We start from the raw sequence: 110,215 nt of genomic DNA, 5'->3' as shown, positions 1-110,215 counted from the left end.
GAACAATGTAAGAAAAGAAAATAAAGTAACAACCGCATCAGCCTCCCGTGAAACTGATCTCCCGGTCCAGGCTGCGTTTTCTACGGCACGCTGCAGAGAAAATTAATTCTAAGTACTGCAAATTTTATTTAATTTCCTCTGATTGTACAGTATGCTTTTTCAGTATATTGAAGTCTTACGTAGAGTACATTCCTCTTTTCAGCCTCTCGTTGTTGCAGCTAGGTTAAGTAAAGCCAACCGGGTGTGATTTTGAATGGTTTCTCTCGACTAGAGAGCGGGTTCTTTTATAGAAGCCACCGATTCCAAATCTCCCTGTCAGGGCGCGCATTTATGGATGACAGGCAAGTGTGCTAAATAACTAAATGTGTTTCATAATTCGATTTTGTCAATTTCGTAGTTATCCACTTTCCCTTCTCCTTTATTCTTATTTGGCTATCTATGCTCTCGTCCTCTGTCTCGTCTGACCTTCCAGCCCCAACCCCCCCCCCACACACAATTTTCTCCATGGTTGTAACAACCGCAACAGCCTCCCGTGAAACCGATGCCCTTTGTGCTTGTGGCTGTACTAATAATTTTCATACTCTCTGCCCCGCGTCTGAAATAAGCTGGGGGCCAACAAACTATGTCTGTGCTGGTGGAGGGGCTCTGTAGCGCGCGCACTGGATGTTTTTGGTCTTTAGAGGGGTCGAAGCACCATCTCACATAGCGAGCTCTCCCCTTTATCCTGGGCCCCAGCCCCCTCACCCGAGACACTTTAAACTTGCAGATCCGATTTACAATTTATGTTTTTGACACTGGAGGGTCAACAACATTTCAATTAGCTTGCCATCTCGGCATCACCTCGTGGAAAGTGTACAGTGTGACAGGGGTGCCTGTACTGTTGGCACATGTGCACACTTAAAAGTGCCGGGCTGCGGTGGTCTGCCAGTTCAGATGCACAACAAAGTGATAATCAGCGGCCATATTCGGAGGCTGCCCATCGTCTGACACACTGGCCGGCCCTCTTATAACCAAACAGTTCTAGTTCAGCGCCAGAAATCAGCTTCAGTGACTGTGCAGCACCTGCCTGTACAATACGAATGTTTCTTTGTAAATTGTAACAGGTGCAGAGTACTCAACGAGTGTAAGGTCTGTCTGACATGTCGGTTAGGGCCCTTCCATTTCTGGTGCTTAGCAGCAGTTTTAGAAGCTCCCCAGTTTCTCATTACTTGAACGGGTGTAATTTCTAATATTGATATGTTTTCCTCGTCTTCATTGCTTGATTTTTGCTGATAACAAAGTGTCACTCATACTCGTTGAAAGTCACTCATAATTATACTGAATTATGAAAATGTCACACATAAGCGATCTGAAACCTTGGCAGCTATGTTTGTATGGAGTATTAGCTGCCAATAGGGTGTCTGTTAACTCCTTAGGCCTGTTTACTCCTTCTTTTCAGCTGTCCCAGGCATGAGGAAGTCAACAAACAAGTGTGGTCATGCCCCTTATGAGCGTCACCCCTCAAATCTGAAGTTTGCCTTTTCAGTAATATTTTTTGTATGGTGCAATCACATATGTTTACATACTGCCACTGTCTTCCTGCTTTGTCTGCCGTGTCCTTACCCTTGAGACAGCTTTGTATATAATAGTGCACGGAGTCAATCCTGGCTGAAGACTGGATGGCTTCTCTGCTGCCTTGCTCTTATATGAAGCTTTCCCTCCATTTCTGTGGTTGGCCTGCCTACAGGAGCTTTCAGGTTTCGCCGTCTGTGGAGATCTTCATTTCTTCCTGCTACAAACAGGACCATTGCATCCAGAGCCACTGTTATCACCCGTTTGCTGAAGTTAAGTGCCATCTAGTGGTCACTAAACAAACTGCAGCAAAACGAAAGCTGATAAATGAATGTTTTTTGTTAGTGGACCGTGTAATCACGGAGATAAAAATATGAATAAATAATACAGTTTCTATAAAATGGAGTTATCAAGGCTGGTATCGGTTAATTAATACAAACGAAAACGATTAGCACTGCCAGTACTAGTTTTCCAAACCCTCTAAATGCACAACCTCCTCTTTAGAGTGAAAACTGACCTGCTGATACAAGGTTCCAGTCATAACCATGTGTTGCTAGTGTTTTTGCAATTCCTTCATATGTACTCAACCCGTGGCACAGCACAACTTTGTTGCAATAACACAGGAAGAAATGTTCCCAGTAAAATAGTCTTTCACAGTACGGGTGTTCGGTCTCTCTATATATTTTTTTTACTGCTGAACAAAATGTCTAGATAACAATGAAAATGTGACAGATTCTCATTTAAAACATTAAAACGATATATCATTATTATCTATTTACTCACGAAAAAATATGCCATTGAAATAAAGTATTTGGCCGTGAACGGGTGGGTTTCACTTTTGTAAAAAAAGATTGACACTATAACGCCTGACCTTGTAAAAATCACATGCCGGTGACAAAAGACCAAAACATGGCACCTTCCAGAGAAAAGATTGAACAGTAATGAGTTTAACGGGCTAAGTTGCCCTGGTACAAGTACCTAGAAATAGCTTGAGTTCTTGGCAAACACTGTTCTCTGAAGAGCAAAAAAGCAAGTTTTACAACAGAGACTAAAGAAAAGCTACACGAGAATGGAAAAAAATAGTATGACCACTTACAAACGCAATGACGACAAAGTCAAATCAGCTTGTAAAAAAATAAGAACTTATTTCACACATTTTATTGTGTATTCCTTGACTGAATAATACATTACAAAAAGTGCTGGTTTTACACACGACAATGGGTGGGGACCTACCACCCTCTAACACATAGACCTCAAGACTAATAAAAGGAACGAAAAGGAGATTGATTGATATCCACACGAGCCAATTTGTGAATTGAATGATCTTGTCAATTAGGAACTGCAATTTCAAATATTGATGTTGTGAAACATTTGAGAAGGGGAGAAGGAGAACCATCAGCCTTCCTCCTCAAAATATCCAGGTAACTGTACACAGCACCAATATACTAAATTGACAATAACGCTGTCTTACCAAACGTCTTGGAAGAATCAGTAATCCAAAAGAGATAGTCGGGTTTAGACAAAAAAAAAATCACATCTAGTCCAGAAAAGTCATGAACCATCGTAGCTTGAGAACGTCCGCTGTACATAATAAATTGTCCTTTTCTTTTAAAGTAAGCAAAAAGCAAATGTTATAGAGTACAAAAAGAAATGGCATCCTCAATAGAATATGTTTTAACAGTACACACATGTGCTGGACTCCTCCAAAGCAAGCTGGTGAAAATGGGATTCTGTTCACCAAGTCTTGTGCACAGGATTTTAAACCACATATGAACTGCAAGACCAGCTCTTCCACCATAGCTGTGTCAAAAGTTTGAAGCAAAGTGTTGGTAGGCTTTTTTAGGGATGTATCCTTTGACTCTCATTGAAATAAATACCAGTCTGTTGATTATGAAATCCGCAATGAGCGACTCTGCACTATCAATAAACAACCAGTTACACAATCCAGCATGATACTGCCTCGTTCTCAGTGTTTTTGAGTGCACAATGGTGCTAGACAGCTGTGGAATATTTGGGGAGTAAAAAAAATGTGGTGGTCACTCCCACGCTTGTGTTGGCTGTAACTACCCTCTCCTCTGGCCTGCTAAGGCTAGCGTGGATACAACAGTGCTGTGGGTCCAGGTAATTACACATACACAGGGTTCTATCTTCAAAAGGATTTCCATGTAAATTGTCAATGGAATTTACAAGTTAATCCCAGGAGTGTTTACTTTGGTCATTTGGGTAGGGCCCTTTCAAGGCAGCTATGAATAGTAACATGATAAAAAAAAGTATGTGGTGAAGCAGATACTGAATTTTAAATCAGACAAGAGTCCATGATTTATCTATTGTCTCATAGTAAAGCTCCATTGGAATGGGTATAGCTCATTTTTAAAATGGAAGGTAACTGAAGTCTTTCGATCTACAGGACATTCCAGTTCTAATGGCTGCTGCACGAGACTCAACTAAAATGAAGAGAAGTGTTGATTCAGAGTGACAGTTGCCCTTCTTCTCTCTGTGGTGCTTGCACGCACGCACGCAAGCGCTCGCATGTGGGAACCTCATTCTAGAAATTAAACTACTTGAATCTACTTTGTCTTCTGTCATCACTACATACTGTTTCCCATCCCATTGCGCCAGCCAGGGTACAACAACGCCAACTTCACTCCATCTGGAGGCTGGTCTGATTCGAAAGAGCTACCCCAAGTAGCATTCCAACCACCATGCTTACGCACTGGTTTCTAGCTCTGTTTCAAAATAATTACTGTCCTTTCTAATGGGACATGTTAAGAAAATGCACATCCCTGGATGGACATTTCAGGACAATTTTTTCTGTGCCTGCTTGGATGAGACACTCACTGTTTTTCCTATGCTATTTAAACGAGAAGTACAGGTCCATTAGAGGCACTCTGGTGTGCCTCAGCACACAGTATAAATTAGGAAATCTTTATTGAAGGACTGGCCCACTAACCATGACCTGCTTAGAGGGTGTCTGAATAGTAGAAATGCTGGTGATGCGAACAAGCTGCGCACCAATAATGAAAACCTTATTAGCCATCATCCCACCTTCCCTTACAAAACTGGCACTCAGAAGTCCGTCAATAACTTACTCAAAATTAACTTGGGCATCCCTCCTTCACAGCCGGGTGGCTAACCAAGAAAACCTGGTGTACAATTAGGGCCCATTTTTGATCATGTTATTCAGTGGACTGCGAAGAACAGCTCGACTGACTCACTAGCCTTAAGTATCAAAGTTGTGGAGAAAAAAAAATCTTACATTTTACACCTTTGAGGTAAATTATCACAAAAAATAAATCTCGGCTAACCTTTTAGTGTGTGAATGGGTCAGGCTTTTAAATGGTTCTAAATAGCATCTCAAACTAGATGCACATGAATTTGGAAGCTGGCTTCGTAATGCCTGCTCAATGGGCATGGAGTGTCCTACACTAGAGAGAGGAAAAGGTAATACCTCAGTAAAGAACCTTTCAAAAATCCCATGACAGCCAGGTGAGTAATGCCCAAGGAATTAAGAGTTCCTCATTCAGAAATCCTCTGATCTTCGAAACGACAATTTTTCCCCACCCTTACTCCATCACGAGACTCATGGCCAGAGCATATCTTTTCCACATGTGAATCAAATTTAAAAGCAAAATAGCACATTGTGCCAATCAGGAGAAAAATATTACCTGAAAGACCGGGGTGCAGAGATTCCAACTGATAAAGTCTGTAGATCACAGAGGTACACAACATCCTTTATGCATCACTATCTTTTGTCCCTGAACTCACAATAGCAGAACAGCTCAAAAGCCAGGACAGACCCGCAGCAGTGCTCTGCCACACCCTGAGAAGGAGTGTTAAGTATCTGTGGTCTTTCGTCGCTCCTTCTGAGAGACACAGGCTCGCTTCAAGGGCGGTGCCCCTAGGGAGTCTTCATCCGCAGAGTCCGAAACAACCGGTACTGGCTCAAAAACATGATTGGGCTCCTGCGGGGAAAAGAAAACAGAACATGGATTCCAATCGGTTTTGCATTGCCCACCATTTACCACTTCCCTGTTTTTCCTGCCAAGGAGCACCAACCAACACTCAATCCCACAAAGGCGTGTGGTAAGTGTAATCGGTTTGAAGCCACCCACCATTTGTCTCCATGGCACAATACCCTCCCACTCCAATCACGGCATGCACTGATTCCAGTCGAGCCACAGCAGACACTGCATCAAAACGAAGCATGCCCCCAACTCTTCGGTTGCAAACACTGCACAAAAACTCTTCCGAGCCAATTACAGCTGCATCCCCTCCAACTCAGACACAGCATGTAACCATTTCAACACAATCTAGGCTGCGATTCCAAATTATACCTGTACAAGAGCCAGACTTGTTTGAACACACAAGCATCCAGCCACTTCCCCATCAGCCCCACGACCTGTGCTTAGGTGCTCAGTCCCTCTCGAAAAAAAGACACTTTTTGGGGCTTTGCTAATCGTTGCCTTGTATCATGCCCCTACCCCCACGAGTCCCTGTCTTTCAGGCAACGTCTACCTGTCAGGTGCCTCAGTAAGTTTAGACAATGTAGCATCAAGATGCTAGACAGGCCCTACCCATGAAAGGGCATATTACTCTGTGTGTTCCCTGCCTTGTCCTGTAGAGGCACAGCCACCTATGCTCTATCCAAAGCCACCTCTGACTAGCTTTTGCCAGGCGGCCATTCTCCAGTAGTCAATCATACCACAACCGTAAGAGAACATACTATACACCCAGCCTCAACAATTCCATCCTATCCCACAACCATCAAGTTCTAGCTTAATGGGATACTAAATTATTCTGTGGTGAGTGGTAGTCTTAGTTAAGTTTTGTCTTTTCAGATACTTCTCACGACTAGGACCTACCATGGTGGTGTTGGGGCTGGAATCTGTCAGTCCAGTAAGCCCGTATGTGACTAGTATGAAAGAAATTACATGTGTTCCTAAAAACACGGGCCAAGATGTCATTTCCTCTGCCCATACCCAGTGAAAAATGATATCAATTTCTGTTTGTACTTCAACTTACTCTTCTGCAGTTAAAAACATTGCTTCTCCTGAGAGGTATGTTATTTCCTCTCTTGTGTCCCTTGTCTCCAGAGTACCAACATCCACAATATATCGTAAAATAACTTCTAATTGACAAACATTATACTCTGGCTTTCACAATGGGCCAAAAGTGTTCAGATTCTCCAGTCTTTGATCATTGAACACATGGTGAGGAGTCCTGAGACTATTTGAAAGACTGGAAGGCCCACCTGGTTATGCAGTTAACCATGCAGTTCATTCTGGTTTGGTATGCACCCTGAATTTCGAAGTTAGAATATCGAGGTGGGCAAATATTGAGGTCCAAATATTGAACGGTAAGTATAGGTTTTCTAGACTTAGCTCCACATTTATGTACCTTGACTATGTGTGTATATATTTTACCATTTGTGTCCACAGGCAAGTACGCACTCCGACAACAGCAGATTCCACTAAATCTTTATTTTGGGAAAACCAGAATATCACCCTCCTGATCTTTTCTTAATGCCTATCGCGTTTCGGAGTCATCTTGCTCCTTAATCATAGGCTTTGACTGAAGTGGGCAGAGCTTCCCAAACAGTTCTTTAAATTGCCCAGTGACATAATTTCCCTCTCTCAGGTGAGTATATTTCTTGAGGCATGCTGGCCTTTGTAGTGTTTGGGAACATTCTTTCCCTTCAATAGGTTCCGCTGCCAAATCTGTATATTTGAATCCAAAATTGTGAAAACCCTCCAGTGGGCCTCAGAAAGGAGAAGCGCACGGTTTAATTCCATCACTGTAGTGCCACCAAGAAGTTTGCATAATTCAAACCACTGCGGGACCCAATTCATTTCCAGGGTGGTGCTGTCCTTCAAGGCTGGACGGCCGTGTAATATACTACCATTTGTGTCCACAAGTAAGGGCGCACTCCTACAACAGCTGATTTCACCAAATCTTTATTTTCGGAAAACCGGAATTTCGCAAGCCTCAAGAAATTTTCTCACCCGAGAGAGGAAAATTATGTCACTGGGCAATATAAAGAAAAGTTTGGGAAGCTCGGCACACTGCTCGGCACTGTTCAGTTAAAGCTTATGATTAAGGAACAAACTTGCTCCGAAACGCGTCGGGCATTAGGAAAAGATCGGAAGGGTGAAATGCCAGTTTTCTGAAATCCAGAAGCTGCGGCTGTTAGCAAAACACTAAGAGTTGCCTGCAGTGCTTAATTGAAGCCAGTGGTTTCTGGTGCACAGCACCACCGGCACTTAATTGTCAACACTGGCGCTTGTGACAGTCTGCCACAAGGTGGCACTGTCTGGCTAATTATTTAGAGGACCACAACAGTTAATTATTAATTCAATATACACGGAAAATAACACTTCCAGTTTTCTGTTTTACAGATAACTAAAGGCAGAAATAATATTTTCCCTGTGTGTAATTATTTTTAAAAGTGTAAAAATACTGAATATTGTGCTTGTGATTGGCTCCCCATGCTGTCTTTTGTGAATCCAGGACAGCAGATAAGCTGATAGACAGCATGGGGAGTTCAAAAACAGGCTGAGATTTCCCTAAATACAGGCATATGTTAACATATATTTATTGTATAATGCTGAGATTTACCTGTGGGTGTAGTATATTCTATATTTGGCTGTTTAATTTGCTAAAACGGGACAGGCATTTAAGTATGAGAGCATGTTTAGCATTTAAATAAATGTGGAAATATACCATTTTATCACTACATTTATTCTCAAAACACAAAATAAATATCGATCAATTCCAATATGTATCAATACCAATATGGTATTTATTACCATATACCAATAAGATGGTCACAAAATGAATATGGGTAAATACAGACAGAAAGGTTAACAACATAAATATCATAAAACAGGGAGCCCTAATTATCAATTACTATTACCTGCCGCCCAAGCCATTTCTATAGCTTTGGGGGCCTGGAATAGTTCGAATTGTCACACTAGTGGGTGTGTGATGGTTAGAAGTTGTGTTGTTTTCTATCATTGGCAGCATAGCAGGGGCAATGTGAGGTGCAAGCTGCATTGGCCTCCTGACGAGAGCTCTGGCATTTTTTTTTTTTTACAAATTAAGCACTTGCTAACCTAACAGTCTTAGCACCAATCACCACCTCCTTGCACACAATTCATACTTCCATAAATGCTGCACTTGCAGAAGGTTTACATGAAAAGTTGTGCAACAGAATTTAAGCCTTTCCCTAAGCCAGCAAGCATTAAAAGAAATATATATTATATACGCACACATACACATACACACGCGCACGCAAAGCTTTCTGCTTGTTTATACAATTAACGCAGTAATTAGATGTTCCAGGGCCTAATTTCTACAACCAAATTCCCACCTCTCGAGGCCATGTAAAAACTGCCAGCACTCCATTCTTAGGTGGCAGGTTATTGGCAAGAAACAGAGTGGTAGAGGCGTGGGCAGCCCATCTTATAGGCTCTAGCACAGGAAGGTATCTGGGTCACCGCTCACCAGTTGCTGCTGTCTTGCTGGACCTCCTAAAACCAAGAGCATTCCGATCCCTAAAAGCAGCTAAACACATTCAGCCCAAACACTCCTCTTTTTAACAAAAATGCAGTCAGTGGAAGTAAAGTTCAACATGGGTGAGAGTTATAGTTTCAAAAGCACGCAACACAAACAGGTAACGCATGTGCGGCATTCGTGCACTCCCCTCAAACATGCAGAACAGGTTCAGCTTTGGCAGCAGCAGTGAAAGCTACCCTCGGGTACACAACAGGAAACTTTCGGATAACAGCTGTGCAAGCTTGCTTCGTGCACAGACCAAAGGCACCTAGGTAACAGTAGCATAAGGTTTAATCACAGAAAAACCGGCCCAGCAAAGGCAACAGCACAGGGAACTTTACTTGCACATAAAGAACAGGTACATAACCGGCAGCAGCAATGCAAGCTTCACTCGCACTGCACTGGCAGTGGGCTCCAGCACAGAGGCCAGGCATAGTATGGGCAGTAACAAAATAAGCTTTCTTGAACAAAAAAAACAAGTGCAGATAGCACAACTTCAATCCAGGTCTGCTTATCACTCGTGACTGCAAAGACATGAATTTGGTAAAATAAAAGGACGATTTTGCTAAGTGCTTTATTCCCAGGAAAACACACTTCGTGAATGCATATATCTGACCTGGCCGCGCCTCTCCCCTGTACTTTAACAGCATGCATAATCATTACTGTCTGTCGCTTTATCAGTCACCAGGAGCTGGTCACAATAGGTGAGAGTTGCTAGGGACCCCTTAACTGCTGGAAGCTTCCAATGTAAATTACTATGTCTTGCGAGTGACTGTCTCCTCGGCAACATTTTAACACAAATTAATTTAAATACAGGTTCCACCCTGAAAAATAAATGGGCCTCGGACAACTCGGAGTTTCGCCAATAGGTGGCGCAGAGAGCTGAGACATAATTATTCTATTATCTCATGAATGGCACACTTCAATATGCTAGGAGGAGCATCCACGATTCGAGGTTACCTCCTAAAAGTGAGCAGAGACTGGCAAAGCAGGGAAACCCGCTGGGCCAGAGTCTCGCCTCTTCGAGCTGCTCAGCTTCTGCATGTGTTTGCAGCCTCTCTGCAGGATAGGAATAAGGATCCGATGCGCTCTGCACTGGTAGTAATTTACCACCAGTGTGGTCAGTATGCCATCCAATCTATGCACTAATAGGTTGGGTCACAAAATATCGAATCGTAAACGGTCACAATTTTCAGAAAGGTTGCAAATGCAACTCCCTACGATTTGCAGCCAGCAGAGGGATAGCAGCCTGCTGGGGTCTGCTGCTCACTGGTCTGTGAATCCTTTTTTTTTAAAAGTGTAACAATTTTTTTAAAGAATAGTCATTGGTCTATACTCTCAAAAATGTTTGTGTCAACTTTCACAAAGGAGAAGAGTAGGCAAATCCGCTACTATTTGGAACAACTCATTGAGGCCAGGCTCTCGTTTTCCCTACTGACCAGGGTGGCTGGAATACACTGAAGGTGCCAGGGAGCCTCATGCTGGTTTCTAATGAGCTGCGTTATGGGATGACTGGGGCTTCAGTCATCCCTTTACAAATCCGTTTTCTCACGAGCAACAAGGAATATGCTACTTACCAGTATGCATCTGTTCTTGGCATGAAGGGCTGCTGACATTCATATCTGTGCATAGATCGCCGCCTAGTGTTGGGTCCGGATGATTGCACATTGTTGTCCTGGAAGAGTCTTCGAAGTATCATGAGATAAGTGGCTCCTCCCGTGGACTACAGTGCGCATGGGCATCGACTCCATCCTCAGATTGTTTTTAGCCATTGTGGCAGAGATGGAGTGTAATACTGAAAGTGATGACCATGTGTGAAAATGATTTTGAGAGCTACAGCTGCGACAGGCACCGGGGAGGAGGGCGGGCGATATGAATGTCAGCAGCCCTTCATGCCAAGAACAGATGCATACTGGTAAGTAGCATATTCCGTTCGAGGCATGAGGGCTGCTGAATTCATATCTGTGCATAGAATAAATAGCAGTTTCCTCCTTACCGGCGGGTGCCCGTGCCAGCAGCAGCAGTCTGAAAGAGAGTTCTGAGAACAGCCTGTCCTACAGCAGCTTGCTGTTTGGAGTGTACATCTAAGCAGTAGTGCTTGGTAAATGTATGTATGGTGGTCCATGTGGCTGCTCTACATATATCCTCTAGAGGAATGTTACCCAGGAAAGCCATGGAAGCCCCTAACTTGCGTGTGGAATGCGCTCTAGGGGGAACTGTTAATGTGCGCTTAGCCTTTTGATAACAGATCTGGATACATTTAACAATCCACCTGGCTATACCTGACTTGGAGATGGGGTTGTCTTTATGTTGTGGAGAGAAGGCAACAAACAGCTGTTTAGTCTTTTGAAAGTCTTTTGTCCTGTCGATGTAATACAGGAGAGCCCTTTTGACATCCAAGATGTGCAGTGCTCTGTCTGCCACTGAGTCAGGGTTAGGAAAGAAAACTGGCAGTTCTATATTTTGGTTAAGGTGGATCTGCGAAACCACCTTTGGCATGAATTTAGGGTTGGTCCGAAGCACCACCCTATTTGCATGAATTTGCAGGTAGGGTTCCTGAATCGTGAGGGCTTGCAGCTCACTGACCCTCCGCAGCGATGTAATAGCTATTAGGAAGGCCACCTTCCAGGTAAGGAACTGTATGTCACAGGAATGGAGTGGCTCAAAGGGTGGCCCCATGAGTCTGGTGAGAACGATATTTAAGTTCCAGACTGGTGAAGGGGGGTGTCTGGGAGGGATTACTCTCTTAAGTCCTTCTAAAAAGGCTTTAACGGCAGGCACCCTGAAAACGGAAAGGTGCTGCCTGTTTTGAAGGTAAGCGGCTATGGCCGCCAAATGGATCCTGATGGAACTGTATGCCAGGTTGCATTGGTACAGATGCAACAAGTAACATATGATGTTTTGCGTAGATGCGTCCAACGGATTAATGTTATTGTTGGAGCAGTAAATAACAAACCGCTTCCATTTGGCTGCATAGCAGGCCCTGGTAGTAGGTCGTCTTGCCTCCTTGATGATGTTCATGCACTCAAGAGGCATTCCCACCTACTCTCACTTCCGCAAAGCCCTTAAAACCTTCCTCTTTCTTCAGGCATTCCCCTCTTAAACTCCCCTGGGTCCCCTCTGCTGAGTTCTTGATCAGGTCCCTAGCGCCAGGAAGCCGCTTGGCCATCGTGCGCTCTATTAAATATTTTATTCATTCATTCAAGTTCAGGTATCCAAACTCTATGACCTCAGGAGCCAAATCGCAAGGTTCATCTGTTGGGGATCTGGGTGCTGAATGTCGCCATGGCTCTGAGTGAGGAGGCTGGGAGTGAGGCGCAGCCGCTGGTGAGGCACTACTGAAAGTTCCAGGAACGTTGGGTACCAAGCTTGCCGTGCCCACGTTGGAGCAACCAGGATGAGTGTCATGGAGTGCTGTCGCAGTTTGTGCGCCACCAGAGGTATGAGGGGGGCTGGCGGAAAAGCGCACGCAAATCTGCCTGACCAGTTCATCCATATCGCATTGCCCTGAGACTGCGGGTGTGGGAACCTGGCGGCGAAGTTTGGGCATTTTGCGTTCTAGCTTGTGGCGAAGAGGTCGATGTCTGGATGACCCCACCGTTGGAAGTATGGATGGAGCACTGACGGTTGGATCTCCCACTCGTGCATCTGATGACTGTGCCTGCTGAGCAGGTCCGCCATTTGGTTGTCGACACCCGGAAGATGCTCCGCCATGAGGAAGATGTTCCTCTGAATGGCCCACTTCCACATGCTCTGCGCTAGGTGAGACAGCTGTGGGGAGTGCGTGCCTCCCTGTTTCTGGATGTAATACATGGCGGTCATGTTGTCCGTCCGGACTAACACGACCTTGTTGCACAAGTGCAACTTGAATGCCTTCAGTGCCATGAAGATCGCCATCAGTTCCAACACATTGATATGCATCCTCTGCTGTTGTGTTGTCCATAGTCCCTGCACTGTGTAGTGGAGGACATGCGCTCCCCAACCCTGGAGGGATGCGTCCGTCGTTAGCACTATTTGTGGGACAGGCTCTTGGAACGGTCGTCCCCTGCAAAGGTTTTGTGGATTCCACCAATGCAGAGAGTTGTAAGCACGACCGGTCACCAACACTAGGTCTTTTAGATGGCCATGAGCCTGGTTCCACTGTCGGGCTAAGCATTCTTGAAGGGGACGCATGTCCAGCCTCGCGTGCGGGACTATGAATATGCAGGATGCCATCATGCCGATCAGTTGCAAGTACACCTGCGCTGGGAGGGATCGCTGAGGTTGGAACCTCCGGATGAGCATTTGCATGCTGTTGACCCTGGCCGGGTTCGGCTGCGCTGTGGCCGACTGGGTGTTTAGTGTCACCCCTAGGTACTGTTGCACATGGGTGGGCTGCAGGTGAGACTGCGTAGTTGAGTGAGAACCCCAGACTGTGAAGGAGGTGAATGGTCCGCGACATGTCGCGGCCGCCCTGCTTGGCAGATTTGGCCTGAACGAGCCAGTCGTCCAGGTAGGGATACACGTGAACACCTTGCCTGCGAGGGTGCGCTGCCACAGTCGCTAAGCACTTGGTGAAGACCCTGGGAGCAGTAGTGACCCCGAACTGCAGAACTTTGGATTGGTAATGCTGATTGTTGATCGTGAACCTGAGATATTTTTTGTGACTTGGGTGAATGGGAATGTGGAAATATGCATCCTTGAGGTCCAGGGTGGCTAGGAAGTCGCCCTGACGGAGCAGCGGCAGGACCTGTTGTAAGGTTAGCATGTGAAAGTGCTCCGAAAGGATGTATTGGTTGAGGGGTCTGAGGTCTAGAATGGGCCGCAGGGACCCGTCCTTCTTTGGAATCAAGAAGTACAGAGAGTACACCCCTGTACCCCTTTCTTCTACAGGCACGAGTTCTATGGCTCCTTTTTGCAGCATGGAGAGTAATTCTTGCAGCAATAAGTGCGTGTGCTCTGCGGACATAGGACGGTTTCTTGGGGGTATGTTGGGGGGGGGGGGTGGAGGTCAGTTCTAGACAATAGCCGTACCGGATAAGTTGTCTCACCCACCTGTCTGTTGTGATGTTTTCCCAGAGTGGCAGGAACTGCTGGAGTCTCCCCCCGACAGGTGTTAGGTGGTCAGGGGGCAGTGACAAGAAGTCACTGTTTGTTGGGAGTGGAGGACCTGGCGTTGTTATTGCCGCGGCCTCTCCCTTTGGCGCTGTTCCCACGGTATCCACCCCTGGTGTTTTTAGTGTAGGTAGATTGCGTGTTGCCCTTGGCGTACTGGGAATGCTGTAGAGCCTGTCCTCTTGTTGCTCCCCTGTTACCGGAGCGACGAAAGGAACTGCCCCGAAACTGCTGGGACTGGAGAGCCCCCATGGATTTCGCTGTCTCAGTGTCCTTTTTAATTTTCTCAAGTGTTATGTCAACTTCCAGTCCAAACAGGAAGTCCGGATTAACCGGCTGATTGAGAAGAGTACTTTGGATTTCGGATTTAAACCCTGAGATGCGCAGCCATGCATGGCGTCGCAGCATTACGCTAGTATTTACTGCCCTTGCTGCTGTGTCCGCTGTGTCCAGTGCGCATTTGATTGACGCATTGGAGATCAGTTTCCCCTCTTGTATAACCATTTCTGCAGCTTCTCTGTACATATCAGGCATGTGCTGCAGTAACTGTTCTAGGGTGTCGTAGTGCGCCCTGTCGTATCTAGCCAACAGGGCCTGTGTATTGGCTATTCTCCAAATGTTAGCGGCTTGCGCTGCCACACGCTTCCCAGACGCTTCAAAGATCTTTGACTCTTTGTCCGGAGGGGGAGCGTCACCAGTGGATTGAGAGCTAGCCCTTTTGCGCGCATTAGCCACCACGAGGGAGTCCAAGGGGAGCTGGCCTTTGATATAGGTGGGGTCCACTGGGGCAGGCCTGTATTTCTTGTCGATCCGGGGGTTGATAACCCTGGCTTGGGTTGGCTCCTTGAAAATGTCTGTGGCATGCTTGAGGACCCCTTTAAGCATGGGTAGAGACTTAGTGGAGCGTTCAGATGTGGAGAAGGTGTCAAATAAGAAATCTTCATCCACTGGCTTGGCATGCATTTAGACGTCATGGTTAAGGGCTGCCCGCTCTATCAATGCATTAAATACCGCGGTGTCCTCAGTTGGAGATGGTTTAACATTGTAGGACTGAGAGTCCGGAGTGGTATGGGGGTCATCAGGGTCATCGCCTTGATCTCCTGCCCCTGCCCATTGATGCGAGACATCCTGATCAGTGTCAGTGTTGTAAGAGTAGGCCATTTGGCCATAGTCCACATTCAAGTCCTCCTCACTCTGTGCTGGAGAATGAACTATTTGTTGCGAATAGTCCTGAAGTGGTTCAACAAGAACCGGAGAGGTAGAAGAGACCATCTTCTTTTTGAGGGGAATCCTGTAACCTTCCAAAGGATGTTCAGGCGCGATCTTCCGCTTGTGGACGGTAAGCCTGCCCCACCCAGAGTCAATAAACAGTTTTGCCTGGTTGTCGTAAGAGGGTTCGTGATAGACGACCTGTTCATGGGAGGACACCTTCGCCATCTTGGAAGCCTCGGCGGTGTCACGGCGTTCGAGATGCTTTGGGCGGGCCGTGGGCGGAAGCCCAAACCTTATTGGCGCCGAGCCCGCAGGGTTTCGAACCTGAAGCGGCTGTTTCGGGTTTCTTTGACGCCTGTGTAGGCCGCTCGCTTGACCGCGTCGAATCGAGCTCCCGGCGCGGTGCGCCTCCATCCTTGGACGTCGACGACACTTTCGGGGCGTCTTTGGTCGTGGGTTCAACCCGTTTTCCAAGCCCAGCCTTGAGTCCTGAGAGGTGTGGCTCGAGACTTTTACTACACTGAAGGCTTTTGCCCTTCTCGCCATGTTTGGTCATCGACGTCGGCGCCGACGCCGAGCCCTTCGAGGCGACGTGCTTGCTGGTCGAGGCCTGCTTCGATGTCCCAGTCTTGGAGCCGACGGGCATCTTCGGCGCCGAAGGATCGTCGACAGCCTTAGAGGAAGCGTGCGTCGACGTCGAACCGACCACCATCTTGAGTAGTTTCGGTTTCGATTTCGGATCCGTCTGTTTCGGTTTTGCAGAATCGACCGATGGCTCCTTTGAAAGGGTCTTAGCCTGGCTTTGGCGCGGGGCTGTAGACCGTGAGGAAGGATCTTGGCTAAGGCCTTTCGGCGATGCCTCAACCCGAGCCGGAGGGGGCGGAATGTTAATGATAGGCCCCGTAACTGCGGGCGGACTCGGTTCTCCACGGGAGTCGTCATCAACGGTCCCAAGGACCTCATCGTCGTCCCCTACCCCGACGACGTCTTGGTCGTGGACGTATTCCTCGGCTTGCTCGTCCACCTCGAAATTGGAGTCCTGCTCCGACGCCGGTTCCGACATTTCTTCGGGAGCGTCCTCTTCTTCCTCATCTTGGAAGAGTTCCTCGTCCCCGGCATCGAAGATGTTCGCAGGTGCTGGTGCCGACTGTTGGGCCGACTGCCTCGCCGCGCGTCGAAGTTTAATAGATTTCTTTGAGCGGAACCTCGAGCAGGCGAAACATTTTGACTCGTCGTGGTCGGGGGACAAACATGTATTGCACACTGGGTGCACATCCAAGTTCGAATATTTGGAATTACAAACGGGGCACCGCTTAAACGGGGTCCGTCCCATTGTCGATGTAGTCTGGGCCTGTGTTGTCGACAGAAATTACTTCTTTCTACGTCGATTGAAGAACCGAAAGGGACAGGCACCGAACGATACAATACCGACGCTGTGAAGGCCTTTTGGCCTTAGGAATAGAAAGAGTACAAGTTTTTGAACTGGAGTCGAGATTAGACATCCGAACCCAATGGCGGAAAAAAACAATCTGGGGATGGAGAGGATGCCCATGCGCACTGTAGTCCAGGGGAGGAGCCACCTATCTCGTGATACTTCGAAGACTCTTCCAGCACAACAATGTGCAATCATCCGGACCCAACACTAGGCGGCGATCTATGCACAGATATGAATTCAGCAGCCCTCATGCCTCGAACAGCATACACCCTTGACCTATGAAAGTCTGAGCATGCTTACACCAAGATCACACAGTGAGTGGGAATTGATCCTTCCTTACTTAGATGTTAACTCAGGACCCCTCATACACCATCTCGACCCCTGAAGGGTGGACAGAGCCAAACACTAGGCAAGAGGTGAATCACCAGACTTTTTCATCAACTGCAGGCTGGGCACCCATACCGCTGCACCAGCTGAACCATTGATTGCCATGCTACTGTGCAGCAGACAATCAGTTATGGCTGTCTGAGTGCAATGGTTTGTATTCGGTTTAGGCTGTCCGGAAATCGGTTTAAACCGATTGCGCCCGACAGTACCCTACTGCCTAAAAATCAGCTGACCCGGTTTAAAGAGAGTGTCACTGATTTTTCACATTCTTATACTGCTTTGCCACTTGAGGGAGCCAAAGCAGTACAAAGCTGAACTGTACTGAAAAGGTTGCTCTGGGAACTTTAGAACAACGGAAACTTCCCAGCTGCCTGCACTGGCTCTTCTTCAGGGATTTCCACTTTTTGTTTCACTCTGTTGCTCGATAAATAGTGCGGATTGGGCTAGAGTGCACAGGTGGTCTGTTTGTGTGCAGGAGCATAGGGTGGTGCTTCAAGGGCTGTTAGCATGCGGACTTCTGGAGGGCCCCTTTTATCTGGGGAGAAGAGCTACTTAGTCTTCGCCTGGAGGGGTCTTCATCTCCTTTTGGAGAATTCTCAGGTGCGCAATGCCCATAGGGCTCAAAGGACTTCAGCGCACTCACCCCCCGCTGTTGTGTGTGTCAATCCGGGCTGAGTCAGCTTGACAGTCAAACACACAGGCACACCAGAGTACTTCACAGCTCTTTAAACGACCATTTACGTGTGAACGTAACAAGGCTTTGTTGCTTTTTCACCCCTTCATCTCCAGAGTGGAGATGGAGGGGGGGAAAAGCAACAAAGCCTTGTTCACATGTAAATGGTCTGTGAAGCCCGTGTGTGTGACCAGGAAGCTGTCTCAGGCAGAGTGCCTATTGCTGGAAGAATTACACCCCCCCAACCCCCCAAATTTGGCTCTAGTTACACCTCTGAGAATTCCTCTACAATTGTTATCCCTGCAGCTGCTTAGGTGTGCATTTTCCATTAATATTCTTAATGCCAATATAATCAGGTAAACGTTTTTTTTGATAACGAACATGTTGACTGACTACTATTGCCTACGTGGAGTAGGATTGACTACTATTGCCTACGTGGAGTAGGATTCTGTCAGTATTATTGAACACGAATAGGACAGGAAACATTATTGGATTTAAATTTTGACATTATTGGTTGCTTTTAATACTCCAAGATGGCGTCCATTGAGCGGTAGGAACAGCGTGGTATTATCTTTGTTGTGACTTGGAATGTAGGAATACGTAGTCACAACTCTAATTGGATAAGATTACTGATGTCGGATTTAATATATTCAGGATACTGAAGACGACTGATATAAACGTTTTAGATATGGAATATGACTATTAATAATAAGTTCTTACGTGGATTAGGACCTTTTCATTAATATTTTGGAGTATCAATAGTATAGGAAACTTTTATTAGATTTGAATTTTAAACCCAATTGGTTCCTTTTTTACTCTAAAATGGCGCCTATTGTGATTTAGGAACATCGCGGTATTCATATTACCGACGCAGTAACTCGGAATGTAGGAATACGCAGACGTAACTCGTAATCGATAGGATTTTCTTTGATGTCTAATTAAATAGATCATAGACATTGAATATGACGGATCAAAATATATCGTTGATTATGAGCGATCTATAAACAATATGTAGCACAGGAACTTTGCACATTACAAGATGGCGCTTGTGTAAAGATAGTATATAAGTGGTATTTCAAGAAGGCGATGGTGTAGAACGCCGATTACCATGAGGAACTGTTGATGTACACGACCCTTAATACTTATGGTGAGTAATTTTGCCTGAGGGGACCTGTGATTTAATGAATTGTAGTATTAAGTTGGTAGATGGATACTAGAGTTTTACTTATAAAACTTGTTACAGCTCTGTATACTGGAGTGACTGTTGTGACTGAATTAGAAGGAGCGGAGCTTGAGTAGTGTTCCTTCCTCTTGAAACTATGGGGCGAGTAGATGGAGTATTTGTACTTTGAGAGTATTGGAATACGTAGGAAGTAATTTTATAGTTATATACAATATGATAATTTTATTTTAGGAGAACAATAAAGTAATACTGGAAGATTGAATATTGATTTGGAGGATAGGATTCTTAGCGCCGCTTGGACATTCTAAAACGGTAAAGTTTGATGAGATCGGACAGTTGGTATTTTGACACATGTAAGAGTAGTATGGATGTATCTTCGAAATATAACTTGGATATGTTATGAAACTGTATATAAAGATGAGTGTTTGAGTTTTGTGCTATTAGAATACCTAGAAGTTCTTTTTAGGGTATGCAATATGATTAACTCATTTTGGGGCATTTTAAGAGGTCTTTGACTGTGTGGTATATATATATTTTTTAGGATATGATATTGGAAATATCCGACGATTAAAATTGGAATGACATATGAAATTCTTAGAAGGAAATTAAAGGTGATTTTTGTTAGGTCTTCTGTTGTACCTTATTGTAAGGTGGTGGATTTTTACTTTATTTATCACATATTCGGGTGATGCTTTCACTTGGGATATGGTTTACTTTTATCTTCAACATGGGATTCCTTTTACGTATTCTTATTATTTCAATACACTAAGGAAAGGTTCTGATTGTTTGTTTATTTTGGATTACAGCCCTGAGGAAGTCATTGTGCTTTATCCAGCACGACGAAACATGTGTTGGTTGCTGTAAATGATTGCTGTATAGATGAGGAATTGGATATTGATTTGGAAATCGAAGACTTTAATAAACCTACCTGAATATACAAGGATCTGGATTAATGGACTAGTATTTGGATCTATGATTCCCGAGACTGTGTTACTCGGACTTTGCTATGGGATCTTCCTCTAATATATAGATTGTTATTATATTACAATAGTGTGCTCGGGGAGAACTTTGTACAATCCTTGCTGCACTATTCAGGACCACCTGCAATGTATTTATAGTGGCCAATGGGGCTCCTAGGTACAGCACGTTTCCATAGTCCAGTCGAGATAATATCAAGGCCTGGACCATTATTCTGCGTGCTTCAAACGAAAGTAGAGGGAGGATTTTACGTAGCATCCTTAAACAGCCCATAGCAGGTCGATGATAGGACCGTGGCTTGGTGTCCGAAATTAAGGGCGTCGTCCAGCCACACGCCTAGGCTCCTTATGTGCGGCTTTGGTGACGGAGCGGGGCCTAAGCATGAGGGCCACATAGGGACGGAGATTGAGGGGGAGGAATTACCCAATAGCATAATCTCCGTCTTATCTCCGTTAAGACGGAGGTAGGAGCCCTCCATCCAACTGGCTACTGCTTCCAAGCAGGGAGCCAGCATGCAAGACGATCCCTTGTCGTCCGCATAGCTGACGATCTTGATGCCAAATGGGTGGATGACTCCTGCCAGTGGCCTCATGTACACATTGAAGAGCGTCGGACTTAAGGCCGAGCCTTGCGGTACCCCACACTCCAGGGACAGACTGGATGAGACCACATCTCCCTCAAAGACTTGGAAGCAGCGGTTGCTGAGGAAGGAAGTGAACCAAGCCCATGCAGCGCCTGACACCCCGACACTCAAGTCGGTTGATCAAGATGGTATGATTGACCGTGTCGAACGCTGCACTAAGGTCCAGGAGAATAATGGCGGGCCTTCCCCCTTCATCCACCAGCCTCCTTGCCCTCGGTTACGAACAACAGCGCGGTCTCCGTCCCATGGTTTGGACGGAAACCAGTCTGTGTATCATCCAACAGTCTGTTGGATTCTAAATGGTCGACCAGGATGTTATTTATATACTTCTCCAGTAGCTTACTAAGCCTTGGTAGAAGCAAGATAGAGCGGTAATTCGCAAGTATGGATGGGTCCAGGCTGGGTTTTTAAAGTAGTGCTTTGACCATCGCGCACTTCCACATAAGGGGAACCGCGCATGTTGAGATGGAAGAGTTTAGGACCTCTATGATGACGAACTGAACAGATTCCATAACCGCCCTGAAATGTTGGGGCGGAGCAGAGTCCAGCTAGGAGCCTGAGGACACTCTGCTGATGACCCAGCCAAGCATTTCTGTGTCCAGAGGACGAAATTGGTCAAGCACCGGAACGTGAGCTAGATTTATGGCATCACAGTCCCCCTGTTCGGACTGATTGGAAGAAAAGGTAGTATAGATGGCCTGTATTTTTTCCTGAAAGAACACCGCCAATAGATTACAGCGTTCAAGAACCCCTTCCTTTGAAGGAGGTGTTTGCGAAGGGGTGATAAGGGACTTCACTATTCGGAAGATCTCCTTGGGAGAATTGGCTGCAGAGCTAATTTTGGTCTTATAGAAATGTGCCCGAGCCGTTTTGATCTCTGCTTGATAACTCCTAATAGCCTTCCTATAGGTGTCCTTTGTATCTTGCGAAGAGTCCTGTCTCCACAACCTTTCCAACTTGCGGCAGGATTGTTTTAAGGCTCTCAGTTGGGGACCGAACCAAGGGGCCGCGTTTTTCCTATTTTGTTTTTGGACAATAACTTTGGGGAGGGTCCTATCAAGTGTTTCCTGGATCCACCTGGTAAAATTATAATTTGCCTCCTCAATATCAGTTCCCTTCGATGGCTTTGCGGCCTCAAGGGATGATTTCCATGCCTCCAGAGGCAGCTTGCACCTCATCCCATAGCTCATTCAACAAATCTGTACAAGCTCTAGATCCCTTCCGTAAGGGTAAATGTTCTCTGGACTTTGATAGGTGCTGCTTCATTTTTGACTGCTTCTATCAACCGGAGGGCATATACACCCAGTTCAATGCATTTGTTGCAGCACCTGTCCCAGGGAATTACAATCTTGAGGTGCACCAGTTTTGGCATGGAAAGCTATGTCAGTGGTCACAGTTAGCAAATTGTGTACTGGCTGTTTTGACATTGCCCGTCTCGATTGGCAATATGGCGAGTGCTTTTACACAGATGACAGTTATACTTAGGAAGGAAAGAGAGAGTGTGCATGATCAAAGACTCAATGAAGAAGTATTGTAGCACAAGTTACTTACCTTCGGTAACGATATATCTGTAATAAACAGTAGTTAGTATTAGATTCCTTACCTTAGAATATCCCCAGGCATCAGACTAGATCCGTAAAATTTTGCGTAGCAGTACCCTTGCGCTTCGGTAGGTGTAGTCTGCGGCTCCGCGTCCGTCGTCGTTGGCGCCGGGAAGACGTCGCCGGAGTACTTAGACGCCGCCCTCGCGCGCTGACGTCAGTTCTTATACACAGCTTTTCTGTGCCAGAAACGCAGAGCCATGATAAAAACCAACACTGGTGCCATGAAACTAGGGCCCTGAAAGGGGATGACCTTAACCCTAGATATCGGTTTGCAGAACGCGGAGGATGGGTGGGACGGTAAGGAATCTAATACTAACTACTGTTTCTTACAGATATATCGTTACCGAAGGTAAGTAACTTGTGCATCTGAAAGAAACGAATATGCTACTTCCCAGTATGCATCTGTTCTTGGCAGATGCATACTGGAAGAACCTCTGCAATCCTATGGACAAGAACCTCAGTCTTTTTCACCCACATACTCAGAAGTGGATGCAGGGGATAACGATAATGAGGATGACACTTATCATGTGGACAATGATCCCGACAATCAGAACCAACCATGGGCTGACCTAGCTGACCCAGGGGATCCTCAGAATGCCCCTGACACACATACATACAATGTAAAAACATCTTCTACTGAGGACACTACTGCCTTTAACGCCCTTATTGAAAGAGCGGCGGGTAACCATGATGTGCAACTACATGCTGACCCTGTTGAGGAAGATTTTCTGGTCGACACCTTTTCCACTTCGGAAAGAACCATCAAGACTCTGCCTATGCTAAGAGGGGTCCTTAAGCATGCTGATGACATTTTTAAGGAGACCACCAGAGCAAGGGTATTAAACCCTAGAATTGAAAAGAAATATAGACCGGCACCTGTGGACTCTATTTATGTAAGAGGACAGTTGCCATTGGACTCACTAGTTGTTTCTAATGCACGTAAGAGAGCAAACTCCCAGACTACAGGTGATGCTCCTCCTCCTGACAAGGAGTCGAAAGTACTGGAAACTTCGGGAAAAAGGGTGGCAGCGCAGGCAGCTAACATCTGGCGCATTGCCAACACTCAGGCACTCTTAGCCAGATATGACAGGGCCCATTATGATACCCTTGAGACACTGTTGCAACACCTACCAGATCAGTACAAGGAGGGAGCGGAGCTGCTAATCCAAGAAGGAAAGCTTATAACCAATACTTCCATCAAGTGCGCGCTGGACGCAGCTGACACTGCAGCCAGAGCCATTAACACTAGCGTCATGTTAAGAAGACATGCCTGGTTAAGAATCTCGGGATTCAAAACAGAAATACAAACTACTATCCTCAATCAGCCAGTTAACCCGGACTACTTGTTTGGACCTGAGGTTGACACCACCCTTGAAAAGATTAAAAAAGACACCGAGACTGCAAAGTCTATAGGGGCTCTGCAGTCACAGCAGTTTCGGGGTGGCTATTTTTGTCGCTCCAATAATAGAGGACCTTCAAGAGGCCAAAACATACAGCAGACACAGTATAATAAAGAAGGTACACAAACCACCTACAATAAACACAACAGGGGTGGATATCGTGGAATCAACATCAAGGGCAGAGGAAGAGGAAACAACAATTCCAGATCCTCTGCCAATAACAAACAATGACGCCCTGTCACTGCCCCCGACCATATAACACCTGTCGGGGGGAGACTGCAACAGTTCCTGCTGGTCTGGAAATCCATCACAACAGACCGGTGGGTGAGAGACATTGTCCAGTACGGGTACTGTCTAGAGCTGACATCCACTCCACCCAACATGCCACCAAGACACCGTCCTATGTCCGCAGAGCACTTACACTTATTGCAGCAGGAGGTCGTCGACATGCTGCAAAAAGGAGCCATAGAGCTCGTGCCTGTAGAAGACCAAACCTCAGGGGTGTACTCTCTGTATTTCTTAATACCCAAAAAGAACGGGTCTCTCAGACCCATACTGGACCTAAGGCCTCTAAACCGATACATTCTGTCAGAGCATTTTCATATGCTCACCTTACAGCAGGTTCTACCGTTACTCAGTCAGGGAGACTTCCTCGCAACACTAGATTTGAAAGATGCGTATTTCCATATACCCATACACCCATCACACAGAAAGTATCTCAGGTTCACTATTCAAGATCAACATTATCAGTTCAAAGTCCCTTTCGGAGTAACGACGGCACCCAGGGTGTTCACAAAGTGCCTGGCGACAGTAGCAGCACACCTAAGGAGACAGCACATACATGTCTACCCTTATCTGGACGACTGGCTTATTCAAGCAAAAACGGCCCAGCATTGTGCCAGCCACATGTCCCACACCATTCATCTTCTTCACAGTCTGGGATTCTCGCTGAATTATCCAAAGTCACATCTTCAGCCTGCCCACGTGTGACAGTACCTGGGCGCGACAATAGACACTCTGGCAGCCAAAGCTCAGCCAAATTCAGTGAGGATAAACAGCATGCAATTGCTGATACAAAAATTCAGACCCCAACACTCGCTTCCAGCAAGAGTGTTCATGCAGTTGATAGGCATGATGGCCTCCTGCATCTTCATAGTCCCGCACACGAGACTACATATGCGCCCGCTTCAGGAGTGCTTGGCACGTCAGTGGAATCAGGCTCAAGGACAATGGAAAGACCTACTGTTGGTGAGCGGTCGGGCAAACAACTCTCTGCATTGGTGGAACCCACAAAACCTTTGCAAGGGCCGACCGTTCCAAAAGCCTGTACCACAGATAATACTGACGTCGGACGCATCTCTCCAAGGATGGGGAGCTCATGTACTCCATTACACAGTGGAGGGACTATGGACAACACAGCAGAAGAAGATGCACATCAACCTTCTGGAATTGATGGCAATTTTCATGGCAATGAAAGCTTTCAAAGTACACCTGTGCAACAAGGTAGTGTTGATCCGGACGGACAACATGACTGCCATGTACTACATACAGAAGCAGAGAGGAACACACTCTCCACAGTTGTCTCATCTGGCTCATCTGGCTCAGAGCATGTGGAAGTGGGCCATTCAGAGGAACATCTTCCTCATGGCGGACCACCTCCCGGGCAAGGACAACCAGATGGCGGATCTGCTCAGCAGACACAGCCACCAGATGCACGAGTGGGAGATACATCCATCAGTACTCCAACCGTACTTCCAGCAGTGGGGTCATCCAGAGATAGACCTATTCGCCACAAGGGAAAACGCAAAATGCCAAAGCTTCGCCGCCAGGTTCCCACATCCGCAGTCACAGGGCAATGCGATATGGATGAACTGGTCAGGCAGATTTGCGTACGCTTTTCCCCCAGCACCTCTAATACCGCTGGTGGCATGCAAGCTGAAGCAACACTCTATGACACTCATCCTGGTTGCTCCAACATGGGCACGCCAGCCATGGTACACCACGCTAGTAGAACTTTCCGTGGTACCGCATCAAAGACTGCGGCTAACACCCAGACTTTTAACGCAGAGCCATGGCGAAATTCAGCACCCAGATCCGCAACAGCTCAACCTGGCGATCTGGCTCCTGAAATCTTAGAATTTGGCTACCTCAACTTGCCGCCAGAATGTATGAATATCATCAAGGAGGCAAGAAGACCCACAACCAGAGCATGTTATGCGGCTAAATGGAAAAGGTTTGTCATATATTGTAACAATAATGACGTTAACCCACTGGATGCATCAATTCAAAACATTATCTGTTATTTGTTGCACTTACACAGATGTAATCTAGCATACAGTTCCATTCGTATACATTTATCCGCAATAGCAGCTTATCTTCAGAACAGGCAGTACCTCTCACTATTCAGAGTGCCTGCCATTAAAGCTTTTCTGGAGGGACTCAAAAGAGTGATTCCCCCCATACACCCACCTTCACCAGTCTGGAACCTGAATGTGGTCCTCACCAGACTGATGGGACCACCTTTTGAACCTCTACACTCTTGTGAGATTCAATTCAAGAAGAGTTAGTGAACTCCAGGCACTACCATTCAAGAGCCATTCATACAGGTCCACGCAAATAGAGTTGTACTACGCACCAACCCTACATGCATGCCTAAGGTGATTTCGCAGTTCCACATGAACCAAACCATAGAACAGCCAGTTTTCTATCCTAATACGGAAAATGTCGCAGAGAGATCTCTACACACATTAGATGTCAAGAGGGCTCTTATGTACTATATAGACAGAACAAAGGATTTCAGGAAGACAAAATAACTGTTTGTTGCCTTTTCTCCACAGCACAAAGGCAACCCCATTTCCAAAGCAGGAATAGCCAGATGGATCGTTAAGTGTATACAAATTTGCTATGCAAAGGCTAAACGCACACTAACCATTTCTACAAGAGCACACTCAACACGTAAGTTAGGAGCATCCATGGCTTTCCTGGGGAATATTGCTTTAGAAGAGATATGTAAAGCAGCCACATGGTCCACTATACATACATTTATGAAACACTACTGCGTAGATGTACATTCAAGACAGCAGGCAGCTGTAGGACAGACTGTTCTCAAAACTCTTTTTCAGACTGCTGCAGCTGGCACGGGCAGCCGCCGCTAACAAGAGGGACTGCTATGTAATCTATGCACAGATATGAATTCAGCAGCCCACATGCCTCGAAACGAATATGCTACTTACCAGTATGCATCTGTTCTTGGCATGTAGGGCTGCTGACATTCATATCGCCCACCCTCCTCCACGGCGCCTGTAGCAGCTGTAGCATTCAGAATTACTATGTAGCATGGACATCACTCACTGTATTACACTCCATCTCTGCCACAATGGCGAAAAACAATCTGAGGATGGAGGGGATGCCCATGCGCACTGTAGTCCAGGGGAGGAGTCACCTATCTTGTGATACTTCGAAGACTCTTACAGGACAACAATGTGCAATCATCCGGACCCAACACTAGGCGGCGATCTATGCACAGATATGAATTCAGCAGCCCCCATGCCTCGAACCAGGTTAGTATTAGATTCCTTACCTTAGAATAGATACCCCAGCAATACCAACCCCGGTGGTGGGTCTGCAAACCAATAATCACACCAGAAAGTCCTGGAGGACGGAATGGCCAAAGAAGCCATCCCTCCGGACTTGGCTGTCCAGGCAGTAGTGTCTTGCGAATGTGTGCGGCGAGGCCCACGTAGCTGCCTGACCGATGTCCTGCAAGGGGACTCCCCGGCCCAGGGCAGTAGTAGCCGCCGTGGCCCGAGGGGAATGGGCCCTCAGCCCAACAGGAGGCTCCTTCTTAGCCAAAGAGTAGCATGCCTTGATGAACAACACGACCCACGAGAGATGGTCAGTTTGTGCACTGCCCGTCCCTTCTTAGCGCCCACGTAACCAACAAAGAGTTGGTCATCCACCTGGAACTGGCGTGTGTGATCCAGATAGTATGAGAGCGCACGTTTTGGGTCCAGACGGTGGAGCCGCTCTTCCTCTTTAGAGGGATGCGGAGGCGGAAAGAAGGTGGGCAAGGTGATGGACTGCCCGATGTGGAAGGCTGTGACTACCTTGGGCAGGAAAGAGGGTCTTGTCCGCAACACAACCTTGTCCAGGATGGACATAAAGAAAAGGAGTCTTGGAGGAAAGAGCCTGGAGCTCACTCACTCTCCTGGCAGAGGTGATGGCAACCAAGAAAGCAGTCTTAAGCGTAAGAAGACTGAGAGGACAGTTATGAAGCGGTTCAAAAGGAGAGCACCTCAGGAAGGTCAGAACCAGGTTCAAGGCCCACTGGGGCATCACCAAAGGAACAGGGGGGGAACATATGAGTGATGCCCTTCAAGAACCTATTTACAATCGGGGACTTGAACAAAGAAGGCTGATCAGGTAGCCTTAAGAAGGCGGAAAGGGCAGAAAGGAAGCCCTTGATAGTGTGCAGAGCCCTGCTGGGCAAGAGAAAGAAGGAAGAGGAGAACCTCAGAAAGGTGGGCAGAGAGTGGATCCACAGCCTTTGCTGTGCACCATGCCACAAATCTGTTCCACCTGCAGGCGTATACCGACTTTGTGGAGGGACGCCTGGCTGCCAGAATCACATTACAAACTTCAGGAGGCAAGTCAAATGGCCTCAACTGTCGCCGCTCAATCTCCAAACATGGAGGTGGACCCTGGACAGGTTCGGGTGGAGGACGGTCCCCTGCTGCTGCGACAGAAGGTCCTCCTGAAGAGACAGACGAATCGGGGGGATCGACAGACATGCTGAGTAGCTCGGGATACCAGTATCTTCGTGCCCAGTCCGGAGCCACAAGAATAACTTGGGTCCGGTCGCGTCTGATCTTCTTCAGCACTCTGGGCAGAAGTGGTATAGGCGGAAAGGCATACAACAGACAGCAGCTCCACTCGCGACGAAAAGCGTCTCCGAGGGAGTGCCGCCTTGGAAATTCCAAGGCGCAGAACTGATTACATTGCGCGTTCTCTTCTGTGGCGAATAGATCTAACCAAAGCTCTCCTCACTGCTGAAAGAGGCCTTGCGCCACGTCCGAGTTCAGACGCCATTCGTGATCCATTATGCACCGACAGCTGAGTTTGTCCGCCTTGGCGTTCAGGAAACCTGCCAGTTGTTGAACCACCAGGGTCACGCCCTGATGTTCCAGCCACTGCCAGAGGCGCAGAGCCTCCTGGCATAGGGTCCACGATCCCACCCCGCCCTGTTTGTTGCAGTACCACATGGCAGTGGTGCTGACCGTGAACACCTGCACTACACTCCACCGGACAGAGGGGAGGAATGCCTTTAGTGCAAGCCGGATCGCCCGCAGCTCCAGAAGGTTAATGTGGAGCCGGGACTCCGCCGGAGACCAGAGGCCCCTGATCTCCGCCTCCCCCATGTGGCTCCCCCGGCCCTGGAGGGATGCGTCCGTCACAACTACGTGCTCCGGTTGGGGTAGGGAGAGGGATCTGCCGCTGACCCAATCACGGTCCGTGAGCCACCACTGCAACTGACTTGCAGTGCCCTCCGAGATCAAGACATGGTCGGACAAGTTGCCCTGATGCTGGGCCCACTGAAACTTCAGGTCCCACTGCAGAGCCCGCATCCGCCACCTGGCGTGATGCACCAGAAGGATGCAGGAGGCCATCAGCCCCAGAAGCCGCAGCGTCAACTTGACCGAGACTCGGCATAATGGCTGAAAGATTGGAATCAGAGCCTGAATATCCCGAACCCGCTGTTCGGGAGGATAAACCCGAAACTGCCCGAGTCTAGAACCGTTCCGATGAAGAGGAGCGTCTGAAAAGGACATAGGTGTGACTTCGGCACATTGATGGAAAACCCCAGCAGGTGCAGGAGGTCGGCCGTAGTCTGGAGGTGGCTGACGACTGTCTGCGGCGAGCCCGCCTTCAACAACCAGTCGTCGAGGTAGGGGGAAGACTGAAACCCCTAACCTGCGCAGATAAGCTGCGACCACCGCCATCACTTTCGTGAACACTTGTGGGGTGCTGGTTAAGCCGAAGGGGAGCACGGTAAACTGAAAGTGCTCGTGGCCTACCGTGAACCGCAGGTAACGCCGGTGGGCCGGCAGGACGGGGATATAATAAGCGTCCTGCAAGTCCAACGCTAGCATCCAGTCTCCCGGGTCCAGGGCAGCTGAGACCTGAGCCAGTGTCAGCATCTTGAACTTCTCCTTCCGGAGGAAGCTGTTGACGTTCCGCAGGTCCAAGATAGGGCGTAGGCCCCCTTTGCCCTTCTTGGGTAACAGAAAGTAGTGGGAGTAACAACCACACCCTACTTCTGGCCCAGGAACGCACTCGATGGCCCCCTTGGCCAAGAGGGCCGTAACTTCCTCTTGTAGAAGTTTCAAGTGATCCCCTGACACGCGGTGGTACTGCAGTGGCATGGCTGGAGGGCACGCCTCGTAGGGGAGGGAGTAGCCCCTTCGGACGATTTGCAGCACCAACCTGTCCGATGTGACAGTGCGCCAGTGGAGATGGCGATGGCAAACCCTGCCCCCACTGGCGTCACATGGGCCTGAAAGCTCGGACTAGGAGAGTTTTGAGGCAGGTGCTGCAGGGGCAGGTGTGGACTGGCCTCGCCGTTGACCCCAACCGCCGCCACAGCGGTTTCCAACTCCGCCACCGCGTTGGATGGTAGTCTGCGCCCCGTGGCTGGCAGGACGTGTGGGGGTGCCCCTTCCTTGGCCACGAAAGGCAGCCGTTTGCTGGCGCAGGGCCGAGAGGCCCAAGGACTTAGGCCGTAGCACTGGAGTCCTTAAAGTGCTCAAGCGTATGGTCTGCCTTGTCGCCAAAGAGGCGACGGCCATCAAACGGCATGTCCATAAGGGTGTTCTGGACATCAGCTAAAAAGTTGGCGGACCTCAACCAGGCGTGGCGACGAATCACCACCGTCGTTGCCATCACTCCGCCCAGTGAGTCCGTGGTATCCAGCCCACACCGGATGGAATACCGTGCCGCATCTTGACCCTCCGCAAGGGCTTGGGTGAGTTTAGTCCGGCCTCCTCCAGACATTGTGGCAGCACGTTCGCGACCGTGTCCCACAGAGTGGGTGTAACGGCCCAAGGGGCACGCGGTGTTGACTGACGGCAACCCCAAACTCAGGGAGGAGAATACCTTTTTCCCGTATTGCTCTTACCTCTTGGATTCCCGATCGGGGAGAGCCGTCGGGAATGCGGTCTAGGAGTTCGAGGCCTGGATGACCAGGCTCTCTGGGGTGGGGTGGGTGGACAGGAAACAAGGGTCGCCCGGAGCCGGGCCGTGGCGCCTGGCCACGTTCCTATCTACAGGCGGACCTGTAGCGGGCTTGGACCAAGTGCCCAGAAGAACATCTGACAAGGCCTCATTAAAAGGCAGAAGAGGCTCGGCCGAGCTTGCCTGCGGTTTAAGGACCTCAGTGAGGAGGTTAGTCCACACGGCCGCGACGGGGAGCTCAAGGCCCAAGGCCTTGGCAGCCCGCGTCAGCACCACACTATAGGCAGCCCCCTCCTCCGTAGCCATGGTAGGAGGGGAGACAAAACCAGTGTCGGGCAAAGTGTCCAGACCACTGGCCTCCCCAAGCTCACCTGTCCAGTCCTGAGGAGACTGGCACTCACGTGCCAGAGGGTCCACGGACCCCTCCCAATCCCCCTCACCACCCATCTCCTGATACTCTGGGTCAAAGGATGGAGCCGGGTCATAGAAATAGAAATCTCCCATTGGCGTCGAAAGCGGCGCCGCTCCGACGCCGGACCCGAATTGAGGGTATTACTAGGGACGACGTCGTCCTGGGACGGCGCCGGAGGCGACACCCTGGGGGCCGGCGCTGGTGAAGTCGTAAGGTCGACCGGATCCAGCGATGCCCTGCGGCGTCGGGACCGAAGTCGGCACCGGGGCCGAAGCACCCGACGACGCCGGGGCCGAAGTACCCGGCCCGCTTGGGGACCCAGTCAGGGACGCTTGGCCCGAAGGCGCTGCGGAACCAGACGGAGGAGCGAGCGACCTCATGGCCATAAGGAAGGCCTCGATCCCCTCCGGCGTCGCGTTCTGCCCAGGGACCGATGGGTATGGAGCAGACCGCGATGCCTGCTACTCCAGCGGAGCCGCGGGGGTGGTGTCGTCGCGCGGGAGTTAGAAGAGCGATGACGCCTCTTCGACTTCTTGCGCCTCTTACCTGAGGACTTCGAGCCGGACGACTGGTGACGACTCCCGGAGCTATGATGACTCCGACCCCGCAACCGGTCACTCGACCTCCTCGCGGACCGGGACCTCGAGCGGCGCGGGCCGACTGCCGGAGCTCGAGTCGCTTGCGGGACCGCTCCCGTCTAGCTTTGGACGTCAGGGCCCGGCAGTCGGAGCAGGACTTGTCGTCGTGGTCGGGGCCCAGACAGTGAAGGCACCGGCGATGGGGGTCAGTAACCGACATCAGTCGGTTGCAGTCGACGCAGGGTTTGAACCCTGGGCATCCCTACCTCTACCATCGGAGTCGAGCGACTGCGAAAGATGATCAAAAAGGATCGAAAAAGTTAGTCAAAAATTGACTAAGGGTACAACTTTTTCCAGATCTGCGCTTGCTGGCGCGGAAAAAAGAAGAACTGACGTCAGCGCGCGAGGGCGGTGTCCAAGTACTCCGGTGACTTCATCCCGGCGCCAACGACGAATGCAGAGACGCAGACGACGCCTACCGACGCGCAAGGGTACTGCTACGCAAAAGTTTCCGGATCCAGTCTGATGCCTGGGGATATTCTAAGGTAAGGAATCTAATACTAACCTGTTTCTTTCAGATTGTTGTATTACAATAAGATTGATAAAATGTGTTTGGACCCCGTAAACACTGTAGTACACTGCCTATGTACCATTCACTATCATTGCAGAAAGCAAGCAATAATAAAAGTAAAAAGTTCCATAAACACCGGAAAAACAGTTTGTTTTTAACGGTACAAAAATGTGTAACCACTGACAACCACTGTTTTTTTAAGGTATTGAAATCACTGGAATTCACTGAAAAAACCCCACCTGATTTACTAAAAATAGAAACTGAAAACAGGAAAGCCTAATTATGTTTTAGAATGTTTCGTCTGGAACGTTCTCTTGTGCATGAAGTGCCTGGTGGTGCGGTGTTCGATGTACAATGACAGTTGCAGATCGAACTCCAGACCAGCGACGCGCTTCATGCTGTGGGTGAAGAGACTGAAGAATAAAGATCTACTTATAAAGAAACTACGGATTCGGAAGTGTTTGTTCAACTTACCACACTGTGTTAATGCTAATGTCACTTTAGTTTTCTGGGGCAACATTACTCATCCTGTACTGACCCATTGTCCCACCCTCAGCGCCAAAGCCTTCTTAGCTGTATCAAAGAGCACTAATGCACTTTATGCGACTACTCCAATTGAGAAATCCGACTGCCCATGTTGAGGAATCTTGCCAGGAGGTTGATTTTCCTCACTTGCCAACTTGATCTTGACGAGAGCGGAAAAAAACTAGATCCGCTGAACAGAGTTTTTGACAGCTCCGCCTGCCCATCGGAGTGCGGAAACTCTGCGAACAGAGCAGAGTTCCCCACCCAGGATTAATCAAGATACCACAATGTAATCAATTTCTAAACCAGACTATCACCACGGTTTAACCTGTCACTTCTGCTACCCAAACTAATGCTCTAAAGCAGCTGTCAGGCACCTTGAGAACAGCTTCCATCTGCCACACCCAAACAGCATTGCCCTGCCCTGCCACATTGCCTGTTCCTCCCCCAACAAAGATATTTGCTCTCATTCTTTACCCCGCCAGCTCACTGCCTATGTAACAGAGGCGCATACACCATACTGTCCCAATGCTCTTCCTGTCATGACATATTTTAGACACCAGCCAAACCTGGACAATTGCTTCATATTCACTTTTTTTTTTTTTTTTTAAACCTTTATTATCAAATGCACAGTACACAGCGTCTGCCTACAACCCAATCGGGCCGGCCGCTATGACAATCGACAGAGTAATCAACCACATTACGTTGCCGACAAAGCCATAAATCGCTTCATTACGGTGTAGTGGCATCAAACATCATAAGAAGGATCACGTAGGTTTCATTTTATAATTTTGACGAAGTTCAAACAAACAACACAAACACTCACATGGTGAAAACAATGTCTAGGGCATGGGAGGGGGGAAAAGGGGAAAACAATCTCTAAGAATAAAGACAGCTCTCCAAGGGGCGGGGAGATGGCGAAAAGGAGAATTAGAAAGGAATGGTAGCCAGTCTAAGGGAACGTCAATTACGGGGACGAGGGAATGTTAGCAGTGTAATCAAGTGGTGGGGTACAGATGTCTCCACGGTATTCGTTCCATTGTGACCAGATCCTACCCCATTTCTTGGGACGGCCCGAGCCTCATATACTGTCTTTTCCCGAAACATGCACCAATCCATGTTATCTTTCCAAGCACTTATTCCAGGTGGTCTGTGGGAGCCCCAGAGTTGCGCTATATCCCTCTTGGCAACCATGTTGCCCAGAGTGATCCAAAAGGTCTGAGCGGCCGTACAATCCGTAGGCTCCCACACATTAAGCAGGCAGCGCCTCGCCTCAGGAAGGAGGGAGACTCCGGTGACTCGTCCCATTACATCATGCACTCTAGACCAGAAAGCGGAGATAACCGGACATTCCCATAGAATGTGAAAAAAGGTGCCATCCATACCACAGCCACGCTTACACAACCCATCAGTTGAGAACCAGACGCATACCAGTCATGTAGACTCGGTGGAGGATCTTCAATTGCACAAAACGAAGTCGAGCCAGAATAGCCACCTCCCTGGGGGAGGAAATCGCCATTTGCCAGTCCTCGTCATCCAATTCGAGGCCATCTGCTATCCAAGAGGCCCTGAGTTTCACCAGAAGATCAGCCCTGGTGTTAATGAGCTTTTTATAAATTAAAGAAATCGTACTGTCCGGCACATGGCCGTCCAGAATCCGATCCTCCAACGGGGACGACTGGGGGACTTCCGTCCCAGGGGGAAAGGCAGAGAGCAGGGCGTGACGCATCAGAAGATAACAAAAATACTCCTTATCGTCCAGTTGATACTCTACCTTCAGGGCCTCAAAGGACTTTACTGTGCCTCTGGCCCAAAGATCCTCCACCTTGCTAATACCGATCATGTCCCATCTGTCAAAACCTTTCGCCCGCCACAGGCTACCCAGCCGCTCAGAGTCATATAACGGGGTCATGCGCGTCAATCTATCACTCCAACCTGTGGCCACAGTCGCATCCTTCCATGCACGCACAGCGCATTTCGTAGGTCCAGTCAGAAGTCGGAGTGGTGCCTTCGAATATAAGGCCCTATTAAAGTTGCCGCCCGGCAACAGGAGTTTATCCATAGCGAAAGCGGGAGTGGGCCCCGGGGAATACGTCACGTGGTTAATCACACTCAATTGTGAGGCCCAGTAATAACGCCTGATGTCCGGCAGGGCAATGCCACCATCGTACCATGGGAGCGTGAGTTTAGATAAGGAGATACGAGCTCGTCCGTCCCAAATTAACTGCCTCTGAAGGCCTTCAACCTCACGGAAGTAACGGGAGGGAACAGGGTCAAAAAAATTCTGTAAGGCATACAAAAACCTAGGGAGGGACATCATTTTAAAAAGTGCCGCCCGTCCCAGTGGGGACAGAGGCAAGCAACGCCACCTCCGTACATCCTGTTTAAGGCGACGAAGAGGAGCATAGAGATTACGGTCATAGCGCACTGAGGAGTCCATAGAAATGAAAATTCCCAAATATTTGAATCCAATATCTGCCACTTGGATCGGGAATCTACGAGGTAGCGGACGCAGCACCCCCGCTATAACATACACACATGATTTGGTCCAATTAATAACGAGCCCTGAGTTCTTCCCAAAAGAGGTGAGAACATCGAAGAGCACGTTGAGGGACTTCTGAGGTGAGGTAAAATAAAGAAGAATATCGTCAGCGTATAGTGAGACGCGATCCTCCAGGTCCGGTGTCCACTGGATCCCCTTAATCGAGGGCTCCCATCGAAGCCACGCCGCGAGTGGTTCCAGTGCCAAAGCGAAGAGAAGTGGAGAGAGCGGGCACCCCTGACGGGTGCCACGTCCCAATGTGAACGATTCAGAAACTCTGCCGTTAATACAACTTGGGCCAACGGTTGTTCATATAGGAGCCGCACCCACGCAATAAAGCTAGGGCCAAAACCAAACTTGGAAAGGGCCGCCCACAAATATGGCCACTCAATGGTGTCAAAGGCCATCGTGGCATCCAGGGAGGCCACGACAGCAGGTTCAGTAAGGGTCTCAGCTCTCGCGAGAACGCTGTGGAGTCTACGGAGATTGAGAACTGTATTCCGATGAGAAATAAAACCGGATTGATCCGGATGGATCAAGTCGCAGATCACGGTCAGTAAGCGATTAGCAAGGACCTTAGCCAGAATCTTAGGCTCGGCGTTGAGCAACGAGATGGGGCGATAAGAGGTGCATCGATCACGAGGCTTGCCATCCTTGTAGATGACTACTATGGTAGCCAGACGCTGGTCGGAAAGGAGGAGGCCCGCCTCGAATGCATCAACAAACATAGTGCGCAGATGGGCCGCCATTTTGTCCGGTCGCAGCTTGTATAGCTTGATAGGTAAACCGTTGGGCCCCATTGCTTTGCCCGATCGCAAGGACCGAATGGCAATAGCGATCTCATCCACCGTGATAGGCGCGTCTAGAGCTGATCTATCCTCCTCCGACACGCAGGGCAGCGCGATATCGCGCAAAAGCAAGCGGGAGTCAGCCTCATCTCGGTCACTCACAGATCGGTATACTGTTTGAAAATGGTCCACAAAACATTCGACAATCTCCCCCGGATCAGTCACACACACTCCAGTCTCACGGGTTATTACGGGCACCACACGATTCAGTCTCTCAGATTTATCCAACCACGCCAAGAGCTTACTAGCCTTATCACCCACATCATAAAGCCGGCCCAGCTGATTCATACGCATCACTTTAGCAGCGTCAGTTACCAAGGCTCTATAGTCTGCCTGTTTCAGCGCTAAGGAGTGCAAAATTGCAGGTGTATCATCACCACCCAACTCACTTTCAAGCGTAGTAATTTCCGCCTCAAGAGCTGACACAGTTTCTCTCCTGGCCTTCTTATCAGCTGCAATAAGGACAACGCGGAACCCCGTATAACGGTTTTGAAAGCCTCCCACAAAGTCGTAGGGGAAGCGACTGACCCTCATTCTCATCAAAATAACAGTCGATTGCCTTAATCAGGTCCGAGCGAAGCTGAGGATTCCTAAAGTGCCAGGGATGAAGAGGAGGGACCCTACCTCCAGAAGAGCCTCCCACCGAAACTTCAAGTAGCAGGGGGGAATGGTCAGAGATACCCCTAGGGAGATGTCGGACCCCACACACCAAGGAGGTGTTGGCAGTTAACATCAGAAAGTAGTCAATCCTCGAGAGGCTGCCGTGGGCACCAGAGTGAAAAGTGTACTGGGTTTGTGTAGGGTGCAACATCCGCCAGACATCCACTAACCCAAAAGTCTCAATCAGCTCAGTCAGCCACATCTGGGACAACGGCAAAACCCTAGGGGGTAGTCGGTCACACTCGCCCGAAACCACCGAATTGAAGTCCCCACCCATTATAAGGACACCATCCGGAAGCCCTAGAAGAGTCTTGCCAAGGTCAGCATAAGTGGTAGCCTGGAGTCCCGGAGGAACATAAACAGCAACAATTACAATCAGCCTCCCCTCCCATCTCCCCGAAACAGCAGCATATCGACCCCGATCGTCGAGAGCGACTTCATCTATCTCAAGGGGCAAGGAGGATTTCACCATTATACCAACCCCCCGGGAACCGGATGTAAAACCAGCGTGCGCCACCAGTCGGTATCCTCGGCGATCTAGGGCTTTACAAGCATTCCCTATCAAGTGGGTCTCTTGAAGTAAAACTACATCAGGGGAATGGCGTCTAATAAATTGAAGCACAATACCACGCTTAATCCTGTCTCCCAGACCATTAACGTTCCAAGACAGCACTTTCATGTCACCCCCCCCATCCCTGTAGGACCCCCAAACCATCCCCTCCCAGAACCCCAGAGCAAGGATACAAGCAGATGAAAAAGTACCATGTGAGAAACAAAACATAGAACACAAAAAACGACCAAAACCCCTCCCCCCACCCCCAACCAAGAACCCGTTACAACACCCCCACCCTGCACCCCTGCTGACTCAAAAGCCACCCTGTTGGAATTAAGGTAGCCTGGCCTAGGGTAAGACTAACATTTAGAGGCACAGTGTAAAGGTTGCAGACCACCCAAAAGTAACTTCACGCAATAGCACTCAAAAAGAAAAACACTACACCAAAAATGTGGAAAAATAAGTACTGCTTTATAAAAATAATATACTTCTCTCTTCAGTTTCAATATGTACAGTTTAGGCACTTCAGTTTGTCATGGAAACATTAACTCCACTTTTAAGTTCTCAATCACTTGAACAACCAGCACTTGCAGTACATCACATATATAGTTAAATCTCTTTAACCAAAACTGGCAGGTAATTCTTATACCTCAATAGCTCAGTGGTGCATTTACTGTACTTTGCTTCCTCTAATGCATCTCTCATTACAGCATTACTTTAACCATTGGCAAGATCAGCCCTTATTTTAGCTCAGGTAAACAGTGTCATTCACATGAATAACTTTACAGTTCTCCTCCTTATCTTATCAAAGATGAAATTGGTAAATACCACTTAATTCAGCTTCCCATACAACCTTGTCAGGGATTCCTCCTGGACGCTGTACTCAAGAGGCCAGAATCTCAATTTATAGCACCAGTTAATTGTGTGGAAGTCACTCCCCCACGTGTCTACCTCCTTACTTGATACTCGAAGCTGGGTTCGTCCTACTTCAGGCTCACAAGGGGAACAGCAAACGAAGGGGGTCGGGGAATTGCAGCTGGAGAAGCCCTCAGAGCTCAGAAGGCTCCACAATGCTCACTTCCCCGCTCGGGCCGACTCCTCAGTGGGGCTCTCGAGCGGAGAACAACCGGGGCAAATTACACGAGGCTCCACCAGCCCCTCTCGGGCCTCTAACCACTCCCTCCCTGCTCGGGCCAGCTCCTCAGTGTGGCGCTCGAGCAGGAGGGAAAGAGCAGATCACTCGGCGCTCCCTGGAGACCGGTGGCGCCTCTCCTCAGCGCCGGTCTTCAAGAACACTTCTTCCGCGGGCATGCGCTGTAGCGCTCGGCTGGCGCCGCCTCTCTCTCTGCGCTCGCTCGTAGAGCAGACACTTCACTCCTGGGCCTGCCTACTCCTCTGCCCCTCCTTCCGGGGAATACAATCCACTTCCAGGCATGCGCGAAGGCGCCGACCAGAAGCGTCTCACCGGGCTTTCCCCTGACAACCGGTTGTCACTCGGCCATACAACAGGAGCGCGGAAGGCGCCCCCGGGGTCCCGCTCACGAGAGGAAGCCTCGCAAGGTTCCTCAGCCTCAGTGGATCCCGGGGGGGGGCTAGTCTAATGCGCGAACGGTGCCCCAGGGGTCCCGGACCCGGCCGAGGCGGTGCTGTCCCAGTCACAATCCGGCGCCGATCTCTCCTGGCCACAGCTCCACAGCAGGTGAGAAGTAACTCTCGATGGGGGTAATTGAGTGAAGGGACAGTCACTAAAACCAGGGCAGGATGATTTTAAGGGCTGAATAAAAGGGTGGGGGCCACCAGAATTAACCCTCCACAGTTCTAGGGAATCACAGCAGAATTCCTTCCACTGGGCAGAGGACTGTGCTCCGCAGCACCACAGTCTCCTTCTCCTGTTCACACCCCACTATGTTGAAGCTAGGGGTCAGTCAGGCGCCCAGGGTCTCCAGGAACTTCCCACAGCGGGGCCAAGACAAGTAACCAACAGGGGATTAGTGGGTTGGACTTATAAGGTAGCTTCCCAGTCCAGGAGGTCAATCCTAAATCCAACCTCTTCCCACCCTCAGCTACAGCCTGTCCTCCAGCTGACTCTCACAGGTAGACAAAATGGCTGCCCCGCATTCCGCCTTATATAGGCTGCCCTTCAGTGGTCCAGAATGGACCAGAAGGTTCTGGAATGCCCTATGCTGGTCTATGGCCAGGTTCTGTTGGTGACAGTTGGGGCAGTTGGTGGCCACCATCTTAGGTGGCGCCAACTTTCCTGTCAGAACAGGCCTCTGGGCCTGTGGTAAAAAACTATGAGGGGGAGAGGGAACACCTATCCCCCTGGCCAACACCTATAAAAAGCCAGTAGACACAAAAATTAATAAGGGTATGAGGGGCAAAAAGGGGACAAAATAAATAAAAATTAGGAGGGACTTCGCCAAAAAGCCAGACAGGTCTAACACACCCCAAACTGCAGTGTGCCTGTCGCCCCTTCATAAAATCTACACAAAGAACCCCTGAGGAGGAAGGGAGAGACAACCCCACCACGCCCCACCCATGGGCCTAACAGTGAAAACATATAGAAAATACTCTGCAAATAGTTACGACCCAGAATCGGACCTCAGGACCCAAATGTCATTCCTGTGCCGATGCACCTCCGTCCGCGCCTCCGGGGCCCCTGCTCTCGGTGTCCTCCTTAGGCAATGAATCCAGCCAGTCGCTAACACTGTCCGGTTGATCAAAAAAGAAAGTACGTTCTCTATACTCGATGCGAAGGCGAGCTGGGAACAGCATCGCGTATTTAAGTCCCAAGTCCCTCAGTCGACGTTTCACTCCCAGGAATCCCGATTGTTGCCGCTGCACTTGAGGAGTGAAGTCAGGGTAAATAGAAATGGAGCTGTTCTCAAATTTCAGCGGGCCATGCCTGCGAGAGACCTGAAGGATGGCGTCCCTGTCCCGAAAGTGGAATAGCCTAGCAATAATAGGCCTCGGGGGAGCCCCCGGCTTGGTCTGTCCACCCGGGAAGCGGTACGCACACTCAACCGCAAAGAACTTGCTCAGGCCTGCGGGAGCAAGTTTGGTCACAATTAATTCTTCGACCAATAGATCGATAGAAGCAGCGCCACTGTCCTCCGGTACCCCGACAAGGCGGATGTTGTTCCGTCGGGCCCTGTTATCATACTCCTCCATACGTCTTGCCAGCAGATCATGCGATGAGCGCAGATTTCCGATCTTCGATTGTGCGTCCGCGATGTCGTTAACCAGACTGGTGGCTTTAAGGTCCAAGGCTTTGACCCTCTCATTGGTCTTAGCCAAGTCAGCTCTAATAAGGGTAACATCAACCGCCACCGTGTCTATCTTGGATACGATGGCCTCATACTGTTGACCCATATCTGTCTTGATTCCAGCAATGGCGGCCATGAGGTCTTGAAGGGACACCTCCGATGTAGCCACCAGGTCCGTCCTCGGGTCCTCAAGACTGCGGCTATCAGCGCTGGGGGAGCCTCTTGGTTGAGTGTAACGATCTATTACGTTGGACTGGACTGATCCCCCACGATTAGTGACTTTTGTCCTGCGCTTCTCCATCTCGGGTTTTGTCGCCATATTGGAATCAGTGCCCCGATGGGTCTTCCCGGTCCTGGTGAAATGGCAGCGATCCGCTGGTCTCCAAAGCAGCACTTACACAAAAAATCGCAGACTGCCGGCCCAGGGCTATGGTCAGAACGCACAACTGGTTAGACTACCTGAGCCAGGAATACAGATTGCACCCTAGGTAGTCAGCCCGGAGGTGGAATGGAAACCGAAAGTGAAAGTGACAACACCACCGGTTGAGCAGATGCCAGGCGACCGTTGTTGTTGAATTACTGCTCGGCAATCCAGAGCAGCAGAGACCCCGGTCTCGTCCGGGGCTAGGCCAGAAAACTGAGGACGACGTAGAGATGGTTCCCGAAGTCCGATCTCAGCCCTGAAAAGTGCGGCAGCATCACCACGAGTAGTACTTCAAAAGCCCATCAAAGTAACCAGGATATCGGAAGGATAGATCGATGAGGGCGGCGCGGGTCTCGGGAGCTCTCTGCTTACGCGACCATCTTGGATGCCCGCGTAGCTCCTCCCTTCATATTCACTTTAAAGGCGTATTCTCTATCTAATCAAACCACTATTCCCTTATTGTTGGACAGGCCTCGTTGCAGGACCGATCCCCCCCCGCATCGCGGGGCCCGGACCCCTGCTCCTCCTGTGTCCTAGACGAGAACTATCCCGGCAACCCACCGGGGCAACCCACGGCCCGTCACCAACGGAACCCCAGCTCCTGAACACCCCGGGGCCCCCTTTCAGTACCACTGCCCCCGGCCCAGCCGCCATTTTGGACACTACACGACAAGGCCGCGTGGCCTCGGATCGACCCCAACCCCGGGCCTGGCCAGGCCCCGACATCGAGGCACCACCATCCACCCAGGGGGTGAAGAGACCACTTGGCAGGTCAATGGGAGATGAAGTGTCGATGGCTCTCCTCCGACAGGTGTCGATCGCCCCCAGCCTCCCCGGGCGCTGGCTCCACCCCCCTGCTGGGTGTCTGGACTCCCTCATCCCGGACCTCCCGACCCCCAAGTGCGAGGGTCCGGACATCAAAGGGCGCCAGACCTATAACTGGGGCAGCTCCAGAGCAGGAAGGCAGTTGTATCCTGGAGTCGAGAGACACCGAGACAAACTCATCCTTGGAGGCCTGCTGGCGCTGCCGCGGCTCCTTCTTGCGAACCATATTCGAAGCCTGCTGGCGCTGCCGCGGCCCTCTTCATCGTGAAACCTTCTTCGAAGCCTGCTGGCACTGCCGCGGCCCTCTTCATCGTGAAACCATCTTCGTAGCCTGCTGGCGCTGCCGCGGCCCTCTTCATCGTGAACCATCTTCGAAGCCTGCTGGCGCTGCCGCGGCTCCTCATCGTGAACCATCTTCGAAGCCTGCTGGCGCTGCCGCGGCTCCTCATTGTGAACCATCGTCGAAGCCTGCTGGCGCTGCCACGGCTCCTCCTTGTGAACCCTCCAGCTCGAGGATTGTGAGCTCCATCTCCTACTGCTCCCGTACCGGACCGGTACTAAGACTGTCCCGCTACCCCTTTTTCCCAAAGAGACTAGAATTGGCAGGATCCTCGCATCCTGGTCCCGCTGTATCGTTTATCACCTGCCTCAAGATTTCTATATAAAGTGTGCAGAACTCATCTTTGTGTGGTGTCCATCTGTGGGGGGGGAGTTACTTGTCTGTACGATCACCGGAGAAGGCCCTCACCGGAGGCCTCTCCCCCTGTACTCGGCCGACCCTTCGGGTCCCTATCTAACATTGGTGGCCAGCGGCGCGATCCGGACCGACGCATAATCGTACAGAGAGTAACTCACCCCACAACACACAGCCACCATGACGACAAAGGAGAGTGGAACAACGGAAAAATTCCTGATGGAGAAACTAGAAGAATACAGCCACAAGGAACTGAAACAATTCTGTATAGAACTGGGCATTGCTACCACAGGACTGAGCACAAAAGATGACCTCAAACACGCCTTGGAGTCTTGGGCGGAGACGGAAACGCCCGTACCCCAAAACCAAAGCCTCGAGACCACCGAAACAAACACCGCTCCTACAGAGGAAAGAAGACCGGGCCTCTCGTCCGAGGAGGCCCGAGAACGAGAGAAGAGCCGGCTCCACGAATTGGAACTGGCTCGACTTCGCTTAGATGGAGAACTCAAATTGGCGGAACAAAAAATAACACTAGAACACTTACGGCTCCGAGAGGAGCGAGAAGAGAAAAAGAGTCAGAGGGAGCTGGAAGAGAAAAGACTAGCCTACGAGCATGAGCGCAACTTGAAGGAACTAGAAATTCGGAGACAGAACAAAGACCTCGGAGTCTCCGGGCACCAGAGCCCCCCTGTCCCTACGGACCCCAAGGTCCACATCCCCAAGGATGTCGTCAGAGAATATTACCGGAACGATGATATCCAGCAATGGTTCAAAGCCTACGAAGTAGCAATGACCTCCCACCGGATCCCACGGAGCGACTGGGGAGCCGGGTTATGGGGGAGGTTTGTCAACGGAGGGCGAGACGCCCTGCTGCAACTCCCTGACCATCAGATGACGTCCTACGACCACATGAAGGCCGCCCTCCTCACTCGATACGGGCTCACGCCCGAGATGTACCGCCAGAGGTTCAGCGACTGCAAACGGATCCCGGGTACGACTTGGGTGGAGTACGTGAACTTCTTTAGCAGAGCCTTCGAGTGGTGGATCAAGGGCAGCCAGGTGACCACGTACGAGCAGCTATTCGACCTTATTGTATGGGAGCACCTCTCCAATAACTGCTTCGTCGAGCTCAGGCAGCACCTCCTTGACAGTAAACTGACTGAACCCCGAAAACTCGCCATCGAAGCAGACCGATGGGAGAGCACACGAGTTCCTCGAAGCTGGCCCAGCGAACAGAACAGGGCTTCCCAAGGGCCCCATCGCCCCCGGGGGGGAGGAGGAGGCCAGGGTCGGGGCCGAGACACCGTCCCGGTGGCCGCCACCAGCAACACCCCGCCCCCGGCCGGAAGAGGAAGCCCTCCGACGCGACCAGGGTTCCGCGCCAACGTTACCTGCCACCGATGCCAACGACCCGGCCACTATGCCAATGATCCCAACTGCCCGAAAAACCAGAGTCCCATGCCCCGCCAGGTCGCTGCCGCCGCCCTGGGAGAAGAACAGGCCCAAGAAGACACCGAAGAGTACGAGCCAGACCAGCCCGAGTGGGAACCCGCCGCCATGTCCCTGGTCTGTCTAGGGGAAAGAGACCTGGTTCCGCGGGCGCCCCTTCCCGCCAACACGCAGAAGTACAGCCAGTGGGTCACCATTAATGGACGCCGGGCTGAAGCCCTCCGCGACACCGGGGCCAGTGTGACCGCAGTCCGCTGCCATCTGGTGACCCCGGACCAGATATTACCAAATGTACTTTGCCCAGTACGGTCAGCCGACAACTCCGAAAGCCTGTGTCGGATGGCCTGCGTCCCCTTCGAGTGGGGAGGGGTATCCGGCATGTTAAAAGTGACTGTCCGCGACGATGCCCCAGTAGACTGCCTCCTGGGGAATGACCTCGAAAGTTCCCCCTGGTCAGCCGTTGAGCGAAGAGAGCACCTGGGGATGCTGGGCCTCCCTGAATGGGTCTGCGTAACGACCCGGTCCATGGCCGCCCGCGCCATCTCCAGCCCCGAAGAACCAGAATGGCCAGAACCCCCTCCGCCGATCGTCACCGAAGGAGCAGCCCCAGAGCCCGGTTCCCCGGAGTCCAGCGAAGAAGGACTTGATCGGCTCCGGGACCTTCCAGAACTGGCCCAGTGGCATCAAGAGGGTGGCCCTACTCAGGAACAATTCCGACAGGAGCAGAGAACGTGTCCCTCCCTCGAGGGACTCCGACAGCAAGCCCTCACCCAGAGCGCAGGAGACACCTCGGGGGCCCACTGGATTTATTGGGACAATGACCTGCTCTACAGTGAGCAAAAGATTGCAGAGTTGGGGGCCAGCCGGGTGCTGGTGGTCCCCCTCCGCTTCAGAGACTTCCTCTTGAACCTAGCACACGATGTGCCTCTTGCCGGACACCTGGGGCAGGACAAAACATACAGCCGCCTGGTGACCCCCTTCTACTGGCCGAAGATGCGAAATGATGTAGCAAACCACTGCCGGGCCTGCCCAACCTGCCAGGCCAGCGGGAAGAGCGGCCGAAAACTCAAAGCACCCCTGCAGCCTTTTCCCATCGTCACCACCCCGTTTGAACGGGTGGGAATAGACATTGTGGGGCCCCTGGAGCCCCGAACAGCACAAGGACACCGGTTCATCCTGGTCCTGGTGGACCACGCCACCCGCTATCCCGAGGCCATTCCTCTTCGGACCGTGACGGCGTCCGTGGTGGGCCGAGCCCTGATGGGGATCTTCTCACGGGTGGGCTTCCCCCGGGAAGTCGTCAGTGACAGGGGCACGAACTTTATCTCCAAGTACATGAAGTCCCTATGGCAACAGTGCGGGGTCACCTACAAATTCACGACCCCCTATCACCCGCAAGGAAATGGGCTGGTAGAGCGGTTTAACCGCACCCTCAAGGGGATGATCATGGGCCTGGAGGAACCCCTATGTCGCCAATGGGACTTGCTGCTCCCATGCCTCCTGTTCGCTTACAAGGAAGTCCCCCAGAAATCCCTGGGCTTCAGTCCGTTCGAACTACTGTATGGACACCCTGTCCGGGGCCCCCTCAGCCTGGTCAAAGAAGGGTGGGAGGTGGCCCCTCAGAAGATTCCTCCGGATGTATACAAGTACCTCCTGACCCTCCGTAACCAGACCAGGCGATTTAGGGAACTTGCCAAGGCCAACCTTGAAGCCAGTCAAGAAGACATGAAGCGATGGTATGATCAGCATGCCTCCTCCATCGAGTTCGAGCCGGGACAACAGGTCTGGGTGATGTCCCCGGTTGAACCTTGCTCCCTACAGGACAAATGGATGGGGCCCTTCAAAGTAGTAGAGCGCAAGGGTCCAGTCACCTACCTGATCGACATGGAGTCACCCCGGAACCCCCTACGGGTCCTCCACGCCAATAGACTCAAACCCCACTTTGTGCGCTCGGAACTTAGCCTCCTGATGGCTACCGACAGTGGGGCTGAAGAAGACTCCGAGCCCCTCCCTGACCTGCTGAAAACGCTCGAAAAGGACGGCTCCGTGGAGGGGGTCAGACTCTCCGATGCCTTGTCCCCAGAGCAACGCCAAGACTGTCGAGACCTTCTGCTCCAATTTGCCGACCTGTTTTCCCTCATCCCCGGGGTCACCCCATGGTGCCTTCACGACGTAGATACCGGGGATAGCCCCCCTATCCGACACAGGGCGTACCGAGTACCGGATCGAGTACGCGCCTGCATCCAGACAGAAGTCTCCAAAATGCTGGCTCTGGGAGTGATCGAGCCATCTGACAGCCCCTGGGCCAGCCCAGTCGTGCTGGTCCCCAAGGCTGCCGCCCCGGGCGTCGCCCCGAGCTCAGGTTCTGCGTGGACTATTGGGGCCTGAAAGCCGTTACCAGGACCGACGCTCATCCCATCCCCCGGGCAGATGAGCTGATTGACCGCATGGGGGCCGCCCGCTACCTGAGCATCTTCGACTTAACAGCGGGCTACTGGCAGATCGGCCTCACCCCAGGGGCCCAAGAGCGATCCGCCTTCTCTACCCCGGATGGCCACTACCACTTCAAGGTGATGCCATTCGGCATGAAAAACGCCCCCGCCACCTTCCAGAGACTCGTGAACCAGGTACTGGCGGGCCTCGAGGAATTCAGCGCCGCCCATCTGGACGATATTGCTGTGTACAGTCTCCACTGGGCAGAACACCTCCACCAGCTCCAAGAGGTCCTGAACGCCCTCCGGCAGGCCGGGCTTACCATCAAAGCCAGCAAGTGCCAGATTGGCCAAGGGTCCGTAACCTACCTGGGACACCAAGTGGGAAGCGGCCTGGTGGCCCCCCTCCAGCTCAAGATCGCTGCCATCCAGGCCCTGGAACCTCCGGTCACCCAAACAGAGGTCCGAGCCTTCTTGGGACTCACCGGGTACTACCGGCGTTTTGTAAAAGACTATGGCAGCATTGTGGGGCCTCTCACGGAACTCACATCCAAGAAGAACCCCAAAACCGTCAACTGGACTCCTGAATGCCAGGCGGCCTTTGAGAAATTGAAGGCCGCCATGTGCACCGCCCCCGTGCTCCAGACTACAGCCGTGAGTTCATAGTACAGACAGACGCCTCAGATCATGGCGTGGGGGCCGTCCTCTCCCAACTCAACCCTGAGGGAGTTGACCAACCAGTGACCTTCATCAGCCGACGCCTGCTGGCCCGAGAGCAGCGCTGGAGCACCATCGAACGGGAGGCCTTCGCCGTGGTGTGGGCCCTCAAGAAGCTCCGGCCCTATCTCTTCGGTACCCACTTCCGGGTGCAAACAGATCACCGACCCCTGCAATGGCTGATGCAGATGCGGGGAGAGAACCCAAAACTGTTGCGCTGGTCCATCTCCCTGCAGGGGATGGACTTCACTGTGGAGCATCGTCCAGGCCAAGACCACGACAACGCAGACGGCCTGTCACGCTTCTTCCGCCTCGGCGAGGAGAGTACCCAAGAGGATGGGTGACTCTCCCTGCCTTCAGCTGGGGGGGGACGCATGTTGGACAGGCCTCGTGGCAGGACCGATCCCCCCCCCGCATGGCGGGGCCCGGACCCCTGCTCCTCCTGTGTCCTAGACGAGAACTATCCCGGCAACCCACCGGGGCAACCCACGGCCCGCCACCAACGGAACCCCAGCTCCTGAACACCCCGGTATCGGCTGGCCCGGGGCCCCCTTTCAGTACCACTGCCCCCGGCCCAGCCGCCATTTTGGACACTACACGACAAGGCCTCGGATCGACCCCAACCCCGGGCCTGGCCAGGCCCCGACATCGAGGCACCACCATCCACCCAGGGGGTGAAGAGACCACTTGGCAGGTCAATGGGAGAAGAAGTGTCGATGGCTCTCCTCCGCCAGGTGTCGATCGCCCCCAGCCTCCCCGGGCTCTGGCTCCACCCCCCTGCTGGGTGTCTGGACTCCCTCATCCCGGACCTCCCGACCCCCAAGTGCGAGGGTCCGGACATCAAAGGGCGCCAGACCTATAACTGGGGCAGCTCCAGAGCAGGAAGGCAGTTGTATCCTGGAGTCGAGAGACACCGAGACGAACTCATCCTTGGAGGCCTGCTGGCGCTGCCGCGGCTCCTTCTTGCGAACCATCTTCGAAGCCTGCTGGCGCTGCCGCGGCCCTCTTCATCGTGAAACCTTCTTCGAAGCCTGCTGGCGCTGCCACGGCCCTCTTCATCGTGAAACCATCTTCGTAGCCTGCTGGCGCTGCCGCGGCCCTCTTCATCGTGAAACCATCTTCGAAGCCTGCTGGCGCTGCCGCGGCCCTCTTCATCGTGAACCATCTTCGAAGCCTGCTGGCGCTGCCGCGGCTCCTCATCGTGAACCATCTTCGAAGCCTGCTGGTGCTGTCGCGGCTCCTCATTGTGAACCATCGTCGAAGCCTGCTGGTGCTGTCGCGGCTCCTCATTGTGAACCATCGTCGAAGCCTGCTGGCGCTGCCGCGGCCCTCTTCATCGTGAAACCTTCTTCGAAGCCTGCTGGCGCTGCCACGGCCCTCTTCATCGTGAAACCATCTTCGTAGCCTGCTGGCGCTGCTGCGGCCCTCTTCATCGTGAAACCATCTTCAAAGCCTGCTGGCGCTGCCGCGGCCCTCTTCATCGTGAACCATCTTCGAAGCCTGCTGGCGCTGCCGCGGCTCATCATCGTGAACCATCTTCGAAGCCTGCTGGTGCTGTCGCGGCTCCTCATTGTGAACCATCGTCGAAGCCTGCTGGCGCTGCCGCGGCTCCTCCTTGCGAACCCTCCAGCTCAAGGATTGTGAGCTCCATCTCCTACTGCTCCCGTACCGGACCGGTACTAAGACTGTCCCGCTACCCCTTTTTCCCAAAGAGACTAGAATTGGCAGGATCCTCGCATCCTGGTCCCGCTGTATCGTTTATCACCTTGCCTCAAGATTTCTATATAAAGTGTGCAGAACTCATCTTTGTGTGGTGTCCATCTGTGGGGGGGAAGTTACTTGTCTGTACGATCACCGGAGAAGGCCCTCACCGGAGGCCTCTCCCCCTGTACTCGGCCGACCCTTCGGGTCCCCGTCTAACACTTATGAAGTCAATACTCAAGAAAAACAATTATGAAACTACTCAAAGATAATTGCTCACAACCCAGCCAAGAGGTCATCCACCAACGAACGGAGAAAGTAATCGCCAAGATAGTTACGCCCCTCAGAAGCAAAACAACTATTCCGCATCCAGCCGAGTCAGCCAATCTCACAGTACACAGACCCTTATTTTCGACTCAGCCGTAAAGCCAATTCCCCATATAGCCGAGAAGTCCCTATGTCACATTACCTTTTTCACCACCAAACAAAGAGGTACACTTTCCAGTTACCCAAGACAACATGAGTTCAACATTTTTTACTCAGTCAAGAAACTATTCAATATCCAATACCCAATTCATTACCAAATAAACATTCAAATTAAGACTCTCCTCCACCCACACCCTATTCTCCTTTTTGTTCAAGACCCACTCTGCTTCCCGTGCTGATTAACAACACAATTAAGACACCACATGTATTCATTGCCTGCCTAGCTAAGATACCAGCTACCCATACAACCAAGATTATAATTACAGACTAAATCAAAATATTAATTCTTAACTCAGGCGAGACATGTCTATCAAAAACCCACCCTTTCCACACCCAAAGAGGAACCCGATGCTCAACCAGAAAACAGGCCCATCCCACATGCAACTTAAGACATTCATTTAAAATATAGCCAAATTAGATTATAGAGAGGGTCGCTGTAATTAAACATCAGGGGAAGACTACGTTTTGCATCAGGGTAAACTGAATTATGTGGCAAGTAAAGGTAACTTAAGCAGCTTCTAGCAACACATTTTGCGATAGTGCCATGTACATATCTTTTCTTTTTTACACAGGTTAACACTATCCGAGGCAAGGGTTAATCTCATTAGAACCAGTTCAGCACACAAAATGCAGCAATAAGCAAGAGAAAGGACGTTCAACCATTGCAAAGAAGATTGTAGTGCACAGAAACATGTCTCACGTCATATGTAGCTATTTTGTATCACTGAGCTACAAATTATTTTTTGTTAAATTCTGCAGATTGTGGAGCAGATGATAGATTTTGTGGGAAATGTAGCATATCAATAATTATGCTAAAACAGATGCAAAATAGCATATTTCAAGTGGCCCTGATTATACCTTTGCTTGCAAATACATTTCGTGATGACACATCCAGGACATGGCACTGATTTGTCCCAAGGTCCCATTGGCTGCATGAAAATCTAATTCGCTCATAGTTAATCCCACCTCTGCCCCATAGCTCTATGTGATCTCTACCAGTCAGTCAATTAATCCACTCTCTACCACAATTAATCCACTCTCTACCACCCACCTCAGCTTGCAGTAACTCAGGAACAGGCTCCTCTTTGGTCAGCATTGGAGGATCATCAGTCGTCTCCAAGGTTAGACTCCCGCCATCTGACGGAGAGAAAGCAAATGTCTTGTTAGGAATGGATGTGGCAGCGATCAAGGTTCTTTTCTTGTATCACAACTTTCCCTCATAAGCAGTTCGAAACTTCAGCACAGGAAAAGATTTGCAGCAGAATGTCTCTTTGTTTGACACCTACAAAGAATTGACAGCAGTGTCTCGGTCAATGACCTCCTTTTATTCAACTTCACCACTCGTCATAGAACATCCAAACTCTAAGCTTTTGGTTTGTTAAACATTATTTCTAACTAGCGCTAGAGCCAACTAACATAAGACTGTGACAAAGAAATAATCAAAACTAAGAACCAGGCTCCAAACAAAGAAGGTTATTATTTAACTTGCTAACCAGCTTCCTTACCAACCCTGTCAAACCAGTCAATTACTGTACCAAGGAAACAAAGAGGCCCCCTCCTCTCACTAACCCAAGGCACCTTCATTCAGAGTGCCTTACATTTAAATATTATTAGAGATATGAAGAAGCAGCCCCTCTTGCTGTTGTAGAAGATGTTTCCCTCACTTTTACTCTGCTTCAAAGTATTTTCCGTGTTGAGTACCTGCTCACTAAGACAGATTTGCAGTCATAAAACAGCCTTCCATGTTCTCCCTTTTCCTCACGGCCTCCTACACTTACCCATCTCCTGTCCCAGCATGGGCGGTTGGGAGTCTTCTGTCTTTAGCTCTGCCACCGAGGTGGGAGAAACTGTCTGGCTGCAGTCAGGGGTCGGCGAGGGACTGGGACTTGTGTCTCCCTTTTGCAGTGAGGCCTCAGACATTGAACTCTGGTTGCTGTTATCATCTGAAACACAAAAGCAAACGAATAGCAGTATGGCCCAAAACTGAGGAAAAGTAAAAAACATTTCCCAAAAATATTCAGAAAGAGTAAGAGAAATGAAAATTAAGTGGAAAACAAATCAGAATAGAAAAAGTATAAGACAGCATTAATAAGAATAAGACCAAAAAAGAAATCCAAATATCCATAGTAGAATTTAATAAAAGAAAACTCAACCCAGTATATAAAAACGGACACACAAGAAAATCAAACAAATAAATATAAACAAATCTTCAAACAAAGAGAAAGGGGATAACAGACAAGAAAATAAATGACAATTGACCAAGAAATCAGAAAATAATGGCAAAAATAAACAGAAGAAAATAGTTTGAAAGAATAGATAGAAAGTCTGTCAAATTCTTCCAAATGCAGCACAGATTATCAAGACTAGGGAAAGGAACACATAAAAAACAAAACACAGAAACAAATACAAAGGGTAAATAAAGAAAATATCTGGAAAAATCCAAAATAAACAAGAAATGGGAAACAACAAGACATCCAAGAAAGGGAAACAGATTAAACTGAAATCAAACCAACACAAAATTATATAAAAAAGAAAATATATGAACGTCAATATATTATACACACTCAAACTATCTTCTGCACAAAAAAAGCATTGTAAAAATCATGGTCTAAAATCCAATTCTTAGAAATAGTTAAAAAAACAAGCTTAGCATTGGCAGGTGGAATATAAGAGCTTTGGCTGCGATGGTCTGCATATGAACTCCCTTCCCTCCGATGTGAGAGTCTGTAGCTCACTTTCAATCTTCCATAAGAGGCTTAAAACCTGGTTGTTTTAATTGTTGACTTCAGAAGCAGCCTACATGTCGTCTTTGGGTACCTATTTTGTGACATAGTTCTAGGAAACCCCTGGTTGGGTCGCTATGCGCTCTACAAATCTGATTACTACTACTAATAGTAATACTAAACCACCCATCAGCCTAACACAGAGCCGAGTAATGTTTGCGGCATACAAACCATCCATGTGCATTGCACTTTGAATGACCTTCGTTCCGATGCCATTAGTGGGACAAACTGATTAAGATTCGGGATCGTGTTTGCTTGCTGTTACTAAGGTTGTTTGGTTTGAGTTTCAGCCCTGACTGGTACGACTACACTTGGGATTCGGTTTCCTCTGAGTATGTAAACATTTACGTTCAACATGGAGCAAAAGCGTTTCTCATGTTTTGATTGTTCCAAAGGTTGTTCGTTCTAAACCAATCAACAGACGAACACATCTAGACACGCCCATGTCGCGCAATACGGCACTCTCTTAGGTTTCCTTTCTGGTCCGTATCCCGCCGGCCAGGCTGAGTCACTTCCTACACTTGATAGAGAGCCAACCAGCTATCGAACCTATATTAGACAAATGCACGAAGGGCACGCCTACGCTGACGCCGTATCATACGGCCTCTTTGTTGCCCGTGCTACTTCGGGCAGGTTTAGTCACATCCGGGTTTCCGGACAGCCAATCAACAGGCGGTCGCTGTGAAACACTTGAGCCGGCTCGTAATATGCCTTCCGGTTTCCGGCTTTTACACAATAACCAATCAGCGAACGTAGGTGAAGTCTCCTCTCCGGACCGCATACATCAAATAAAGCTTTCGGGGTCACCTTGTCAATCACCTTCCCCTCGGCTCAGTTTGTAGCCTGAGGCAAGGACGGACAGGCTGGTGGCCCGACGATGGAATGATGCTACTCTTGCTAAGACTCTTTCTTCAAACAGCTGTGGTTTTTCTGGGTCGTGAGAGCTGTACTCTCAGATTTTACCATCCACAGTCTGGATATAATGTCAAGTACAGGGGCCCCTTGTTGCCCCAGGTCTCTCGTTTTTATAATCGTTTAAAAAAAAAATGATTCTAGTGATATGGGCTACAGATCAACCTTAGGGTCCTTCTTTTCACTACATTACTAAGGCTTGGTTGGAGTCTTCCTTTTCTTAGGCAGCAAAAAGGCCCCCTGGTTCAGCGATGAACTTAAGAATTCCAAGAAACTATGCCGTACTCTCGAAAAAACATGGAGAAAAAACCCAACCACTGACAACCTGACCACCTTCAAGGCCGCCACCCGCAAACACCACCAACTGATCCGATCCACCAAGAAATCAGCTCTCAAGGATCGACTTGACAACAACGCCCACAACAGCAAGGAACTATTCAACATCGTCAAAGAATTTACCAACCCCACCGCAGCCTCAAATGACATTACTCCCTCCCAAAACCTCTGCGACTCGTTATCCTCTTTTTTCTACAACAAAATCGCCGACATACATAACAGTTTTAAGAACATTTCGAAAGAACAGCCCACCCCACCCACTCCCAAAACCAAACCGCTCTCTAACAACCTCAACGCCTGGAACCCAATCACCACTGAAGACACCATCCGCCTAATGAACTCCATCCATTCAGGCTCGCCAACCGACCCCTGTCCCCACCACATCTTCAACAAAGCAGACTCCATCATCGCACCCCATCTCCGTGACATCATCAACTGCTCCTTCAACTCCGCCACCTTCCCAGAAAGCTGGAAACACGCCGAACTCACTGCCCTCCTGAAGAAGCCCACAGCTGACCCCTCTGAACTTAAGAACTACCGCCCCATTTCCCTCCTCCCTTTCCCTGCCAAAGTCATTGAGAAAGCCGTCAACAGCCACCTCGCCGCCTTCCTTGAATCCAACAACTCCCTCGACCCCTCTCAGTCCGGCTTCCGAGCAAAACACAGCACCGAAACAGCCCTCATTGCAGCAACAGATGACATCCGAACGCTACTGGACAACGGAGAAACAGCTGCCCTCATCTTACTCGACCTCTCCGCCGCCTTCGACACAGTCTGTCACAGCACCCTCATACAACGCCTCAGCAACGTCGGAATACAAGGAAAAGCCCTGGACTGGATCATCTCATTCCTCACCGGGAGAACCCAGAGAGTCAGACTCCCCCCATTCAAATCAGAAGCCACCAAAGTTATCTGTGGAGTCCCACAAGGATCATCACTCAGTCCCACCCTCTTCAACGTTTACATGAGTCCCCTCGCATCCATCGCGCGACAACACAAGCTAAACATCATCTCCTACGCTGACGACACCCAGCTGATCCTTTCCCTCACCAAAGACCCTAACACCGCCAAAACCAATCTTCACGAAGGCATGAAAGAAGTAGCCGAATGGATGAAAAACAGCCGCCTAAAACTTAACTCAGACAAAACGGAAGTTCTCATCCTAGGATCTTCACCCTCTGCCTGGGACGACTCTTGGTGGCCACCGGCCCTGGGCACAGCACCCATACCTACAGACCACACACGCAACCTGGGATTCATCCTAGACTCCTCCCTCTCGATGACCAGACAAGTCAACGCCGTCTCATCCTCTTGCTTCAACGTACTCCGCATGCTCAAAAAAATCTTCAGTTGGATCCCCACCGAAACAAGAAAGACGATCACCCACACACTGGTCACTAGCCGACTGGACTATGGAAACACCCTCTACGCCAGAACCACAGCCAAATTACAGAAAAAACTCCAACGCATCCAAAATGCATCGGCCAGACTCATATTGGACATCCCTCGCCAAGCTCACATTACCGGCCACCTGAAAAACCTCCACTGGCTTCCCGTCAACAAGAGAATAACGTTCCGCCTCCTCACCCACGCTCACAAGGCCCTCTACAAACTAGGACCCGAATGCCTCAACACACGACTGTCCTTCTACACACCCACCCGCCAACTTAGATCCTCCAACCAAGCGCTTGCTGCAATTCCGCACAGCCATAGACCCACCATAGGAGGAAGATCTTTCTCCTACCTGGCGGCCAAGACCTGGAACTCTCTCCCCACTCACCTCTGCCTCACACAGAACCACTTATCCTTCAGAAAGGAACTTAAAACCTGGCTATTCGATAAATAATGCACCCCATCCCTCAAGCACCTTGAGACCCTATGGGTGAGTAGTGCGCTATACAAATTTCCGAACTTGAACTTCACATCAGAGGATTGTTAAAAAAGTGCAGAAGTATGACATATGCAAAAGTGTCTGTGTCTTGTTCCTTCCCTATCTTTTTAGAGCGGGCCTCAAACACCTGAGCGAGGGCCAGGCGAGGTGAGGCTTGTTCCACACAACTTTGTGGGTGAGTTTTTTCGACAAAATGCAAAATAAACACTGTATACATATATGTTCATAGTCCTGTACATGTATGTTGTGCTTTCTATGTATGATGATATCTGTTTGTGGATGTCTTTTTTTGTGTTTCAGAAGAGAACCCCTTTAACCATGATCTTAGACTACCATATAGTACTCTACTAACGGTAGGTCTCCTTTTACATGGTTCACTCATATGATTTTTTCACTGTTGCAGTAGTGTATTATCCACAGGTCCTGAAGAAAGCCTTTTGAGGCTGAAACATGTCGACCATATAGTTTCCATCCAATGATAGTAGTATTTGCTGACATACTATCCTCACTCTGCTTTTAATCTTGCCGTTATGATGATCCTCCTAATAAAGTCTTACTTTTGGCGTCATAACAGGCAATTTGAATCACTTTTTGATCTTGAATTTTTCACTACTTTTCTGTGCACTGCAACTTCTTTTCACCACCAGCACCACCATTTGACCCTGTTGACTTTCTCTCACTGGTGGATCCATTACTAGTACTCCTGACAATACGACTCAGTGAGGTATCTAGTGGATACCAGTTTTAAAACCCAGATGACGAGTTTCCGCCAACGGGTGGGCTGATGAGTATTTCTGTTTCTCATTCTGTCTCTCTTCTGAACACATTCATTAGCTCTCTATACATTACTTGGGAGTGTATAGGTTTCTTGAGCTCTATTCAGACCCTCAGCATCCTTTGTGTGTTGTTACTAGCTTGTTACCATGCCAAAAGAAATAATCAGAAGCTACTGACATTTTTTTCAGTCCTGAAGTAGTGCATTAAATCACGGCATTCCAGATACTTAAAAGAGATGGGTAAGGTTTCAATGTCTTCATTACTATTCAGAAAGGTGGGGAGTCAAGTTTGAGTAAGGGTAAGCTTGAATGCTTTCTGCCTGGTTGCAAGCCTTAGATAACCAATTCCATGTCTGCTCTTATATAATCCATTTTTTGTTGTCATATAAAAGATATGTTCTCTTTTGGGACGATGGATGAAATTCAGGGCATAACAACATCTGCCCAATTTAGCAAGTAATCAGGTGGGTATATCTCAGGTTAACAAGCCTCCGAAAAGGCAATATCTCTCTAATTCTCATTTAGACATTTTTTACTGGATATATAATGCATACTTTATGTAAGTAAAGACCTTTAATTTGTTAACATTTATAAACCCTCTTTGCTTTAGTGACATTTTGTATTTCAATTAGAACTTATTCTAAAAAGTATTGACTAAGGCAAGAGTTCTTGGCTCTTAAAGGCCGAACTATTGGGTTTTTCAATGCTCGAGTGAGCTCAGTCACATTTAGGTGTCCGGGTCAGTTCTGGTTGTGAGAGGGTACGAATGAGAGTGGAAGCTGAAAGCAGGACTAGTCAGTGGGTCATAACAGTGTTCAGACTGCATGTTCATCCAGTCTTTAGACTCTTTCCAGCGTGCACCTACTGATGGTCACATAGTAATAATTTTTAATTTCCAATTCAAAATATTTACAACACAATTATTGTTACACATTTATATCAACTGCTGTCAAGCAGTCACAAAGCCAATTGGTCTGGCTTGGTTTAGGCATAGGTTTGTCATTGTGTTTTGTCTAGATGTAATAGCAGAAAACTCACCAAGACACACAAATCCTAGTAAGGCAACAGACAGAGAAAAGCACAGGGTTCTAGTTCACATATTGTAAGCTGCATCCCTTTTAGAGGAACCCTCCCACTCTTTTTATCTCATTTAAAGCACTGTGGTCCAACATAGGCTTTTGCTAGAGTCCGCTAAAAGCTGTCTCAAAGGCAAGACCTAAAAATTGGGATGTTGTTAACTCTGGAGTATTTGGAATGAAGCCTAAAACTTGTGGAGCAGAAAGGAGTGACCGCTTTGCTCCTTTGCAGCTCTCACTATGCAGCGTCACTGGCATGGCAGGAGGACAACTGGAGTTATGCATACGAGGTAGGAGTGGTGGTGGGGGGGGGGGGGGATGGGGGGGGGGCTTGTACGAATTAATCAAAGACAGAACCGAGTCCAGCCTCCTCCTCGGAGGCACCTCAGGCCGGGATTGTAGGTCTCGGTGCTCTTGGTGCCACTGCGCTCCTTTAAAAGTGCAGCTGCAATACTTGTTGCCTGGCAAAATTGAAGTTGATCTAAACGTTGTGCAGGTCATTTCCTCCCTGGTGAAGCAGATCTATATATCCTCAGCTTCTTCAAGAGTCAAGTGCCAAGGGAGAAACATGGACAAGTGACAGCAACGTAGAGTGATAGGAGCTTGTAAGCAATATGGAGGGCAGAATCATGGGAGACAGGAAGCAACAGGAGGCCAGGAAAGCAACACAGAGGTAAAGGTGGAGAGGAAGCAACATGGAGAACACAGAGGAATGCTAACTTACGACCATTGAGAGTAACATGGAGTGCGGTGGAGGAAAAAGTAAAAAGGCTTGAGAATAAGCTGGAATGGGCAAGGGAGAAGCAGGCGCACTCTCTCTCTCTCTCTCTTGTCCAATCTGGACGCGGAGGTAGAAGGGGAAGAAGCACAATGGGGCACTAGTGGTAAAAAAACGCCTTCTTGTGGTGTGCTTAATCAATTCGAGAATAGTATCGCCTGATAAGTGAGCAGTGGAAGGACAAAAGTAATGCAAACATGCCCTCAAGGAGGAATAAACAAAAGAAGAGGAAGGAAAACCCACAGAAGCGAACGAAGAAGCAACAAAATGAGAGGGTTACCCAAGTCAACCAATGATACTCAATGGGCGGACTGAGCTCAGTGTAAGCCAACCAAACTAACATGCCTTCTAGTAGGCGGGACCTAAGCATGATGAAAATGCAGCCTTTTTGTGATTAACAATTGTAGGAATGATATTGACACTGATTTTAAAAAGGTAGTGGAAGGTGATGCAGCATCAGTTGGCTGGCGGGTGACAAAATTGTATGTCTATTCAAATAATAAACAGAAGTGGAGAGTACCATGGAAGTCTGGTGGCAACTTCTTTTTTCAAAGACAGTTCACATGCCATAACTGAAAACCTGACCATCGGTGAGGTGACGTGTCAGTCAATTTGAAAAAGTGGTATATCTGGGGCAGCAGTAATCAGGCTCAGAACCAATTCCTGCCTGCTGTGGTGACTGCGGATGTAGAAATCCTGCCCATGATGTACCAAGTGGAGAAAATGAAATATTTAATTAGATATGGATGCAATTTCAAAAACGTTATTGCTTTTTAAAGCACAGGAGATGGTGCTTAGCGGCCAAAGTCAAGATTAACACAAATACATAAAACATAAGTCTAAACAGTTGACAAAGTGATCAAAATTGAAAGATTATAATGAATTTCAACACATATTGGTAAACACAAATTTTGCTTAATGTTCCTATGCATGATCTCATATAAGACGTGTCCGCTAAAATTATCAATTTAAAACGGTTGCATGGCATTCATAGTCCACATGCAAGAAGCAAACACGGTCTCTCAATGAGGCGCTACAGGGATCTCAAAGTACGTTACATTCTCCTTGAACCAGCTGGGTAACCTGCAGCATCAGAACCCCAACTGAATATCTTACCATGTCTGTGCAATTACAAATATATTTAAGGTACTTTAACTTGTTTTTCCAACATAAAGTCTCTAAGGTCCGGCTCCATTATGGTGAGGCCCCCAAATCCATCTCGGTCAACAATCTTCCTGAATTCTGTCAAATCACTGTAATATCAGTTATAAACAATAATAACATTAATGTTGTCCGTCCATATCATTCGCAGAACTGAGTGTCAAGTCAATCTGATAATGACCCAGATAGAACATCTGATGGGATACCCAGTCTGGAACAAGTGTCCCTTATCAACACTGAAGGCCAATCAAGAAACATCCCGAGATATTTTATCCTGAAATGTATTTCGAATGGACGTCCCCTCATCTCCCATCTTCTGAAAGATAGACCTAGAACCCTTTCTCTGGCGCCCATAATCTATGTACCACATTCCTGAAATTATGTCAGTGGCTTTCATCCCTGGTAATGTTTAATATTTAAGGACCACCACTTGACCACTTAGGTTGAGAGGTCCTTCACCCCAGATTATCCTGCAAGGTACCGTCCGAAGTCCATTTTGGTTATTGCCAGCACTCAGATTAGAGGCTGCATCTTGCCTGACATTGATAAAAGCAGAGTACTCGATGGAGGCTGCTACTGCAGCACTTGTTTGCCTGTCACAGGTAACACTTCCTCTATGGCTATTCAGATAACGACAACCTGAGTTGTCAACAAAGTAAGCAGTGTGCTGCTTCACACTGAGAAACTTCAGACTGCAAGTTGCTCTCCCAGAGTAGTGCATACAAGCAGGTGTTAGCCTTTTAGATGAACTTTTCACCATGTTAGAATGGTTTATTTTGGGAGATGGGCGAATCAAGATGGCTGCCACCGACTGAGCTCCTTCGCGTTTTAGCCTGTTTTTCGTCTAAAATGACGATATTTTGACAGAATATTGGCATAAATGAGGTTGCTGCATTAGTAAAGGTGACACTTGCTTTTTTAAGGAGGTTTCAGGATCTTTTGGACGACGGAAGTGGTGTTTTAAGCTCTCTGGTTCCTGCTCCCAGCTCTACACCAAGGTACTGCCTGGATTTCCCTTCAGTGGGGCGGAGTATACTTCAGGAAAGGGCCTGGCTTGGGCCTAGCCACACCCACAGTCCAGTTTAGCTGCTGCACCAGTCTGAGGATTGCTGAATAACCTTTCCTTTGTTTAATCAGACATTGTTCATTTGAATTCAAATTCAGTAATTTTTTTGCTCAAAAAAATGGAAAATAAAAATCCTCTCAACAATAAAAGTAGATAGCAAATATCACCTCCTCCAATAAAATCGAAAGTGGTAGAGTCATCTGAACCTTCACTGTCTTTAATTTTAGAAGAAATTCAAGCACTTCGTGCTAATACAGAGACTATTGCGACAGACATTAAAAATGTGCGGAAAGAAATGGCATGTTTGTCTATGAAAATCTCTGATAATTCAATTAAGATACAAGATAATAAAGCCAAAGTGGATGCTTTTACCCCACTTGTGGCGAAAATATCTCCTATGTGCTAACATCTTTTGGGTATGGAAAATCGCAATAGGCAATACAACCATGGCATATTTAATTTACCAGAAGAAGTTGAGGGAACTAACTGTCGATTACACTTGAAAAACATAATTCCTGGTCTTTTGAATATCAATATCAATTTCCAGATAAATTTGAAATTGACAAAGCTCACAGAATCCCTTCTCATCGCAACCCTCAACATACCAAACCTAGACAAATGATATTTAAAGTTGTTCGTCATCATCATTTGGTTCTGATCAGAACAGCAGCAAGAGAAATCCCTCACTGATGGTCAATGGCAATAAAATCTTCATTCATCAAGACTTTGCTAAAGAAACTGTTGCAATACGTAAGGAATTTACTGACCTTCGCCCTCAATTAAGAAGTCTTGGATTCAAATACAGCCTTTTTCATCCATCAACAATGTGCACATGGAAAGACAACTTCTCAAAATCAACAAATACAACATTCAATGGACACTCATGACCTTACTGCTCGACTTTTTTCCAGTATGATCTTTGCTGCCAAATTCATAAGTAATTCATCATATTTTGGGCTCCAACGGTTCCGGCCATGCTTGTAGAGCGTGTATGCATTTCACTGTTCATATTTATGTATTTTGTTTGTCTTTTTTTCCTATGTTTTACCTTCTCCTCTACCTTTTATATACTCTGGAGCTACTCCTATGTGCTTTTTCTTACTATCCTCTACTTAACTTTTTCTCTCTTCTTCTTCCATTATGGCTAATATTAAAGTAGTTTCATTAAATGTTAAAGGTTATACGCCATCCAGATAAGTGCACTAAAATTTTAGATTATTTAGGCAGTTCCAAAGCTGATTTTTATTTTTTACAGGAAACTCATGTTGATGATAAAATCTTAGATTAAATGAAGAGAAGATGGGTTGAAAATATTGTTTCTTCTCCTGCTAATGGCAAGAAAAATGGTGTAGCTATACTATTTGCAAAAAAATCTCATTGCCAAATTGAGTAAATTTACAGATACAGATGGGCAATATTTAATTGTTAAAGTTAAAGTTCATGACTATTATATTTTTATTAAATGTTTATGGTCCCACTGCGGATGATCCTGTTTTTATTACTAATCTTGCAACGGAGGTGTTAAAAATTGGTAATGCCCCTTTAATTGTTGCTGGTGATTTGAATGTTATCTCTGATCCTCTATTAGATAGATTATCTTGTACTAAATTCCATCCCCCTAAGGTTTATTTTGCTTTTAAATCATTTCTTCAAACCACTAAGTTAGTTGATATCTGGTGTCTCCATTTCCCTACAGAAAATGTTTTTACTTTCTTTTCAAACCCACACAATTCCCATTCTAGAATAGAATATATATTAGTCACATTGGAAATATTGATGTCTCTGATCATGCTATGATTTCTTGTATTTTAAATCTAAATTCAACCTTTACTAAACAATCTATATGGAGAATGAATTCTAGCAAAGCTCTCAATGAACATAATAAGCCAAAACTTTTATCCGCCATTAATGATTATTTTCAACTGAATCCTGAAGGTTCTACTTCTATGGTTAATAGATGGGATGCTTTTAAAGCTTATATTAGAGGGGTTACTATTTCTATTATGGCCCACGAAAAGAAGACCTTTAACTCAAATATTAAACGGTTAGAAAAACAAATAGCAAAATATGAACAACTTTTTATTGCGTCTAATGATCCACAATACAGGGATAAGTTACAAAAGCTCCGCTATGATTTTAATACAATTCTTAGTAAAAGAGCTGGCATTCAGAATTCTAAGGCCAAAGCTAAATTTAGTTTCAATGCAAATAAATCTGGAAAACCTTTAGCAAATGATCTACGTATTAAAAAAAAAAACTCTAATCAATTCTATTCATGGCACCAATGGTAAAATTGCTTTTATCATAAAGATATTGTGAATTATTTTTTGGACTTTTACTCTAAGTTATATAATAAACCTGATTTTAATGATGCCTCTTTGGTAGATTCTTTCCTATTCTCATGTGGTCTACCTAAGATTTCTCAATCAGATAAACTTGGACTAAAATTACCCATTACTAAGGTCAACATTTTATCTGCTATAAAAATAAATTCTGGGTCCTGATGGTATACAAGCAGAGTTTTTTAAAGCATTTCAATCCCAACGCTCACCTTTATTACTTCAACTTTTTCCATTGTTTGGCTCATCATGAATTACGTCTGGTTCTTATACTGAGGCTTTAATTATTGTACCAGACAAAGACCCCACTCTTGCATCTAATTATCGCCCTATTTCTTTAATTAATCGAGATTGTAAATTATATGCTAAAATATTGGTTACATAATTATCCCCTATATTAGATTCTATCATACATCCAGATCAATCTAGGTTTATGAAAAATAGATATTCTGCTAATAATACTTTGTTACATGTCATTGAACAAGGTCATACGTTGACTAGTCCTTCAGGAATTACGGCTTTAGATGCTGAAAAAGCCTTTGATGAACTTCACTGGCAATTTTTATTTCATACATTATCGTCATTTCATTTTGGTGACATTTTATCCGCATGATGTCAGCTTTATATTTTGCTCCTACTGCTAGTTTATTAATGGCCAAGTTTCAAATCAATTCTTCAGTTTTTAGAGGTACACGTCAAGGGTGTCCCCTTTCCCCTCTATTGTTTTTAATCGGTATTGAGCCCTTTCTTGCCACTATAAGAAAATGTGATAATATTAAAGGAATCAATGTTAAGAATGTTAATAAAACCTTAGCGTATGCCGATGATGTGCTTTTATTTATCAGTGATCCATTTTCCTCATTTCCTTCCTTAATAGAGAAAACGAAATATTCTATGGTTTCTGGGTACAAATTAAACACTAACAAAACAGAATTTTTTCCTATACATTTTTACTGTACTCCTGATATGATTTCCATGAATGAAATTATTTGGCAAAATAATAAATTAAAATATCCGGGTATTTTATTCTCTTCTTCTATAAAATCAACAATGACTTTAAATAGTAATTTTGTTTTAGATTATATTAAAGATAAAACGTCTAAATGGTCTTCATTGCATCTTTCATGGTGGGGTAGAATGGAATAGATTAAAATGAATATTGCTCCTAAAATCTTTTACACCCTTGCCATGATCCCCACTCAATTTCCATTAAAATGTTATAAAGATGTCGATAAACTGCTTTCCAAATTTCTTTGGAATAACAAAGCACACTGTATTAGTTATAAAAAATGAAATGTCTAAATGTAATGCTGGATTTCGTATCCCAGATTTTCTTCTTTATCATAAAGCGTTTATTTTAAAACAAAGTGCCATATGGTTTAAATATTCCTTTTTACAAAATCCACCCACTTGAAAAATCCATTGTGAAACCCTTTCCACTACCCACTCTGTTCTGTTAATTATGTCTAACAAATAATCATTTTTTCATACATCCGTTATCCTCAAATCCACTAAAATGATTTTCAATGATACAGATTCAATTTTTCAATATCCCATGTGTAGTACTGATGAATTATCATTATGGTATAGCAATGTTATTAAATTGAATAGAAATATTAGTTTTTGGTTTTCATGGGTTAAGGCTGGTATTTTTTTATCTTAAAGATGTTTATTCTAACAACACTTTTATACCGTTTGAGGATCTACAAACAAAGTTTGGTTTAGCTAATTCTGAACTTATAAAATATGAATATTTAAGTAATTCGATTTTAGATTCTTTGTCGCCGGCTTTTCCATCTAATATTCAAGCTGATTTATCCATTTATATCCAAACTATATCAACAAGTGTTCTTGGTGTTTCTATTGTCCAATACTCTAGGTAGTAACAAATATGATTGCAACGTTCTGGAATAACGAACTATCGCTTTCATTGTCTATTGATACATGGGGAAATGTTATGGCTTAGTAATATATCTGGATGGTTACCCGTCTCACTTTTCCAAACTAATTCTTATATTTTACTTAATTGTTTATGGACTCCAATACATTTATTTCAAGCTAAACTTCTTCAATCTGATACATGTTGGCATTGTAATTTACACCCTGGTTTACTACAACATATGCTTTATAATTGTCCTTTACTCTCCAAATTCTGGACAGAACTTTTGGGATATTATTAAAAAGATACTAAATATTTATGAAGACATATCATATAAAATGTTAATATGCAAATCTGCTACTTTATCACAGGATTTAAGTGATCTTGAATGTAAACTTTTTAATTTCTTAATTTCAGCTGCGTTAAAATCCATTACCTTCTGTTGGAAAGATGTTTCAAAGTTATCAGTTCATGCTTGGTGGTCATGGGTTATTTTTACAAGAAGAGGTTCACATTTGTCTTTGTCTTGGGTTTGTCATAATTCTATTGCTTAGCACTCATTCTGGATTCCTGTTGATATTTATCAACTTAAGGGTATATTTATTGCTTGTTCCCCTTTTATTGTTCTTATATTATATTAATTGATATTAAATATTGTAGTTCTATTTATAACTCAACACTATTTTGCTACTTAATGTTTCCCCCCCTTCCTCTCCCTTTTTAGTTTTTCTATGAATATGTTTAACTTTATATCTATTGAAATGAATAGGAAAATATTCTGTTATATGTATTGTAATAGATTTTTCGAAATTATCATTTTTTGTATGTCTTTGATTGTTGTTCATTATGACATTTTCAATAAAATGTTTTAAACTTAAAAAATAATGGTTTATTTTATTCTGCTTCTCTACCATGATCCTTCTTGCTCTTTTTACGAAATCCTTTGTGATTATTTTATATGTACTAAGAAACAGGTTTACTAAAAGTGCCCCTTCTTCCTACTACTGCCTGTGTGATGCTGTATAGAGCCAAATAGGTTTACTGTTACCACTGTGCCTCGGATCCCTTTTCAAGGATTATTAGTAACCCAATAGCAATGACTTCACTTCAACAATGTATTGAGTGGGTTTATGCTGGACTACAATGACCTGTCTTTCACATTCAGCGCTGGTGCATTGAAGTAAATTCACTTGAGTCACCCATGGGTAGAAAAAAAACCTTGGAGAGCTATGCCAGAGTCAGAGTTTGCACAACAGTTCTTAGCAAGCTCACCACATGAGATGCTGTTTGACCCATTCTCTTCTTGAGCCTACCCTGATCTGTGTGTGGTATCACAATTCTTCTAGTGTTCTTCATTTTACAAGGTGGTTTTGACACACTTTTAGTTTGCTGTGTGAAACTGTGGAAAATTCTGTCTTTTTTCATCAGTTAAACAGTTGTGCTGCTTACAGCGTCTTGACCTTCAGTCACTTTCAATTTAGTTTAAAATATATTGCTTGCAGCGGTTTGCTTGGCCGCGCATAGTGGTTTGCCATGAGGAAAGCCTCTGTTCAGGAATCTTATATAAATTGTGGCAGTCAGGGGGATGTAGCGATATAATCCCCCTGAATAAGTATTCCTTGGCATTAGGGCATTATATTTCCAGAATCACCATTGTGAATATTTATTAATCTATTTACATACACACTTCAGTGCTTCATATTAGGTCTATGTTGTGAAAGATAAAACTGTTACCGTTCAAGTCTGGCAGTAGTAACGACCGGCTACTCCGGTTACCCCGTCTTTCCCGAGCCCTCTGCTGACGTTCTGGGGTCTGCTGCAGTCTCTGCTTCTCCTACCAAGGGAGAAGGAGACAATCAGTTCATTTCTCAATATTACTAAACCAAAGTCTAGATTCAGATTTTAAGATAGCATTTCTCAGTACTTAAGATAAAAATATATTTTTTTTTAAACGCCTAAGTGCAAGGCCGAATGTTTTTCGCTGGAAGGCCTACCGCCACTGCTGAGGTTGCCCAACTCCACATCCGGGGATACGCACTATCGCCATAAGTGCCATCCACCATCTTCGATGCTGGTAGCAGGCCTACATGCATGCAGTGATGGGGGTTGAATTTGATTTGGTTTCATTACCAGTGTGATATCGTGCCAATAAAACGCAAACATTTCATATACATACAGATCAAGAATACACAATACTACTGAAAATAAATCTCCAATTATTCTAAAAACGTGGCATTGGTCTTATACAAAATACCATTACCTTTATACAGAGTAAAAACAAACATGGCAGCATACACATATTTATACAGAAACATTATTATTTAAAAAAAGCAACCGAGTGATACCATTCCATTTTTACAAGATAAATGCCTAACAATACAGCAAGTAGATATATTTACCATGTAGATATATTTGTATAAAGAGGCTATAATTGTGCAAAAAATACCATTGCTTTTATGCCAAGTGAACCATGGTCATACAGTGAATAATTGTGTGAATCATTTTATCATAATAAAAGAGACACAAAGGATCGCTATATATTTCGACATGGGTCCGATTCGAATACAGGGATGGTACTGAAAGATCATGCACTATCCTTCTAATAAATTAGGCCTCTGCTCAACTGACCAGTAGCTATAAACAGAAATGTCCCTACCGCATAGCACAATGTTATTTCACATTTTAAAACTTCTACCAATAAATCACTTGTACAGCGAACCGGCATCATTCGAAAAAAAATCGCCAAGTGTTGAATTTGATTTGTGATGTGTCTGCCATTTATACCTGGCTTGAAAAAGGACCAGCTAGCAAGAGAAGTGAGAGACCTACATTAAAAAAATATATTTTTAAAGGGTTTTGAGTTTTCTGCTAAAAAAATTGAAATAAAAAGTACTAAATGCTGCTTTCATAAAATTAACTAAAATTCCAAAAATTCTTAAGGTGCACTGATGGAATACTTCAATATTTTTTCTGGTTTTCCCAAAAAGTCTTAGTCCCCTCAACACTTTGAAAAAATGATGTCCAAACTGAAAAAATGTTGACCAAACAGTGGATTTTTTTTAACAGCATTTTAGTTACTAACAGTTAAAGAACTATGGGCCAGATGTAGGTGAAATAGATTTACCGATTTTAAATTACCGAATTTTACCGATTCGGTAATTTAAAATCGGTAAATCTATGGGGTCGACATGTAGGTATTCCAGATGTGCTGGAATACCGAATCGGATGAATTCGGTATTTACCGATTCGGTAAATACCGAATCGGTAATGCCCATTCATTCCTATGGGCTTTGAAGCCCACAGGAATGAATGGGCATTACCGATTCGGTATTTACCGAATCGGTAAATACCGATTTTCACAAGGGTGCAGGGGGTGTCACTTTGACACCCTCTGGCACCCCCAAAACAGACTCGGGTGCCATGTGGCAGGCATACATGCCCTAAGGGCAGGTCTGCCTGTCACATGGCATAGGTGTGCATGCACACATGTGCATGCACACCGGAATCAGTATTTTACCATCAAATTGGATTTGATGGTAAAATACCGATTCGGTAAGGCTCCTGGGACTCTGAAGAGTCCCACCTACATATGGGTGGCTCAGATTCGGTAAATGTACCGAATTTGTATTTTACCGAATCGGTAAAATTACCGAATCGGTAATTTTACCGATTCGGTAAAATAATGCCCCCTACATGCCAATCACCTATTTACCGATCGGTAACGTCTGAAAATACCGATTTTCGGCCGTTACCGACCGACCTACATCGGGCCCTATGGGTATAACTTGCTATAAAATCTGAAAATGCTCTATTCTATGGTCTGTCATTTAGCAAAATGTACATAGTGTCTTTTCGTCTTTATTTTGTCCATCCTGCCCCCTTGTATTTAGGTCCTGAGTATTTGATTGGATGGGCAGGGTGGAAAATCATAAAGCTACATATCTCACAATCACATTCCATACACGGCTGTGCAAGAAAAATACGCCCAGAGAGCAGCACTGTGGCTAGTTACATAGAACCTAAAACACCAGAACAGACCGGTTACACCAAGTGTACATGTTCAGACCACAGAGAGCAACAGTGTGGGTATTCTTGTTTGCGGGCCGGATGAAGAAGTGGGTCTGCGGTCTGTAGGTGCCCATGCAGAGTCCCACAACGAAGATCACGACTTTTGATTTCTCGGTGTTCAGCTTGAAGCAACGGGACTTCATTCAGGATGCCCCTTCAGTCTTACGTGTGTTACATTTGTTTATTGTTCTGGGTGCTTTGTCCAAGAGGGTTAGTATTAGTTGCTTGTCGTTGGCATAGGCGAGTATATTAGTGTATTTTGCTCGCATGATGTCTGCCAGCAGAAATATGTAGATGTTGAATTGGGTCGGATTGAGCAAAGAGCCCTGCAGGACACAGCAGATGAGTTCTCTAGCTTCTGACGAGAAAGGCAGTATGTTGACTCTTTGGGTTCTTCCTGTAAGGAATATGCTTATCCACTGGATCCGGCGGGTCCTTGGATGCCAGTCTTATGTAGGCTGATCAGTACGGGATGGGAGACTGTGTCGAAGACTGCGGAGAGATCACGGAGGGTGAGAGCTGTGGTATCTCCTCTTACCAGGATCATCTGTTGCGAAGAGGACTCTTAGTACTGTGATTTTGTATGAATCCTGATTGAGTGGATTAGCAGAGCCAGTGGGTGGTGAGGTGGTCGGCGAAGCGTCTGTGGCCATTTCTAAAACCTTGGCTGGCTATGATAGAAGGGAGACTGTTCAGTGGTTCGCTAGGTTGGTTCCGACTGCAGATGGTTTCTTCGAGAAGTCGTTGACAGCTGTATGCTTTCAAAGTTCTGGGAAAGTGACTGTCTATGGAGGTGTTAGGGATGAAGGGGGGACCATTGCTGATAGGGGGCCAAAAACCTGAAAGTTTGTAGGCGTTTCCTAACTTTCCAGGAGCACACTGTTCTGAAATACCAACTCCAAACCCCTTGAGAGTGGAATTTACTCATGCACAGCATTACACCATCATAGGGTAATATTTTACAGGAGTAAAAGGATTTGAAAGTGCAAAGTCACCTTTTATGAAAACCTTGCATTGTTAAATCTTGTAATTTGTACACATAATCAGATTCTCGTTCACAAACCCATTTGTGAATAAGGCACTTTAAAATTGCATTCCTCAACTACTGGTGTTTTGCTCCACCACCTAACAGTGAGGGTGCTTCATTACATTTCTCCTTTAGTTTTTTTTGTTTACCCCACCAACGAGCTGCTGAAGGTATGCCCTTCTGTTGGTCAGCATTTTCACCTAGAGCCCATGACTCCTCATACTGACTCGCCACAGTAGTACTCCTAGCCAGGGCTTCGTTAGATCTGGACGTGCCAGCTACGATGAGATACACCATCTGGCCTGCAGCCTTTGTCCAATATTGATTTTTTTCGTTGAATATACCAAAAACGTCCAACAAATTTAATAAGATAGCAGTATGAGTATATTTTTATATCTGCCTCCTAAACCGGTAACAGCATCGTTGTCAGTGGCTGTATCGCATGTTAAGTGATGAAAGCTTGTTCTCAAAGTACAAATACTAATCTATTAATCAATAATGTTATTGAGGAGCCAGGCTATAGTCAATTGTTATTGCAGATTTGTACCATGTTTTCACAAGTAAATCTATGGCTACATGGTTGCCTGTACCTTCATCAAATACTATATTGTTGTAACAAGAATGGACTTATATCCCTCATTATTATTTTTTTTTATACTTTTTGTAATTATGTGCTAATAATTGTAGATTATGTGGTGCTTTATTAGCCTAAACTCCTAATAAAGTAATAAATGTAAAAGAAACTAAGGAAGGGGTGTCAAAGGATATATGGTCAGATTTAAGGGTTGGTGAATGAAGTACAGGCTGGTAGAGAACAGTATGTCCCCCACCCCCCCGAAGGGCTACCATCTGCTAAATTTAGAGATCACCGCTGGCCCAATAGCGATCTCTGTACCTTGATAGGAACCGCCATTATGGTCCACAAAACTTTATAAAGGTTTTTGCTTTTCAAAAACAAACTACCAAAGTGGGAGTCAGCTATTAACAAATTCATAACTAATGACTCTACACCCAGTGTGTTTGTTCCCTGGGTGTGCGGGTCATTTGTTTTTTATGTCACAGAAACAAGCATTGGCATAGCCAATAGGTCTCGCCTCTGGGACCTTATAAGTGTTTTGCCAGAGGTGTTTGGAAGTTTGGTAAGAGATGCAATTCAAAATAAAGGGATACCACATCTCATGCAGTTCAATCAAACGAGAAGAGGGCATGGGGAAACCTCTTATAAGATCTCAATCAATGGAGAAGGCACTCTTTACTGAAACTGGTGCGTGCTTTCACCTTGTAAATATTTAACACATGATCCGAGACAGTTGAATGCTAGAAGCGAGAAGTGAGGGAGAGAGGGAGGGAGGGAGAGTGGAAGTAATGGAGAGAGAGGAAGCGAGAGAGGAAGCGAGGAAGGGACGGAGGAAGTGCGGGAGGGAGTGAGAGAGTGAGGAAGTGAGGGAGGGGGAGAGAGAGGAAGGGAGGGCGATGGAGGGAGAGAGGAAAGGAGGAAGAGAGAGACAGACAGACAGAGACAGAGAGAGACAGAGACAGAGAGAGACAGAGACAGAGAGACAGAGAGACAGAGAGACAGAGAGAGAGACAGAGAGAGAGACAGAGAGGGAGACAGAGAGAGAGACAGAGAGAGAGACAGAGAGAGAGACAGAGAGAGAGACAGAGAGAGAGACAGAGACAGACAGAGAGAGAGAGACAGAGAGAGAGACAGAGACAGAGAGAGAGAGACAGAGAGAGAGACAGAGAGAGAGACAGAGAGAGAGACAGAGAGAGAGACAGAGAGAGAGAGAGACGGAGAGAGAGAAAGAGGAAGTGAGAGTGAAGGAGAGAGAGTGGGAGGGAGGGAGAGAGGAAGGGACAGAGAGGGGTAGGGAACGAGGCACAGCATAAACACATGCTGCTCTCTCTCTAACAATCCATGTTACATTTGGTTTTTTTTAACATTTATTTTGTATTTTTTAAAGCACTCCCTCCCAATATCTCATGAAATTCAATATATAAATCACTTTGATGCCCCAAGTCAGCAAGGGTGCCGTGGGTCTAGTCTAGCTTTGAGGCACATCGAGGCGTCCACATGTGAAAGTCACCAGACAGGCACGTGTGCTGGTTGAGGCACCCCAATACCCACCCAAACTGTAGGTCACAGTTGTCAGACAGACTCGCTGACCAATCAGCGTGCAGTTCTGGTCTGTGCCCGGTCCCAGCACAAACACCAGGCTGGCAACTGATGCGCCCAGGAAAAGGTGCAGCAAAGCTGGATTTGTGGGAGGGGCAGTGAAAACACTGGTACCGTTATTTGAATCCTCACATCCCCCGACCTTCCACTGTCACGGGTTGTGCAGAACACAGGCAGGGGGAGTTTGTCTAACCAAGAAGGACTTCAGCAGGCCTCAAGTTAGAATGAAGTCTCTCTCAGAGAGGCAACACTTTCAATACACTGCAGCAGGAACACTTGGTTATACAGGCGGAAATGAAGAAATCACAATAAAAAGGGGGAATTTAGACTGCTGAGAAAATGTCAAGCCGCGAATATGTAGTTCTTCTAAACTGCGAACGCGTGCACAAAAACAACACAAAAATAATTTTTAACCGAGCTAGAAGCGTTCTGATGACGGTCTCTTAAATCAAACCTTGAGATAAATGCACAGATTTGAAGTGTGACCCTGGGGTGTGTACTTTACGCACCACAGACACTACTGGCTGTTGTCGCTTTAATAACAGGCTTCATCATACAACGCAAAGGACCTCATGTTAATCACCGTGGGAAGAGTGACTGAGGCGACCCACTGCAATTCGAACCCAAGACCTGCAAATTACAGAGGGGTGTGCCCAGTAGGTGCATTGAACTGCTGATCTACCTCATCGGCCTCTGAGTGCACCTAAGCTGCCAGAGGAGCCCATTCAGAAAAGCGACTTGGGGCCACAAAGGACATTCCTGTGGGATTATCAGCAGGGCCGGGTGTTTCAAAGGAAGGGGGTTCCAGAGACTGGAAAAAACAAACAGGTCTCAGGGTTATTATATTCCAGTGTGTGGACAGGGAGTTCTGATATAATGTTGGGTTGTATACAACAGAAAGCACACCGCCCCTCCGCGTGATAATCCACACCCAAACCCATGCATCCCTTCATTGGATCCAATCGCAGGACCCAGGCACAGAGCAGTGAGGAAGGCAGGCATTCTCATACATAGCCTGGAGAGACAGCCCAGTGGGTGAATGCGCCTACTGTAGCGATCTGTGTGTAGCCTGTTCGCAACAGGGTCAAATTAGGGCAGGGCTGATGCGTTTCATCCCTGTGAAGCTGACAGCAAGAGCACCGTTGAGCTCAGTAATAGCAGTTAGTATTATTTAAAAAGAGACAAACCTGTCTGTGTCTGTGTTGAATAGACCATGATATCCACAGCAGAAGGGTGGGTGTAGAATGTGGCCACCATATCTGAGAATCGTGACTAACTATGTAATAAGCATTTGAAAAGCCAGTAGATCTCACCTTTTGTGTGCCAGTGCACACCCAAAGGCAAGACCTATCAGCTATGCCAATACTTGTTTGCACGGCCAGTGACCCGGCCCACTAAAAGCCCTGGCTAACCAATTCTAGTAGTGCATACCTTCTAAGCCCAAAAAGCAACGGGCTGCCCAGACTCTGCTGCACCAAGGGAGGGAATGCGAGAACAGCGAGATGGAGGACAGGCAGAAAAGAAAGACTTCAACACCATGGTAATCCATGTTTTCCGCAGAGAAAGCGGAATCTAAGTCTCGCCAACTAAGGGTTTACTTTCTGAGCCCAAAGCAGGAACTTGTGTGGAGAAAAGCTGGCTGCGTTACCCACACGTATAAATGCAGTTTAGAACTATTTACATTTCGGGGGAACACTGTCTCGCTTCTGAAGTCGTGTGGGGGGTGGAGGATTAGGGCGGCCAGAGATAAACTATGAAGACCTTGAGGGCGCCGGTCAAACAGACCTTAAATTCAGTGGACAACCAACACTCCCTTCTCATTTAGGAACATGCGTGTTGATGGAGCGGACTTTCAGATTAATTTCTAAAAAGTTTGTGACAAATGAAACTCTCGTGATTTTTATTTTTCTTACTAATGTGTGTTGCATGATTTATGTGATTACTGACTCAACCTAGATTAATATGCACCATCATGAACATGTGGGTTTGTTTAATCATTTGTGCTCTTGTTATGTTTGTCATTTTGCTTAAAATAACACATTTACTTTGTCTTTTGTTTGTCATTTACTAATCACAGCTGTTTTGGAAACAATAGCATTTGCATTCTTTAAATGTGCTTTTGTTTATGTATTGTCGTTTCATGTGTATGTGTTTGTTATATTTGTTTGTATGCAAAACTAGGTAACATAGCTAATGGGTTAAACTTAGTGGGTGAAGGCGGGTAACAGAATAATTATCATTTCTTGAATTAAATATTGTTTTTTGTTTCTTTGCATACTAGACACCCTCATTGCATTGCAAGCAAAAGGCTTGAGGCCGACTTCTAAAATGGATAACGGAAAAGCCTGAACAGAGTGAGCTTTGCACAGCTATGCAGGAATGAAAAAAATGATATCTTTCTACATTGATTCTTGGAGAAAGGCTTGTAAACAAAGGCTGTGTGGAAGTAGGACATTTGGTTCAATTTGTTCTTTGGACAAGGCCGTATTTGTCGTTCGGTAGCGGAAAGTCGGAAAAGCATGAGCGGTCGGAGGAAGTTTTGTTTGGATTAAAAGTTACTTTCTTCGGAAGCTGCCGGTGTCATATTTATGAACAATAGTACTTTTGAAAGTGACTCTGGCTATGTGAGAGACGGATGATGACCACATCGTACGACATCTAACAACCAATGAAATTCAGTTCTGCTCGAATATTTGTATTCTTTTAGGTAGTTTTAGATAGGAAAATACTATAAGAATTGCCCCCTTGCTAAGAGCACTGTTGGATCGATCCTGTGCTCCAGAGACGCTGCCCGATTTCCCTTTCACGTAAGACTTTATAACTTTGCTTATTTTTCAGGTTTCTTCTTTAGCTAAGTTAGGGAGATAGGCTATGCAGAAATAAATAAATAACTGTTTGAGCTGTTTTCATGCTGATGTTGGTTCATTGAATTTACATGACCTTCTGTGCCATTAATAATTCATGATTTGAAAATAAAATTGCTAATAAAAGTTTGAGCTTACTTTATGAAATAAAATTAATAAAATAGATTTTGAAATGACAAGCTGGTCTTGATCGTTTCTTTGTGTTACCATCAGTTAATCCATTGCCGTTATATATGACTTAATTAATGAATGTGTTAGATTAAATAATTAGCAAAAAACACAGTTGATGGACAGAATGTAGAACAATGTCATACATTCACCCCAGTACAAGGATCTGGGCCTAAATCCATCGTTTTTTTGCACTCCACACCACCCTGGGTTAGACACTGGCTATATGCAAATCAGCTCTGACCCTGTGCCTCATGAGCACAGTCCAGTCCGAACTACCAAGCCATGTCTTTCCCAGACCGGAATCAAGCATCCAAGGACCGGTTTCTGGCTATCAGCCTTCTTCAGCCTGGATAGCTTGACTCCAGTGGTGTGGAGAGCCTGGGACTCACGTCTGAGTATACCCAGCACACTCGGGTGAAAATTGCAAAAAACACAGTTGATGGACAGAATGTAGAACAATGTCATACATTCACCCCAGTACAAGGATCTGGGCCTAAATCCATCGTTTATTTGCACTCCACACCACCCTGGGTTAGACACTGGCTATATGCAAATCAGCTCTGACCCTGTGCCTCATGGACACAGTCCAGTCCGAACTACCAAGCCATGTCTTTCCCAGACAAGAATCAAGCATCCAAGGACCGGTTTCTGGCTATCAGCCTTCTTCAGCCTGGATAGCTTGACTCCAGTGGTGTGGAGAGCCTGGGACTCACGTCTGAGTATACCCAGCACACTCGGGGTGAAAATTGCAAAAAACAGTTGATGGACAGAATGTAGAACAATGTCATACATTCACCCCAGTACAAGGATCTGGGCCTAAATCCATCGTTTTTTTGCACTCCACACCACCCTGGGTTAGACACTGGCTATATGCAAATCAGCTCTGACCCTGTGCCTCATGGGCACAGTCCAGTCCGAACTACCAAGCCATGTCTTTCCCAGACTGGAATCAAGCATCCAAGGACCGGTTTCTGGCTATCAGCCTTCTTCATCCTGGATAGCTTGACTCCATTGTACTGGGGTGAATGTATGACATTGTTCTACATGCTGTCCATCAACTGTGTTTTTTGCAGATTAAATCATTAGGTCATATGATTCAGCAGGTCATAATATAGAAATCAGCTAAGAATGGGCCTAGTAATTAGTTTATAAATATTGGTGAGTATCCTGGTGTAGAGTTTATATGTGAGACTAAATTTCCTCAGACCCGCTGGATCAGTGTCATTCAAGAAAGGCGGCCCGCAGCTCTTAAACTGAATTATTCCAAAACCAGACATTAGTAAATGAACAAACCTGCTCCTCAGACAACCCCTGTTGGGTTACACATCCCATGCCAAACAGGTGGGGGGAGGGGGGGGGGGCGACGTCTTCCTAGCCCCGTCATACAACGACCAGCAGGACGCCACAGGTGGAACCCATCAACGCAAAAAAAAAAAAAAACACGTCAGCCATGCGTCCTTTACTGCAGGGAGCGCCAGGGGGCGGTATAAGACATTCGCACGTAGCGAATCCAGAATTGACTCGGGAATGCATGTCAACCAAAAAGCAGTTCTTCTCGGCCTGGTTCATTGTATTGCATCTTGGTAATTGTAGTGTGTAACATAACTCTTGTAAAATGCCCGACAACAAATACCACCTAACAATTGGCCGCAATATCTTGCGCGATAAGCCCAAATACTCCTGGCTTTTTTTTTTCAAGCACACAGCACATGCCTGCTCGTAGTTTCAAATAGACACGTTTAATTGTAACAGTGACAAGTCCCAGAGTCACTTCATGGACACTCACACATGACTTGGGAAACCTAGGATCTCTAATGTCGACTGATGTTCGAGTGTGGCATTTGATTTCAGGAAGATGTTGAGAACAAGCCCGTGAGTGCTGCGCGCGCGCCCGTGCTGTAAGAAATGCAGCTGCCATCGAAACCTGATCCAGAACAGATGGCACCCTGAACGCACCCGAGACCCCTATGCCATGGGAGTGCAAGATTTGAGGAGAGGCAGGGCAAGCACCCGCCTTTGGCCATTTGCGTGCTTTCAATTATTGAAAGCCTCACACAAAGCCCAATGGGATGTGTGTGAGAAGGCAAACCCACATGGAGAAGGCTCTTGGCAGTCTGAGGTGATTCCAAGAGACCTCTTCTAGAACAGCGCATGGGCGCTGCGCTCTAGGCGAGACCTAAAAAAGCGCATCATAAATAATGCCCTTCCTTCTAAACCCCACTCTTTTCTCCTTGTCTCATCTCCAATCTGCACCACAATGAGGCATAACCATGGGATTGTTTCTCTTCAAGAATTAGTCTTAGGCTGAGATTATTTACTTTTACACCAGCTTTCATGCACTCTTCCATTTATAGCACTTACTGTAGCTCATGATGATCGTCTTTATTGTAGCTTATGAACTCTACAATCAAATGAACCATCCCCACCTACAGTGGGTTCAAGAACTAAAATCTTCATTTATTTGCAGCCATTTGCCGTACTCAGTAAATCACCTTTATTGCTGTTGGGTGTGCTGCGAGTTCACGTCACATATTCTATACACTGGTGACTCCCACTGCCAAGAAGGGACATTTTGTCTCGTCAGTGATGGTAGCAGCAGTGTGGTGTTTGCCGATAGGTTAATTTTGCGAAAGCAAAGGGGAGTTCTCCCGAAGGTAAAACTCTGTTGGCTTGTGAGCTTGATTGGCAAAAAATAACAAGCATGGCAAAATCAAGACGTCTCTCTTATGCAAGAGCAATTAGCTTTGCCAATGTGCTTTAGCCGTGTTGTACACCAGCCTGGCTGCTGGTCAGCATGGCTAAAAGCTAGTGGCGTAGAGTAGAGTGGCATGGAGTGACGTAGAGTGGAGTGACAGAGAGTGTTGTGTATTGTAGGGGCATAGTGTGGAGGTGCATAGTGTGGCATACACTGGACCGGTATAGAGGAGAGTGGACTGGTGTAGAGTGCATTGGCATAGAGTGTTGCAAAGTACAGTGGCATAATGCTGTGGCATTGAATTCAGCAGCATACAATGCAGTGTTCTAGAAAGCAGTGGCACAGATTAAAGTAGTACATTGTAGAATGCAGTGGTGCAGAGTTCAGCGGCGCAGAGTGGAGAAGAGTAAGGAGGCGTAGAGTGCAGTGGCACACAGTAGGGTGGCGTGGAATGGTGTAGAGTGGCGTAAAATTGAGTGATGCAGTAGAGTAGAGTGACATAGAGTGCAGTGGCATAGAGTAGTGCAGAGTAGAGCAGCATAGAGTGGTGCAGAGTAGAGTATTGTGCCATACAGTGCAGTGGCATAGAGTGCAGTGGCATAGAGTGGCGGAGAGTAGAGTGGCGAAGAGCGTAGTGTTGCAGTGTAGTGTGTCAGAGTACAGTGGGGTAGAGAGGAGCAGAAAGGCGTACAGAGCAGTGGCGTAGAGTAAAGTGATGTAGAATAGAGTGCAGATTGCAATTGTGTAGAGCGCATTGGCATAGAATACAGCAGTTACGAGTATTGTGGGGTAGAGTGCAGTGGCGTGGAGTGGCATAGAGTAGACTGTTTCAGAGTAGAGTGAAGTGGAGTATGGTAGAGTGTAGTTAGGTTAGAGTGGCATAGAATGTAATAGTGTAGAGAAAAATGGTTTAGAGAAAAGTGGAGCAGAGTATATTAGAGTGGCGCACAGTGGATAGGCACAGGTGCAGGGGCATAGAGTGGAGTGTTACAGAGTAAAGTGCATTGGTGTAGAGTGTATTGCCATAGAGTGCAGTGGCTTAGAGTGCAGTGTTGCGAAGCGGCATAGAAGGAGTTGTGCAGAGTAGATTAGTGTGGCCTAGACTGCAGTGCTGTAGAGTGCAGTGGAGTGGCGTGGCGAAGAGTGCATTGGCATTAAGTAGAGTGGTACACGGTAGATTAGAGAGGCTTAAAGTAGAGTGGCACATTGGGGTGGTGTGATGTGGTGCAGAGTTGAGTGCAGTGGTGTGGAGTGGCGTAGAGTGGAGTATTCATGGTGTAGTAGCACACTACTATTACAGACAACACATTTTCAATTGAAATGACCATTACATTTGCACAGACATAGTTTTACTAATAAAATTATACAGTGCTCAAACGAAAATGTGTGGAAATTGCATCGCCCAGTGTAATTATTTGTTTTGGTCATATTAAAGTATTTGTTTCCAATACACTTCAGAAATAACAAAAATGTGCTTCACTTGTGTTCCTAATTCCGATATATTCTGAAATACTTGCACAGTTCATTTGAATGTTGTTGTGTGTTAGACAAATACTCTTTCCTAACCCCAGTATTCAGCAAGATTGTCACATAAATCCTCACACTTAACATTTGACCTCGGTTTTTGAATGCACAGCAAATGTGAAGATATGAGAACAAGATTTACAGGCCTGTTTACAGAAAGGGAGCACTCGGAAGGATAATATAAATAACGTTTGAGCAAGGCAAGGTACAAACTCGATTTGGACAGCCTAAAACAAATAAAGCCAACAAATGGAAAGCAAGAAAACGCGAGTTACAAACCACAAAGCAAATGGCAAGCAACAGGCAGAATGCATTCCTAGGTGAACTTACTGAATGTCCCCAAGATGTCTTTAGCAAACCTGTCTGGTAAACTGCGACCTAAAAATCAGACTGTTAACTTTGTTTGCTGAAGCGAATGTACGAAGATTAAAACATGGTCTCCTCCAGGACTTTATCAAACGGGTTTTCCAGCTTGGCCTCAGGAGTCACTTCATGAACTGGCAGCCAGCCACTGCTGTTGCCACGGAATTCAAAAGATAGGTGGTAGAGAGGGATTTCGGGCCAGACACGACCTTCCAGAATAAATTATCTTTACCAAAAGTATGCTGTTCCGTCAGAATGGAAGGTTCCATAAGCCCACAGTACGAGCCTGAATCCATCAGATCATCAGTGGCAAATCCTTTGAGGAACACAAGCCCTGACCCACCAATAATGGCATGCTTCATCAACGGGCTGTGCTTGTCATTAGTCTGGCCCACGTGGGGGCACTTTGCCGGAGATCTTTGTGTGCCTCACGGCCAGAAGAGTACAGACCACTACCCTCTTGAGTGTATGGATCAAAAGGAGGTTTAAGCAGTATGTAGACTAGTCTGCAATTTAAAATTAACTAAAGTTTCCCTCTAAAACAATTTTATGGAGGCTTCTGGTTCACAGATAAAACAAAATGGATGGATCTTAGGAAGGATAAAAGATTTTGCTAAAGCAAGGTCAAGTTTTCCAGAAGGTGGAACTCAATTGGCTTGTGAGCACGATTAAAAAAATAATTATATATATATATATATATATATATATATATATATATATATATATATATATATATATATATATATATACACTATTAACTTTGTTCAATTAAGTGAATGTATAAAGTTTGTGTTGAATCATTATGAACAAAAAGTAATGCAGTCTTGAGAAGGGTGCTGAACCATTGCAATTGCAAAAACTTAATAAGTGAACCTTAGCTAAACCAAGGGCTTTAGAGAGCCATTTAGACATGTCAGTGGACATAGAGGATGTATCAAATAGAAGTGATAGGTGTTTTGTAATGGAGAGGTTAATGGAAGAGTGGTCTTTTAAATAAACTTTAGTCTGATGCCAAAATGTGCGGATGTTTGGACAGTCCCACAGTATGTGAACTATGTTGCGGTTTGGTGTTTTACATCTCCAGCAATGGGAGTCAATACTAAGTTTAGCAGAATATAATTTAGCCGTGGACCAGTACCAACAATGAAGAATATTAAAGCATCTATTTTGTAGACAGGAATCTCTGTGTCCTCTGTTATAGTTTTTCAATCTTTGTCTGAAAACTCTGAATGTAAACGAGAGGACCACCACATTTGTATATTGTAGTTCTCTGAGGTAAAGAAAATCTATCAGAATAGCATACTAATAGGAAACAATATCCTTGAAGTTTTTCTATGTGTGAATATAATGGGTAAATGGGATTGGGAAGGGATGTCAGGAGTTTTTGTCATGCTTTATAGCAAGGGCAAATGAAAGTTGAGAATATCTATTACATTGTGATGAAGGAAGATTACATTCTTGTTGTAGGCTTGGGGGTGTTTTTTAGAGAATGTTAATGTGTTAACACATTTGTAATGTGATGAATTTTATGATTAATCCAGGTATCAGCACCTTTATATGTAATATCATTGCTATTCCAGTGTGGGGCTTGAGAGTGTAGATGAATATGAGATTTCGTAATCGTGGGAGCTTTCAGCCAAGCAAGCTGTGAAGAGTAAATATAGGGTTAGTAGAATTTGTAAGGCGTGGGTTTTAAGTATAATATATAGCTAAGCCTATGTTAGAATGAAGAAGGGATTGCTCAAGTTTAATCCAAATTGGAGTGTTCCTAGGGGTGGTCAACATATAGATAGAATGTGCTAGCTATTGTGCAACTCAATGATTCTCTAAATGAGGAAATGGTAATCCAACTTTAGCTGGAGATGAGTGTAGTTTCAAACCACTTAAACAGGGTTTATCACCACCCCAGACAAACTGGAGAAGTGTGGCTCAATGGTTAGAGCGGCAGACCCTGATGCAGAGGTCTAGCCCGGGACCAGGGTTCAATTCCCCGCCTCGGCGGGTCTTGGGCTCAAAAATTCCACGGACCTGATAATTCTCGCCTCGGTGCCTATTCCAATCATAGAGTACCACTCTGCAACTCTGGGCAATAGCTTGCTTAATCTCCACACCGGCCCCCACAACGCTACGGATGCCTGGCCTTCACCCTGGGGGTGCCCAGGAGTGGACGCCTCACAGGGAAAGCCAGGACGGGTTCCACAGCGGTATTCGTACAAGCGCCTTGAGACCCTTGCGGGTAAGTAGTGCGCTATACAAATATCAATTCACATTCACTGGGGTGTAGTGGATGTCATTAATTTAAAGAATGATTGTGTAATGGAGAGTGGAATAATTCCAAAGATATAGTTACATTTAGGAATTGTATTCATCTTTATAATCTGTTCTCTTCCCCATAACGATGAGTTCAGAAGCGACTTCGTTGAAATAATCTCTCGATCTGTTTAACTACTGGATTAAAATGGTCTGTGATCATATATTTCAAACCATTATTGAGAGAAATCCCTAAGTATACTAATATCGAATGTCGCCACTTAAAAGGTAGATTATTGATGGAGGCTATAGCAGTAGTGGGGGGCCATTGGTAGGGCTTCACATTTAGTCTAGTTAATTGTATAGCCCAAAAGATCTGAAAATATATTTAGCAGAGAGATTAACAAGGTTACAGATGATTTAGGGTGAGAAAGTGTCAGAAGAACATCATCTGCGTAATAAAATGATTTGATTTCCCCAGCGGGTGTGTCAATTACCTTAATATCAGTGTTGGACCATAGAGCAATAGCTAACAGTTCCAAAGCTAAGAAAACAGTAATGGTGATAGGGGACAACCTTGTCTAGTACCACTGTAGATGTTACAGTATGGTGATGTTAAACCACCACAGGTAAGTCACTGTAGGTGAGAGATACATGCCACTAGTGAGGGTAATGAAAACCATACCAAACCCCATTCTAACCACAGTGTGACATAAGTAACCCAATTCTGCTAGATCAAAACCCTTCTCTGTGTCTAATAAAATAAGGACTTTCTCGTCTTGGTTATTCCTTGATTTCCATAATAATTGTGAGATAGTTCGAAGATGGTTGGTAGATAAACGACCCTGGAAAAATCCAACCTGAGATGAGTATATTAATGAGGTAATAACCATGCTAGGTCAGATGGCTAGGACTTACCGAAATTTTAGCATCTGTGTTTATTAAATAAATTAGTCTATACCTAGAACATTCCAACACATTTTTACCAGTTTTTGGTATAACAGTAATATGGGCCCTTAAAAATTCAGATGGTAAGTGTCCCTTTTGTAGTGCCTCATGAAAAACTGAATTTAAGATTGGAGCAGTGAGATTTTTTGTAATCTTATAAAATTCAATGGGTAACCCATCCTCCCCAGGGGCTTTACCAGTAGCCAAACTACCAATGGCCTTTAATATTTCCTCATTTGTAATTTTACCTTCAAGCTCCTCTTTCTGTACCTGCGTTCATTTGTGGGAGTTGATTTTAGAAAAGAAATCCTCTTTTACTGATTGATCAAAACAATTTATAGAAGTATATAAGGATTCATAATAATTTTGAAATTGAGATAAAATTTCTGATAGGTGTGTAAATATTTTGTCTCAGAACTTCTAATGGCAGGGACCACTCTGGACGATTCTTGGTGTCGTCACTGAGAAGCTCAAAGTCTCCCGGCTTCTTCCCTTCTTTCACAGTCTCTTTGACAGATATGAAAAAGAGATTTTCAGCTTGAGAAGTACATGTAATATTCAGAGTATATTTCACAACAGAGTATATTTCACTGATAGTAATTTCTGTAATGTCTCTGATGAACGTGTTTGAGAGGGAGTGGTTCCAATTTCTTTTTCCAGGTTAATCCTGGTAATATTTGCTTGTTTCTCTTTAAATGCAGTATCTTTCATCATTAGACCTCTCAGTACTGCGTTTCTGGTGCCCCATAGTGTGTGAGCAGTAAGATTTGAATGTTCATTATCTTTTAGATATTGTTCCACATAAGTATACAGTTTACGTTTTTCTAAGGGGGTCTTATATGAGGAGTAATTAAGTCTCCAAGGAGGTTCTGGGGAACGGGAGAGTGCAAGATCCAAGCAGTTTTCAATAGGTTCATGATCTGATATACTGCAGGGAATTATATTAGCCGGAGTTATTAATGGGAGGACAGATGAAGAGGCCAATAAGTAATCCATTCTGATCTGTACTGAACTTGGGCAGGAAGTGAATGTATAGTCCCTCTCATTCGGATGCTAATAGTCTCCAGGGTTGTAATGAATGATCCTTATCTAAGAGCAAATATCGGTCTATAATGATGAATGTCTGTTTTGCCCAATCTGAAATAGGTCTACAGTAACGTTCCAGTCTCCACTAGTAATACTTGAGAGGAGCCAAACGATGTAAATAATCTACTAAATTGGGAATCCGTTGGAGGGTAAATTGAGCCTACAATTATAAAACTATCACAAATTTGGAAGTTTAGTGGAGACATAGGGACCCTCTATATCTTTCCAAGTTTGTAAAATGTTATATGGCAAGTGCTTACTAAGGAGAATGGCAACACATTTTCTTTGTGGAATGGAATCATTAACATTGCTCTCAGAAGTAATACTAGCATGTAGAACATGACAAACCCAATCTTGTTTACGTTTTTCACATTCTTAGGGAGTAAGGTGAGTTTCTTGTAACAAAACGATGTCCGGTGTATTATGAGCAAAGTAAGTGAGATTTTTTTTTCTTTTGATGTAGCATGTCGATCGATGCACATTTAAAGAAACAATTTTCACAGCTACCAACAAGTTGATTGCATAGTTGAAATAAAATAATTTTAAAAAAGCAGTAAAATTAAGCAATAAGTACGTAAAAAAGAAATATAGCAATTTAGCAAAGTACAACAAATGAGTGTGAGACGATAAGTCTAGGTTATGAAATGGAATATTATTAAGTATGTTGATGAGAATTGATCTAAAAAGAAAAAAACTGCAAGATTATGAACAATGATCAGGTATGTGTCCAACAATAAATGTTCAGACAACAAGGAATAGCTTTTGAAACTTCTAACTTAGAACTGGGAGGATGCGTTTAAGGCAACATGGAATAGAGGCCAGCGAGGCCAACAGTATCATGAATATCACATAATGATACCCTTCATCATAATTAAATCAGGAAGGGAAGATAAAACCATATTATTGTTCTGGAGTAGAGTATGAGCAATACAAAACAAGCATTTGCAATGCAATAGGTCTCGCATTAGGAAAGTTTGAGCTATTAGTCTTGTAAATGACATTTTTTATTTATGTCTTGGTTTTGAAAATAGAGAAATGAATAGCTTTGTCATTTACAATGCCAATACTTTTATCTTTTGCAAATGTGACACCTATAGCATTTGTAATGCAACATGTTTTGTATTTACGTGACTTAGATGTATTGATATTCCAAATAACAATGGCTTTTAATTTTTTTAAAATAATTAATACTTAAATAAAAGTTATTGTAATTTATAATGGCAATAGCTTAAACTTTTGTGAATAACTTTTGTGAAGATTATGTTCAGTGTATTTTATTGTGACGAAAATCCAAGAACAGAATTGAAATATTACCATCTTTGTGTGACATTTGTAATAAAGCTTGAAACATTGAGAGAACATATTTGAACCAGTTGTTGTTGAATGGTTGCACGGATAGATACTGTGGTGGTGCTGAGTGATGTTGTGGTGGCGACGAGTGGTGCTGTGGCGTTCAGTGGTGCTGTGGTACCGCAAAGTGATGTTGTGGTGCCCCTGAGTGATGTTGTGGTGCCCCTGATTGATGTTGTGGTGCCCCTGATTGATGTTGTGGTGCCCCTGAGTGATGCTGTGGTGGTGCCATAGATAGAGTGAGGGCGCTAGACAGATTGATAGAGTGAGGGCGATAGATAGAGTGAGGGCGATGGATAGAGTGAGGGCGATGGATAGAGTGAGGGCGATGGATAGAGTGAGGGCGATGGATAGAGTGAGGGCGATGGATAGAGTGAGGGCGATGGATAGAGTGAGGGCGATCGATAGATAGAGTGAGGGCGATCGATAGATAGAGTGAGGGCGATCGATAGATAGAGTGAGGGCGATCGATAGATAGAGTGAGGGCGATCGATAGATAGAGTGAGGGCGATCGATAGATAGAGTGAGGGCGATCGATAGAGTGAGGGCGATCAATAGAGTGAGGGCGATCGATAGAGTGAGGGCGATCGATAGAGTGAGGGCGATAGAGTGAGGGCGATAGATAGATGTGTGTGGTTGTGTGTGTGTGGGGGGTTGTATGTGTGTGGTTGGGTGTGGCTGTGTGTGTGGTTGGGTGTGTCTGTGTGTGTGGTTGTGTGTGTGGTGTGTGGTGTGTGGTTGTGTGTGTATGGTTGTGTGTGTATGGTTGTGTGTGTATGGTTGTGTGTATGAGGTATGTGTGGTTGTCTGTGTGTGGTTGTCTGTGTGTGGATGTGTGTGTGGTTGGGTGTGGTTGTGTAATTTTGCAATGTTAAGGGATAAATCGAAGTACTGCTAAGTTAGTTAGGATGTGCAAGAACGTCTGTTTAAGGGTACAGTAAAGAAACTGAAAAGCATGTCAATTAGGTAGTTGGGTAGGAGGCAGCATGTTTTTGCATTGCCAAATAAAAAGCGAAAAATGATTATGTAAGTGGGTAGGGGCAGTCGTGTGGTGCTGTGCAGAATGAATAGACTGAGTATGCAGAGTTAGTAGGATGCAAGTATGGAAGGTGAGCAGAGTGGCAGCATGTAAAGTGATCAGTGTTAAAGTATGCATAGTAATGATTATGCAAGTATGCAGACAGTTTAATTTGTAGGTGCTTAAAGTAGCAGTGTGTAAGTGCATTTGGTAAGTAGAGTGAGTATGTAGGATAAATAGAATGAGTGTATGCATGCAGAAGATTTTTTCTAGTGTAGGATGATCAATATGTAACTATGCATAGTGAACAGTATGTAGGTGTTTTGGGGTATTAGTGTACTAGTATGGAGAGTAAGCACAATGTGAGTACATATAGTGATAACAGTGTTAGTATGCAGAGTAGGCAGTATTTATTATGCAACTCAATGAGTATGTGACTATGTAAAGCGACCAGTATGTGAGTATGCAAAGTGATTAGCATGCGAGTATGCAGAAGTAGAAGTATGTAGCTGTGTATAGCTAACAGTGTATGAGTATGTACAGTGATTGTTTTTTTAGTATGCAAGGCAATAAAAAAGTGGCAATGCAAAATAAGCAGTACAGGCATGTTTAGAGGTAGCAAGGTATTAGTATGCATAGTAAGCAAAGTGTAATATATAATGGGGTAGAATTGCTATGGTGGTAATAGCAATAGGAGGAGGTGGACGACTACTAGGCTGTTAAGTGCAAATTGTGTTATAGGCGAGTACTTGGAAGGAGTTCAGTGTAGGCGCTTAAAAACGATTTTATGTGGCAAATTGTTGAGGGCTTAGGGGTGTATTGCAGATGCAAAGGGTGTAGTTTGGTCTGATATCGGAGGGAGTTGTTTAAAGGTGGGTAGGTAGTAATTTATATGCATAGCGTTTGACGAGACTGTGGTAGATGCTGGTATGCTGCATGGACAATTGGCCTCTAGAATAAAAAAAGGAATGTAAGGGTACAGAGACATGGTGAGCATGAATGACTAATAGTAGTGGGTGGGTTGTTCTATATTGCTGTTTTGTGTTGCAAGCATGCTAGAGTTGGGACTAAAGGACATGAGGGGGCTAGAGGTGAAAGGTGATGTGAAAGCGGATGTAAGTTTATAGTTTATGTTCGGCATGTTGGATACGGAGAGAGAGAGAAGACTTCAAGCTATGTGTAGATAGGTGCGCATCTGTATGACAGTGTTGTAGACTGTGTTGTTGAAGAATACAGAAGGAATGGGTGGGCAGAGGGGCGTTGTGTATGTAGCAGCGTAAGAAAGTGACGGCAAGAGGAAGGTGTACTTTTAGACGAACAGTGCTTTTTAAAAGTATTTAAATGGATATGCAGGAGATGCACGATACGAGTAATGTATGTTTTTTTTGTGTGGTGTTATATAGCACAGCTTTTATCTGAAGGTGTCTTAGTGCTTTATAATAGGAACATAAAATGACAAGTGAACAAATCACAAAAGCAAACTAAAAGTGACATGATGTTAAAATGATAGTTGCGAGTAAAAAAATATATTAGGTAGCAAACATTGCATCGCAGGAACAAAAACGGAGAAGTATGCAGGTTACAGGGGAAAACAAAGTACAATATAGGGAAAATACTGCAATATATGCTAGATAATAAGACACAAGAAGTCTGTCACAACCTTTTAGTTTATATAAGTTGTTAGCACGATTGTCGCGCAGGCAGTTGCTTTTAACAAGTCTGAGAGGGAAATAAGGAAATGCACGAAGGAATAGCGGCTAGTTAGATAACGATTAGAAGGTATGGTTTTTTATGAGGCGTGTTGTGGTTTGTATGCACTTTGAGTTGGTAAGTTAAGGAGATGAAAATGAGCTGAGGGCTATGCGAGCTAGGTCTAAATGTTTGCGAGCGACGTTAGGCTTATTGGACATGGAAGGAAACAGTATTGGTAGAGTTTTTTGGAGACCTGCGCGCCCACTAATTTGGCAGTATAGTATGGGTAAAGTTGTTTGGGGAGGTATAGGTGGTAACATATGTGCAGAGCCGTTGACGCCAGGGTGATAGGTGGTGGTACGCAGCATGGACAATTGCTCTGTATAATGTAGGGAATAAAGTAAGAGTACAGAAAGATGATGTCCAGGGGGGGCTAGAAGTAGAATTTAGGCTGTGACATAGAGCTAGTTGTACTTAGAAATGTGCAATATGTATACTAATGGATAGAACTAGCTAATGAGTAAAACTGCATGAAGCGTAACATAAGTTTAATACATTACTTTTTTTGTGAACGGGATGCAAACGTCTATTAAGGAGCGTTTTTTTGCGATCGAAGCATGTAATATTGAAACAGCACTGTAAATAGGTTAATGTTAAATATATTGGCATAACCCCTAACATTAGTTTAGACATGGAGGGAGAGATAATTGCAGATGATGTGTAGATAAATGGGCATGTACATAAGAGTGTTGTAGACTTTGCGGGGGTAAAGAACAAAAAAGTAATGTAAGATATGAAGACGTATTAAGCATGTAGCGGTCAAAGAAAGTTACTGTGTGTTGGGGGTTACTTGTACACGAACAGCGCTTTTTAAAGAGTGTTTGGGATAGGTATGTAAAAGAGGCAAGTATTTGAGTTAGTTTGCATTTGTACGTGCTGATAGCGCTGTTGCGGCGCAGGCAATTGGTCTTAATAAGACAAAGACAGAAAAAAGAAGAGTACATAGTGATCACGCACGCAACAGCCATTGGTCCCACGGGGCTTCAGCCCCCCTCCGTCGTGTGTCAGCCTGGCAAGCCCCCCCCTGTCGTTTGTGTCAGCCCGGCGTAGACAGCTTTGTGGGTTGGCGACTGTGTAATTGCAGCTGAACCTGAATACTTAACAGGTCTTTAAAACACTATTTACGTGTATATTACTGTTTTGTTGTTTATTCATCTCTTCTTACAGCACGCAGTTTGTGGTTGGAAGAATTAGCCTTCCCCCTCGTAATATTGTCCAGCCTCCCTCGAATTTTGGCTCTTAGTTGCCCGCCTGATAGGGATAGTGCGTATAAAATGTAGATAACAGAGTGTGTTGCTTGAAAGGGCCGTGTTATGTTTCGAATGCACTTGGGACCATAGTTGAAAGACAAACGGGCGGATGGCGATGCGAGGTACGTGGAAAACTTTGGGAGTAATGTTAGATTTGTTAGACACGGAGGGAGACCGCATTGGTGTAGTTTGCTAGAAAGCTGCGGAGGACGATGCAACCTACGTAGAAAACTTTGCGAGTAACGTTAGGCTTGTTAGACACGAAAGGAGACAGCATTGGTATAGAGTGCGAAAAGCGCGCAAATTAAGTTGCTAGGGCAGAGGCAGCATCTGGCTGGATTGCTAGATAAAACAGAACAAGCAAACAAGTACGGGAAATGCAAGCGGATCCCTTTGAAGTATCTCACGGCCTCGCGGCCCTGAAAATGAAAGCAATTAGGGGGGAGGTGGGAAGGAGGCTGATGGCTTGGATGTGGACGCGCGTTCCGCACTAGTAATCAACACGCACTGTCCAAAATCCGCGATGGGAGAGCATGGGAGAGCTTCTTGGTTTCACTGCTATAGACTCGTCCTATTCCATTCCTGCGGAATGGGAATAGGCTGAGACCTAAAAAGGGGGGGGGGGAGGACTATTGTTTCACACCTTAAGTGAGAAAAGAAGGGATGGGAAAGAAGTATAGAGAATGTAGTAATCGCAACTTATGATCTAAAATTAACCAATATGATATTCAAGAATGTATTAAGAGGAGAAAGAGAATTGAAGAAGAAAGAAGAAGAGGAGTATAAGAAAGGTAGGAATAGAAATATAAAAGTAAAAATAAAAAGCATACACATTACAAATCCGCAGAGAAATGCAATACAAAGTGAGCATTCTTGACAAATGTCACGGTTCTTGATATCTCTGGCAAAATAAAGACCAACCTTTGATACAGTATAGGTGTTTTTGACATACTTGTGACTCTCCATTACATAATATGGGCTCTGTTACAATGCTGCTCATGCTGAAATTAATGTGATGATTTTTGATATCATTTCAACATAATTCATGTTATCCCTAGTGCAGTGCTCGAAAATGATGATGATGATAAATGGGGACAAAGGGTAGAATATGTCCCTGTGAGACAGGAGTACATGTGCAAAAGAACAAATAATGGACGGCATGCTAAACAATGCAAACATTCACCCCCAGTCACTAAGTTCTGGGCTTAGTCCATTGTTCTTTTGCTCACCACGCCACCCCAGTTTGGACCAGCCAAATGCAAATCAGACTGGACCCTTTGCCTCATGGGTTCAGTCCAGCCCGAACTGCCAAGCCAGGTCCTCCCTGGCCCGGAAACAAGCATCCTGGGACCTGTTTCGGGGTATCTCCCCTCATCAGCCAGGCTAGCTTGAATCCAGTGGTGCAGTGTGCATGGGATCCACGTCTGGGCATACCCTTGCCACTTAGGGAGACAAAAGCAAAAGGAGCAAATGATGGACGGAATGCTGAACAATGCAAACATTCACCCCCAGTCAAGAGATCTGGGTTAAATCCATCATTTTTTTGCTCACCATGCCACCCCAGTTTAGACTTCGCCATATGCAAATCAGTCTTGACCCTGTGTCATGGGTACAACCCAGCTCGAACTACCAAGTCAGGTCCTCCCTGGACTAGAAACAAGAATCCTGGGACTGGTTTGTTCTTTTTGCATTTGTCACCCAGAGTGGGACGGGTATGCCCAGACATGGGTACCGTGCTCTCCATGCCACTGGAGTCAAGCTACCCTGGCTGATGAGGGGGTGAAACCCCAAAACCGGTCATAGGATACTTGTTTCCAGTCCAGGAAGGACCTGGCCTGGCAGTTTGGGTGGACTGTTCCCACTGGGCACAGGGTCAAGGCTGATTTGCATATGGCTGGGTTTAACCTGGAATGGCATGGAGAGCAAAAAAACGATGGATTTAGGCCCCGATCTCTGTACTAGGATGAATGTATGACATTGTTCTGCATTCTGTCCATCAATTGTTCATTTTGCAGGAGTACATGTGAGCACTTAGTGAAGTTGACAAGCTGTTAGCATTTTGACTCCATTGGGGTGTTGAAAAAGGGAAGTAGATTCAGCTACTTTATCAAAAAGCAGCGTTTTTATTTCACAATGAAAGGTCTGCATTTTCAGAAACTGACAAACTGATGTATAGCGCACGACTACCTGGGCATCTCAGCGCTTGTACGAATACCGCTGAGGAACCCTTCCTGGCCTTTCCCTGTGAAGTGCCCACTTCTTGGCATCCCCAAGGTGCAGCCAGGCATCCCAGCGTTGTTGGGGCCGTTGTGGAGATTAAGCAAGCTATTGCCCAGAGTTGCAGAGTGGGACCCATGATTAGAATAGGCACCAAGGCGAGAATTAACAGGTCCGAGGAGATTGAGCCCAAGACCCGCCGAGGCGGGAATTGAACCCTAGTCCCGGGCCAGACTTCTGCATCAGGGTCTGCCGCTCTAACCATTGAGCCACACTTCTCCACCATTTTTAGAATTAGATTTAAAGCTGATATTTAAGAAATAATGCATGCATAGTTTATGTGAGGCTTACTGCTAAATGTGGTTGCTTGGCATCACTGGCCGCTACTCCACTGTTTCATTACTTGAGTGAAGGCATCCGAACGACTGGGGATTAATTAAAAGGTGAGGAATCTGCGCTAGAAGTCTGTTTCAGAATGTCTAGATGGCTGTAATGATGCTGCTTCTCCCCATTTCAGTGAACTACTTTAACGACCACCGATTTCCATACAACCACTTAGGCTCTGATTCAGAGTTTGTCAGAATGTTCTAACCCTTGTGTAAAGCTCTGTTCTCTGGGGGCCTGAATTTTGAGTTGGGTGGTATTTAGTGCCCCCGTTAAATACAGAGTGTGTTAAATAAGTTACCCTTAGGGAAATTGCAGCAGAACAAAACCGCAGAAATTCAACAGGGAAAGGCAGTATGGTATTCACTGAGAAATATGGATTCTGGTGTAATAGGCACCAAAGTCTGCATGTTATACCCCAGCAAACTCAGAATAGATGCTATCTAATGCACACAATAAATTCCGATCCCTGTGGTGCCGCATTAATCAGGTGTGATGCTACACATCTTCAATCCAACAAACTTGGAACCTGGGACCTGTATCTCACCCCCTTTTTTGAAATATTTAAGCGGGCTGACGAGCCTGGGACCCCGCACCCGCGCGCCTGTGTGGTACTAGACCTGGCAATATTTGGCAGCCACCGGCAACCCCAGAAGATAAGAAGATCGCCTATTCCCTGCTGATGAGGGGTAAATACCCCGAAACACGTGTCCAGGGATGGCGAAGAAAGATACATCGCGGAATACAAAACTACACTGACCATAGTCCTTAGGGGCGATCCAGCTGGTGAGTGGTGTGCGACCCCACCCCCTTTTTTGAAATATTTAAGCGGGCTGACGAGCCTGGGACCCCGCACCCGCGCGCCTGTGTGGTACTAGACCTGGCAATATTTGGCAGCCACCGGCAACCCCAGAAGATAAGAAGATGGCCTATTCCCTGCTGATGAGGGGTAAATACCCCGAAACACGTGTCCAGGGATGGCGAAGAAAGATACATCGCGGAATACAAAACTACACTGACCATAGTCCTTAGGGGCGATCCCGCTGGTGAGTGAGTGGTGTGCGACCCCACCCCCTTTTTTGAAATATTTAAGCGGGCTGACGAGCCTGGGACCCCGCACCCGCGCGCCTGTGTGGTACTAGACCTGGCAATATTTGGCAGCCACCGGCAACCCCAGAAGATAAGAAGATGGCCTATTCCCTGCTGATGAGGGGTAAATACCCCGAAACACGTGTCCAGGGATGGCGAAGAAAGATACATCGCGGAATACAAAACTACACTGACCATAGTCCTTAGGGGCGATCCCGCTGGTGAGTGAGTGGTGTGCGACCCCACCCCCTTTTTTGAAATATTTAAGCGGGCTGACGAGCCTGGGACCCCGCACCCGCGCGCCTGTGTGGTACTAGACCTGGCAATATTTGGCAGCCACCGGCAACCCCAGAAGATAAGAAGATGGCCTATTCCCTGCTGATGAGGGGTAAATACCCCGAAACACGTGTCCAGGGATGGCGAAGAAAGATACATCGCGGAATACAAAACTACACTGACCATAGTCCTTAGGGGCGATCCCGCTGGTGAGTGAGTGGTGTGCGACCCCACCCCCTTTTTTGAAATATTTAAGCGGGCTGACGAGCCTGGGACCCCGCACCCGCGCGCCTGTGTGGTACTAGACCTGGCAATATTTGGCAGCCACCGGCAACCCCAGAAGATAAGAAGATGGCCTATTCCCTGCTGATGAGGGGTAAATACCCCGAAACACGTGTCCAGGGATGGCGAAGAAAGATACATCGCGGAATACAAAACTACACTGACCATAGTCCTTAGGGGCAATTCCACTGGTGAGTGAGTGGTGTGCGACCCCACCCCCTTTTTTGAAATATTTAAGCGGGCTGACGAGCCTGGGAGCCCGCACCCGCGCGCCTGTGTGGTACTAGACCTGGCAATATTTGGCAGCCACCGGCAACCCCAGAAGATAAGAAGATGGCCTATTCCCTGCTGATGAGGGGTAAATACCCCGAAACACGTGTCCAGGGATGGCGAAGAAAGATACATCGAGGAATACAAAACTACACTGACCATAGTCCTTGGGGGCGATCCCGCTGGTGAGTGAGTGGTGTGCGACCCCACCCCCTTTTTTGAAATATTTAAGCGGGCTGACGAGCCTGGGACCCCGCACCCGCGCGCCTGTGTGGTACTAGACCTGGCAATATTTGGCAGCCACCGGCAACCCCAGAAGATAAGAAGATGGCCTATTCCCTGCTGATGAGGGGTAAATACCCCGAAACACGTGTCCAGGGATGGCGAAGAAAGATACATCGCGGAATACAAAACTACACTGACCATAGTCCTTAGGGGCGATCCCGCTGGTGAGTGAGTGGTGTGCGACCCCACCCCCTTTTTTGAAATATTTAAGCGGGCTGACGAGCCTGGGACCCCGCACCCGCGCGCCTGTGTGGTACTAGACCTGGCAATATTTGGCAGCCACCGGCAACCCCAGAAGATAAGAAGATGGCCTATTCCCTGCTGATGAGGGGTAAATACCCCGAAACACGTGTCCAGGGATGGCGAAGAAAGATACATCGCGGAATACAAAACTACACTGACCATAGTCCTTAGGGGCGATCCCGCTGGTGAGTGAGTGGTGTGCGACCCCACCCCCTTTTTTGAAATATTTAAGCGGGCTGACGAGCCTGGGACCCCGCGCCTGTGTGGTACTAGACCTGGCAATATTTGGCAGCCACCGGCAACCCCAGAAGATAAGAAGATGGCCTATTCCCTGCTGATGAGGGGTAAATACCCCGAAACACGTGTCCAGGGATGGCGAAGAAAGATACATCGCGGAATACAAAACTACACTGACCATAGTCCTTAGGGGCGATCCCGCTGGTGAGTGAGTGGTGTGCGACCCCACCCCCTTTTTTGAAATATTTAAGCGGGCTGACGAGCCTGGGACCCCGCACCCGCGCGCCTGTGTGGTACTAGACCTGGCAATATTTGGCAGCCACCGGCAACCCCAGAAGATAAGAAGATGGCCTATTCCCTGCTGATGAGGGGTAAATACCCCGAAACACGTGTCCAGGGATGGCGAAGAAAGATACATCGCGGAATACAAAACTACACTGACCATAGTCCTTAGGGGCGATCCCGCTGGTGAGTGAGTGGTGTGCGACCCCACCCCCTTTTTTGAAATATTTAAGCGGGCTGACGAGCCTGGGACCCCGCACCCGCGCGCCTGTGTGGTACTAGACCTGGCAATATTTGGCAGCCACCGGCAACCCCAGAAGATAAGAAGATGGCCTATTCCCTGCTGATGAGGGGTAAATACCCCGAAACACGTGTCCAGGGATGGCGAAGAAAGATACATCGCGGAATACAAAACTACACTGACCATAGTCCTTAGGGGCGATCCCGCTGGTGAGTGAGTGGTGTGCGACCCCACCCCCTTTTTTGAAATATTTAAGCGGGCTGACGAGCCTGGGACCCCGCACCCGCGCGCCTGTGTGGTACTAGACCTGGCAATATTTGGCAGCCACCGGCAACCCCAGAAGATAAGAAGATGGCCTATTCCCTGCTGATGAGGGGTAAATACCCCGAAACACGTGTCCAGGGATGGCGAAGAAAGATACATCGCGGAATACAAAACTACACTGACCATAGTCCTTAGGGGCGATCCAGCTGGTGAGTGGTGTGCGACCCCACCCCCTTTTTTGAAATATTTAAGCGGGCTGACGAGCCTGGGACCCCGCACCCGCGCGCCTGTGTGGTACTAGACCTGGCAATATTTGGCAGCCACCGGCAACCCCAGAAGATAAGAAGATGGCCTATTCCCTGCTGATGAGGGGTAAATACCCCGAAACACGTGTCCAGGGATGGCGAAGAAAGATACATCGCGGAATACAAAACTACACTGACCATAGTCCTTAGGGGCGATCCCGCTGGTGAGTGAGTGGTGTGCGACCCCACCCCCTTTTTTGAAATATTTAAGCGGGCTGACGAGCCTGGGACCCCGCACCCGCGCGCCTGTGTGGTACTAGACCTGGCAATATTTGGCAGCCACCGGCAACCCCAGAAGATAAGAAGATGGCCTATTCCCTGCTGATGAGGGGTAAATACCCCGAAACATGTGTCCAGGGATGGCGAAGAAAGATACATCGCGGAATACAAAACTACACTGACCATAGTCCTTAGGGGCGATCCCGCTGGTGAGTGAGTGGTGTGCGACCCCACCCCCTTTTTTGAAATATTTAAGCGGGCTGACGAGCCTGGGACCCCGCACCCGCGCGTCTGTGTGGTACTAGACCTGGCAATATTTGGCAGCCACCGGCAACCCCAGAAGATAAGAAGATGGCCTATTCCCTGCTGATGAGGGGTAAATACCCCGAAACACGTGTCCAGGGATGGCGAAGAAAGATACATCGCGGAATACAAAACTACACTGACCATAGTCCTTAGGGGCGATCCCGCTGGTGAGTGAGTGGTGTGCGACCCCACCCCCTTTTTTGAAATATTTAAGCGGGCTGACGAGCCTGGGACCCCGCACCCGCGCGCCTGTGTGGTACTAGACCTGGCAATATTTGGCAGCCACCGGCAACCCCAGAAGATAAGAAGATGGCCTATTCCCTGCTGATGAGGGGTAAATACCCCGAAACACGTGTCCAGGGATGGCGAAGAAAGATACATCGCGGAATACAAAACTACACTGACCATAGTCCTTAGGGGCGATCCCGCTGGTGAGTGAGTGGTGTGCGACCCCACCCCCTTTTTTGAAATATTTAAGCGGGCTGACGAGCCTGGGACCCCGCACCCGCGCGCCTGTGTGGTACTAGACCTGGCAATATTTGGCAGCCACCGGCAACCCCAGAAGATAAGAAGATGGCCTATTCCCTGCTGATGAGGGGTAAATACCCCGAAACACGTGTCCAGGGATGGCGAAGAAAGATACATCGCGGAATACAAAACTACACTGACCATAGTCCTTAGGGGCGATCCCACTGGTGAGTGAGTGGTGTGCGACCCCACCCCCTTTTTTGAAATATTTAAGCGGGCTGACGAGCCTGGGACCCCGCACCCGCGCGCCTGTGTGGTACTAGACCTGGCAATATTTGGCAGCCACCGGCAACCCCAGAAGATAAGAAGATGGCCTATTCCCTGCTGATGAGGGGTAAATACCCCGAAACACGTGTCCAGGGATGGCGAAGAAAGATACATCGCGGAATACAAAACTACACTGACCATAGTCCTTAGGGGCGATCCCGCTGGTGAGTGAGTGGTGTGCGACCCCACCCCCTTTTTTGAAATATTTAAGCGGGCTGACGAGCCTGGGACCCCGCACCCGCGCGCCTGTGTGGTACTAGACCTGGCAATATTTGGCAGCCACCGGCAACCCCAGAAGATAAGAAGATGGCCTATTCCCTGCTGATGAGGGGTAAATACCCCGAAACACGTGTCCAGGGATGGCGAAGAAAGATACATCGCGGAATACAAAACTACACTGACCATAGTCCTTAGGGGCGATCCCGCTGGTGAGTGAGTGGTGTGCGACCCCACCCCCTTTTTTGAAATATTTAAGCGGGCTGACGAGCCTGGGACCCCGCACCCGCGCGCCTGTGTGGTACTAGACCTGGCAATATTTGGCAGCCACCGGCAACCCCAGAAGATAAGAAGATGGCCTATTCCCTGCTGATGAGGGGTAAATACCCCGAAACACGTGTCCAGGGATGGCGAAGAAAGATACATCGCGGAATACAAAACTACACTGACCATAGTCCTTAGGGGCGATCCCGCTGGTGAGTGAGTGGTGTGCGACCCCACCCCCTTTTTTGAAATATTTAAGCGGGCTGACGAGCCTGGGACCCCGCGCCTGTGTGGTACTAGACCTGGCAATATTTGGCAGCCACCGGCAACCCCAGAAGATAAGAAGATGGCCTATTCCCTGCTGATGAGGGGTAAATACCCCGAAACACGTGTCCAGGGATGGCGAAGAAAGATACATCGCGGAATACAAAACTACACTGACCATAGTCCTTAGGGGCGATCCCGCTGGTGAGTGAGTGGTGTGCGACCCCACCCCCCTTTTTTGAAATATTTAAGCGGGCTGACGAGCCTGGGACCCCGCACCAGCGCGCCTGTGTGGTACTAGACCTGGCAATATTTGGCAGCCACCGGCAACCCCAGAAGATAAGAAGATGGCCTATTCCCTGCTGATGAGGGGTAAATACCCCGAAACACGTGTCCAGGGATGGCGAAGAAAGATACATCGCGGAATACAAAACTACACTGACCATAGTCCTTAGGGGCGATCCCGCTGGTGAGTGAGTGGTGTGCGACCCCACCCCCTTTTTTGAACTTGGAACCTGGCCCAGAATGTGGGATGCTTGACCTCTATTGTCTTACCACAGTCTCTTAGCCTGTACATCACTTATCCCCCTTACTAACCCGTCCATCTTCTTATGATGCATTCCCTCTTAGCTGTCCCATGGGCATACGCCCTAAAAAAGCAGGAGGGCGGACTTATTACCATAGGTAGCATGCATTGACAATACGTAAAGTGGCATTATGGGAAATCATGTCACAGAAAGGGATGCCCCCTTCCAACTATATTATTCACTTTATTGAGAATGGGTCTCTGTCTTTACAGACATATAGGAGATCCATTTTTTGCTATACAGTATACATGAATCTTAGGCAATATTTATAATCGATGTATTCACATGTAAACTACATATGCACTTCTCTACTTGTTTGAATGGCTTTTGGCAATACACAAAACAACATTTAAATTTTAATGCATGCATTCACGAACATTAATTATTTACACATAATGAAAAAACATATATCTGCCATGCCATTAAACATACATTAAAAGGCAGAAATTGCTTAAGAAGCATTGCATACTCTATTTGTTGCAGATCAAAAATGTGACACTGTGCAGTACTATTTATTGCATGTGGTTAGTGGCACCTAGGGTAAGCGCCAACTCTCTGAGCACAACCTCAGTGAAACAAACGTGTTTCTTTATCAAATGCTTCAAATGTCGCAATAAGTTAAACCAGCACTATGCTCATTTTCTTCATGTTTTATTCACATGAATCTCTCATCAAAATCCATGGAGTTTCATTTCATATGTAAATCCAATTCATTGTGTACATAATGACATCATATCCCAATGCATTTCGGACACATGGTCCTTCATCAGGGGAATCCTGAAAAAATAATAATGATATAATCTAAGTATGATCCACCGAGCAAAAATTAAATAAACAAATACATTGCCTTATTCATAGAAGTTTCTAGTGGATTGTGGCGGATAATGAGCATATCGTGAGGGTAAAAAGCACCCGAGAACGTGCTTGCCCAAAGATCAAAGGATATGCAGTGAAACCAAAATAAACACAATCTGTAAATTAACTCTAGTGTCTAAACAGGAAAAGATAAGCCAAGTATCATGAGAAAAGGAATCCCGAATAGTTGGACAATCACCGTTAATGAACATGTTACATGCAAAACATAACCTCGTGTGATCACTACGTTAGGACCAAGTCATACGCGCTGCGCGGTGCATGAAACGTACGGGATGAGTAGAGCAAGATCACGCGTCCTGCTAATGCGCCCTTCGCCATTGAATGTGAAAATTTCGTTCTGTATATACGGAAGTGCATTAGGCGATGTAATGTGTATAGAAAGAGGACTACGTGGATAACGGCCATATTGGAGTGGTGACTAAATATAACAAAAAGAAAACAAGTGGAATTAGATAGTACATCGTGTACAAGTGTCAGATTGGTGATACGCAAGTATCGCAGAGATACTATAGACTACAAGCTGGGGGAAGTATACTCCTGGGCTGAGGTTTATGCTAGGAGACGCCAGAACAGACCACCAAGGGATAATACCAACACCACAACAGAGACTTCATCCTCAGAGGAAGAATCACGCACTGAACAAAGACGTGTTAATCTACAAAAACCTTCAACTAGTGCTGAATCTTCTACCCTCTCTGTGGTTCCTTTTTTAGAGGAAGGACCAGGAGAAAGAGACGACCCAGGAGGAGCCAGGTCAAAAGAAAAGGAAAAAGAGAAAGAGAAAGAGAAGGACAGGGAAATGAGAAGCACAACGTTGAACCAGAGGGTAGAAAAACCAAAGAAGAAGACAACCTAGTAATCAATATTTCCTCATACACTCTGTCTGAACAAGAAATTACTGTATTGCAAAAAGGCACCTCATTCATCCCCACCAGCCACACCAATGAGTTGGAGCTTGAAGTCAGTTTATTTAAATTCATGCGCAATCTACGTTTGAGACATTTTTTTTAAAATGTTTTGCCTCCACAAAATAGAGATCATGAAGATCAACTGAGAGGATTACGAGCCAGAAGCACATTTATGGCACCAGTCAGTCATAAATCTTTCGACATCTTTGAGAGCCTGGTCAAGAATGACATCAGCGGCATCAATTACACCAGGAAGAAAAAGCATTTGAATTTAACCAACAAGGAATACTCAATACTCAACAACCTGGCCAAGAAAGTGGATATTACATATCAAACTGCCGACAAAGGGGGTGCTTTAGTCCTCATGGACACTACATTCTATAAGGACCAAGTTCGAGAACATCTGTCAGACAGGAACACTTATGATCTCATTCATCTCAATCCTACTAGTCAGTAACGAGAAGTTTTGATGAACATTCTATCCATGGCTGAAGAAAACGGTACCATAGATTCGAAAACCAAGAAATTTCTGACTCCCATCAATCCCAGCACACCAAGCATGTATATGCTGCCGAAGGTTCATAAAAGCATAACCCAGCCTCCATTCAGACCCATCGTGTCCACACGTGGCAGCATTCATGAAAACACTGGTAAACTCATTGACAGGTACCTTCAACCACTAATCCAACAGTCTCGTACCTATGTAAGGGATACCACACATTTTCTACAGAAAATAAATGGAATCAGGTTTGAGGAAGATGAAACCATCTGGCTATGTTCTATAGACGTTAAATCTCTATACACGAGCATCCCACATGATCTTGGTATGGAAGCAATTGAGAACATCCTACTACACTCTGATCTTTCACAAGATTTTCAGATTTTCATAATGCAACTGATGCATTTTACTCTATATCAGAGTTATTTTTCTTGGGATGATCAATTTTATGCACAGCTGTCCGGGACTTCCATGGGCAATTGTACTGCACCTGTCTATGCTAATGCATTCATGACATATTTTGAGGAAAATAACATCTTGAATCAGACACCTTGGACTACGCATGCCATGACGTTCTTGCGATACATAGACGACATCTTCGTTTTATGGAGAGGAGACCATGACTCTCTAGACAAGGCATTAACAGATCTCAATTACATCAATGACCGGATCCAATTTACCTCGGAGATCAACCAACAAACCATCACATTCTTAGATGTGAGAGTGACAAGGATCCATGATCATTTAGAGACCGATCTCTATAGGAAAACTACTGACAAAAACAATACCCTTCACTACAGTTCTTATCACCAGAGATCATTGAAAAATCACCTGCCGTTCTCACAACTCCTCCGTGTCAAACGGATTGTATCTGATACCACTAAGTATGAGGAACAAGCATCCAACATGCTGGAACGTTTTGTGAAAAGAGGATATCCTCAAACCATCTTGGCTCACGCCAAAGAACGCTGTGATAAGATCAAACGGCAAGATGTATTGGTTACACAATCTAAGGACAATAAGTTAAGACCCTTGGTCGTATCCAAATACTCTGAGGCCTCAAGGGCATACAAAACTTCAATATTGAGACACTGGCCGATTGTCAGTCGAGAACAGGATTTTAATGGCATCCTTTGTGAACAACCGCTGTTTGCCTACAAAAGAGGTAATAACCTCAAAGAACTCATCAAAAACCCTAAACCTACGTCTTCAATCATATATAAAGGGAATCAACCTTGTCTCAATTGCCAGAACTGCAACAACATGATCAAAGGTCCTGTGATCAAACACCCTATGAAGGGCACCGATGTCAAATTGAAACTGAATGCTACATGTGATACTGAAAATGTCGTGTACATCATCAAATGCCCGTGTGGATTGATATACACTGGGAAAACCACACGTAAATTAAAATTGAGAATCAACGAACATAAGAGTAATATAAGAACTGCTAACATTAAATCCAACTTGGCTCTACACTTCAAAGACAGCAGACACAATATCAGTCAGCTCAGGTTCGCTGCTGTAGAAGTGGTTATCAAGCGAGACGACAGAGACAACAATAACTTTTTATTGCAGCGTGAAAATCATTGGATTAAATTCCTCCAATCCATGAAACCATCTGGTCTTAATGACCGGATGGAATTTCAATGTTATCTGTAGAGAAGCGACTTTGACATGTACTGTTTTTTGCTCTATCATTAATTCTTGCTCTTAACTGCGATGTTTTATTTAATTCACCGTCTTTCCTACTGACCCACTTCTTTGTGATCACCAATCTGACACTTGTACACGATGTACTATCTAATTCCACTTGTTTTCTTTTTGTTATATTTAGTCACCACTCCAATATGGCCGCTATCCACGTAGTCCTCTTTCTATACACATTACATCGCCTAATGGACTTCCGTATATACGGAACAAAATTTTCACATTCAATGGCGAAGGGCGCATTAGCAGGACGCGTGATCTTGCTCTACTCATCCCGTAAGTTTCATGCACCGCGCAGCGCGTATGACTTGGTCCTAACGTAGTGATCACACGAGGTTATGTTTTGCATGTAACATATTCATTAACGGTGATTGTCCAACTATTCGGGATTCCTTTTCTCATGATACTTGGCTTATCTTTTCCTGTTTAGACACTAGTTAATTTACAGATTGTGTTTATTTTGGTTTCACTGCATATCCTTTGATCTTTGGGCAAGCACGTTCTCGGGTGCTTTTTACCCTCACGATATGCTCATTATCCGCCACAATCCACTAGACACTTCTATGAATAAGGCAATGTATTTATTTATTTAATTTTTGCTCGGTGGATCATACTTAGATTATATCATTATTATTTTTTCAGGATTCCCCTGATGAAGGACCATGTGTCCGAAATGCATTGGGATATGATGTCATTATGTACACAATGAATTGGATTTACATATGAAATGAAACTCCATGGATTTTGATGAGAGATTCATGTGAATAAAACATGAAGAAAATGAGCATAGTGCTGGTTTAACTTATTGCGACATTTGAAGCATTTGATAAAGAAACACGTTTGTTTCACTGAGGTTGTGCTCAGAGAGTTGGCGCTTACCCTAGGTGCCACTAACCACATGTTTGATTTCCACACCTTCCTCGTCAGGGGGTGATATCTTTGAAGCACACCACAACCTGCTCAACTTACTTACACAGAGGAGTGCGTGACCCACACCTGAGTACTATTTATTGCCACATCGGTGCTTTACAGAAACAACAAATACATTATTGCACAAATGTTCGGTCTGCGCCATTTACATCTACTTTTAAATGACCTTATTAGCCCTGATTACAAACCGGGCTGATTCTGGAGTGTAAATGCTCATCCAATAAATGCAGATTGCTTGGGGTGTGGTGGTTAACAGGCGCAAAACATGCACCTTATTCAGAGTTCAAAACTGGAAAAGATGGAAAGAACACGCACAAAATGAATGCGTTTTCCCCTGTTCCAAGGTGCACAGCCTCATTTTTGGTACTATTTGCCATCATGTTTTTCCTGACAAAAATCATACGGGCAAAAGCTCCCGCTACGCAATTTACCTCTGAGTTTTAATCCCATTTCCAGCGCCAACACCTGCTTGCATCAGTGTGGAGACATATATACCATGAAGGAAGTAACACAGACATCTGCAGAGGCAGTTCAACCCATCGGGCTGCCTAAATGGAGTTCAGTCACTTGGGTTACTAAGCCTCGGGGAAAGGCTTCATGCAGATGGATACAGTGAAAAGAGACTTCTAGAGAGGCTCGTAGGGCTGAGACTAAGTCGGTCTCATTTTGCGAGAGCACAGCTTTAATGAGATAAGTACCTTGAGAATGGGAGTATTCTCAACAGGTCGTGGCCGACCAGCCAAAGACAAACGTACGGAGGCTCACTCACCTCTTCCCGGGGATCGATGATTGGGACCCATTTGTAGATGCGCAGGGAGGTGTCTCCAACGGTCACCCAGCGCTTCTCCCTGCAGAGCGAACAAGAGGAAGGTGAGACGCAAAGCAAGCGCAACGCATCCGGCCACCCCGTCAATTCCACACACACAGCTCAGCCAAAGAACGTCAACTCCGACCTGCAGGTCACGTGTAACAGTACTGGGCACCACGTGCCGCCCTGCCAGTACACCCCAGTCCTGTCATGAAGCACTGCAAGTATTGTTACTGGAAACAACACACAACTCGAACAATGCACATCTGCCCTAACTGCTGCTGTCCCAGTACTGGAAATCACACACACACCTGCCTGCGCACCTCAGTCTAGACCACACCACATACAGCAGCCGCACTCTCTAGTACGTGGAACCTCATACAGCGCAGCCAGTGCACAGCAATCCTGTCACGAAGCACAGCCAGGTGTTCTGTTACTGGACCGCAGGCGCAACTCTACCAATGCACATCCATCATGCACTGCAGCACTCCCTGCTATTCCAGCACTGGCAACCACACTGCTAAAATACCTCAACCCAGCCAAGCTCGACGGCGCTGGGATGCAGACAGCTCTCGTAGCATTTCAAGCCTGTCCACATCACTCCTCCACGGTTATCTCACCGGAGCCTGCACAGAACTTATCTATGCACCTCTAACCTGAGCTATAGAATCTTTTCTTTTCTAACAATTGGCGCCCGACACAGCTCTGCGCGTGCATTCAATCCTCACTCTCTGTGGGTTATTTAAGGGGTTACCCCTCGACACCCCCCCCCCCCCAAACCCCTCCATGCACTTACCACCGCCTAACCTTCTCGATCACCGCCATCACTTTCTTGATGTCATCTTTGGCCCGGCTTCGGGTCTCGGCCCTTGCTGTGCGCCCCGACATTCGGGCTCGACCCCTGCCTTATGCACCCTTTGTATCAAATCCGTACCTTGAAGAGGGCCGAGGGTGGCATAACTGCTATAGATTTAATATAGAACGCGAGTACTTCATTTTGATGGCACAGCGGTGTTTTCTTTTTTTTTCTCGAACCCTCGCTTTATCTTTTATAGGCCCACACTTTCCCCAACAACGTTTAACAAACACAAAACACTACATTAGCAGGAAGTGAGGCGAAAAAGTTAGAATTAAGAAAAAAAAAAGGAAAACGACATAAAAGAGAGTTTTACAGTCGGTGCGTCGCGTGCTCAGCGCCATCTATTGGTCGGAAGAGTCAATTTGTATCCGTTTCTCCTCTGAAGTTTAGTAGGAGTCTACGGTATAATAGTGTCTCTGTGTTCTTTGAGCACCCCGCTTCTACCTATACAGATGTAGGGCTATTCATCTCGGCAAACCTTGCACCGTCTTCAATTTGGAAGAGATGTGTAAGTCTAGCTTCTGAGTTAGTCAAAATACTCAATTTGTGCCTTGCAAAATTTGCAACAGTGCTGCCTGCAAACTCGGGCACAATATTCCAAACGTGACCTGTGCAGAAGAGACCTCAGGTATTGAACACAATACTGCACGAGGCCTCCCGAACTGAATAAAATGTTACAGAACGGAAGAAAATACTATAGATGAGGTCTCCAGATAAGAGAGTAGCTAGAAAATTAGAATTCCCCCTCCCTCGATCTATACTTCGAATGTCATCGGGTGAGCGATGCAATTAAACCCTATCCACCCTAGAAGAGGTCCCTTCATACATCCTTTAAGCTTTTCACCCATTCATCCATCTAGTTATCTTTTCATGCTTCCATCCATCCATCCGTCCTTCCTTTAGCATACTATCCATCCACCCTTAAAACATTAGTCTTAATCCATCCTTCCACTCATACTTCCTACCATTCGTCCATCCTTTTATACACCATGCATTCTTTATCATCTATCTATCACTTTACACTCCTTTTGTCAATGCACCCATCCATCCTTTCACTCTTGATCAGGGTTTCCACCCATCGCACCTTTCACTGATCCTTCCATTTTTTCTTTTGCCTACCCCTGCAGATGTTATTTTTCCATTCCATTCGTCATTCCTTTCACCCTTGCACCCATCCTTTCACCTTTTTACCCTTTCTTCTAACAGTTTCTTCTTCCTTTTCATATGTCCTTCATATCTCAATTTTTCCTTCCATCTGTCTTTTTGTTTGTCTCTCTTTCTCCCCCATTTCTCCATCTAGGCCTCCTTTACTGTGATTGCTTATGCCTCCCTTATCTCTGTTACAGGTTTCTTTGAATTTGTTTCTTAAGAGCATTTGTCTGGGGAGCTATGTAGTGTTCTCGCCAGCCCCGTCTCATTCAAATGACCACGCCACAGACAGAGCTCTGTAGTGCACATCTTTATTCTTCAAAGTGCAACCATTAACTGCCTGCACTGAGTCATGAACTTCATTAACCACACACAGACACATTCAAATGAATACATCATTCTCATAAGAAGTCCGCCAGGGACCAGAAGGGTCCCCCTATTCATATCTACAAAACACTACATCTCCCCCCCTGTAAAAAAAAAAGTACACATATCACATATATACATCCCAGTTTCTCAATGATGCATCAAGATGCTCGTACCAGTCTGCCAGGCGTAGTCTTGTGAAGTTGATGAAGAGGAGGAGCTGGGCCTGCCTCAGACACAAGGGATACAGAGGGAGGCATAGGATGTGGGCTCCCCAGACCTTCAGGTGGACAGATCTCATTCCTGATATCTGGAGCCGACGAACATCGAAGTAGGAGCTTGAATTGTGACAAGTCTCTCGTGATGAACTTCCCAAGGCGTTCAGCAGTCACCATATGTCCTTTGCTTATCATAACTCTTAGGGGTTCAGCATCAAACGGAGCATCAGACTTGCATTTCTGTTTGTTTTTGACCAGGACCTGTTCTCTATCCTTGAAAACCATGTCCCGGGCACATCAGCATTTGTCAGCGTAGGTCTTCATTTTGGACTTGTGCAAGGAGTATGTCATACGTATCTTGTCTGCATCGGTCAACCTATGTGTGGCCCATTGCAACAGTTTTGCTCACTCGGCTCTCCCAAACATCAAGGTGGCAGGGCTTTCACCCCTAATTGAATGGGAAGTTGATCTATAAGCAGGAAGGGCTGAGCATAGAGCCGATATGAGATCACTTTTTTCTAGCACAGAGCGCTGAACTACTCTCTTTAGGGTGCCCATGAAACTTTCAATAACATCATTGGCCTGTGGCCAGAGAGGGGTACTCTTCTGATGTTTGACACTCATGATTGGGAGAAACTCTTTAAACTCTCTGCTATTGAACAGTGGGCCATTGTCAGACTTGGTAGCAGAGGGGACCCCTCATGTTGCAAACATTTAATTTAATGTCTCAATGACTTTGTCATGTGGGGTTGACGACAGGTCTTCCACAAGAAGAAATCATGGGTACTCATCAACAACTACCATTAGATGATGTCCATTGTTGAGAGGTCAAAAGACGTCAACTGCAATTCTCTCCCACACTTGCTTCAAGAGGTCAAACATAACTAATGGATGTTGCATTGTTTTGGGAGACAAACCATTGAACAAATGACAGGCCTTTAATTATCTTTCAAAACTTCATCAAGGCGAGTAATCCATGCTCGATCTAGAAGAGCTCTCTCTTAGTGGCAACAATGTCAAGATGACCCCCATGGGCTAGTTCAATGACTTGTTGTCTCAGACTCTTTGGGATGGCAATTCTAGACCCTTGTAATATAATGCCTTCTTGAGTGACAGAGAGTTCCTCGCTCACATATTTGTATTAGAAGTCATCCATAAGAGTTCAAGTGTTTTTCTTACAGGATGGCTGGGAAATAATGTTTGGAAAACCAACAGAACTCATTATGTATTGGAGGCAGCAAGAATTGTTCCACCAAAAGAGCTGCATGTATGCCTGACCTGACTATAAAGCCAACATAGGCCTCAGCCGCTTTAGACATTATACTTGTACAAGGCTCTGGCACTCGGGAGAAGTAGTCAGCGGGATCCCTGCGCTGTGCCTAATAATGTAATTATATTCTTGCAATCTCATCGCCCAGCCCTCAATGCAAGGGCAAAAACCACAGTTGATGGACAGAATGCAGAACAATGTCATACATTCACCCAAGTACAGAGATCTGGGCCTAAATCCATCGTTTTTTTGCACTCCACACCACCCCAGTTCAGACATGCCCATATGCAAATCAGTCTGACCCTGTGCCTCATGGAAACAGTCCAGCCCGAACTGCCAAGCCATGCCTTCCCTGGCCCAGAAACAAGCTTCCGAGGACCAGTTTCAGGCATTCCAGCCGTCTTCAGCCCGGCTTGCTTGAATCCAGTGGTGTGGAGAACATGGGAGTCACGTCTGAGCATACCCATCCCACTCGGGGTGACAAATGCAAAAACCACAGTTGATGGACAGAATGCAGAACAATGTCATACATTCACCCCAGTACAGAGATCTGGGCCTAAATCCATCATTTTATTGCACTCCACACCACCCCGGTTCAGACATGGCCATATGCAAATCAGTCTGACCCTGTGCCTCATGGGAAAAGTCCACCCCGAACTGCCAAGCCATGCCTTCCCTGGACCGGAAACAAGCTTCCGAGGACCGGTTTCTGGCATTCCAGCCGTCTTCACGTCTGAGCATACCCATCCCACCGGGCTGAAGACGGCTGGAATGCCAGAAACCGGTCCTCGGAAGCTTGTTTCCGGTCCAGGGAAGGCATGGCTTGGCAGTTCGGGCTGGACTGTTCCCATGAGGCAGGGTCAGACTGATTTGCATATAGCCATGTCTGAACTGGGGTGGCAGAGTGGGCTAAAGAAGGGTGATGGATCAAACCCAGATCTTTTGACTGGGTGTGAGTGTTTGATTGGTTCAGATGCTCCGTCCATCACCACCCCCTTTTGTACCGCTTTTGGCCGCCATAAGTGTGGTAGGGTATGCTCAGACATGAGTCCCTTGCTCACTTTGCCACTGGATTCAAGCAAGCCGGGCTGAAGACGGCTGGAATGCCAGAAACCGGTCCTCGGAAGCTTGTTTCCGGTCCAGGGAAGGCATGGCTTGGCAGTTCGGGCTGGACTGTTCCCATGAGGCATGGTCAGACTGATTTGCATATAGCCATGTCTGAACTGGGGTGGCAGAGTGGGCTAAAGAACGGTGATGGATCAAACCCAGATCTTTCGACTGGGTGTGAGTGTTTGATTGGTTCAGATGCTCCGTCCATCACCACCCCGTTTTGTACCTCAATGCGTGGGGGCATCTTGGCCTTTGGATTCCCAAAAATGGTGACCAACGCCTGGTGGTCTGTGACAAGGGTGAAATGTTTGCCATATAGAAACACATGGAAATGTTTAGAAGCCCACACTAAAGCTAGACTTTCTTTCTCAGGTTGGTAATAGGCATTCTCAGTCTGTGACAGACTTCTGCTCGTATAAGCTACAATGTGCTTTGAGCATCCTCGTGTCTGCTGTGCTGGGAAAGGATTGCATCCAACCCCACAGGGCTGACATCTACTACAATCTCAGTCTATAGTTTCGAATCAAAATAGGCCATTTCATTAGTATTCTCAATTGGATGTTTGATTTTTGCAATGCTTCTATTGCATTCAGGCGACCAATTAAATTATGGGTACTCGGAAACATATTCCTAGGGGCCACAACGTTTGGTCTATGATGTGACCGAGGGCTGCATTGATGCCAGCAGTGTGACGGTCGGGGATTGGGGGGCAAAAGGGGGGAGGGGCAGGAGGATTGAGGCAAGGTGGATGTAGGCGAAGCAAAACATAAACATCTAATGTCTGAATTGCACAACGTGAAACTAAAAGCTTTGTATTAATCCCAGCTTCTCCACTAACCAAATTGTGCTTCTCCACTTAACCAAATTGTATGATAGTAGTCAATTGTTTTATTGCCCTTTACATCCTTTTCATTATCACATACATGTCTTCAGGATGTGTTACAAAAACCTTCCGTGTTTGATTCAATAAACTATAATGTTTATGTACAATAGAAACACAGACCACCTAAAGAGTTCACATAACAAATGACTTGCCTCTTAGTTAACTATTGGCATGGTTGTCAGGGTTGGGGGGGGGGATATTTCTAAATTCATATTTGAAAATTACTACTTAAAAAATATATACTTACTTGTCAGTTCAATTTAAATCTTTATTCGATCTCTGTACAGACAGATCATAAAAGCACAAATTCATCGATTATATCACATTAAAACTCATTAAGTAAAAAAGCATGAATCATTTTTAAAACCTTGTTAAACTTTTAAAATGTGTTATTAAAATCAAAATCGTCTGTACAATTTAATCCATGAAGATTCGGA

The 110,215-nt window shown here is 46.4% G+C and overlaps 1 protein-coding gene across 1 annotated transcript; it reads right to left on the bottom strand.

Moving 5' to 3' along the window:
* Window positions 1-2,694: 2,694 nt before the first annotated feature.
* Window positions 2,695-105,078, bottom strand: BCL7C (BAF chromatin remodeling complex subunit BCL7C). Its single transcript, XM_086932061.1, has 6 exons — window positions 104,720-105,078; window positions 103,885-103,963; window positions 66,359-66,458; window positions 51,406-51,570; window positions 50,679-50,764; window positions 2,695-5,513 (listed from the first exon to the last, which is right to left on the bottom strand). The coding sequence occupies exons 1-6, from the start codon at window positions 104,809-104,811 to the stop codon at window positions 5,385-5,387; spliced, it is 651 nt and encodes a 216-aa protein (XP_086788187.1). The 5' UTR covers window positions 104,812-105,078; the 3' UTR covers window positions 2,695-5,384.
* Between the last annotated feature and the right edge of the window lie 5,137 nt (window positions 105,079-110,215).

The sequence above is a fragment of the Lissotriton vulgaris genome, chromosome 7, assembly GCF_964263255.1.
Source record: "Lissotriton vulgaris chromosome 7, aLisVul1.2, whole genome shotgun sequence".
Taxonomy (NCBI): Eukaryota; Metazoa; Chordata; class Amphibia; order Caudata; family Salamandridae; genus Lissotriton; species Lissotriton vulgaris.
This window is presented reverse-complemented; position numbering and strand designations above follow the sequence as displayed.

Excerpts from the sequence above, each read along its gene's own strand:
- BCL7C (XM_086932061.1), bottom strand. The coding sequence starts at position 104,811 with ATGTCGGGGCGCACAGCAAGGGCCGAGACCCGAAGCCGGGCCAAAGAT. Across the intron at positions 51,571-66,358 it reads ACTACTGCCAGACTTGAACG|ATGATAACAGCAACCAGAGT; the intron begins GTAACAGTTTTA and ends TTTGTGTTTCAG. Across the intron at positions 5,514-50,678 it reads CTGAGTTACTGCAAGCTGAG|GAGCCCAATCATGTTTTTGA; the intron begins GTGGGTGGTAGA and ends TTTTCCCCGCAG.